At 51.6% G+C, this 141493-nt stretch overlaps 1 protein-coding gene across 1 annotated transcript; it reads left to right on the top strand.

The window, feature by feature from the left end:
• The first annotated feature begins 58168 nt into the window (after positions 1-58168).
• On the top strand, positions 58169-135214 carry SYNDIG1 (synapse differentiation inducing 1). Its single transcript, XM_068169752.1, has 4 exons — positions 58169-58307; positions 74112-74688; positions 85528-85665; positions 134334-135214. Exons 2-4 carry the CDS (start codon positions 74209-74211, stop codon positions 134490-134492), a joined length of 777 nt encoding a protein of 258 aa, XP_068025853.1. The 5' UTR covers positions 58169-58307; positions 74112-74208; the 3' UTR covers positions 134493-135214.
• Positions 135215-141493: the final 6279 nt, after the last annotated feature.

Raw genomic sequence — 141493 nt, 5'->3', positions numbered from 1 at the left:
GCTTCAGATTTGGGGCCCTCACTACCAGACAGACATTGAGGTGCTGGAGGGATTCCAGAGAAGGGCAATGAAGCTGGTGTGGAGGGTCTAGAGCACAGGTCTGGTGAGGGACAGCTGAGGGAACTGGGGTTGTCTAGTCTGGAGAAGAGGAGGCTGAGGAGAGAGCTCATTGCTCTCTACAGCTCCCTGGAAGGAGGCTGGAGTGAGGTGGGGCTTGGTCTCTTCTCTAGTGACAAGAGCAAATGGCCTTAGGTTGTACCAGGGGAGGTTTAGGTTGGATATCAGGCAAAAATTCCTCACTAAAAGGGTTCTCAAAGACTGGAACAGCTTCCCCAGGGAGGTGGTTGAGTCTCCATCCCTGGAGGTGCTTCAAAGAGGCAGAGATGCATCGCTGAGGGACGTGGTTTAGCATCAGCCTTGGCAGAGTTAGGGAATGGTTGAACTCCATGATCTTAAAGGGTCTTGCCCAGCCAAAACAAGTCTGTGATGGTGAAATGCTCCAATATTCCCAAGAGTGGATATAACTCAGTGTATCCCAGAACCAGTTTGGGCTGGTTGAATCACGAGCAGGGTTTGTCAGCTGCTTGTCCCGTCGCTGGTGGGGGCAGGTCCTAGCTCTGCACTCAGGTCTGGCCAGTTTTGGGTGAGTCTTGTACTACAGTGGTATGGATGTGAGGGACATCACAGCTGGTGTCAGTTTAATGAGCCTCTTCTGCTCCTGACAAATGCCACTGCTCGGGAGGTGCGTGCAGCGGCGCTGATGGAAGGAGTTCATCTCACCGGCTCGATGCCTGTGGAAGGCTTCATTAACATGCAAATGGAGATTGCACACAGGCTAATAAACATACATCTGCAGGACTGCACACATTTATCAGAGCCAAGGCTAGCACAACTGGGATTTAGAAAGCCAATGGATTTGGTCTGGGGAGGGCTAGACTTGGCCTGCTGCTGGAGGCGAGGAGCTTGAACTGCACTTGAGTCGTTCTGATGCCTTTGTGACGAACGATTCAGCTCTTGCTGGGCCTCCAAAAGCCATGATGCCAGCAAACTTCTGACCTTCAAATGGTGGAGGAGGGTTTGGACAAAGAAGCTGCAAAACTGTTTGCAGATGGAGAGGCAACCTGCAGCCATGAATGCAGTCAAGTGAAAAGGGGAAATGATCAGCTAGCTCGGCCATAATTATGGAAGGGATCAAGTTGTCGTCTGCCTTACACTGGGGCACGCCTCCAAGGACGTGTCTGTGGTGATGCATGCATTCAGGTTAAAGACCTAAAGGATGTTACTGCTCTGTTCTGCTACAGGAAAGCAGCAGGAGACCCAAGGATACTCCTGCCAAGTTGTGGAGTGTAGGAATAACCAGTTGGGGGTTGGTCTCTACTCCCAGGCAACCAGCACCAAAACAAGAGGACACAGTCTCAAGCTGCACCAGGGGAGGTTTAGGCTGGAGGTTAGGAAGAAGTTTTTCATAGAAAGAGAGATTTGCCATGGGAATGTGCTGCCCAGGGAGGTGGTGGAGTCACCATCACTGGAGGTGTTTAGGAAGAGCCTGCATGAGGTGCCTGGTGCCATGGTTTAGTTGATCAGATGGTGTTGGGTGATAGGTTGGACTTGGTGATCTTAAGGGTCTTCTCCAACCTGGTCTGGTCTGGTCCATTCCATTCCATTCCATTCCATTCCATTCCATTCCATTCCATTCCATTCCATTCCATCCCATCCCATCCCATCCCATTCTGTCACTTTTGGTGTCCCTTGGCATCAGACTGCCATTCCTCCAGAAAGCCCACAGAGCTCCACAGAGCTATCCCACTTTCTGAAATAGTCCTGAACTCTCAAGAGGACAGATGAAGATCCAGTGTGTCACCTGCATTGATCATGGAATCACAGAATCATGGAACGGTCCAGGCTGGAAGGGACCTCCAGAGGTCATCCCCGCAGTCAGCAGGGACATCCCCAACTAGATCAGGCTGCCCAGAGCCCTGTTGAACCTCACCTTGAATATCTCCAGGGATGGGGCCCCAACCACCTCCCTGTTCCAGTGTTCCACTACACTCACAGTAAAGAGCCTGTTCCTAGCATCCAATCTAAATCTGCTCTTCTGTAGTTTGAAGCCACTGCCCCTTGTCCTGTCACTGCAGGCCTTTGCAAACTCTCTCTCCATCCTTCTTGTTCCCTCCTTCAGGTACTGGCAGGCTGCTATTAGATCTCACTGGAGCCTTCTCTTCTCCAGGCTGCACACCCCCAGCTCCCTCAGCCTGTCCTTGTAGCAGAGGTGCTCCAATTCCCTGATCATTTTTTGTGTCCCTCCTCTGGACCCTCTCCATCAGGTCCCTGTCCTTCCTGTATTGAGGGCTCCAGACCTGTACACAGTGCTCCAGGTGAGGTCTCACCAGAGCAGAGCAGAGCGGCAGAAGCTTCTGTTGCATCTGTCTTAAACTGATGATTATAGACAAATAATTTATTGATACATTAATATTGACATAAGCACAGTCCATGTGCCAATGCCCACAGATTGTGTTTACTGAGGCAATACTGGCAAGAAGTCAAGGACAAGGAGTTTGGGTCTGATTGACTTTGCAGAGGCCCTGAAGGGAAACAAAACCCAACACCACACAGCACAATAAAAAACCAAAGAGAAGAGAGTAAGTTTTAAATCTGTAGCAGAAAGGACTCTTTTCCCATGAAGAATATCTAGCTGGAAAATGATAGACCCACAGGTGTGGAAAGCTTTCCTGGTAAGATCCTGTTCAATATCTCCATTGATGATCTGGATGAAGGGGTTGAGGCAGTCATCAGTACATTTGCAGGGGACACCAAGTTGGGAGCAGGTGTTGATCAGTTAGAGGGCAGAAGGGCTCTGCAGGGGGACCTTGCCAGGCTGGGCAGATGGGCAGAGTCCAGCAGGATGGCATTCAACAAGTCCAAGTGCCAGGGGCTGCACTTCGGCCACAACAACCCCAGGCAGAGCTACAGGCTGGGGTCAGAGTGGCTGAGAGCTGCCAAACAGAGAGGGACCTGGGGGTGCTGATTGACAGCTGGCTGAACATGAGCCAGCAGTGTGCCCAGGTGGCCAAGAAGGCCAAAGGCATCCTGGCCTGCATCAGGAACAGTGTGGCCAGCAGGAGCAGGGAGGTCATTGTGCCCTGTGCTCAGCACTGGTTAGGCCACACCTTGAGTCCTGTGTCCAGTTCTGGGCTCCTCAGTTTAAGAAGGACATTGAGGCTGGGGGGGGGGGGGTTCTGGAGCACAGCCATGTGGGGAGAGGCTGAGGGAGCTGGGGTTGCTTAGCCTGGAGAAGAGGAGGCTCAGAGGAGACCTTCTTGCTGTCTACAACTACCTGAAGGGAGGCTGTAGCCAGGTGGGGGTTGGTCTCTTCTCCCAGGCAACCAGCACCAGAACAAGAGGACACAGTCTCAAGCTGTGCCAGGGGAAGTTTAGGCTGGAGGTGAGGAGAAAGTTCTTCCCAGCCAGAGAGATTGGCCACTGGGATGTGCTGCCCAGGGAGGTGGTGGAGTCCCCATCCCCGGAGGTGGTCAAGAGGGGCTTGGATGTGGCACTTGGTGCCATGGTTTAGCAGTCATGAGGTGTTGGGTGACAGGTTGGACTTGATGATCTTTGAGGTCTTTTCCAACCTTATTGTTTCTATGATTCTAAGGTCTAAACTCAGCCTTGGTGGTTAGTTAGGGGCTGGAAACATTGAGGAGAGGAGCTGATGTGCATGTATGAGCTCAGCTGCTGCTGGAGAAAAGAAGTCTGGTGGCTTTGTGCTCTCCCAGTGACCCTTTGTGGGCAAGAAAATGTGCAGCAATTCATTCTGGGGAAGTAAAGAACTGCCAGATACCCAGGAAGAAATCATCCACTGCTGCCTCAATGCCTTTGCCCTTATCTTTACTGAAGTTATCTGCATTGATCTTCAACTCTTTCTCCAGCTAATCCAGCCTCTGCTAATCCTGTCCTCCAAGACTCTTCTCATTGTTCTCAAGGCAGGCTCAGCCACAAGCTTTATGGTTGCCTCTGCTGGGCCATATTTCCCTCTTTGCAGGAGAGAATGTCAGGCAAGACAATGTCATCCTCTCAATAAATTCACCACATGTCACGTCTGCTGCCTCCTCTTTCTCCCCTTGGCTGCTTGCTCTGACAAGGGATGAAATTAGAAGTGGTTTAGAGGAAGCTGGTTCTTGAATAATCTATGCTGGCTCTTTCTCTCAGCTTATTATTCCCTGGCTTGTTTAATGATTTTATCTTCTGTCATTCCAGGTGGTGTATGGCTCCAATTTCCCAGGTTCTTTTTTCCTCCGCGGAAAGATGAACTACTCTCCTTGCCCTCCTCAGTCCCCCAGGCACAGGGAGTTTGCACAGATAGCCCCTAATCTTCTAGGGATCTCCTCACCTGACTGCTAAGTGTTAGGAAGAAGTTGTTCCCCATGAGGGTGGTGAGAGCCTGGCACAGGCTGCCCAGGGAGGTGGTGGAAGCCTCCTGCCTGGAGGTGTTTGCAGCCAGGCTGGATGTGGCTGTGAGCAACCTGCTGTGGTGTGAGGTGTCCCTGCCCATGGCAGGGGGTTGGAACTGGCTGATCCTTGAGGTCCCTTCCAGCCCTGACAATTCTGTGATTCAATGGCATACTGGAGCAGGTTGATCCACCACTGACAAAGTGAGTGAATCATGGAATCAGTAAGGTTGGAAGAGACCTCAAAGATCATCAAGTCCAGCCTGTCATCCCAAGACCTCAGGACTGCTAAACCATGGCACCAAGTGCCACATCCAATCCCCAGGGCGCTGCAAACAGCTTCCTTATCTCCTAAGGAGTTGAACAAGAAGAGGCCCAACATCCAAGATGAGATGAAATCACATTTCCTATTTGAGCATTCCCTGGGGTCCCTTGAAGATGTGATTGAAGGAGATTGTGGTAAAGGGCAGGGAAGAGACACCAGAGCTGCTAACAGATGTAGCTAGAGAAAATTGGTTTATGCCAGCCCAGAAGCTCATCTCAGGTAATGGCCCAGGAAGTGCTTTCCTGATTGCTTACCAAACATAAGCAATGTCCTGTCCTAGTATTTTAGCACTTTGTAGTTTAGAAGTGGATGTGTTTTCCTAGCAACACACACACAGAGAGATACACACACACTCACACACATCTCTCTTCTTGGTTTCTGTTTTGTCATTCCAACCACTTGACATTAAATACAGAGGTGCACACTGCTCAGGGGGGCAATGGAATGAGCTCCCAGTATCTGAAGGGCTTGATGATCTTAAAGGTTCTTCTCTAATCAAAACAGTTCTATGATTCCATGATTCATAGTATCACAGTATCAGTCAGGGTTGGAAGGGACCACAAGGATCATCTAGTTCCAAGCCCCCTGCCATGGGCAGGGACACCCCACACTAGATCAGCCTGGCCAGAGCCTCATCCAGCCTGGGCTTAAACACCTCCAGGGCTGGGGCCCCAACCACCTCCCTGCACAACCCATTCCAGGGCTTCACCACTCTCATGGGGAAGAACTTCCTCCTCCCCTCCAGCCTGAGTCTCCCCACCTCCAGCTTCATTCCATTATTCTAGGACTCTATGACTTAAGGGCCTTTGTTTTGGAGCTGGTTAAGCTGTTCTAGGAGCTCTTTGGTTGACTTTTTCTCACCATGCTCACACTTGAACTGTTTTCTACACCTTCACACCAAAGAACTACCCTTCCCCAGGGGTCTGGGGTCTGCATGTCACAGCAGAGCAAGTGCACTTTGAGCTGCCTGAAGTCTGAGCAGAAGACAGCTGCATTCAGCTTCCTGCAGGCCCAGTGCTTCATCTGTTATTTTAAGAGAGCTTTCCCCAAAGGTATTAAATGACCACAAAGTGCTGCAGCAGCAGAGCTAAAGATTTACTCATAATGTTAAACTAACACTTTTTTTTCCCCCCCTTGCAAGGCAGCCTTGGCACAGAGCTCTGCAATGAACCATAAATACCTCTCAAGCTCTTCTAAAGGGAAAGCCAAGAACATTTCTAGTGCCAGACTTGATGTTAGCTGATGTCAAGACATGCAGCCAGTTGATGCCAATGGAGGCAATGCTTAACAGCCTGAGAATTGGCCTCATCCTACCTGATGCTTCTAAAAGCCTTTCCAGAGCTCCCCAGATGCTCTAGCTGAATCTAGCAGCTTTCAGGTTGAGGAGAAGAAACCCCCCCCCCCAGCTTTTAGCAACTCCCCCAAAGCAGATTTGATCTGTAGGACATCTCAAATGGGAAATCCAATCACAAAGCACCCAAGGCTAGGGCTTGGAAGGGGCCTCCAGAGATGATTGAGTCCCACACCCCCCCCCGTCAAAGCAGCATCACCCCTAGGTCATGGTGCAATGCACAGAGATGGGGCTGGAATGTCTCCAGAAGGAGACTCCACAACAGCTCTTAGCAGCTCTGTTGCCCTCACAGGAAAGAAGTTTTTGCTCATGTTGAGGTGGGACTTCCTGAGTCCCAGTTTGTGTCCATTGCTGCTTGTCCTGTCACAGGGCACCACTGGAAAGAGCCTGGCCCCTTCTTCTCAGTCTCAGGCTGCGCCAGGGGAGGTTTAGGCTGGAGGTTAGGAAGAAGTTCTACACAGAGAGAGTGATTGCCCATTGGGATGGGCTGCCCAGGGAGGTGGTGGAGTCACCATCCCTGGAGGTGTTCAGGAGGAGACTGGATGGGGTGCTTGGTGCCATGGGTTAGTTGATTAGGTGGGTTGGATTGGTTGATGGGTTGGACATGATGATCTTGAAGGTCTCTTCCAACCTGGTCTGGTCTAGTCTGGTCTATTCTAGTCTAGTCTGGTCTATTCTAGCCTAGTCTGGTCTGTTCTATTCTTGACACCCAGCACCCAGATGTTTGAACACATTAATGTATCTCCTGTCACTCCCCTCTTCTCCAGACTAAACAGCCCCAGGTCTTTCAGCCTTTCCTCATCAGCCACCTCCAGTCTCTTAATCACCTTTGTAGTTCTCCCTTGGACACTCTCTAGTACATCTCTGTCCTTCTTGAACTGGGGAGCCCAGAACTGGGCACAGTACTCCAGGTGTGGTCTCACCAGGGCAGAATAGAGCAGGGGGAGAGCCTCCCTTGACACACTCTGCTTAATGATGCCTTCAAGTGTCCTTTCTGGGAAGCATGAGCATTTCTGACCAGGGGACAGGACTTCTCACCCCTGATTTGTGAAGGAACATGACATTTCTTGGGTCCTTCTCACATCTTCCTCTACCAGTGGGTAGCCTGGCATCTGCCTGACTCTGGGCAGCACTGCCAGTCATTCAGGGAGAGGAATAGGACAGAGTGGGTGAGAGACTGTGACCTTGTTGCTATCTACAACTACCTGAAGGGAGGTTGTAGCCAGGTGGGGGTTGGTCTCTTCTCCCAGGCAGCCAGCACCAGAACAAGAGGACACAGTCTCAAGCTGCACCAGGGGAGGTTTAGGCTGGATGTTAGGAAGAAGTTCTTCATAGAATGAGAGATTGGCCATTGGAATGTGCTGCCCAGGGAGGTGGTGGAGTCACCATCACTGGAGGTGTTTAGGAAGAGACTGGATGGGGTGCTTGGTGCCATGGTTTAGATGATTAGATGGTGTTGGGTGAGAGGTTGGACTGGATGATCTCAAAGTATCTTCCAACCTGGTTAATTGTATTGTATTGTATTGTATACCTATTCTGTTCTGTTCTGTTCTGTTCTGTTCTGTCCTGTCCTGTCCTGTCCTGTCCTGTCCTCTCTCCAATGGAGACAGTTGAGCAAAAACCCGAAGGAGAAAACTCAAGGGGGAGAGCTCAGGTTTTTCTTTGCTGCAGGGATTGTAAGGTCTCACAAGCTAGAGAGCTCCCAATTATGTCCCATCTAAAAAAGGCTCTCAGAAGGACCTTTTGAACTACATCTGAAGCACAAGAAGCCCCAGGAATGATCACATTCCTGAGCCACAATGTGAGCAAGCACAGGGACCAGGAGCACACTGCTGACGAGGAACAGACAGACTGGGCAGAGCTCCGAAGCTGAAGAAGCAGAAACAGGAACAGCTCCCTTGGAAAATGGAGATCTCTCCCCACCCATCTCTCCTCTTCTCCAGGAGAGGGGAGGGTTCTTGATGAGCCTGTCCTGAGCTTTTCCTGCCCCTGAAAGGACAAGCCAGGATGCCATTGGCTGTCTTGGCCACCTGGGCACACTGCTGACTCTTATTTAATCGACTGTGAGCCAGAACCCCCAGGTCCCTCTCCTGCCATCTCCCTGCTCCCCCAGGAGGTGCTAGGAACTCTGACTCCTGTATCTTTGTTCATTTCTTACCCCAAGCATGCTGGCAGCCAGTGATGGCTAAGTTTTGGCCTTACCCAGACTCCCTAGTTAGAGCTGTGCATCTCAAACAGATCTCAGCCTCACTCCTCTCATCCCTGTGCTCTACACCACTACATCCAGTCAGCAGTGAATCATCAGGCCTGTCATTTCAGCTAATTTATGCCTCTTTTCAGTCCTCTGAGACGTTTCCAAATCAAGGAGGATATGACTGAGTTGGTGAGAAGACACTAAGGCTCTCTGGATGTGTCCTTTGGCTGTAGCATCCTTTGAAATCTCTTATTCTCCTACAGAAGTGAGTTAAAAACAGCACAGAAGTGACAACTGTCCATCACAGGCATGAACAAGCCCCTGTGCAGAGACTGTCTCCATATTTAGGCTGTGTGCTTTCTCCCAGTACACCACACTGGGCTGCAGATACTTCATGAGGTTCAGTCACAGCATCAGTCAGGTTGGAAGAGAGATGTCCAAGATCATCAAGCCCCACCACACAGACTCCTCCTTTGCTGCACCATTGTGAGCAGCCATTTGTGTGTCCCCTTGTGGTCCACACACCAGCACTTTGCAAGCCAGGATGTGTTCACTCTGTTCCTCCAGATGAGCATTCCTGCAGCCTCCAATGAAGAGTGGAATATTGAATCCCAGTAATTATGAAGCTGTTTAAGCAGAGGATTCATGACTCCAAAGCATGTAAAGACACTTGGTAGACCTCTCAGTAACCCATGGACCAGCAAGGGGCTGACAAAGCAATGCATCACTCTTCCTACCTGGAATGAATTGATTCTGTCACCAGCAAACTAAATGCAATCAAGCTCTTGACTCGAATCATAAATCATACTTAAGTCACAGTTAGCAGTAAAGTGAAGTGAAGTGGAGCAGATAAAAAGCCAGAAAAGGCCCTGGCAAAAGGTTGGACCAGCAAAGAGCCTCCAGGAAGGAAGGGAAATCCAAGTACTTTATTTCAGTACATGAAATGCTTCCTAGTTTTCATTTCCCCCTCAGCTTCCTGCTTCTTTGGTCTGTGCCCTCTTTATCTTCCCAGGCAATCCCCACTGCCTTTGTTTGGCTCCCAGAAAATCCCTCTTCTGGCTGGCCAGGAGGGAAAGCAAATTCAATGGCTTCCTCTCACCAAGATGGGTTTTGGAGAGGGCAAAGCCCAGGGCAGTGTTTTGCTCATGCCACCAGCCACATGAGCTCCCTCTGCTCTGCTGGCTGAGGGGTTAGAGCCTGGCCAAGCAGTACCCATAACCCTTGCTCAGATGTTTAAACCAATCATTTATGTGCCAGTTCTTCTGTTAAGCTACAGACTTGGGGGGGTGTGGATGGAAAGCTGTGACTTGGAGAGGGACCTGGGACCAGCAGTGCCCAGGTGGCCAAGAAAGCCAATGGCATCTGGCTTGGATTAGGGACAGTGTGGTCAGCAGGAGCAGGGAGGTGATCATCTCCCTGTACTGAGCATTGGTGAGGCCACACCTCGAGTGTTGTGTTCAGTTCTGGTCTCTCACTACAAGAAAGACATTGAGAAATGCTGGATCAGGTCCAGAGAAGGGCAACAAAGCTGGTGAAGGGTCTGGAGAGCAGGGCTGGTGAGGAGCAGCTGAGGGAGCTGGGGGTGTTTAGTCTGGAGGAGGTTAAGAGGAGAATTTCTTACTATCTACAAGATAGTAAAGAAGCTCAACAGGAGCCAGCAGTGAGCACTTGCAGCCCAGAGAGCAAATCCCATCCTGGGCTGCAGCAAGAGAAGCAGAGCCAGCAGGGCAAGGGAGGGGATTCTCCCCCTCTGCTCCACTCTGGTGAGACCCCAGCTGGAGTTCTGGAGCCCCTGTTACAGGAAGGATGTGGAGATGCTGGAACATGTCCAGAGCAAGGCCACGAGGATGAGCAGAGGGCTGGAGCTGCTCTGCTCTGGAGACAGACTGAGAGAGTTGGGGTTGGTCAGCCTGAAGAAGAGAAGGCTCTGAGGAGACCTTATTGTGGCCTTCCAGTGTCTGAAGGGGGCTACAAGAAGGCTGGGGAGGGACTGGTCAGGATATCAGGTAGTGATAGGACTTGGGGGAATGGAACAAGACTAGAAATGGTAGATTCAGATTGGATGTGAGGAAGAAATTCTTCCCCATAAGGGTGGTGACAGACTGGCACAGGCTGCCCAGGGAGGTGGTGGAAGCCTCCTGCCTGGAGGTGTTTGCAGCCAGGCTGGATGTGGCTGTGAGCAACCTGCTGTGGTGTGAGGTGTCCCTGCCCATGGCAGGGGGCTTGGAGCTGGCTGATCCCTGAGGTCCCTTCCAACCCTGACCATTCTGTGATGCTATGAAATTATTCTTCCACTCTTCAAGCCTTTTGCAGAACACCAAGGGTTGCTCTAGTTCCTGCAGGATGCCCTACAGCTCGGACTGTCCAGGTTGGTTTATGCTACAGATAACAGCCCTGGGGCTCTGCATTTTGATGGGCTTTAAAGGATGCAGTTCTCAGGCAGGGAATTTGCAGCTTTTCTCTGTTCTCAGCTTTTCTTTTAAATGAGGTTTCTTCAGGATTTCTCAGCTGGGTGCCTGAAAAACAATTCACAACATCTTTGAACATGCTTTCAGGGTAAAATGAGACTGTTCCATTGCTTTCTGCATTGCCATCATTTGTCTGAGCCTCTGCTCCCTGCCTGCTTGCACCACAAGCGACGCAGTGGTAGATCTCTCTGAGGTTATCCTGCTCCTGCCATGCAAGGTGCAAGTAGGAAACCACACAGGACAAAAGAAGACCCTGCTGGGAGAGAGGCTGCAACAGCACTGAAACACTGTGTGCTCTTGTTCTGGTGCTGGGTGCCTGGGAGAAGAGACCAACCCCCAGCTGGCTACAACCTCCCTTCAAGTAATTGTAGAGGGCAATGAGGTCTCCCCTGAGCCTCCTCTTCTCCAGGCTAAGCAACCCCAGCTCCCTCAGCCTCTCCTCACAGGGCTGTGCTCAAGGCCTCTCCCCAGCCTCGTTGCCCTTCTCTGGACACCTTCAAGTGTCTCAATGTCCTTAAACTGAGGAGCCCAGAACTGGACACAGGACTCCAGGTGTGGCCTAACCAGTGCAGAGCACAGGGCAGAATGACCTCCCTGCTCCTGCTGGCCACACTGTTCCTGATGCAGGCCAGGATGCCCTTGGCCTTCTTGGCCACCTGGGCACACTGCTGGCTCATGTTCAGCCTACTATCAACCACTACCCCCAGGTCCCTTTCCACTTGGCAATTTTCAGCCACTCTGACCCCAGCCTGTAGCTCTGCCTGGGGTTGTTGTGGCCAAAGTGCAGCCCCTGGCACTTGGACTTGTTGAATGCCATCCTGTTGGACTCCACACATCTACGCAGCCTGCCAAGGTCCCTCTGCAGAGCTATCCTACTTTCTAACCCAACCTTCTAACCTTCTGCTCCAGAACAGGTTATTTCCCTTTCATCTTCTCCCGAGTGTGTAAGTCATGATAAAATCACAGCCTAGGACAAGGGAAGCTCTGGGGGGGAAAATGTTGGTAAGTTTCTCTTGACAAGTTTCTCCTGATGATATCAAACTGTCCCATCCTGCTGAGGTAAATAAATTCCTCTCTCAGCTCAGCCATTTCCATTACTCTCACTTGAACTTCTAGAATCATCACAAATACTAATTTTAATATTCTATTTCCTTGATGGGTTTAATATTTGCTGCTGTAACGAGAATAAGTGAATGTGTACCTCACCCAAATGGAGCGTTGAAGGTGCTGTTGAATCAAAGTGATTTGATGTAGTCAGGACCATCCAGTTTGAGTCTTCTCATGAGGCATTTCTTGGGGAGGTGTGCCAGGTGATGCCCAGCCCAGGAGGGGGGAGGCTGAAAAGAACCTAGCCCCAAGTGGACAGAGAAACCTGACCCAGGTGGGCAGAGAGACTTGCCCCACCTCCCAGGGGAGAGGTATCACAGCATCACCAAGGTTGGAAGAGACATCAAAGATCACCAAGTCCAACCTCTCACCACAGACCCCATGACTAGAGCATGGCACCAAGTGCCACATCCAATCCCCTCTTGAACACCTCCAGGGGTGGGGACTCCACCACCTCCCTGGGCAGCACATTCCAATGGCTAACAACTCTCTCTGTGAAGAACTTTCTCCTCACCTCCAGCCTAAACTTCCCCTGGCACAGCTTGAGACTGTGTCCTCTTGTTCTGGTGCTGGCTGCCTGGGAGAAGAGACCAACCCCCTCCTGGCTACAATCTCCCTTCAGGTAGTTGTAGAGAGCAATGAGGTTTCTCTTAGGAGGAGAGACTGAAAGAATTAGGTAGTTTTAGTCTGAAAGAGAAGGCTGGGAGGGGATCTCATCAGTGCTTAGAAATACTGACAGGGTGGGTGTCAGGAGGATGGGACCAGGCTTGCTTCAGTGGTGCCTAGTGACAGGACAAGAGGTAACAGGCACAAACTTGAACAGAAGTTCCACCTAAACATGAGGAGGAACTTCTTTAAGGGTGACAGAGCACCGGAACAGGCTGCCCAGAGAAGGTGATGGAGTCTCCTTGGCTGGAGGCATTCAAACCCCATCCTCTAGGTGAACCTGCTTTGGCAGGGAATTTGGACTCAATGATCTCCAAAGGTCCCTTCCAACTCCTGCCATCCTGTGACTCTGTGATTTGATTACAGAACCACAGAATGGTAGGGGCTGGAAGGGACCTCAAATGATCATCCAGTCCAAGCTCCCTGCCAGAGCAGGATCACCTAGGGCAGATCACACAGGAAGACATCCTGGTTTGCTGCAAACTTCCTGGGTTTAAAAACAAACCTCTTTGCCAGCTCACTTAATTCTAGTTCACAGGCTCACAGGATGTTAGGGGTTGGAAGGGACCTCTGGAGATCATCAAGTCCAACCCCCCTGCCAGAGCAGGCACCACAGAGAATCTAACACAGGTCACACAGAAACACAGCCAGACAGGACTGAAGAGGCTCCAGAGAAGGAGACTCCACAACCCCTCTGGGCAGCCTGCTCCAGTGCTCTGTGACTCTCACAGTGAAGAAGTTCCTCCTGTGCTCTTAATTATGAATAGAATAGAATAGAATAGAATAGAATAGAATAGAATAGAATAGACCAGGTTGGAAGAGACCTTCGAGATCATCATGTCCAACCCATCAACAAATCCAACACCACCTAAACAACTAACCCATGGCACCAAGCACCCCATCAAGTCTCCTTCTGAACCCTTCCAATGATGGTGACTCCACCACCTCCCTGGGCAGCCCATTCCAATGGGCAATCACTCTCTCTGTGTAGAACTTCCTCCTAACCTCCAGCCTAAACCTCCCCTGGCGCAGCCTGAGACTGTGTCCTCTTGTTCTGGTGCTGTTTGCCTGGGAGAAGAGACCAACCTCTGCCTGGCTACAACCCCCCTTCAGGTAGTTGTAGAGAGCAATGAGGTCACCCCTGAGCCTCCTCTTCTCCAGGCTAAGCAGCCCCAGCTCCCTCAGCCTCTCATGAGCACGGGGGAACGTCACGACGAGTTTGGTCGTTTGAGGTTCCTTAAATTAAACACAGAGGGAAGGCTGAAAGCTCAAAGCAGCCATTTGCATTAAACCCACACCAATTTAAATCCTCAGGAAAAAAAAAAAACCCAGAAAGAAAACCCAAATCAATTTGGCTTGCTTTGCAAAAGGTCATGCCTTATAAAGCCAGGCCTGGGTAGTTCCAGGAGGAAATATATTGGTGCGTGAGTAAGAACCCGTGTGGGTTAACCTATTTATTTAGGGGAAGGCAAGAGGGAAAGGTTTCTTGATTAAAATCTCCCAATTTGCATACCCAAACAGTCCCCAGTCTAATATTCTTACCTTCAGAAAATTCAGGGCAAAAAGCATCAGAGCCAGAGCAGCATTACCAAGCGACCTGCACTCTGCATTAACCTCTGCAGAAAGTGCTTGTGTAGGACAAAGGCTGGCTTGCTCCGGAGGCAAGCCCAGCAGCACTCACCAGGAAACAGGCACTAGCTGGAAACCTTGGATGGAGCTTGCAGGACAGTTTTCATCAGAGCCTGGAGCAAACCAGCAACTGATTCACTTCCAAAGCTGCCCCCACCAGGCTGCAAGTCCCAGATGTGGGCTTTGATGGAAATGGCTTTCCCTGAGTACTGCTTTCTTTCCCCAAGGGGCCAGAAAGGAATCTGCAGCTCCTAGAAGGATGTGATTCATGGAGCTCCCTTCCTCACCCCACACCTGGCACTTGGGTGGCTAGAATAGGATTTCCAGCTGCTCCATACCCGTGTCCCTCAGCACCACATCTCTGCAGGTTTTCAGCACCTCCAGGGATGGGGATTGGACCAACTCCTTGGAGAGCCTGTTCCAGTCTGGTGCAACCTGAGGCCATTTCCTCTCCTCCTATCAGTTGTTACTAGGGAGAAGAGAGCAACACCCACCTGGCTCCAGCCTCCTTCTAGGGAGTTGTAGAGAACAAGAAGGTCTCCCTTCAGCCTCCTCTTCTCTGGATTCAACAACCCCAGGTTCCCACAGCTGCTCCTCACCAGACCTGTTCTCCAGACCCTTCATTGCCCTTCTCTGGACACACTCCAACCCCCCAATGTCTCTCTTTAGTGTGGACCCCAAAACTCAACTTGGTACTCAAGGTGTGACCTCACCAGTGCTGAGTACAGGAGAACAACCACTTCACTGCTCCTGCTGGTCACACTTTTGTTGATACAGCCAGGATGCTGCTGGCCTCCTTGGCCACCTGGGCACACACTGGCTCGTCTTTGGCTGTCTAGCAAGCAACACTTCCAGATCTTTTTCTACTAGGCAGCTTTACAGCCACTTTCCCCCAAGTCTGGAGTGTTCTTAGGGTTGTTGTGATCCAAGTAGAGGACTTGGCCTCATTGAGGCTCATCCCACTGACCTTGGCCCAACGATTCAGCCTGTCCAGGTTGAGTAGAATAGAATAGAATAGAATAGAATAGAATAGAATAGAATAGAATAGAATAGAATAGACCAGGTTGGAAGAGACCTTCAAGATCATCGCGTCCAACCTATCACCCAACACCACCTAATCAACTAACCCATGGCACCAAGCACCCTGTCAAGTCTCCTCCTGAACACCTCCAGTGACGGCGACTCCACCACCTCCCCGGGCAGCCCATTCCAATGGGCAATCACTCTCTCTGTATAGAACTTCCTCCTCACCTCCAGCCTGAACTTCCCCTGGCGCAGCCTGAGATTGTGTCCTCTTGTTCTGGTACTGGCTGCCTGGGAGAAGAGACCAACCTCTGCCTGTTTACAGCCCCCCTTCAGGTAGTTGTAGAGAGCAATAAGGTCACCCCTGAGTCTCCTCCTCTCCAGGCTAAGCAGCCCCAGCTCCCTCAGCCTCTCCTCACAGGGCTGTGTTCCAAGCCCCTCACTAATTTCGTTGCCCTTCTCTGGACTCGTTCCAGCAAGTCAACCTCCTTCCTAAACTGAGGGGCCCAGAACTGGACACAGTACTCGAGGTGTGGCCTAACCAGTGCAGTGTCCAGGGGCAGAATGACCTCCCTGCTCCTGCTGGCCACACTGTTCCTGATGCAGGCCAGGATGCCATTGGCCCTCTTGGCTGCCTGGGCACACTGCAGGCTCATGTTCATCCTACCATCAACCAGCACCCCCAGGTCCCTCTCTGCCTGGCTGCTCTCAGCCACTCTGACCCCAGCCTGTAGCACTGCATGGGGTTGTTGTGGCCGATGTGCAGAACCTGGCACTTGGATGTGTTCAATCTCCTGCCCTTGGACTCTGCCCATCTGCCCAGCCTGTCGAGGTCTCTAACTGAGCACACAGACAGCTCGAGGCTGGATTTTCAGCACGTTCCTCTGGGGAGAGCTTTGCCTTCTGAGAAGCTATTCTTCTCAAACTCAGAGCTACTTTGTGTGTGTGTGTGTGTGTGTACAGAAAGCCCAAAGATAACTTAGTTGTTTGGGCTTCAGTTAGCAGGAGTGGAGCAGGCACGGAGCAGGCGCTTGCCTGCGACAGGAGCAGCTCACTGCCGGCAGCACAAGGCACTTCTACAAGGGAGGCCAGCCTTTAGAAGTTAATTTGCTACAGTCTTTAAAAAGCAGCCAACTTATCACAGCCAGCCATGCTGCAAGCACTGGGGAGGGAAGATAAATGTCTTCTCTTCTTTTTTTTTCCCCTCCAGAGTTAAATCTTGCTCATTAAGCCAACGCCGCTGCTTGCCGGGGAGAATTTGCATCGATAGCTAACATTTCCCACGTGTGCTTCCCAGAACTGAATGTCTCAGCCTGTCTGAAACACAGCCATCAGCTTCCCCTGCTCCCCAGGAGCATCACTGTTGATAAATGGGCCTCCTATCAGTGCTGTGCCTCTGTAGACCTCCTTTCTGGAGATCTGTTTCTCCAGGGTTGTTCTTCATAGGCACACCCGGTCAGGGTTGTGTCCTTCTGTCCACCTGAGGGTGGGGATTACAGGAGGGTGCAGGGAACATGAGCAGAACATGCTGGCCTTCATTCAAGGCACATAGAATAGAATAGAATAGAATAGAATAGACCAGACCAGACCAGACCAGGTTGGAAGAGTCCTTCAAGATCATCGTGTCCAACCCATCAACCAATCCAACCCACCCAAACAACTAACCCATGGCACCAAGCACCCCAGCAAGTCTCCTCCTGAACACCTCCAGTGATGGTGACTCCACCACCTCCCTGGGCAGCCCATTCCAATGGGCAATCACTCTCTCTGTGTAGAACTTCTTCCTAACCTCCAGCCTAAACCTCCCCTGGCACAGCTTGAGACTGTGTCCTCTTGTTCTGGTAAGGTATTTATTAAATCCCCTCTCAGTCTTCTCTTCTCCAGATTAAACAGCCCCGCACCTCTCACCAGGCAGTGCTCCAGATCCTCCATCCTTGCAGCCCTCTGTTGGTGCTCTCCTGGCCTGTGAAAACTCCAAAATAAATAAGCTAAAAACCCACCAAACAAAACGAAACAAGCCCCAAAAGACTGGAAACTGACAAGGCTCCTAATGAGATGGAAAGAGCTAACAGCAGCACCAGTGCTGCTGCCGGAGGTAACGGAGCAGTGGAGGCTCAGGAGCTCAGGGCTTGCCCTAGCGCTCTCCACTGCGGTGGTTTTTCCCTGCTGCTTCATTAGGTAGAGCCCTCACCAAAAAGAAAACATAAAATAGTCAAAAGTGGTTTCCTCTCAGAAAATTCACTTGATGAAATCATCCACCCACGAGAAAATAGTGTCAAGACAAATCTCTTCACCTTGCCCAGCCGGTGCTGATAATGTCAAGGCAGTGAGTTTCAGTCTGGCTGACGATTTGTTCTGGTGACAGGAGACGCTGCTTCACGACTTGGCCTATTAAGCTCCATTTGGGCTTTAAGCAGACACATTAACATCCATTCCCTTGCCCCTTGCAGCATGGAGACTTGATGGGGTGCTTGGTGCTATGGTTTAGTTGTCTAGGTGGGTTGGATTGGTTGATGGGTTGGACGCGATGATCTTGAAGGTCTCCCCCAACCTCTCCTCTCCACCATGTTTGGGGGATGTGTTTGCCCAGTGCTGGGCTGGGAGTTGGGGAAAGAGAGGTTCTGCAGTAAAACCTCAGCTGATTTTTGTCCTGCTGTTTGTTGACCAACCCCCTCCTGGCTACAACCTCCCTTCAGTCTCAGGCTGCACCAGGGGAGGTTCAGGTTGGATGTTAGGAAGAAGTTCTACACAGAGAGAGTGATTGCGCTATGGAATGTGCTGCCCGGGGAGGTGGTGGAGTCACCATCATTGGAGGTGTTCAGAAGGAGACTTGATGGGGTGCTTGGTGCCATGGGTTAGCTGTTTGGGTGGGTTGGATTGGTTGATGGGTTGGACAGGATGATCTTGAAGGTCTCTTCCAACCTGGTTTGGTTTATTCTAATAAAGGTAAGGGGGAGGAGAGGAAGGACATTTGAGACCTGGGTGTTTGGCCTAGTCTGGGGGGAGGCTGTGGAGAGCTTTGGCTTAATGAGGTTCTGTGGTGAGCCCAGACTGGAGAATTTGGCTGAGGTTGGCTACGGATTTGTGTGTTTTGTATTGGTGTAAATCTCAGTGACTAGTACTGCCATGGGAATTACCAATTCTTTCCAGTTCTGTGTGGAGGGTTTTCTTTGACTCCTTTGGGGAGGGGTAAAGAGCTTCTGTCCACTCCCTAAAGCCCAAGGCAGGCAGTTAACAACATTGCAACAGGAGTGTTTCAGCAGAGCTTAGAACAGACCAGTCTCTGCTGGACCCATTCTCCAGAGGGAGTCTGCAGAGCATCATCTCACAAGCTGGCAGCCTGCTGGGTCGGGAAGCAGGTGGGAACCCACCTCCTAAAGCACGCCTCAGGAAACCTCCTCTCAGCTCCTCCAGAGACCTCCACTCCCCTGCTGCTTCTGCTCACCATTTACCAACAGATTTCCTCAGGCAGCCTCCCACCAGCTCAGCTCTGTTGTCAACCTGGCCCCTCAAGGGCAGCTCAGCTCTCTCTGAAAACCTGCCACAGAGGAGTGGAATGAAAGCGTGCTGGCACTCAGGGGGAAGTCCTTGATGATTCCAACAAGCTTTGGCCCATGCTGCTGCCTTTCTTCTCCTCCCTTCCCAGCAAACCTCTGCTGCTCCAGGTGAAGCAGGGTCATGCACTTCAGCACTGATGGAGAGCCAAGAAAATAAGGTGCAGCCCCCCCAAAATAATGGAAGCCACACAGTCTAGGCTCTTAGCTTGCAGTAATTGAGGATATCAAAGAGGAATAAATTTCCTTCTCAGACTCAGCAGGAAGAGCCAAGTTGGAAGGAGGTGGCTCCTTATTAATTCACATAGCTGTACATCATGGGTAATGTCTGCCAGAAAATGACAGGTCTGAACTTGGAGGGGAAGAGTAAGTTTAGTCAAAAAGAAACAGTGGCTGATCTGCCCACCCCAACCTTTTGGGGTCTGACTTTGTTTGGGGTTGGGTTTCTTTGGTGTGTTTTGGGGTTTGAGGTTTTTTTTTGGGGGGGGGTTGGGATTGGGTATTTTGGAGAGGGGTTGTGAGGGGTTTGGGGGGGATTTTCTTTGCTGTACAGCTTAGAATCTTACAGCAAATATTCTCATTTTTAACTTTAAAGCAGCTGAATCATAGAATGGGTTGGAAGGAACCTGAAAGATTATCTAGTTCCAACATCATCTCCTTTTCTTGGTTGGTTTTTATACTTCTCCTTGCAGGAGAGTCATAGAACTGTTTTGGTTGGACAAGACCTCTAAGCTCATGGAGTCCAACCATCAACCTATGACCACCATGGCCATTAAACCATGCCCCAGAGTGCCATGGCCACACATTTCTTGGGCACCTCACCTCACCACTTCCACACACTCCAGGGACTTTGGGGAGCTCACTGCTTGTTAGCACAAGCCCATGTCCTAGTGCTGATTTATTCCAGCTACCATCACACCATTAGTTTGATGAATGGATACAGCCAAAGAGCCTTAGATGTGTTTAGCTCAGAAGTGGATCCATTAGGCAGTAAAGGTCATCCAGCCCCTCCTCTTCCATATGTCACTGCATCCAGCTCTGCTCTTTAGGACACCTGCAAGTTACATTTCTTTCAGCCTTGGGTTCTGTCTTCCCTGGGACTGTAGGTAAGCTGTGCCAGAAGTTTAGACAACACAGGAATTGATATTCCCTGGGATGTAATTAGCCAAGCAGAGAATTACACAGTGGTAGGGGCTGAAAAGGACTTGCAGAGATCTAGTCCAACACCCCTGCCAAAGTAGGGCCACCTAGAGAAGGCCACACAGGAACACATCCAGGTGGTTTCAGGATATCTCCAGAGATGGAGACTCCACCACCTCTCTGGGCAGCCTGTTCCAGTGCTCTGCCACCCTTAAACTCAAGAAGTTCCTCCTCTTGTTTAGATGGAACTTATTCTGTTCAAGTTTGTGCCTGTTACCCCTTGTCCTGTCACTGGGCACCACTGAAAACAGACTGGTCCCATCCTCCTGACCTCTCAGCACTGATGAGATTCCCCTCTCAGTCTTCCCTTTTCCAGACTAAAAAGGCCAAATTCTCTCAGTCTTTCCTCATAAGAGAGCTGTTCCAGTGCCCCTCAGCATCTTCACAGTCCTTTTCTCTACCTTCTCCAGCAAGTCCCTGTCCCTCTTGAACTGGGGAGCCCAGAACTGGCCACAGTACTCCAGATGTGGCCTCACCAGGGCAGAGTAGAGGGAGAGGAGAACTTCCCTCGACCTGCTGGCCACACTCTCCTCGATGCACCCCAGCTCTGGGAGGAAAATAATCTATGTATGAATTCACTTCATCAGCAACTGTGGGGAAAAAAACCCAACACCCATTTTTAAGCTGTGGAAACATTTTTGTTTCCAAATTGAAGTTGTAATTTGGAATTGTCTGTGAATGGGGGGGGGGGGGGGAGGAAAAAAAAGAAGAGGAAGAAGGTGGGTTGAAAAGCTTCTCAGTAATCCCAAGGCTAAGTGAAACTCCCTGTCTGAGACTGAGCAAAATAAATTCCAGACAAGCTTCATTATTTTGTGTGTCTTTGGTTTCAGACACTAAGCTGAATGTCTGGTATCCATCAAGGACAACTGCTTGGTTTAATTAAGCATAAGAAGTAAGCCTGTACAGCAGTTAGGGAATTCCTGCTCGCCTTCAATCTCCTCTTCACTGCCTCTGGCTCCTCTAGGGATGTGCTGGAGCTGGGCAACAAGAGTGCAAGGTTCATGGGATTGTTTTGGCTGCAAAATACCTTTAAGATCATTGAGTCCAACCATTCTCTACCTCTACAAAGGCTGGGGTTAAACTATGGTCCTTAGCATCACATCTCTGCTCCCTTTAAACACCTCCAGGCATGGGGATTCAGCCAGCTCCCTGGGGAGCCTGTTCTGGCCTTTGAGAACCCTTTCAGTGAAGAAGTTTCTTTTAATTTCCAACCTAAACCTCCCCTGGTGCAACTTGGAGGCCATTTCCTCTCATCCTATAACTTAGAGTCATAGAATCATAGTATTGACCAGGTTGGAAAAGACCTCAGAGATCATCAAGTCCAACCTGTCACCCAACAGCATCTAATCAACTAAACCATGGCACCAAGTGCCTCATCCAGGCTCTTTTTAAACACCTCCAGGGATGGGGACTCCACCACCTCCCTGGGCAGCACATTCCCATGGCCAATTACTCTCTCTGGGAAGAACTTTCTCCTCACCTCCAGCCTAAACCTCCCCTGGCACAGCTTGAGACTGTGTCCTCTTGTTCTGGTGATGGCTGCCTGGGAGAAGAGACCAACCCCTACCTGTCCACCACCTCTCTTCAGGTAGCTGTAGAGAGCAATAAGGTCTCCCCTGAGCCCAGTGACATCAGAGATGTGGCTCAGCCTGGGGCTCAAGTAGAATCATAGGATTGTCAGAGTTGGAAGGGACCTCAAGGACCATCTAGTTCCAACCCCCTGCCATGGGCAGGGACACCTCACACTATAAGGTCACAATAAGATCTCCTTGGAGCCTTCTCCTCTCCAGGCTGAACAACCCCAGCTCTCTCAGTTTGTTTTCATAGGAGAGGTGCTCCAGCCCTCTGCTCATCCTCATGGCCCTTCTCTGAGCACATTCCAGCAAGTAGATGACTCTGGACATACTTTTTTCTGTGGTGCTGAGGCTTAGCTAGCTGCTTGGAGAAGTCACTTCTTTCCTTGGCTCTGTGGGCAGTGGAACCAGTGCAGGAACTTGCTTCTTCCAAAACAACTGAAAGAACTTCTCCCAAAAGAACCTTGGCACTGCATAGTCTGTTTTCCTTGGCTCACACAGGGAAGGCAGCAAAACTGAAGGTGAAAAGCTAACTAGAACTTGGGTGGAGCAAAAGAGGCAGGAAAAGTTCTTCTGAAGCTATTTTTACTGCTTTGGCACCCAGCTTTTCTTGGAATGCCATTGCTGTGAGCGCAGTTCTGCGCTCATCTGCCTTCGAGAAGGATGCAGCATGAGGGTGCTGGACTTTGCAAAGGGCTTGGAACAACACCTCACTCCAAAAATACCCAAGCAGGGGCCAGCTGAACAAGAGCCAGAGTGACAAATCCTTTGGCAAGTCAGCCAACAGAGAGGGAAGTGTTGCTTGGTAATGTCACTGCTTTTTAAGCGGTGCTGCCTGTTTTCCACTCCCCTGGTGGGATGGCTGTGGTGGAGGGTCCTCACATGTGTGAGAAATACTTCATCACAAATCCTGCTCAACAGTGCAGGGGGATCAGTGAACAGGGGGGTGGGTTGAGGCATGTGGACCTCAAAGGGAGTGCTGCAGGTGTTTGGTCAATGGAAACTGTTAGCCCAGAATCACAGAGTGTTAGGGGCTGAAAGGGACCTCGAGAGACCACCCAGTCCAGCCCCCCTGCTAGAGCAGGATCACCCACACCAGCTCACACACAAACACAGCCAGGCAGGTCTTGAATACCTCCAGAGAGGGAGACCCCACAACCCCCCTGGGCAGCCTGTGCCAGAGCTCTGTCACCCTCACAGGGAATTTTTTCCCCCTCATGTTTACCTCAGTGACTGGGAGCTATCTCTCAACCTCCCTCTCCTTTCCAGTCCCTTTACTATCCTCATAGCCTCTGTTGGACACTCTCTAGTGTATCCCTGTCCTTCTTGAACTGGGGAGCCCAGAACTGGATGCAATACTCCAGATGTGGTCCCCCTAGGGCAGTTTCATGCCTCGTTGGAGGTGCTGTGGGAAGGAAAGCTGCAGTGATTCGCAGTGCCTGCGTAAGGATGCAGAGCAGCCTCTCTGTCTAGGAGACCTGAAGTGCTGTCTCAACAACTTGGACTGACCAGGTTCTCTGACACAATTTTGAACATGCAGGTCTGGGGAGATGATTCCAGCTTTCCTTACTTAGCAGCAATCACAGGATGAGAGGATGTTGAGGGTTGGAAGGGACCTCTGGAGATCATCAAGTCCAACCCCGCGACGGAACAGGACCAGAGAATCCAGCACAGGTCACACAGGAACACATCCAGATGGGGCTGGAAAGGCTCCAGAGAAGGAGACTCCACAACCTCTCTTGGGGAGGCTGCTGCAAAGTTTAGGTGATCTTTAAAACAAGGCTCTCCTGTTGCTCTCCGTGGCACTGAAACCGAGGAGATTGATTGCAGATGCAGCAAGCAGCTTTGACAGATGAATGGTCCAAGTGTAAACATTTGGAAAGTCAATAAAGGTAATAAATCTGTGCAGTGTAGGGGGAAAAAAATAGCTGAATAAAAGGTTTTGGGGGTGTTTGGCCTGGGCACTGCAGAGCCTTGACAGTTCTGGAAGCAGCCATCATTATTATACATTGGATGGGATTGCTTTATTTCATCACAGGGAGCTGCAGGCAAAGCAAATGTGCTGCAGTGTGCATTTCACTAGAAGACAGAAAGGATGTCAGGGCTTTTTTTGGTGGTGGTTTGTTTTTTTCCCTCCCCTCCTTGCTGCTTGGTTTATTGAATCATAGAATCATTAAGGTTGGAAAAGACCTCTAAGATCATCAAGTCCAACCAGCAACCCAACAACCCTGTGCCCACTGAACCATGTCCTGCAGTGTCATGCCTCTAAGGTTTTTCACACCTCCAGGGGTGGTGACTCCACCACCTCCCTGGGCAGCCTGTTCCAGTGCCTGACCACTCTTGCAGGGAAGAAATGTTTCCTAATATCCAGCTGAAACCTCCCCTGGTGCAACTTTTCCTCTCCTCCTATCACTAGGGAGAAGAGAGAGATCATCACCCACATGGCTACAACCTCCTTTCAAAGAGTTGTAGAGAAGGACAGAGTTTCCCTTCAGCCTCCCTTTCTCCAGACTAAACAGCCCCAGTTCCTTCAGCTGCTCCTTACCAGCCCTGCTCTCCAGACCCTTCTCTGGACCTGCTCCAGCACCTCAATGTCTTTCTTGTAGTGATGGCCCCAAAACTGAACACAGGACTCAAGCTGTGGCCTCACCAGTGCTGAGTAGAGAGGGACAATCCCTTCCCTGCTCCTTCTGGCCACACTGTTCCTGATCCAGGCCAGGATGCTGTCAGCCTTCTTGGCCACACACTGGCTCATGTTCAGAAGACTATTCCAGAAGAGAGCAGGAATCCATCCAGCATGGAGAAAGCTGGGAGCTCTGCAGATGCTGAGCTGTGGTAAAGAAGTGGGGAACAAGAGTAGGCAACTTGTGGGGAAAAGAAATTTGTCCTGATGTTTCCCCAGTCAAACTAAGGGTTGAGACTGTGGTGAAGCACTGGGAGAAGCATTCATGGCCTTTAATCACAGTATCCACTGGCCCACAGGAGCAGCTCTGGGAAATCAAAGGTGTGCTTGCTCTTAAAGCTGCCACTGGGATGCAAATCTCTTGGGGAGACAAATAAGTGCAAAATAGAGCTAAGTCCAGCTTCTAGTAAATAAAAGTAGTGAGGCCTTGGACCATCCCATGTGGATCTCACCTCATGAAGAACCAGATCACTGGGCATGGTTTTCCTGAGGAGAGCTGGGCACCCCTGGAGCATTCATTCATCAGGATCCTGATGGCTCAGTTCATTCATTCAGCAGTGGGATGTGTGCTCCTCATGATGCTGCTGTGGCAAAAGTGGAAGTGCTCATTAACTTCCCCAGGAATCAGATGCTCCTCCTGGATAAATATGCCTGTTGCAGCCTTTCCAGCTCATTGTGTTGGACAGGGATGAGCTGGCCTGGGAAATCTGCAGCAGATGAAGTCTGAAATTAGTGTGGATGTCCCAAGAGCTCAAACCTTCACGAGTGAAAATGGTGGTGGAAGGCATGGCAACAGGGTTGAAGGGTCGTGGACCAAACCAGCAGGCAGGAGAGGGATCTGTGAGTAGGAAGAGGGAGCTGCACACCTTGGAGCCATGACAAAACATCCATCAATCAGGCAAACAAAGGAGATAGGCTGGCAGAGACACAGGAAGGCCGAGAGATGGTGGAAATGCAGAGCAGATCTCTCATCTGCAGCTGGGTTTAGCTAACCAGACAGCAGTCACCCCAGAACAAAATGCTGACATCTTCATATTCCAGCCCACATGCAGGGGAAGAGGAATTACCTGCAGCTCATAAACACAGGTGGCTTACAAAATAAAGGTCTCCAAACAGGAGGTTGTCTAAGAGAACATCAGGAGTCTGCATCTGCTCATAGCACCAGGGCAAAATGGGCCAGGGGAGCGATTGTCCCCCTGTCCTCAGCACAGGTCAGGCCACACCTTGAGCCCTGGGTGCAGTTTTGGGACCCTCACTACAAGGAAGACATTGAGGAGCAGGTCCAGAGGAGGGCACCAAAGCTGGGGAAGGGTCTGGAGAGCAGGGCTGGTGGAGAGCAGCTGAGGGAACTGGGGCTGTTTAGTCTGGAGGAGGCTGAAGAGAGACCACATTGCCCTCTGCAGCTCCTGAAAGGAGGCTGGAATGAGGTGGCTGTTGGTCCCTTCTCCCTAGGAACAAGTGGCCTCAATGTGCACCAGGGAAAGTTTAGGTTAGGGATTAGAAGAAACAATTTGCCTGAAAGGGTTCTCAAAGGCTGGCACAGGCTCCCCAGGGAGGTGGCTGAACCCCCATCCCTGCAAGGTGTTTCCAAGAGGCAGAGCTGTGGTGCTAAAGGACCTGGCTTAGTCCCAGCCTTGGTAGAGTTAGATAATGGTTGGGCTTGATGATCTTAGAGGTTTTTTCTGGCCAAAACAATTCTAGCATTGTTGGCTGAGAGGCATCTGTGCCTGGATTTTGGGTAACACAGAGGAGACTTCTGCCCTCAGAGGAGAAGGAGCTGCTGCCTTCGAGGAGCCGTGGCTGAAGACAGCCGCAGCACCGCTCCGGTGTGCCGTGGGATTTTGGCAGATGGATCACTTTATTAGGTCTGGGAGGTTGCCATGCAGAAACCCAGAGGTACCTGGAGGCAGCTGGGGGGTGGGAGGGGTACCATTGGAGGGAGAGTGGCAAACACTTCTCTGTGAGAGAACTATTCCTCCTTTTTATCAAAGAAACCATTGAACTCCGGTGGATAATTCGTCTGTTTCCTGAAATTTCTCTATGTCTGTTGTCTTCCCCGAGCTAACAAGGTCATGGCCTGAGAGGATGACTGTCAGTGGGGGATGGATATGGTTGATTTCAGAGAACAAAATCTAAAGGCAGGGTCAGGACTTGGGAGAGACTGCATCTCAAGAGCAGGATGGGGTTTGTGATGCTGTTGGATGGCTTTTGGCGTGCTCCTGACCTCCAGGTACAGACACAAATCAGAACTGCTTTCCCCACCCCTCCTTTCCATTTATCATGGGCTAAGAGGTCAGGCTTGCTTCTGCACCAAGCAGAAAGGAAAATCAGGGTAAGTGGTGAAGAATCCAAGCCCTGTAAGTATTCTTGACAGAGTCCTACCCCTGGATGGGCTGCTAAGAGGTCAGGCTTGCTTCTGCACCAAGCAAAAAGGGAATCAGGGTAAGTGGTGGAGAATCCAAGCCCTGTAAGTGGTGATAGGATAGGATAGGATAGGATAGGATAGGATAGGATAGGATAGGATAGGATAGGATAGGATAGGATAGGATAGGATAGGATAGGATAGGATAGGATAGGATAGGATAGGATGGAATGGAATGGAACAGATGAGAACAGAATAGAATTAACCAGGTTGGAAGAGATCTTTGAGATCATTGAGTCCAACCTATCATCCAACACCATCTAATCAACTAACCCATGGCACCAAGCACCCCATCCAGTCTCCTGGATGTGTTTAAAGGCCATCTGGATGTGGTGCTTGGGGGTAAGGTTTAGGGGTGAACCTTGTAGATGAGGGTTATCAGTTGGACTTGATCCCAAGGGCCTTTTCCAACCTGAGTGAATGTTTCTGTGATTTATTTGACACAGTTAATGCAATTTCTTGTAATGTGGCTAAAGCACAGAAGATCTGGGGAGGTGCTTTGGTTTCTGATGTGATGGGGTTAAAATCTGTCCCAGAAATAGCATCAGAGAGGTACTTTTTTCCCCCTCCTTGCCTGGGGGTTTGCTTTTGTTGTGTGTTCTTTATTCCCCCCTCTTCTTTGCTTGTTTTTATTTTGAACCCCTTTGTCTTTCACAGAATTATTGAGGCTGGAATAGACCTCTGAGATCATCAAGTCCAGCCTGACCTAACACCCCCACATGGACCAGGCCATGGCACTAAGAGCCACCTCCAATCTTGCCCTAAACACCTGAAGGGACAGCGACTCCACCACCTCCCTGGGTGCTCCATCCCAGTGTCCAATTCCCCTTTCCATCAGGAAGTGCTTCCTATCATCCAACCTAAACCTCCCCTGGTGCAGCTTCAAGCCATGCCCTCTCATCTTCCCACGAGTTGCCTGGCAGAAGAGCCTGACCCCCACCTGACTACACCTCCAGCCTAAACCTCCCCTGGCACAGCTTGAGACTGTGTCCTCTTGTTCTGGTGCTGCTTGCCTGGGAGAAGAGACCAACCCCCACCTGGCTACAGCCTCCCTTCAGGGAGTTGTGGAGGGCAATAAGGTCTCTCCTGAGCTCCCTCTTCTCTGGGCTGAACACCCCCCAGCTCCCTCAGCCTCTCCTCATCAGACTTCCCCTCCAGCCCCCTCCCCAGCCTCACTGCTCTCCTCTGGACCTGCTCCAGCACCTCCATTTATTTCTTGAGGCGAAGGGCCCAGAGCTGCACACAGTGCTCTGTTACAAACATTTCCTTAACTCCAGGTGAAAGTTCTTAACTCTCTGCCAGCACTGCTGCCTGCACACAATTAAATCTCCCTTGGCTAATAGACTGCAGTGCTTTTAGAGGTTAGATAGCACAAGATCTCCTGTCATCCTCTTCTGAACTGATTGCATTTCTTCTCACAGATAACAGAGATTTTCTTTTCCTCTCCTCTCTTGTTTGTTGTTTTGTTTCCCTTTGCAAAATCCCTCTCTGCTTTCATTCTTTCTGGCAGCTTTCCTGGAACTGTTAGCTGTGGTGTCTACAGCAAAGTAATTTCTTGGATAGGTTAAATCACAGCAGTTCCCTGCCCCCTCCCCCTACTCGATTACAGTCCCAGGACATTTTACTGCTAAAGGTGCTGGAGAACCTCTCCTGTGGAGACAGACTGAGAGAGTTGGGGTTGCTCAGTCTGGAGAGGAGAAGGCTCTGAGGAGACCTAATTGTGGCCTTCCAGTATCTGAAGGGGGCTACAGGAAAGCTGGGGAGGGACTTTTCAGGGTGTCAGGGAGTGATAGGACTGGGGGGAATGGGGCAAAAGTAGAAGTGGGGAGATTGAGATTGGATGTTAGGAAGAAGTTCTTCCCCATGAGGGTGGTGAGAGCCTGGCACAGGCTGCCCAGGGAGGTGGTGGAAGCCTCATCCCTGGAGGTGCTTGCAGCCAGGCTGGATGTGGCTGTGAGCAACCTGCTGCAGTGTGAGGTGTCCCTGCCCATGGCAGGGGGGTTGCAGCTGGCTGAGCCTTGAGGTCCCTTCCAACCCTGACCATTCTATGATTGTATGATAGTTTTGCTATGTTCTCACAGCCACAAAGGGTTTGTCTGAAGCTAGGCTTGGCATGGCTCCCAGGTTGCTTTCCCCATCTCCAGCAGATGAGTCCTGTACTGGTAGCCAACATCACAGAGTCACAGAATGGAAAGGGTTGGACAGGACCTTGGGAGGGCATCTAGTCCAACATCCCTGCTAGACCAGGGTCACCTAGATCTGCTTGCACAGGAATGTGTCCAGGCAGGTTTGAAAGTCTCCAGAGAAGGAGACTCCACAACCTCCCTGCACATCCTGGTCCAGGGCTCTGGCACCTTCCTTATGTTTAAGTGGAACCTCCTGTGTTCTGGTTTGTGCCTTTGCCCCTTGTCCTGTCACAGGGCAGCACTGAGAAGAGTCTGGTCCCATGCTCTTGACTTCCATCCTCCAGCTACTGATAAACATTGATAAGATCAGTCTGCTCTTCTGCAGGCTAAGCAGGCCCAGCTCTCCCAGCCTCTCCTTTGCAGGGAGATGCTCTGGTCACCTCAGCATCCTTGTGGCCTTCATTTGGACTCTCTCCAGTCGTTTCCTGTCTCTCTTGAACTGGGGAGCCCAGAACTGGACAGGTGAAGCTTCCCCAGGGCAGAAAGGAACAGGGAAAAGGACAGGGCTCAAGGTCAAACTGCAGTTTCCAGCAGTCACTGTGGATTTCACAGTCCCAGGCTTCAATAATCTGCCTTCCCCCCTCCACCCCAAAGTTTGTGGTTCTAGTTATTTGGCAAGGGAGCAGATGCTCTTTATGAAAACACAGAAGCAGCTAATCCTGGCTCCTGGAAGGAGCATTTGTCAGTGGCCTAAGCCAAGAATGTCACCCTGATTTAGGTCAAGGGAAGTTCCCCTCCCCCTCTATTCTGCCCCACTGAGAGGATATCTGGAGTGCTGTGTCCAGTTCTGGGCTGCCCAGTTCACGAGGGACAGGGATCTGCTAGAGAGTGTCCAAGGGAGGCTACAAGGGTCATTAAGGGACTGAAACCTCTGTCTGATGATGAAAGGCTGAGAGACCTGGGGCTGTTTAGCCTGGAGAAGAGGAGACTGAGAGTAGAGCTGTTTATGTATGTCTGCAGGGTGGGTGCCAAGGAGGGGCCAGGCTCTTGTCAGTGGTGGTGTGTGACAGGATGAAGGGCAATGGACACAAACTGCAACACAAGAAGTTCTACCTCAACATGAGGAAAAACTGCTTCCCTGTAAGGGTGCTGGAACTCTGGAGCAGGCTATCCAGAGAGGCTGTGGATTCTCCTCCTCTGGAGATGTCCAAGACCCATCTCCATGTGTTCCTGTGTGACCTGCCCTAGGTGGTCATGCTTTAGCTCTGGAGTTGGCCTTGATGATCCCCTGGAGGTCCCTTCCAAGCCCTGCCATTCTATGGTGTATCCCCTTCAAAAAGAGGTGCATGTGCTACCTCAATAAAACATCTTAAGCAGATATTGTGCAGCCAGCCTTAAAGGCATGGGGAAATGCCCCAAGCACAGCCTCCTGAGATGTCTGTGTCTGACAGAGAGCAGTAGCATTGAGCCCCACTCCTATCCCTAACCCCACTCTACCACAGAGCTTTTCTCCAGCTAAGCAGCAATCCAAAAGTAGCATGGGGCAGCATGGCCTGGGAGCCAGGAGAGCTGGGATCATCCCATGACAAAAGCTGGCTTGTGCAGACTGGGAGAGCTCAGCTCCCTGCACTGGTGCATGACAGTGAGAGATGGGAAGGACTGGGGGTCAGGATGCCTTGGTTCTCCGCCAGGCCCTGGCAAGGAAGCAGCCCTGAGCTGAGCAGGAAATATGTCTATGCTTGCAGACCACTTGCAGCAGATGCTAAAATCATTGTGAAAGAAATATGCCTTGAGCACTGGAGCCTGCTCCCTGCAGCGCCAGCAGCCCAGGCTGAGGAGGCAGGAAGGGCTGGGGGAGATGCTGATCACGTAAGATGGCCACAGGGCTCGAAGAGAGCTGTGGCTTTGATTCACAGAGCTGCAGCACAGGGTGGCTGTTGGGGCCCTCAAAAGCTGTAAGTCTGCTGGGACTCATCAGTCTCAAACTGGAGCTGCTGCTACTACTCTGGCTGGCCCTGCTCCAAACCAGAGCATCAAAGTCAGTGGAGAAATGTGTGCACCACACAGCCTGCCTGAAGTCCTGAGCCAAGCTCTGGGGACCAAGGAGAGAGATTCATGTGAGCTGGGGTTGCAGAGACACTCTGGGGCAAGAGGGAGGTGCAAGGAGTCTCTCCACACCACTGAAGCACAGGGAGGGGATGAAGAGCAATGCCTGCTCACACCCAGGCTGCCAGCTAATGTTTTCTGGTGCTCATCATAAATGCAGCACTGCCTGCTGGCTGCCCCCATGGAAGAAAGATTGTTTCCAAGGATCTTAGCCCCTGCTCTCCAGACCTCCATCATCTCCTGCCCTCTCTGCCTTCCCATTCTTGATTTTGCTGATCACCACCTCCATCATTTTGTTGCCTTAGTTTTATTGCATTCCCAAAGTGGCAGGGCATCTCCCTGTGAGGAGAGCTAAGGCTCAGTGTAGTCACCCTCTATCAACATGTCCAGAAAAGAAAGCTTTGTCTTCCTTGTAAAGTACTCATTGTTCTACAGCCACCTCAAAGGAGGTTGCAGTGAGCTGGGGCTGGGTTTCTTCTCACGTGCAACAAGTGGCAGGACAAGAGGAAATTAGCTCAAGTTGTTCCAGGAGAGGTTCAGGTTGGATGTCAGGAACAGTTTCTTCCCAGAAAGAGTTCTCAGGCATGGGAAGAGGCTGCCCAGGGAGGTGGTGGAGTCACCATCCCTGGAGGTGTTCAGGCAATGTGTGGTCATGGCACTCTGGAACAGGGTTTAATGGCCAGAGTGGTCTTACAGAATCACAGAATCAACCAGGTTGGAAAAGACCTCAGAGATCATCAAGTCCAACCTATTACCTATACCTACCACCTCCTGGCAACTAAACCATGGCTCCAAGTGCCTCATCCAGTCTCTTCCTAAACACCTCCAGTGATGGTGACTCCACCACCCGCCCTGAGCAGCACATCCCAATGGCCAATCTCTCTTTCTGGGAAGAACTTCTTCCTCACCTCCAGCCTAAACCTCCAAGCCTTTTCTGAACACCTCCAGGGATGGTGACTCCACCACCTTCTTGGGCAGTACATAGTATCACAGTATCAGTCAGGGTTGGAAGGGACCCCAAGGATCATCTAGTTCCAAGCCCCCTGCCATGGGCAGGGACACCCCACACTAGATCAGCCTGGCCAGAGCCTCATCCAGCCTGGGCTTAAACACCTCCAGGGACAGGGCCCCAACCACCTCCCTGGACAACCCATTCCAGGGCTTCACCACTCTCATGGGGAAGAACTTAGAATCATAGAATCAACAAGGTTGGAAAAGACCTCAGAGGTCATCAAGTCCAACCTGTCACCACAGACCTCATGACTAGACCATGGCACAAATGACTAGACCATGGCACCTCCAGCCTGAATCTCCCCACCTCCAGCTTCATTCCATTCCCCCTAGTCCTATCACTACCTGAGACCCTGAGCAGTCCCTCCCCAGCCTTCCTGTAGTCCCCTTCAGCTACTGGAAGGCCACAATGAGGTCACCTGGGAGCCTTCTCTTCTGCAGACTGAACAGCCCCAGCTCCTTCCTCTGAAGAACTTCCTCCTCACCTCCAGCCTAAACTTCAACTTCTTAGTTGCAGGCTGCACTTGATGATCTTGGAGGTCTCTTCCAACTGAAACAATTCTTTGGTTCTACAACTCCTCCAGACTCCCAGACAGCACCTTGCCAACCCAGCGCTCAGGAATGGGAACAAGAAGCATGGAAAGCATTTGGGGTGAGGATGGAGAAGCAACCCTGCTGCGTTCTGTGTCGCGTTTGAACGCCACTGAGAGCTGGAAAGCAAATTCCTTCACCTCTGCCGCAACAGGGGAAAAGTAAATGACTCTCCTGCCACAGAGCCACTCCTGGCAGCACACAGAAGCCCTGCAGAGCCATTTACTGCAGTAATGAAGAAAACAGAAGTAATACTTCCCTTCAGCTCGGAATTCCCACCTCTGCTCAGCTGGCAACAGTGGCATAATTAATTAAAGTGCTTAAATAAGTTTCTCCCTGCCTTAATCAGAGCTGTGCAAATAAATAATTTTTCAGCTCAGTAGCTGAACCAAAATAATAACAACAATGGCAGAAGTGCTTTAGGAGGTGTCTGAAATGGAAGTTCAGGCTTCCCTGAGTGCTTTCAGACATAGTTGGTGCCATTGAAGTGAGATGGCAGCTCTCCCTTTAATTGCTCTTCATTTGTTTTAAACACACAGAAACAAACTTGTCCTGGAAAGGTTGGGTTGGGGGGAGGGGGGAGGGATATCAAATATCTCTGGGTGTCCTTTGGTTTGGTTTGGTTTGGTTTTTTTGGTGGGGGTGGGGAGCTGAATCTGGTCACTAACTTCACACTTGACATCTGACTGTATTCAGTATTCAGTATTCCTAAGGTTGGAAGGGACCTCAAAGATCATCGAGTCCAACCTGTCACCACAGACCTCACCACTAGAGCCAAATCAGCTTGTCCAACGTTCCTGCCCCCCAGCTGTGGCTGGCAGATATCTCCCTGAAACACTTCTGCAAAAGCCTCCCACAGCTGGCTGCAGTCTGGAGCTGTGCAGAGCAAGGGATAGGAAGGATGGGAAAAGGAATGGATTGACTGGTGCTGGTCTCTTCTCCCAGGTGGTTAGTGATAGAACAAGAGGGAGCTGCCTCGAGCTGTGACTGGGCAGGTTTAGACTGGACATTTTCTCTGCGAGGGAGTGTTGGTCTGCTGGAGGGCAGGAAGGTTCTGTAGAGGAGCCTGGACAGGCTGAATCGATGGCTCATGGCCAGTTGTATGAGATTCAACATGGCCAAGGGCTGGGTCCTACACATGGGTCACAACAACCCCATGAATGCCCCAGGCTGGTGGATGAGCAGCTGGAAAGCTGCCCAGCAGGGAGAGACCTGGGGATGCAGGTTGGCAGCTGGCTGGATATGAGCCAGCATCTGCCCAGGTGGCCAAGAAGGCCAACAGCATCCTGGGTTGTATCCAACCAAGAGGACTCTGTGATTCCTTGCTTCTGTAACTTAATAAGGACCTTGCTCCTGCCTTGTTTCTCCCCATGCCCTGCCACGGCTGACTGGCCGGAAAGCAGAGCTGCTGCTTGCACACCCTGCTGCTGTCTCCTTGCAGGGCTAAACCCAGTCTCTCCTCCAAAATGCACCATCTCCATGTGCTCCAGGGGTCAGGGAGTTTGTATCTGCTGGCCTACAAGACTTAGGAGGTTAAAGCAGTGAAAATTGATGGCCAGATAAACCCTCGCCCTCAGGCAGCCACCTGGCCCATTTGTCCCTGAGACTTTTTCTCTCATTGAGAGCATCCCTGCAGCCAAGTCCTCTCTGGCTCCTCTTGAAGGAATAGAAAACTGTAGCACACATGGGGAACCACCCCCTGAGCACACACACACACAACAGAAGAGGACTTCTCTTTGGATCGGGAAGGCTTTCACCACCTACCTCCCACCATATGGCCTCTGGTGCGAGCCAAGAGCGGCGCTGCACCACCGGCAGCGCAGCCTGAAGGACCCTGCCACAGCAGGGAAAACAGCATCCACATCCCTTCCCCTGGCCTGTCTCCAGCTTGCTTAGAGTGACTCACTTGCTGTGAGTTACTGGCAAAAAATGGGACAAAGTCAAGGCAGAAAATATCCTCTGTGAAGCAATTATAGCAGAGGGAGGGGCGGCTTGCGGGGTTTATTTTCCTCTTCCAGGAAGAACAGGAGAGAAAGGCTGCAAATAAAGAAGTCCAATGCTGATGGCAGGTGAAACCTTATGAAACTAAGTCAGAGAAGCAGGGAATCAGAGAATCCTTTTGGTTGGATACAGCCCAGGATGCTGTTGGCCTTCTTGACCACCTGGGCACACATTCAGCCAGCTGCCAGCCTGCATCCCCAGGTCTCTCCCTGCTGGGCAGCTCTCCAGCCACTCATCCACCAGCCTGGAGCATTCGTGGGGTGGTTGTGACCCAACAGCTTTGTCCTGCCAATTCCACTGAGCTGCCCTGGGACCTCCTCTTCCAAGGAATTCTCCTGCCCCTGCATATTCCATGTCAGGCTGAAACACTCCGTGATACAACACAACAACTTTGCTCCGGTCTGCCCTCGGCAGACGCAGAGAAAATGTCCCAGCCTGAAAGCATCTTAGAACCCCAGAAACCTCAATTAACTTCCCCAGACACTGATTTGGTGTGGGGAGGTTTGGGAGGACTTCAGATGCGACAACACCCTCAAGAAAACCAAGAACTAATGAATGAAATCCTTCATTCTCCCAAGCATCCTCCGATAGCCCTGGGGACGCGCGGGGCCCTGCTCCTCGCTCACGCGAGGAGATGTTTGTGCTGCTGCAGGAAAATAATTGCTCTCCAGGCTTGCCTGCAAATCCCAATTAGGCTCCTAATGCTGCTGCTGGGGAGGGGATTACATTTATCAGGAGCAGGAGGCATGTAATATTTTGTATTCCCCCAAGCAACTCCTTCCACAGCAGAAGGAAAGGCGAGACGTCGTGTCTGTGATCTGAACAGAGCGGTTTGGCCTTGGGTTTATTTTTCCTCTTCCTGTTAGGCAAACTAGCAAGGAAAAGAAAAAAATACAGTAATAAATAAATATTGACAGATGATTTACAATTGATTTTCCTGGAGGGGGGGGAAAAAAAAAAGGAGTGCCCAAACAAACAAAAAACTGGTGAAAAATAATTACCAAGGCTTCCCGCGGACCCAGAGCCTTGCTTGTTGGTTACACTGACAAATGGCAATGCAAGGAAGTCTGCATGGAATAGTGAGGGAAAGGTCCAACACACCTTGGTCCTGTGCTCAGGCAGCAAGGGCCTCATGCTGAAGGAAAATAAGAAGGGACCTCAAAAATCAGCCAGTCCAACCCCTGCCCCCAGCCAGAGCAGGATTACCCAGACCAGATCACACAGGAACTCACCCAGATGGGTGCTTGAATGTCTCCAGAGAGGGAGGCTCCACAACCCTCCCTGGGCAGCCTGTTCCAGGGCTCTGTCACCAGGAACTCACCCAGATGGGTGCTTGAATATCTCCAGAGAGGGAGGCTCCACTACCCTCCCTGGGCAGACTGTGCCAGGGCTCTGTCACCCTCACAGGGAAAAAATTCTTCCTTCTGTTTCCATGGAACTTCTTCTGCCTCAGCTTCCACCCACTGACCCCTGCCCTGTCATTGGGCACCACCGAGCAGAGCCTGGCTCCAGCCTCTGGGCACTCAGCCTTTACATCTTTATAAATATGACTGAGGTAGGCAGATTGCAGGGAATGGAATGAAGCTGGAGGTGGGGAGATTCAGGCTGGAGGTGAGGAGGAAGTTCTTCCCCACGAGAGTGGTGAAGCCCTGGAATGGGTTGTCCAGGGAGGTGGTTGGGGCCCCATCCCTGGAGGTGTTTAAGCCCAGGCTGGATGAGGCTCTGGGCAGCCTGATGTAGTGTGGGGTGTCCCTGCCCATGGCAGGGGGGTTGGAACTAGATGATCCTTGTTGTCCCTTCCAACCCTGACTGATTCTATGGTACTAGGTCACCTCTCAGTCTCCTCCTCTCCAAGCTGAAGAGCCTCAGCTCCCTCAGCCTCTCCTTGTAAGGAATTTAGAAGGCTTTAAGAGATGCAAGACCCCAGGCCACCCACCAGCATAGCTGTCGCTGTTCAAAACAATCTGGGAGCTGTCCTCAGCACTGTTACTGGGTTCATGTTTGGAAAGAGCTGACCACCTGAGCTGGTTGCATCCCTAAGGTGAGAACAACTTAGAATCAAGCCAAATGGTGAGCTGGAACAACTCTACTCCATTTCTGAGCTCTCCCCCTCGGTTTGTCCACTTTGCTAGTGGGTGTTGAACAGCTAAAAGCCCCTGAGCAAAGCAGTGTTCTCTGCTAGGCTCTGAGCAAGAGGCTCCCTGATTCCTGCAGACAGCACTCGGCTCCAGTCTGAACTTCAGTGGTTATTAGAGTCAGATGAGTGCTAGGAACAAATTTATATCATCACTATGAGATGCACCTGGGCTTGGACAACCTCTTCATCTTCTCTTCTTCTGGCAGAAGCCAATTTAGGGATAAGGCAAAAGCGTTCAGAGCAAATCCAAAGGGCTTTCAGGGTTAAAGTTCAGGTCGCTAGAGACCTCCCTAGATCTGTGGGGTTTCAGTCACTTATCCCACACTGGTGCCTGCCTGTAACAGAGCTCTGAAAGAGCTTTCAGGAATGCCAAAGCAGGTTTCATTTTCTGCAAGAGTTTAGTATCTTTACAAATGCCTAGCAGAGAATACAGCAAGGGAAGTGACAGCTCTGCTTCAAATCACAGACAGGTGAAGTACGGCTTCCCTGATGGGTTTTAGCCAGCCACCCATCCATCCATCCATGCATGCATGCATTCATCCATCCACCCATCCATTCCTCCATCCAGCCACCCATCCATCCATCCATCCATCCATCCATCCATGCATGCATGCATTCATCCATCCACCCATCCATTCCTCCATCCAGCCACCCATCCATGCATGCATGCATTCATGCATCCAACCATCCATTCTTCCATCCAGCCACCCATCCACCCATCCACCCATCCATCCATCCATCCATCCATCCATTTCTCCCTCCATCCATCCACTCATCCACCCACCCATCCATCCATCCATTCCTCCATCCACCCATCCACCTATCCATCCATCCATTTCTCCCTCCATCCATGCATCCTCCATCCATCCACCCATCCATTCATCCATTTCTCCCTCCATCCATCCATGCATCCCCCATCCATCCATGCATCCATCCACTCATCCACCCATCTATCCATCCATTTCTCCCTCCATCCATCCACTCATCCACCCACCCATCCATTCATCCATCCATCCATCCATCCATCCATCCATCCATCCATCCATCCATCCATCCATCCATCCACCCATCCATCCACCCATCCATCCATCCATCCATCCATCCATCCACCCATCCACCCACCCATCCATTCATCCATCCATCCATCCATCCACCCATCCACCCATCCATCCACCCATCCATCCACCCATCCATCCATCCACCCATCCACCCACCCATCCATCCATCCATCCATCCATCCATCCATCCATCCATCCATCCACCCATCCATCCACCCATCCACCCATCCATCCACCCATCCACCCATCCATCCACCCATCCATCCATCCACCCATCCATCCATCCATCCATCCATCCATTCATGCATCCCCCCATCCATCCATGCATCCCCCCATCCATCCATCCAACCATTCCTCCCTCCATCTATCCATGCATCCATCCATCTATCCATCCATTCCTCCCTTCACCCACACACTCACCCCCCCCCCCCCCCCCCCCAAGGAGTTTCTGTGCTGCCAGGTGAGCCCTCAGGTGTGTCAGGAACGCCAGGTCAGAGCTGAGCCCCCCATTAATATTCTTCCTTATCACCAAGGTGTTGGAAGGGGAGGGAGGGAAGTGTTTAGCCTTTCAATATGCAGCTGCTGTGTGCTACCCTGTGCAGAACAAAGCTCAGCCCCGGGAGCTTCACGCCATGGTTAATTCATCTGCAGACAACTCTGCTTCACCTAGCTTCTAACAGCAGAGAGCAGGGGAGGGGGGAAGCTCCCATAGAGCTCAGCCTGGGTGTAATTACTAAGGGTATTGTTAAGACTTCTGTGGTGATGGCTGTCTGATGAAGACAGTCAGGGTCACTCATGCAGGTGCTAACAGCCTGCCTTACTAACACTGCCAGTTTGCAAGGATGAGAAGAAAAGGAAGAGAAGGAATGTCACACTCCCCAGGCTCCTTTCTCTCAGGTCTTGGCCAAAGCTGTTTGACACTTGGAAGCCAGGAGGCACTTGCTGGAATCAGCTTTGGAGAGGTTGTCTCACACGTGGCAATACAGGCTGCCCTCTGAGCCTCAGCATCTTTGTGGCGCTGGGAGCCCCAAGGGCTGTGTCCTCACTGTGAATAAGCAGGGGCCATGCTCACAGTGGCACCACTCAGTCCCTGCCCATAGTGGTAAAGAGGATCACTGAGTCAGGTGGAAAATAACCTTTCAGAGCACAGAGTCCAACCATTCTCTAACTCCACCAAGGCTGGGGCTAAGCTCTGTCCCCAAGCACCACATCTCTGCAGTTTGTAAACACCTCCAGGGATGGGGATTCAGCCACCTCCCTGGGCAGCCTGTTCTGGTCTTTGAGAACCCTTTCAGTCAAGAATCCTCTCCTAATCTCCCACCTAAACCTCCCCTGGTGCAACTTGAGGCCATTTGCTCTGCTCCCATCAGTTGTTCCTAGGGAGAAGAGACCAAGACACACCTGGCTCCAGCCTCCTTTCAGGGAGTTGCAGGGAATCACAGAATCACCGAGGCTGGGAGAGACCTCAAAGTCCAACCTGTCACCACAGAGCTCATGAAGGTCTGCCCTCGACCTCATTTTCTCTAGCCTATATAATCCCAGATTTCTGCTCCTCACACGACCTGTTCTCCAAGCCTCTTTTCCTCCTTCCTTTGGAATGCATCTCAGCCATGACAGGGGAACTGCTGATGCTGATGTCTAGCATTCAGTGCTTGAGCCTCTGCTCTAGCTTTGCCCAGTTAGACTTGCCAGGCTTGCCTCCTCTGCCGGAGGAGGGGTGAGCCTCAAGTGTTCATGCTCAGCCTCCTCAATTTTAAACCTATTACATGAAGCTCAACCCTGTTAGTAACACAGGCAGTGGTAGCAAGTTCTAGGCATGCCTCATACCTGATGCCTGTCTGGGGAGAAAGGAGGTGAGGAGAAAGTTCTTCACTGAGAGAGCTGTTGGCCGTTGGGATGTGCTGCCCAGGGAGGTGGTGGAGTCCCCATCCCTGGAGGGGTTCAAGAGGGGATTGGATGTGGCACTTGGTGCCATGGTCTAGTCATGAGGTCTGTGGTGCCAGGTTGGACTTGATGATCTTTGAGGTCTCTTCCAACCTTGGTGATTCTGTGACATCCTTTTAAGTTTTGAAGGCCAGGCTGGATGTGGCTCTGAGCAGCCTGATGCAGTGTGAGTTGTCCCTGCCCAGGGCAGGGGGGTTGGAACTGGATGATCCATGAGGTCCCTTCCAGCCCTGACAATTCTGTGGTTCTGTGACATGGAAATCAGGCTGGCAGCAGGCAGAGGTACTCCTCCTGCTCCTCTTTCTGCTTCTCCTCTTCCTCCTGTCTCTGATTTTTCTGTCCCAGTTCCCCCTCACCCTCCAGCCCTGTTTCACAAACACCTTCCCTCCCACTGCAAGCTCTCATACACAGATCTTCAGGAATATTTGCTGTGAAGTTCATGTCTTGGGGAAGTGCATCTCTATATTTGTCCTGTCTATATCCTCTTAGGAACACCACATGTCAGCACTGCCAGAGGCACAGCTTGCTGCTTTGTGCTGACCCTCTGCAGCTCTCACATTTCACGGAGGAGCACCTGGAAGTCGAGTTCCCTCAGTCTGCTTCTTTCCTTCCTCCATGCAAACCAACTGTCAGCCACACCAAGGTGGGAACTCCTGGAGGTGGCCATCTGGAGGTCTGGGGACATAGGGCTCAGTGCACTCTTTCAACCCCAGGGCTGCTTCCAGGTAAAAACCAAAAGAGTTAAACAACTTTGCTCCAAATTGATAGCACCAAACCCTCAGGGGGACTGGCTCAGAAAGCCTCTGCCTTTCCTTAGGGTGGGATTACAGCATCACAGAATTATTCAGGCTGGAAAAGACCTCTGAGATCATTAAGTCCTATGACCTAACACCACCACATCAGCTAAACCAGGCCACCAAGTACCACATCCAATCTCTTCTTAAAGACCTCCAGGGATGGGGACTCCACCACCTCCCTGGGCAGCACATTCCAATGGCCAAGCTCTCTTGCTGGGAAGAATTTCTTCCTCACCTCCAGCCTAAACCTCCCCTGGTGCAGCTTGGAACTGTGCACTCTTGTTCTGGTGCTGCTTGCCTGGGAGAAGAGACCAACCCCCACCTGGCTACGACCTCCCTTCAGGGAGTTGTGGAGAGCAATGAGGTCTCCCCTGAGCCTCCTCTTCTCCAGGCTAAGCAACCCCAGCTCCCTCAGCCTCTCCTCACAGGGCTGTGCTCCAATGAATGAGGTTTAGTGGTAGCAGCTTGGCAGTAGTGCTGGGATTGTGAGCTCCAGGTGAGCAGCTGGGCTTCAGGATCTCAAAGGTCCCTTCCAACCTCAGCAGTTGAATGCTTCTATCTTGCTGTGATTCTGTCAGCATCTTCCTCCTCACACCAAGAAACCTTCACCTCACCTGGGGACTGAGTGATTAGTGGCTGCCTACAGAGTGCCCAAACCTGGACCTGTTAATGAGATGGAAATGAAAATGTTGATTAGGATTTCCTGACCAGGGGGAAAAGAGAAAGAAAACAACCACCAAAAATAACCCAACCCCCAACAAACTGATTCAAAGGAACTGAACACAAAAGGGAAACAACAAAAGCTCTGCCAAAATGTGCTGCACTATTTTTAGCCTCTCTTCATCTCTCCAGGGATGATAATGCTGCATTAATGTAGTGTCTCCCATGTAGGAATCAATTAGGGCTTCCACTACCAGCCAGGAGTATTATCTCCATTCCACAGGTGGGAAAAGCAATGCCTTGGCCAGGGAGCACCTCTCCAACCAGGCACAGAGCCCAGGGTTTGGAGGGTGGTGAGAGCCTGGCACAGGTTGCCCAGGGAGGTGGTGGAAGCCTCATCCCTGGAGGTGTTTGCAGCCAGGCTGGATGCGGCTGTGAGCAACCTGCTGTAGTGTGAGGTGTCCTGCCCATGGCAGGGGGTTGGAACTGGCTGAGCCTTGAGCTCCCTTCCAGCCCTGGCAGCTCTGTGATTCTGTGATTTCCACATGCTCAGATTTCCCCAGCCTGCTGTCCTTCCCTTTCTTCCACCCTCAGACACAGAAATATTATCATGCAAGAAACCAAACTCAGAGAGCATTCCTGCAGGGACCTCCCAGGAGAGGTACTAGAGGGTAGAACACTCTGGGACTCTTCCCCAGTGTCCACTATCATCGAACCACTGAGGTTGGAAAAGACCTTTTAGATCATCAGGTTCAACCATAAACCTAACACTGCCAAGTCCACCACTCAGCCATGTCCCTAAGCATCATAGTATCAGTCAGGGGTGGAAGGGACCACAAGGATCATCTAGTTCCAACCCCCCTGTCATGGGCAGGGACACCCCACACTAGATCAGGCTGGCCAGAGCCAGCCACAGCTACACACCTTTTACAGAGCATCACCTCTACACACCCTTTAAATAGCACCAAGGATCCCTGAGGAGCCTGGAAAGTGCCTGACAACCATTTTGGTGGGCAAAATTGTTCTTTACATCCAGCTGTGTGCTGTCCATTCAGCTCTCCAACCCTCCTCTTAGTGTCCTGCTTCCCTCCCAGTCTGTCTGTAGCTCAGTGCGTTTTCTCCTCCTGCTCCTGCAATAGAATTCAGAACACAGAATTAACCAGGTTGGAAAAGACCTTCAATATCATCAAGTCCAACCTGTCACCCAACACCATCTAATCAACTAAACCATGGCACCAAGTGCCTCATCCAGGCTCTTTTTCAACACCTCCAGGGATGGGGACTCCACCACCTCCCTGGGCAGCACATTCCCGTGGCCAATCTCTCTTGCTGGGAAGAATTTCTTCCTCACCTCCAGCCTAAACCTCCCCTGGCACAGCTTGAGGCTATGTCCTCTTGTTCTGGTGCTGCTTGCCTGTGAGAAGAGACCAACCCCCACCTGGCTACAACCTCCCTTCAGGGAGTTGTGGAAAGCAATGAGGTCTCCCCTGAGCCTCCTCTTCTCCAGGCTAAGCAACCCCAGCTCCCTCAGCCTCTCCTCTCAGGGCTGCTTGTCCTGCTCTGTAGTTGAGTGATGCATTGCAGAGGGAGGATGAGACCAGGGGGTGAGGAGGCAAGGAAGTCCCAAACCCCTGCTGACAGAAGGGCCAGGAGGTCCTGGCCAGGTGTTCATCTCTTTGAGAGCCAAGGAGCTCTCTGCTGCACTTTTAAGCTTGGAAACCATGCTCTGCCCATATTTCATGGTTTACTGCTTACACTGCAGGCCCTTTGATACTACTTTCATGCCTGCCCTGAGTGCTAGCCCAATGTTATATTACCATCTAAGGATCAAAAGCATGCTCCTCCATGCCACAATGGCCTCTCCACACATCAAATGCAACTTCATGGCTTCCACTTGCTGATTTATTGCAGAGCACCAGGCAGTGGTGGCTGAGCAGGAATAAATGCATTTCCAGGATGAAGAGCTGATCTCAAGCACAACAAAACTGTTGGTCAAACCAAAAGCCACCCCAGCAGGCTTGGGGGTTTACAGCAAGAGGTGGGCAAGGGGAGAGGAGAGCACACAGCAATGAAATGAGCATTGGGTTACCCCAAAAGTTGGGAGCCCCTTCCCAGCCCATTGAGACTGTGTCCTCTTGTTCTGGTGCTGGGTGCCTGGGAGAAGAGACCAACCCCCTCCTGGCTACAGCCTCCCTTCAGGGAGTTGTAGAGAGCAATGAGGTCTCCCCTGAGCCTCCTCTTCTCCAGGCTAAGCAACCCCAGCTCCCTCAGCCTCTCCTCACAGGGCTTGTGCTCAGGGCCTCTCCCCAGCCTTGTTGCCCTTCTCTGGACACATTCAAGTCATGCTCCAGTGCAGATTAGAGGCTGAGCTGCTGGAAAGCAGCTCTGTGAAGAGGGACCTAGGAGTCCTGGTGGACAGTAAGGTATGCATGGAACAGCAATGTGCCCTTGTGGCCACGAAAGCCAATGGTCTCCTGGGGTGCTTAGAGAAGAGCATGGCCAGCAGGTCAAAGGAGGTTCTCTAGCTCTCCATCCTTCCTTTGAGAAGCTGTTAATGGTTTTCAGCCTTCTTGAGAACTAAAGAGACAGAAGAATGGAAAGAAGCCCTCCCAACTCTCCTCATGACCTTCCCTGTTTCCAGCAGACCCTCCCTCTGCAGCACATTTGTTGTCTTTCTGATGTATCCCTCCTGCAGGATTGCACTTCTCCACCAAAGCTGTGGCCTGTCAGCTCTCTGCTGCTTATCTAGTGATCATTAAATGTTCCTGTCATATCTTCCCCTTGCTAGTTTTCTTTCCTCTTCATCTTTCCCAGCAGCTCTGTAGCCTGCTCTGGCTCCAGTGCATGGCCATTAGCATACACAGCACGGCTGCTGCTGTTGTCATTCTCATTACCACCATAATGGCTGGGGCCAGAGGGGAGAGAAGCAGCTTGAGGCACTGTACAAGCACAGACAATACCTGATACAAAGGGAAAAAGCTCTAGCCTTGTCCCAGAGAAGTCTGAAACCATAAAAGAATAGAGCTGCTGAGGCTGGGAGGCACCTCTGGAAAGCACTGAATCCAGCTCTGGAGAGCACTGAATCCAGCTCTGGAGAGCACTGAATCCAGCTCTGGAAAGCACTGAATCCAGCTCTGGAGCTCACTGAATCCAGCTCTGGAGAGCACTGAATCCAACTCTGGAGAGCACTGAATCCAGCTCTGGAAAGCACTGAATCCAGCTCTGGAGAGCACTGAATCCAGCTCTGGAGAGCGCTGATTCCAGCTCTGGAGAGCGCTGAATCCAGCTCTGGAGAGCACTGAATCCAGCTCTGGAGAGCACTGATTCCAGTTCTGGAGAGCACTGAATCCAGCTCTGGAAAGCACTGAATCCAGCTCTGGAGCTCACTGAATCCAGCTCTGGAGAGCACTGAATCCAACTCTGGAGAGCACTGAATCCAGCTCTGGAGAGCACTGATTCCAGCTCTGGAGAGCACTGAATCCAGCTCTGGAGAGCACTGATTCCAGTTCTGGAGCTCACTGTATCCAGCTCTGGAGAGCACTGAATCCAGCTCTGGAGAGCACTGAATCCAGTTTTGGAGAGCACTGATTCCAGCTCTGGAGAGCACTGATTCCAGCTCTGGAGAGCACTGATTCCAGCTCTGGAGAGCACTGAATCCAGCTCTGGAGAGCACTGATTCCAGTTCTGGAGCTCACTGTATCCAGCTCTGGAGAGCACTGAATCCAGCTCTGGAGAGCACTGAATCCAGTTTTGGAGAGCACTGATTCCAGCTCTGGAGAGCACTGATTCCAGCTCTGGAGAGCACTGATTCCAGCTCTGGAGAGCACTGAATCCAGCTCTGGAGAGCACTGAATCCAGCTCTGGAGAGCACTGAATCCAGCTCTGGAGAGCACTGATTCCAGTTCTGGAGCTCACTGTATCCAGCTCTGGAGAGCACTGAATCCAGCTCTGGAGAGCACTGAATCCAGCTCTGGAGCTCACTGAATCCAGCTCCGGAGAGCACTGAATCCAGCTCCGGAGAGCACTGATTCCAGCTCTGGAGAGCGCTGAATCCAGCTCTGGAGATCACTGAATCCAGCTCTGGAGAGCACTGAATCCAACTCTGGAGAGCACTGATTCCAGTTCTGGAAAGCACTGAATCCAGCTCTGGAGCTCACTGAATCCAGCTCTGGAGAGCGCTGAATCCAGCTCTGGAGAGCACTGAATCCAGCTCTGGAGCTCACTGAATCCAGCTCTGGAGAGCGCTGAATCCAGCTCTGGAGAGCACTGAATCCAGCTCTGGAGAGCACTGAATCCAGCTCTGGAGAGCACTGAATCCAGCTCTGGAGATCGCTGAATCCAGCTCTGGAGAGCACTGAATCCAGCTCTGGAGAGCGCTGAATCCAGCTCTGGAGAGCACTGAATCCAGCTCTGGAGCTCACTGAATCCAGCTCCGGAGAGCACTGAATCCAGCTCTGGAGCTCACTGAATCCAGCTCTGGAGAGCACTGAATCCAGCTCTGGAGAGCACTGAATCCAGCTCTGGAGATCACTGAATCCAGCTGCTCACCCAGAGCTCACAACTCCACCACCACTGCCCAGCTACTACCACCAAACCACATCCCTCAGCACCACACCTTCTAAATACCTCCAGGGACGGTGATTCCACCACCCTGTGTCAAGTGCTGCTCTTGGGCCACCACAACCCCATGCAGTGTTACATCCTTGGGGTCCAGCGTGGCTGGAGAGCTGCTCAGCAGAGAAAGACCTATGGGTGCTGGCTGATGGCCAGCTAAAGATGAGCCAGCAGTGTGCTCAGGTGGCCAAGAGAGCCAGTGGCATCCTGCCCTGAATGAGGAATGGTGTGGGCATTAGGTCTAGGGATGTGATTGTTCCCTTCTGCTTGGCACCAGTGAGGCCACATCTCGAACCCTGTGCTCAGCTTTGGGCCCCTCACTACAAAAAGGACATTGAGGTGCTGAAAACATGCCTAAAGAAGAGCAGCCAAGCTGGTGAAGGGCCTTGAACACAAATCTTATGAGGAATGGCTGAGAAAACAGAGCTTGTTTGGGCTGGAGAAAAGTGGGCTGAAGGGAGACCTCCCCACCCTCCACAACGCCCTGCAAGGAGGCTGGAGCCAGGCGGGGAGCTGATCTCTTCTCCCGTGCAAGAAGTGACAGGATCAGAGGAAATTAGCTCAAGTTGTGCCAAGGGAGGTGCAGGTTGGACATTAGAAACTATTTCTTCCCAGAAAGGGCTCTCAGGCATGGGAAGAGGCTGCCCAGGGCGGGTGGTGGAGTCACCATCCCTGGAGGGATTAGCTCAAGTTGTGCCAAGGGAGGTGCAGGTTGGATATTAGAAACTATTTCTTCCTAGAAAGGGCTCTCAGGCATGGGAAGAGGCTGCCCAGGGAGGTGGTGGAGTCACCATCCCTGGTGTGGCTGTGGTGCTGAGGGATGTGGTTTAGTGGTAGTAGCTGGGCAGCAGTGGTGGATTGTGAGCTCTGGGTGAGCAGCTGGAGCTGTGCTCTCAAAGGTCTTTTCCAATCTCAATCATTCTGTGGTTCTGTGACTGTTTCAGGGGACACTCCAGGGCTTGCTTCAGTCACCAGCTTTATTCTTGTGGGCTCCTTGCTTGGCTGAAACCTTCAGTAGGTAGCTGCCACTCAAGTTACACAGCCACTCACTCCCATCAGCTTCACCTACAGCCTCTGTGCCTCACCTGCCAGCCATGCCAGGGCCTGCCAACACAGCAGGCAGCGGCTCAGCACCAGCAGTCCGTCACCTCATCCTCTCCAGCTCTGCTGGTTGCTCCTGTCAGTCAGGTGGGTTTTGTTCCAGAAATCCACTTGCTCCTGGAGGCTATTCCAGGCAGATCCTGCAGCTGAGGAGGAACTCCTCTGTCTCTGTGGAAAGCATGCAAGAAAGGAGGAGCATCTTTTGCAGATGTTTTGATTCCAGAGGCTTCCTTTTGTCTGAAGAGCTTTCCAAAGGACAGGTAATGCTGAATGCTAAAATAACTACCAGTGTCTGAGAAAAACCAACCACTGACTGTGAAGGGAGCAGCTCACAGAAAGAAGCTAAGAGGTTTCCTTCCTCCTCCTCCTACTCTGTCAGAGGCTGGGAGGAGCAGGAGTCAGAGCACAGCTGGAAGAGCCGTGCCAGGCTGGCACTGATGCTGTCCAGCCAAACTCCTCTGACTGCCTGCAAGGTAACTTGCAGCAGATTTTGGGCTGCACAGGAGCTGCTATCCCCATCCCTGCAGGGCTCAAAGAGACAGCTTGGTTTCTCCTCAGCTGACTGCTAAACAGAAAGAGACATTGCTCATCCAGATCTCTAACACAGTCCCTGGGGGAGCAGAAGGCAGTCACAAGATCTGCCAGTCAGCACATCCCAGTTGGTTTAGATGTTAACTCTTCTGCTCCTAGGGCCCCTGGCACTTTTAAGCAACACCTTTATTTCTTTGCACTGGATAATCGCCTTCCAAAGAAAGGCTGAAAGCTCTTCTGCCCCTTGACCCTCAGTCATGAGCTGGAGACCAAGGGAGAAGAAAGAAGGAGCCCCTCAGAGAGGAAATGGTACAGTAGGAAGGACATGGACCTGAGGCAGCAGGTCCAGATGAGGGCAACAAAAATGATCAGGGGGTTGGAACATCTCTGCCATGAAGACAGGCTGAGGGAGCTGGGGGTGTGCAGCCTTCCACTACCTGAAGGGGGCCAACAAGAAGGATGGAGAGAGACTGTTTGCAAAGGTCACAATTCCTGCTCGTCTTTGGCCACAGTTACCTTGTGCCCACCTTCCAGCCTGGCTTCCAGCCACACCAAGGTGGCTCCAACTGCATTCACTGCACCTTCCACATCAACATGGGAAGGGAAGGGAAGGGAAGGGAAGGGAAGGGAAGGGAAGGGAAGGGAAGGGAAGGGAAGGGAAGGGAAGGGAAGGGAAGGGAAGGGAAGGGAAGGGAAGGGAAGGGAAGGGAAGGGAAGGGAAGGGAAGGGAAGGGAAGGGAAGGGAAGGGAAGGGAAGGGAAGGGAAGGGGTTGGAAAAGACCTTTGAGATCATCGAGTCCAACCTCTCACCCAACACCATCTAATCAACTAAACCATGGCACCAAGGGCCTCAGCCAGGCTCTTCCCAAACCCCTCCAGTGATGGTGACTCCACCACCTCCCTGGGCAGCACATTCCAATGGCCAATCTCTCTTGCTGGGAAGAACTTCTTCCTCACCTCCAGCCTAAACCTCCCCTGGCACAGCCTGAGACTGTGTCCTCTTGTTCTGGTGCTGGCAGGACTGGTTTGGAAAAGCTTGGAGCTACAAAGTTTTGACTCATCTTTTGAACCTTATTTTGAGTTCAAGAAAGAGACCAAGCTTTAGAGTCTCTGTAGAAACTTGATCCCAGTCCTGTCTTTGCTGTAGCTGGGTTCTGTTCCAGTGCATTGGTCAACCACAGCTATTTGCTGGGCTGCTGTAACCTCACAACTTCATCTGCAGAAGTTGTCTGCAGGGCACAGCATTGTGTTCTCAAACATCACAGCATGAAGAGCAAGGGCCTGTGCACACCCCCTGGATGGAATAGCCCTTCTGTCTTTGAAAGCCCCAAGCTCAGCCAGTGATTTATGTCAGAGTTTGTCTCAGGAAAGCTGATTTAAAATGCCAGGGCCAGGAAAGACACAATCAACTCCTCCTGCAGGGAGGAGCTCCCAGGTTTCTTGCAGTGTGCTTTCTGGGTGCTTCCAGGTCAGCAGGGAATCACAGAATCACTTTCAGGGGCTGTGAGGGAACCTTGAATGATCACCCAGTCCAACCCCCCCTGCCAGAGCAGGATCACCCAGAGCAGATCACACAGGAACACATCCAGGTGAGTCTTGAATAGCTCCAGAGAGGGAGACTCCACAACCCCCCTGGGCAGCCTGCTCCAGGGCTCTGTCACCCTCACAGGGAAATAATTCTTCCTCCTGTCTCCATGGAACTTCCTATGCCTCAGCTTCCACCCACTGCCCCTTGTCCTGTCACTGGGACTTATCCTTCCTGTAGGGAAGATGGGACAACCCAGAGTGATGATGGTTTTGACTTTGATTTCAGCTCTCCCTTTGTAGACACAACGGCTCAGCTCCCCAGCCAGCTGTAAATCCAAGTCTCTGCAGTGGAGCTCCTCTGATTTACACCAGCTGAAAGCCTGGCCTCTGCTTCATAAGAAATAGGTTGCCAGTTTAATTACTTCATCCCAGGTATGGCATTAATAATATGGGGGGAAATTTAATGCTGCTAAGGAACAGCAGTGGGGAGGATTCTGTCACATGCATGGCAATTAATGTGTGGTGCTTGGTATTTCTGCTGCTCCTGACTTCCCTTTTAAATGCTGCTCCTTGTGATTTGAATTTCAAAGAGTGCTTCTCCAGGTCTTTCTCGTTATTGATGGTGACTGTTCACAGGAGCAGCTCACTGCTTCTCTGTTGGCTCATCACTTTTGATTCCCTGCCCAGATGCTCAGGACAGAAGCATGCAATTCGTTTGGAAGCACAGCCCTGCACTGATTGTGGCTGGGAGATGTTAGCTGAACACCCCAGGCCTGGTGAAGCCCTGGAATGGGTTGTCCAGGGAGGTGGTTGAGGCTCCATCCCTGGAGGTGTTTAAGCCCAGGCTGGCTGAGGCTCTGGCCAGGCTGATCTGGTGTGGGGTGTCCCTGCCCATGGCAGGGGGGTTGGAACTGGCTGATCCTTATGGTCCCTTCCAACCCTGACTGATACTGTGATACTATGATACTGACCTCTCCCTGACTGCCTTTAGTGTTGCCTTCACATGGGAAAGGTTTTGCTTATCCACTGTAAATCACAGGCTCACAGGCTGTTCAGGTGTTCACAAAGGATTGGATGTGGCACTTGGTGCCATGGTTTAGTAGTCAGGAGGTGTTGGGTGAGAGGTTGGACTTGATGATCTCTGAGGTCTTTTCCAACCTTATTGGTTCTATGAGTCTATGATTCTGTGTTAGGGGTTGGAAGGGACCTTCAAAGATCACTGAGTCCAACTTCCCATCCAGAGCAGGACCATAGTATCTAGCACAGGTCACACAGGTCACACAGGAACGCATCCCAAACTCTGCTTGCCCAGGGAGGTAGCTGAAGTCCCATCCTTGGAGATAGATATTCAGGCTCAGGCTCAGTGGGGCTCTGGGCAACCTGATCTAGTGGAGGATGTCCCTGCTCACTGCAGAGGGGTTGGACTAGATGACCTTTGGAGGTCCCTTCTGACCAAAACCATCCTATGGCATACAAAGAAACCAGTAGAGAACTGTGAGCTACAGGTGATGCCCTCACTGCTGGAGGGGGAAGAAAGACAGAAAGAAAGAAGAAACACAGCTGAGTTAAGGGGGCTACAGGAAAGCTGGGGAGGGACTTTTCAGGGTGTCAGGGAATGATAGGACTGGGGGGGATGGAGCAAAACTAGAAATGGGTAGATTCAGATTGGATGTGAGGAAGAAGTTGTTCCCCATGAGGGTGGTGAGAGCCTGGCACAGGTTGCTCAGGGAGGTGGTGGAAGCCTCCTGCCTGGAGGTGTTTGCAGCCAGGCTGGATGTGGCTGTGAGCAACCTGCTGTGGTGTGAGGTGTCCCTGCCCATGGCAGGGGGTTGGAAGTGGCTGAGCCTTGAGGCCCCTTCCAACCCTGACAATTCTATGATTGTATGGTTGTAGCAGGGTGCCACAAGAGCCATGCTATGAGCTACAACACTCTGAACACTGTATGTGCATGAGTCAATGCTGTAGGCTAAGGGTGAAGAAGCTTCCTGCATTGCATAGGGCAAGCAGGGAATGGCTAGGACACATCTAGGGGCTTTGGTAGGATGTGGGGTCAGTTCTCTTTACTGTGCAGCCAGTTCTCTTTAATGACTATAGCCATGATCTGGACAAGAGGATTGAGTGCACCCTCAGTAACTTTACAGATGACACTACATTGGGTGGGAGTCTTGATCAGCTGGAGGGTAGGAAGGCTCTCTGCAAAGGGCTCAGGACAGGCTGGATCATTGGGCTGAGGTGAGCTGTGTAAGGGTTAAGAGGGCCAAGTGTTGTGTCCTGCGCTTGGGTCTCAACAGCCCCATGCACACTCCAGGCTTGGGGCAGAGAGGCTGGAACATTGCCTGGCAGAAAAGGACTTGGAGGTGCTGGTTGACAGCCAGCTGAACACAAGGCACCAGTGTGCTCAGGTGGCCAAGAAGGCCACCAGGCCTGGATCAGGAGCAGTGTGGCCAGCAGGGGTAGGGAAGTGCCCAGTTAGGCATCAACATGCTCATACAAATCAAGGTCTCCAGTGGTATTGGATGCCTCCTTCCCTCCCCTGTTTTCAATGTCCTGTCTGCATAAAGCACCAGGTCCTTGGGGAAAGGGCTGTCTCTTACCATGGCCCTGCATGCTGGGAGCTTGAGCCATACTTAATAGGTCCATTTTCATGGCACTCAGCTCCACAGAAGAGCCTCACTTCACTAAGGCAGTTCTGCTGCAGTTTCACAGTGGATGAGAAAGCATTTGAGATGCTGAACAACTCAGGGGATCCCTAACTGCAGCCCAAGGGAACATTCATCAACACAGATATCTGCCTGGCTCTGTCCAAGGGCTGCAACACCTAAATAATGTCACTGCTGACTGGTCCCTTGCCTTAGAAATATCACACCACGGTGGCCTTGGCTTGTCTCCTGTCTGACAGATGGCCACATCTCAATTAGCACCAGCCTGTGCTTTCCTGGCTACCTCAGAAGGCCAGGGATGCAAGGCAGCCCAGAGCAGAACAGAACAGAATAGAACAGAATAGGACAGGAGTAGAATCAACCAGGTTGGAAGAGATCTTTGAGATTATCAAGTCCAACCTCTCACCCAACACCATCTCATCAACTAAACCATGGCACCAAGTGCCTCAGCCAGGCTCTTTTTAATCACTTCCAGGGATGGTGACTCCACCACCTCCCTGGGCAGCACAGTCCAATGGCCAGTCTCTTCCTGTGAAGAACTTCTTCCTAACACCCAGCCTAAACCTCCCCTGGCAGAGCTGGAGACTGTGTCCTCTTGTTCTGGTTGCCTGGGAGAAGAGACCAACCCCCACCTGGCTACAACCTCCCTTCAGGTAGTTGTAGACATCAACAAGGTCTCCCCAAGCTTGGAGTGAGGCCACTGTTGGCTTCTTCTTCCAAGTAACTCATGACAGGACAGGAGGCAATGGGCTCAAGCTGTGCCAGGGGAGGTTTAGGTTGGGTATGAGGAAGAATTTCTTTCCTGGAAGAGTGGTCAGGGATTGGAACAGGCTGCCCAGGGAGGTGGTGAGGTCACCATGCCTGGAGGGGTTCAAAGCATAAGTAGATGTGGCACTTTGAGTTATGGCCTAGTGGTCATGGAGGTGTTGGGTAGAAGGTTGGACTTGATGATCTCAGAGGTCTTTTCCAGCCTTAATGATTCTCTGATTCTGTGATTCCTCTTGCCTTTGGCAGGAAGAGATTACTGCTTTTGAGCTACTCCCTCACTGCTCTGTACCTTCACTCTGGATTATGAGAGGGCCAAATGTGGTCCAGCCCCTCACAGCAGCATGCCCATGGGGCCAGGGGTTTTGACTGGCAGAACCTCTACATGCAGACCTGCAAGTCAGAAGCCCTGCACATTTTGGGGCACAGGGTTCTAGAGCCCAGTGCTGCCCTCTGAACAAAGAACAGTTCTTGCAGCCTTGTAGCCCTGGAGTGGTTTGGAGTGTTTGGTTGGGTTGGGTTTGGTGTTGTTTCACTGGGTTGGGTTTGGGTTTATTTTCCCTGGCTCTTTGTCACTGTGCTTACCAGCTTTCAGCTCTTCTCTCCCCAAACCTTCTCCTTTCCATCCCCTCCATCTCTCTCTGCTAGTTCTGCACCACAGCAAGCTCCCTCCACAGCCACATCTCCAAGCTGTTAAGGCTGGGCTCAGGGACTGGGCTGTCTCACACAAACCAGCAAGCATCAGCAAGTTAACTGCAGCCTCTTCCTGTTGAGCCTGGGATGAGCCTGGGGACAGTCTACCACCTAGTTGTGTCTTTAGAGACATTAAGTGACAAGTTGCTTCCTCTGCAGTGGAGGATATTAGATCACAGATAAGTAAGGAGCCACCCACAGAGCCAGCAGGAGCCTTTAGCAGCAGCAAACAGTGAAAGGTTTAATCCAGGCTCTAAGGAATTTTCTCTTAGGTCATCTGAAAGCTATGGGCTCAATGTCATACAAGGAGCAGTACTTTGTCTGTCCTCTCTCCTTCCTTCTCTGGTGGTAGGTGGTGCTGCTGCTCTTCTTAGAGTCCAGAGATGCACTTGCAAGTCACAGTCTTTCCACTTTCCTGCTTGAGGTGTCCTGGGGGCCTGCAAGAGCATACATACATCACACTGGGCACCCTCAGACTTTGGCCATGTGGTTTCCAGATGGGGACCCTCTCCTGCTCCCACACTGTGATGCCTCCCAGGTACTTTTGTCCAGGAGGCTCTCAGAGCAGCTCTGCCTCCCAGGGCTCTTGGAGAGTGGCTGTTATTGGTGCCAAAGAGCATCCAGAGGACTTGAGGAGCAGTCAGGCAGGACTGTGTGAGTCTCCAGCCAGGTGCTGTTACTTAAGAGTGCTTCCACTGGAGGCAGTGGTCAATCTGTTGGTCAGTGCAAGTCCTTGTAACAGCCCTGATCAGAGCACCCAGCAGTGAAATGATTTGCCCACAATGGACTTATAGAACTCATAGAATCAGTAAGGCTGGGAAAGACTTCTAAGGTCACCAAGCCCAACCATCAACCCAGCAGCACCATGCCCCCTGAGCCATGTCCCAAAGTGCCATGCCTGCACCTTTTTTAACCCACCCAGTGGGGAGCCCAGGACTCCCCTGGGGAGCCTGTTGCAATGCTTGTCCAGTCTCTGGCAGGGGACTGGGCTCTGCCTGAACACCACACCAGAAGCAGAAGCTGCAGGTGAATTCATTTACCCACCTTGCACACACGAGGAAGAGAGCTTGTGCAGGACACAACTTCCAAGTGCAGGGAGACTTCTCCCCACCTCCAGCTCAGCAGCCAGGTCTGATCCCTTCCTTAACTTCTGGAAACACCTGTGCTGCAGGAAAAGCTCTTTGTGCTCCTCTGATAGCTGCTGCTGCCAGGTGGCATTTCGAGCTTACCTCCCACCTTGACGGCTCTCAAATCCCTACCTCCTCACAGGCAGCAGGAGATTACAGGATCCTTGGAGGCTCCCAGGCTAACCTAGGCTGCCCTCCCATCTCTTTTTCTGCTCTAGGTGGCCCTTACCTCCTACTTTTCTGCTTTGCAGGGATTATTCTTGTTCTTATTATCCATTATCGCTTTGAGCGCTAGCTGCTCGGGAGCTCAGGCTGCAGCTCAGCCCCGCTCAGAGGCTCTGGGGAGCAATTACTCCAATCCCTGTTTTCACAGCCAGGAGAGATCCCTGGCTGCTACAGAGTTTGTTCTAGCTGGTTGCTGACATAAACTTAGAATAGCAAGCAGCTGCAGTGAGCCTCCAGCAGTCACCAGACCCAAGGGAGGTGGACTTCCCTTCCTCCTCTGCCATGCCCCTTTCAAACATCTCTTCCCGCTGCTCCCTGGCACTTCTGTCTGCACAGCAGCTTTCCCACTAAGGTGCTGCTGCATCAGCCCTGGAGGGAGGAAAATTGCCTTTAGGAACAAGCAGAAATGGTTAGCTGCCACTGCTAGACACAGAGCATGAATCTCCCCAATGTCTTTCCACCCACAGCTCTTTCCCAAGGAGCTGGGGACTGTGTTGGCAGCGTGCATTAAGGGTGCATTAGGGATGCATTGTGCAGGCTTGCCTGCTGCTGAAGAGGATCCTCAGTGATGCTGGTTAGACCTGGAGAGAAACCCCAAACCCACAAACAAGTCTGCTGCAATCCACCTCACCACAAGCCCCCTTTTCTATTTGGCTGTGAAAACCTTGCTCCAATAGCTTGGACCTGATGACCTCTGAGGTCTTTTCCAACCTGGCTGATTCCATGTAAACCTTGCTCCAATAGCTTGGACCTGATGACCTCTGAGGTCTTTTCCAGCCTGGTTGATTCTATGAGAACCTTGCTCCAATAGCTTGGACCTGATGACCTCTGAGGTCTTTTCCAACCTGGCTGATTCTATGTAAACCTTGCTCCAATAGCTTGGATTTGATGACCTCTGAGGTCTTTTCCAACCTGGTTGATTCCACGTAAACCTTGCTCCAGTAGGTTGGGCTTGATGACCTCTGAGGTCTTTTCCAACCTGGTTGATTGCATGTAAACCTTGCTCCAATAGCTTGGGCTTGATGACCTCTGAGGTCTTTTCCAGCCTGGTTGATTCTATGTAAACCTTGCTCCAACAGGTTGGGCTTGATGACCTCTGAGGTCTTTTCCAACCTGGTTGATTCCATGTAAACCTTGCTCCAATAGCTTGGGCTTGATGACCTCTGAGGTCTTTTCCAGCCTGGTTGATTCTATGTAAACCTTGCTCCAACAGGTTGGGCTTGATGACCTCTGAGGTCTTTTCCAGCCTGGTTGATTCCATGATTCTCTGAAAGCTCAGCAGGGTACCAGGTAGGCCAATGCAAGCTGTAAATACCTAAACCAAATCAGAATGACAGAATTAGAGCATCATTTTGGTTGGGAAAGGCCTCTCAGATCGCTAAGGCCAGCCACTAACCCAGCACTGCCAGGTCACCACTAAATCCTGTCCCTCAGCACTACATCTCCATGGCTTTATGGCATGGAAACCCCTTGGAAACCACTGTCCTGGGCAGCCCATTCCAGGTCTTGACACCCCTCAAGGGGAAGAAATTGTTCCTCATGTCCAACCCAAACTGCCTCTGGCACTGCTTGAGGCTGGTTGCTCTTGTCCTATCACTTGTTCCAAGGGAAAGGAGTCTGACCCCCAGCTGGATCCAACTCTTTTCAGGGAGTTGTAGAGAGTGAGGTGGTCTCCTGTCAGCTTCCTTTCCTCCAGGCTGAACAACCCCAGTTCCCTCAGCTGCTCATCACAAGGCTTGTGCTCTAGACCCTTCAACAGCTTGGTTGGAACTTCCCTGGTCCTGCTCCAGCACCTCAGTGTCCTTCTTGGTGTGAGAGGCCCAAAACCAAACACCAGATTTGAGGTGTTGGCCTCACCAGTACCCACTCCAGGGGGACAATCCCTGCTCTGGTCCTGCTTGCCACGCTGTTACTGATCAAAGCCAGGATGCTGGTGGCCTTCTTGACCACCTGAGCTAACTCTGGCTCATCTTCAAGCTGCTATTGACTAAACTCCTAAGGTCCTTTTCCACTGGATAATTTCCAGCCACTCTGTCCCCAGTCTAGAACATTCATGGGGTTGTTGTCAGGCACAGATGCTGGCTTACCAGCAGCAGGAATAGGACAGTTTATGGCAAACTTAGAGCCAATAGGGAACAATAGAGCACTGATAAGCTCCTTCTTGGGTGGTTTTTGGCAAGAGAGCAGCCCTGAAGAAAAGGTCTTGGGGGTACTGGGGGATGAGAAGCTCAACAGGAGCCAGCAGTGAGCACTGCAGCCCAGAAAGCCAACCAGAGCCTGGGCTGCATCAAGAGAAGCAGAGCCAGCAGGTCAAGGGAGGTGATTCTCCCCCTCTGCTCCCCTCTGCTGAGACCCCAGCTGGAGCACTGTGTCCAGGTCTGGAGCCTCTATTGCAGGAAGGATCTGGAGGTGCTGGAAGGTGTCCAGAGCAGGGCCATGAGGATGAGCAGAGGGCTGGAGCTGCTCTGGAGACAGACTGAGAGAGTTGGGGCTGCTCAGCCTGGAGAAGAGAAGGCTCTGGGGAGACCTAACAGTGGCTTTCCAGTACCTGAAGGGGGTCACAGGATGTTAGGGGTTGGAAGGAACCTCCAGAGGTCATCGAGTCCAACCCCCTCTGCCAGAGCAGGACCATAGAATCCAGCACAGGTCACACAGGAACACATCCAGATGGGGCTGGAAAGTCTCCAGAGAAAGAGACTCCACATTCTCTCTGGGCAGCCTGCTCCAGGGCTCTGTGACCCTCCCAGTGGAGAAGGGGTCTACAAGCACGCTGGAGAGGGACTTTTGACGAGGGCTTGTAGTGATAGGATGAGGGGGAATGGCTTGGAGGTGGAAGAGGGGAGATTTAGGCTGGGGATTAGGAAGAAATTCTTTCCAGTGGGGGTGGTGAGACACTGGCACAGGCTGCCCAGGGTGCCCCCTCCCTGTAGGTGTTCAAGGATGGGTTGTAGAGAGCCTTGAGCAACCTGGGCTAGTAGGAAGTGTCCCTGCCCATGGCAGGGATGTTGGAACTGGACAAACTTTAAGGTCCCTTCCAACCCAACGTTCCTATGACTCTAGGAGGCCTTGTGTGTGTCTCCCTGCAGTGGCAGAGGCAAGCAGTGATCTAAACTGGGCATGCCACCTTCCAACAGCATTCTGAGCCACAGATGTTGAAGCATCTAGAAAGGAGTGGTGGCAGGGAAGCTTTTAGGCAAATGACTTGGCTAGCAGGCCTGCTGGGGATGGGAAGAGGGATGAATGAACTCTGCTCACGGTGATTAGGAGAGGCAAGGAACACTCAGCACTGCAGCAGGCAGCCTGGCCTGCTCCCCACTGACATTAAAACAAAAAATAACAAAACCCCAAGCCCCTCGGATGAAATAAAGTTCTTCAGACCTGCTGGAGCTTCCCCGTTCCCCTGGGGGGTTGGAGTGTCGCTCTCCGTGCTCGCACTTGCCCGTGCGGCTGCGGGATCAGTCCCGGGGAGCCTCTGCGGCAGGGCGAGGGCTGGGGGAAGAGCCTGGCACCCGGCTGGAGGTGGTGAGAGGACCTGGCAGCGGGGGAGCCCACCCTGGCTGGGAGGAAGGCTCAGCGGGGAGGAGAGGGGGGTGGTGGGGAGCAGCGCAGGGAGGATTTTACCCGGGGGGTGGGGAGGGAATTACACACGGGAGGCTGTGAGGCTGCTCCTGCAGCAGGAGCAAAGTTGGCTGCGCTGCCACGCAAGGCTGGTTCTCCTGCCTCCCTCCCTCCATCTCTCCCTCCTCCTCTTCCTCCTCCTCCTCCTCCTCCTCCTCCTTCCCGCGAGTTGAGCGCACAGTGCAGCCAGGCGGTGCAGGCGGCAGAGCCCCGCCGGCCCCGGTCCTACCCCCCCGCCTCCGCCGCCGCCGCCGCTCCCCGCCCCCGGGATGCTGCCTGGAACTGCTCCCGGGCGCTGAGCTGGGCAGCGCCGAAGCCCCTCCTGCAGCCCCCGGCGGGAGTATCGTGCTGCGGGTCACCTTGCAGGGAGGGAGGTGAGTGACAATTTCCCCCCTCCCACCCCATCCCATCCTATCCCACCCCATCCCACCCCATCCCATCCGGGAAGCGATGCACCAAATTCCCTCCCTCCATCCTCCGGAGCGGAGGCGGGGAGGAGGATGGAAGTGTGTGGGGGGGTTGGCACTGTTGTTCCCGCAGACGCCGCTGCAGCGAAGTCCCCAGGGGAGCCCCTCAGGTTGCTCAGGGACTCGGGGACCCCTGGCAGGCAGTGAAGTGTGGGGGGAGTCCGCCTGCAGCGGTGCTTCCCCGGCTGTGATGAGAGCCCGAATTAAGCATGCTCGGTTTTACCGCGGAGAGACTGGCGGGCGGAGGGGGGAGGGAGGCTGTCAGGGTTTTCCAGTGCCGTGGCAAGGTTTGGATGGGGAGCAGTGGAAGGGAAACTCTGCGTGGAGCCCTTCTTTCCCCTTCCCTTCCCCAGGAGGAATCCCCTCCGGTTCCAGGCAGCAGAGCATCTTTCCCTACCAGCACCCTACCGCTCTGCTGGTCCAGGGCAGCCTCCGAGCCGGGGAGGGAGAGAGCGGGGCTCTGCGCGGGTCTGCAGCCCCATAGAGGCTCCTGGGCACAGCCTGAGCCGGGGGTGCAGGTGGCAGGGAGGTTGGGCTCCTTGCAGCAGCAGCAGCAGCAGCTCCCCTCTTCCCCTCACCTGCTCAGGAGGCGCCGGATTGAATTTCTTCTTCCCATCCTTTAGTTTGCGAGCACTGCCAGCTAAGTTGGAGAGAATGGTTAAGGAGAGGAGACCAGAGTGGTCCCTGCTATTCTGTGGCCGAGAGGGGTGACCTTGGCTAAGTCCCCCATCCTTCTGGGTACCACTAGAGCATCCCACGAGGGATCAAGGAGAAAGCATCGGTGGGAAGAAACGGGCAAAGGCATTGAGAGGTTTCTGGAATGGATGCTGCAGACATGAAAGCTGCCCTAGAAGAGGACTGGTAGTGCTCACCGGTCCAGAGCGTGCTGCAGGAGGAGAGGTGCAAAGGTCTGGGGAGGTTTCGTCCTCCCATAAGAACGCGGAGCTGCCCTAGTGGCAGAAGTTGTTTTGGAGAGCAATCTGTTGAACTGGGTCTGCAAAATAACTGGAGGGGAAGCTGCAGCCTCAGTGTGTAACGAGAGAGAAAGACAACAAAAAGAACCGAACCAAGCCGCCAAAACAAGCCCCAAACCAAACCAAAACCCGCTCAGAAACTTCCCAGGGAGATTAAACATTTAAATCGCAGATAATTGGACATTAATCCCTCGTCGAGAGGGCATTAACGCCAATTAAACAATGCTTTGACATGCTTAAACCCGAGAAGATGAGTTAAGTGCTCCTTTCAGGGGGATTACTGTGTGTTATGAAATGAAGAGAGAGAGAGAGAGCGCAGGGAAGGCATTTCCCCACATCCATGCATTGAAGTGATGTGCTCTTAACTATCGTTAATGAGCTATCACCTTCGGAGGGGCTGCCTTTAGACGCTCTCCAGGTCAGTTTTAAACCACCTCACCCCCAAGGAAGAAGCCACTGCTCACTTGCTTGGCCAAGGTGACATTTCCTTGGCAGGTTGATAACTGCAGGGTCTTGCCAGGCTCAAGGCAGGATTACCACGTTGGCAGGGCATGAAATGAGGCTTCGTGCTCTGAAGTGGGCAAAGGAGCTGTCTCCCCAGCAGTGGTGGCCACACGCTCTGGAATGAATCAGAGCAGGGGGGAAGGCTCTTTGTTATATAAATGCAGATGTAATGCAGCACTGGTGGGTATGGGCACCACCACCACCACATGTTCAGCTGGGTGAAGCTTCCTCTTCTGGGGGGAGGATTGGAGCAAAGCTGCAACATAGTTGGCTAAGGGGGGGTTGGTTGGTTGGTTGTCTTCCTCTCTGCTTAAATTCCTATCTGCAGACAGCTTAGAAATGCTTCTGTCCAGGGGAGGTTTGTTTCATGCTGCCTGTGTGTGGTCATTAGCATTGCAGGTTAAACATATACAACTATCAGGACTTCCATACTTGGCTTTTTTTGCTTTGAAGACTCTGCTTTTGGCAGGTGACTGTTTGTACCCTGCCATTAGGAAAGAACAAAAAAACGCTGGGAAAGAAGTGCAAAGGTTTAAAGAGGAAGGGAACCCCCTGCATGCTGAGTGCTCTTTGCTCTGACAGATGTGGATGTGTGAGTGTGTGAGCGTGCAACTGCTCAGAGGACCAGAGTCAGGGGATCACAGGATCAGGGAATCAGAACACCATAGAATCTTGGAATCACAGAATTGTTTCTGCTCAAAAACACCTTTAAGATCCTCAGGCCCAGCTGTTAGCTAGCTTGACCGAGCCCGGGGCTAAACCATGTCCCCCAGCACCACATCTCTGCTTGTTTTCAATACCTCCAGGGATGGGGATTCAAGAAGCTCTCTCTGGGGAGCCTGTTCCAGTCTTTGAGAAGCCTTTCAGTCAAGAAGTTCCTTCTTGACATTCAATCCACATTCTCTGGCTATCAAGTCAAATGTTTCTGAAGACTTTCCCTCCAGTGAAAGTTGGAAACTACTTGGAGAGTTAAAATCACTGCAAAATGCTCCTCTTCACAGTACAGTCCAGAGAATGTGGATTGAATGTCAAGGAGGAACTTCTTGACTGAAAGGCTTCTCAAAGACTGGAACAGGCTGCCCAGAGAGAGCTTCTTGAATCCCCATCCCTGGAGGTGCTGAAAACAAGCAGAGATGTGGTGCTGGGGGACATGGTTTAACCCCAGGCTCGGTCAAGCTAGCTAACAGTTGGACCTGAGGATCTTAAAGGTGTTTTTGAGCAGAAACGATGCAAATGTTTCAGATGCAAATGTTTGTGACCCTGAGGATTCAGGTGGAGCTGATCCAATGTGCAGCACCTAAAAATCCAAACAGGTTATGCTTTGGATTTGGTGTCATGATACAGCCATAATACAGACGGGATACTAGGAGGAAATCCTTTATAGCAAGGGTGGTGAGGCACTGGAACAGGCTGCCCCAGGTTGCTCATGGATGCTTCCTCTCTGGAAGTGTTCAAGGCCAGATTGGACACAGCTTGGGAGCAACCTGCTCTGGTGGAGGTGGAGGGGGGTTGGAATGAGATAAGGGAAGGGAAGGGAAGGGAAGGGAAGGGAAGGGAAGGGAAGGGAAGGGAAGGGAAGGGAAGGGAAGGGAAGGGAAGGGAAGGGAAGGGAAGGGAAGGGAAGGGAAGGGAAGGGAAGGGAAGGGAAGGGAAGGGAAGGGAAGGGAAGGGAAGGGAAGGGAAGGGAAGGGAAGGGAAGGGAAGGGAAGGGAAGGGAAGGGAAGGGAAGGGAAGGGAACCAGACCAGGTTGGAAGAGACCTTCAAAATCATTGCATCCAGCCTATCATCCAACACTACATAAGCAACTAAACCATGGCACCAAGCACCCTATCAAGTCTCCTCCTGAACACCTCCAGAGATGGTGACTCTACCCCCTCCCTGGGCAGCCCATTCCAATGGGAAATCACTCTCTCTGTGTAGAATTTCCTCCTAACATTCAGCCTAAACCTCCCCTGGCACAGCTTGAGACTGTGTCCTCTTGTTCTGGTACGGGTTGACTGGGAGAAGAGACCAACTCCCACCTGGCTACAACCTCCCTTCAGGGAGTTGTAGAGAGCAATGAGGTCTCCCCTGAGCCTCCTCTTCTCCAGGCTAAGCAACCCCAGCTCCCTCATCCTCTCCTCATAGGGCAAGGTCCCTTCCACCCCCAACCATTCCATGATTCTGTGACTGTTATCAGGGGAGTGACAAACCAATGATTTTCCTTGCACCACCAAAGGATGCCTCTTCCAATGGGTGGTGCAGAGGTGTGAGTCCATGTGTGCCTTTAACACCCCCAGCTGGATGCACGGCAGCCCTCTAGATGTGTATTTGGTCTTTATGCATCTGCATAAATCCTGGAGGTGTAAAGTTGCTTCGTTAACCATCCATCCAAATCCATGCTGCCTCTCTGTCCTTAAGCTCTGAGCCTTTAGCTCACTGAGGCATGAGAAGAATGAAGTGGCTGTTCACATCAAACTGGCATCACTCCAGCAGAGGTTTAAACGGGGTTTATGTGCTCTGATTGAGTGCTCAGGACCCTTAAAACTCCCCAGGGAGAACGAAGATCTCTGAAATGGTGCTTGCAAATGGGTGATTTGCTTGGAAGACAGTCAGGGCATGATCAAAAAGTTCAGCTTCTTAAGGGGAGGGGAGTGTGGGGTAGGTGTCCTGCCCGTCCTGGGCCCCACAGGACATCCAGCATCGTGTCAGGTCGTGCAGGACAGCTGCGTTCAGGGCATCTCCCACAGCAGCTCTCTGCTGCAGGCAATTGCTGATCCCAGTGTGTAGTGTCCCCACACCACCTACCCATCCAGCTCCCTCCCAGCTCCTGTTCTTGTGCTTTCTGCAAGAAAAGGAGCTCTCTTCTCTCCACTCTGTGTGTCTTGCAAGATGATGGAGGCAGTGTTGAGCTGATAGGCTGCCAGCCAAACTCCCTAGGTCCTGGGAGAAATGTCTTTCCTGCAGGAGTGGTCAGGCACTGGAACAGGCTGCCCAGGGAGCTGGTGGAGTCACCATCCCCAGAGGGGTACAAGAAATGTGTGGACACAGACCTTTGGATATGGTTCAATGGCCATGGTGGTGTTAGGTTGATAGTTGGACTCGATGCTCTTGGAGGTCTTTTCCAACCAAAGCAATTATATGGGTCTGTGTTTGTCATCCCAGAGGGAAGAGCTTCTAGGATTTGTTTTCTTCAGGGTTTGTCAATGCCCTGAGTCTAATGGCCCCCATTACTCATTTCAGCTCTGCTTTCTGCAGGGAGGGATGAGTGTGGGGTTAAGAAAGGTCTGTAAAGGGCAATATTTGCCCCATGATACGACTTCTTGGTGCTTCTTGAGCACTTGGGCACCTGGAGTCCTGTGTCCAGTTCTGGGCTCCTCAATTCAAGAAAGATGTTGAGTTGCTCAGACCTGTCCAGAGAAGGGCAACAAAGCTGGGGAGGGGTCTGGAGCACAGCCCTGTGAGGAGAGGCTGAGGGAGCTGGGGTTGCTTAGCCTGGAGAAGAGGAGGCTCAGGGGAGACCTTACTGCTCTCTACAACTACCAGGTACTTCAGGTAGCTGTAGACAGCAAGAAGGTCTCCTCTGAGCCTCCTCTTCTCAAGATCCAGAGGTGTGGTGCTGAGGGACAGCAGGGTTTAGCCCCCAGCCTTGGCAGATAGACAATGGTTGGACTCGATGGTCTTGAAGGACTTTCCCAACTGCAATGAATCTGGGATTATTCTTTATGTAAGCTTCCACTCTGCAGCACATGTCTAATGGTTAAAACCCACAAGAGTAATAGCTCTGTTCCCAAACTTGGCACCCTAATGGTGACTCTGAGTCAGGTTTTCCCCAGAAGCTGGAGCAGCTCTTGAGCAGAGGCAGGGAGTGCTCTGCGCTCCATGAAGGAGAGTCATGGGACTCACTTGGGAAGGAGGGTTTTTTTCCCTCTCACTGAGGACACTCTGAACAATTAAGGATGTAATTATACACCCCAGAGATCAGCTTCATTCACTTGCTTCAAAAAAGGAAGGAAGGAAGGAAGGAAGGAAGGAAGGAAGGAAGGAAGGAAGGAAGGAAGGAAGGAAGGAAGGAAGGAAGGAAGGAAGGAAGGAAGGAAGGAAGGAAGGGAGGGAGGGAGGGAGGGAGGGAGGGGAAGGAAGGAAGGAAGGAAGGAAGGAGGGAGGGAGGGAAAGGAAGAAAGAAATAAAGGAAGAAAGGAAGAAAGAAAGAAAGAAAGAAAGAGAAAGGAAGAAACAAAGAAGGAAAGAAAGGAAGAAAGGAAGAAAGAAAGGATGAAAGAAAGGAAGAAAGAAAGAAAGAGAAAGGAAGAAAGGAAGAAAGAAAGGAAGAAAGAAAGGAAGAAAGAAAGGAAGAGAAAGGGAGAAAGGAAGAAAGGAAGGAAGAAAGAAGAAAGAAAGAAAGAAAGAAAGAGAAAGAGAGAGAAAGAAAGAAAGAAAGAAGAAAGAGAGAAAGAAGAGAGAAAGAGAGAGAGAAAGAAAGAAAGGAAGGAAGAAGAAGAAGAAAGGAAGAAAGAAAGAAAGAAAAAGAAAGAAAGGAAGGAGGAAAGAAAGAAAGAAAAAGAAAGGAAGAAAGGAGGAAAGAAGGAAAGAAGGAAGGAAAGGCAGCACAATTTTCTGCTCTTCAAGTTGGCAAGCAGGTCCTTCAGCCTGCCCAGGCTGCTGGGAGGTAGTGAGCTGTGCTGTTTAATTACCCAGCACTCTATTCAGTGAGTGAAGGTTGGGTTTATTGCACTGGACACAGCCAGAGAGTTACAGAACAGCATTTTGGGGATGGCTGAAGGGAGAAGAGATGTCAGCTTGGCCTTCTGTTGGAGAGATGCTTCTTGCCAAGCAAGACTTGTGCCTCATGGCTCAGGATCTCCAGTTCGCAATGGGAACCAGCACTCAGAGGGGACTCATGAGGCTGGATAGAGCCATAAAATCTTCAGGTTGGAAAAGGCCTTTAAGATCACCGAGCCAGCAGGTCAAAGGAGGCCTCCTCCCCATCTACACTGCCCTGGGGAGGCCATACCTGGACCATTGTGTCCAGTTCTGGGCACCTCCCTCCAAGAGAGACAGGAAACTACTGGAGAGAGACCAGTGCAGGGCCACAAAGGGATCATAGTATCTCCCTTATGAGGAGAGGCTGAGAGAGCTGGGGCTGTTTAGCCTGAAGAAGAGCAGCCTGGGAGGGGATCTTATCAATACCTATCAATAGCTGAAGGGTGGAGGACAAGTGCACAGGGCTGGGCTCTTTTCAGTGGTGCCCACTGATAGGATAGGGGGCAAGGGGCACAAACCAGAACACAGGAGGTTTAACTTGAACATAAGGAGAAACTTCTTTCCTGTGAGGGTGCCAGAGCAGGCTGCCCAGGAGGGTGGTGGAGTGACCATGCCTGGAGGTGTGCCTAAAGTGCAGAAATGAGGCTCTGAGGGGTGTGGTTCAGCATCAGACTTTAACATCATTCATTTCTCTGTGCTCTTCTCACCCATCCTCTCTCTGCCCTGAGGGAGTTCATGCAGTCAAGGGGTGAGGGATTCAGAGGTCAGGCAGGGTCCTCCCCTTGTCCAGCCTTGGTACTGAGATAATTAGCTCTGGCAGGTGGTCAGGCACTGGAGCAGGCTGCCCAGGGAGGTTGTGGAGTCTTTCTCTGGAGACTTTCAAAACCTATCTGGATGCACTCCTGGGTGACCTGCCCTGGGTGACCCTGCTTTGGCAGGGAGGGTTGGACTCGATGATCTCTGGAGGTCCCTTCCAAGCCCTCCCCTGCTGTGATTCTGTGCAAAGCCTTTGCTGATGTGCAGATGCAGAATTAGGACAGGATCCAGGTTTTTTTCTAGGTTCACCCTGAGCTCACCAGCTGCTTGGGCAAGGCTCAATCCCAGCATTAAGCACTCAGATGAAGTGAGGGAGCTCGTAGCAGCTTTCTGCCACTGAGCTTTCCCGGGCTGCCTTGGTGAAATTAATTTCTCACTTAAGGAGACACAGAGTCTGATATTTTTTTGAGTGCTTTGCTGCTCTTCAGGTCAGTTATTCATCACCTGGAACACGCAGTTTTGCCATCAACCGAAGGGAGTTGTGGATTTGGATTGAATTCAACAAAGAGTTGAGGCTGTCAGAGTTAGTCAAGAAGGAGGATTGCTAGAGAAGCCTGCATGTGTGGGGTTTTTGTTGTGCTGGAGGCAACTGGAGGCAAAGTGAACTAAAAGACAGCTTGTTCAATAGAAAATAAATAAACAGAGCCACAGAACTGCTGAGGTTGGGAAAGACCTCTGAGGTCAGCAAGTCCAACTGCTCACCTGGAGCCCACAATCACACCGTGACTGCCAAGCCACTGCCACTAAACCACATCCCTCAGCACCACAGCCACACATCTCCAGGGCTGCTGACTCCACCACCCCCCTGGGCAGCCTGTTCCAACGTCTGAGAACCCTTCCTGGGAAGAAATTGTTCCTAATATCCGACCTGACCCTCTCTTGGCACAACCTGGGGCCATTTCCTCTTGTTCTCTCACTTGTTGCACAAGAGAAGAAAGCAACTCCCCCAGCCTTGCATTCCATTTTGGCTCAGGCAAGATGCTCCCACCTGCTCAAAGGGAAATCTTTTGTTGCAGAGATCACCTTTTATGTTTTAGGTCAACACAAGGTAATTTCTCCTTTCTCCCCTCCCTGTTCTTTGGTTCAGCTCCTGAATCAAGCAAGCAATTATTCAGGCATCTCTAATATGCATATGGTAATTGTTTCCACATTTAAATATACCTCTAGACAGGCAATCAAGAGACTTGGATTTTATTTCCAGCTCTGCTACAGTGTCTGATGTGACCTTGGGCATTGCACTCTACTTCAAGGCTCTCCTTTTCAGGGCATGACAGGTCCATGCCCAGAAGGCAAGTCACATCCTGGGCTGCATCAAAAGAAGTGTGGCCAGCAGAGCCAGAGAGGTGATTCTGCCACTTTGCTCTGGTGAGACCTCACCTGGAGTACTGTGTACAGGTCTGGAGCCCTCAGTATTGGAAGGACAGGGACCTGATGGAGCAGGTCCAGGGGAGGGCCATGAAAATGATCAGGGGGTTGGTGCCTCTCTGCTACAAGGACGGGCTGAGGGAGCTGAGAGTGTGCAGCCTGGAGAAGAGAAGGCTCCAGGAAGACCTAATAGCAGCCTGCCAGTACCTGAAGGGGGCTACAAGAAGGATGGAGAGAGAGTTTGCAAAGGCCTGAAGTGACAGGACAAGGGGCAATGGCTTCAGACTAGAGAAGAACAGACTTAGATTGGATGTTAGGAACAAGTTCTTTACTATGAGGGTGGTGGAACACTGGAACAGGTTGCCCAGGGAGGTGGTTGAGGCCCCATCCCTGGAGATATTCAAGGTGAGGCTGGAGAGGGCTCTGGGCAACCTGATCTGGTTGAGGATGCTCCTGCTGACTGCAGAGGGGGTTGGACTGGATGAGCTTTGGAGGTTCCTTCCAACCCAGACCGTTCTATGACTCTGATTCTATGACACTATGATTCTATGAGTCTATGACACTATGATTCTGTGATTCTCTGACACTATGATTCTATGAGTCTATGACACTCTGATTCTATGAGTCTATGACACTATGATTCTGTGATTCTATGACACTATGATTCTATGACACTATGATTCTATGAGTCTATGACACTCTGATTCTATGAGTCTGTGATGCCATGATTCTATGATTCCATGCCTCTCAGTGGCTCTGCTGCCTATTGATGCTACTAAAATAGCATGGAGGTCTCTCTCTTTTACTTTTTTCCCCACTTCAACTGTCAGAAATGAAACATTTGGCCCTCACTGAGGCAGGCATTCCTCATGCTCCCAGTGTGGGTTACTTGCATTGCCTTCTGAAACTCCCTGTAGTTTACTTAATGGGTCAAAAGGACTTTCAGCAGCTGAAATAGCAGCATTCCCTGAAAACAAAACCTCTTTTAATGAGCCCAGCTAAATCAAAGAGGGAAAATACAACTGGGAAAGGTTGGGGGAGGTGTTGAGTGGTTTTTCTTGTGCTTCCTTTCCTTAAATATTTCACTTTGTAATCAGCTCTCCAGATCCACACATTGCCCTTGTGATTTCTCTCAAGCAAAAGGTCCAGATGTATTGTTTCAATTTCCAGCTGTTTGAAATGCCTCAGACCACGGTGAAGCATCATGCATTCAAACTCCCTTGCATCTGACAGCTTGCACCAGGCAACCTCCAAACTTCTCACAACGTGGCTTTGACCAGGCTGCAGCTCTCACCAGATGGCTTGCCTGCTCTTCACAGGATCACACAATTAACCAGGTTGGAAAAGACCTCAGAGATCATCAAGTCCAACCTATCACCCAACACCATCTGATCAAATCAACCATGGCACCAAGTGCCTCATCCAGCTCCTTTTAAAACACTTCCAGGGACACTGACTCCACCACCTCCCTGGGCAGCACATCCCAATGGCAAATCTCTCTTTCTGGGAAGAATTTCTTCCTAACATCCAGCCTAAACTTCCCCTGGTGAAGCCTGAGACTGTGTCCTCTTGTTCTGGTGCTGCTTGCCTGGGAGACCACCCCCCACCTAGCTATAACCTCCCTTCAGGGAGTTGTAGAGAGCAATAAGGTCTCCCCTGAGCTTCCTCTTCTGCAGGCTAAGCAACCCCAGCTCCCTCAGCCTATTGAGGATGTCCCTGCTGACTGCAGAGGGAGTTGGACTGGATGAGCTTTGGAAGTCCCTGCCAGCCCAGACCATTCTGTGAACCTGTGACTGTATGAATCTGTGACTCCATGAATCTGTGACTCCATGATTCTATGGTTCTATGACTCTATGATTTCATGACTCTATGATTCTATGACTCTATGACTCTGGTTTTCTGACTCTATGATTCTATGACTCTATGACCCTGATTCTATGACTCTATGACTATGATTTTGTGACTCTATAATTCTATGACTCTATGATTCTATGACTCTGTGACTCTATGCCTGGTCTGCATGAAGCAGGATCTTTCTGCTCTGCTGTGAGGCAAAGGCTGGGGAACTGAACTGCTTCTTCACACAGGACTTTTGGTACCTAGCAGGGACCTCCAGAAGGCTAAAACTCCCTAAGCCTGTGCTAGAGCTGTGCAAAGGGGAGACCCCCATGGGTGCAGGAGGACAACAGCCTCCTGCTGGGTCACAGAAGAATGAAGGAGCCTCAGGACCGCGGGCAGTAGCAGAGCTGGCTTCTGCTCCTTGTCTGCTGGAGCCCAGGGCACAGCCTTTAGCTGCATTTCTCTGTCTAACAACCTTTGCTTAATTAGTTTGTCAGCCACTGTCATCACAGCAGGAGCCTGCAGAACACCCAGCAGAGCGTAGCTGTCGTTGCAGCTACCATAGCTGGGCTCCACTGTAACCCAAGTGATAGCTTAATAAACCACAGCACTGCAGACTGAATATCTTGGCACTGATTGCAGCTTCTTGGTGAAAGTGAGGGAGTGAGAGACAAGAAAAGGGAATGAGTAGGGGAAAAAAATAATGGAGGATGTAATAACAAATGGCTTAGCTTTCAATACCAGCAACCTGGATGAAAATACATAACCCTTGAAGTCAAAATGAGATTGAAGGTTGGGCTATTATTTCTCAGGAGCTTGAACTTGATTTTCTCCTCTGATTCAGGTCTGAAAATGCAGAACTATTTCTGGTCAGCTTGAGTGGCAGTGAGTGATTTCTGGGAAGAAATTCAAGCTGTCCAAAGGCAAATGAAACCTGAAGCAAAGCAGTTAAATTAACTCTGCATCTCCAAGCAGATTGAACAGCTCTCTCCTTTAAAGGGCTCTGATGAGTTTCATTTCCCTGTCAGCCTCACTCTGGAATCTCACTGTGGTAATGAGAGTGGCTCTTTATGTTGCTTGGAGTGCTGGCTCCCTGCAGAGGTGACGTCCTGCAGGTGCCTCAGGTGGGCTGTCAGAAGCTATCTGCTCAGTGGTGCTGCCATCTGGGATCCTCTGCCCTGCAGGCTGACCTGGAAATGGAGACAATCAGAGTTTTAGGACCTGCCTGTGAGTCATAGACATGGCAGCCTGACCCAGATCAGGTCAATGAAAGTCTTTATTAAAGGATGGTGACTGAGTCCTGCTCCAAGCAGTCCTGCTCCAAGCAGGCTAAAGACTCAGCTGCCTTTGGCCCCTAAGCATCACTCAAGGCCATGTGCCACTCCATGTTGCTCCTCCATCTGAACCTGAGGTGCTGAGGACCCACTCCTGGACACAATCAAGGTCAACCTTAGAATCATAGAACTGTTTCAGCTAAGATCATGGAGTGCAATCATCAACCTCACACCATCTTGACCATTAAACCATGTCCTGAAGTGCCACAACCACAGGTTTCTTGAACACCTCCAGGGATGGTGACTCCACCACCTCCCTGAGCAAGCCTGGTCCAATGCCTGACCACTCCTGCAGGAAAGAAATCTTTCCTCATAGCCAACCTAAACTTCCCTTGGCACAATTTCAGGCCACTTCCTTCCAATCCCATGCAGTCTGTGACTCTGTGATCTGAAGGTTAGTGCTAAGAGGTCCTTGCCTGTGTTTTACAGGGGTGTCATTATTCCAAAGGGAGACTGAGCACAGTGGTCCTGTGCATGAGGCATGACTGCAATTAATTTCCCCCAGGAAACATCCTAGGGTGTCTGCTGTAGGGGAAGTGGATATTGGATTGGATATTAGGAACAGGCTCTTTACTATGAGGGTGGTGGAACACTGCAGCAGGTTGCCCAGGGGGGTGGTTTGGGCTCCATCTCTGGAGATATTCAAGGTGTGAGGCTCAACAGGGCTCTGGGCAGCCTGATCTAGTTGAGGATGTCCTTGCTTACTGCAGAAGGGGTTGGACTGGATGACCTTTGGAGGTTCCTTCCAACCCAGACCATTCTAGGATTCCATGGCTCTGAGTGAGGTCTAGCTGTGGTGGGTTGAAACTGTCCCCCAGCATAACCTCTTTCCATTCCACCACATCTGCCTCAAGATCTGTGGGAAATTTTCTAGGCACAGCCTAAAACTGCCAGACTGGGAGTCTAATTCTCCCACCAGCAGCAGGTTAAAAAGGCCTTGCAAATCTGATTTTAACTCCCTTCAGCCAGTGGGCTGGGAAGAAAAGTACCCAGGGGAGGCTGTTTTCTCTCCACCAGGACATGAAGCTTCATTTGTGCCTGTCAACACTCCTCATCCTGCTTTTATTGATGAGGAATTTCTGGGTACCACCACTTTTTTTTTCCCCCCTCACTTTCCCTAGAGAGCAACTGACCTTGTTTCAGGCTCTGCATCACAACACACCAGCAATCAAGGTGCTATTGATTTAAACCTAATGGCCAGGCACTCCAGAACTTACCCAAACCAACACCACCACCACCAAAGGAACAAAGGAAAAGAGCAAAATGAAATCAATGCCACCTTAGCATTATTTTTCTTTTCTGTGAAGGTATTATGATGGGGGGAAGAAAATAAAGCCTGAGTGTCTGGCCAGCTCCTTGCCATTACGGCAGTGCAGGGCTTGGAGGACTGAGAACATTGGGTCAGGCTCTGCTAAGGTGGGCAACCAGCTGGAGATTGCTGTGACTCCAGGGTTAAACAATTTCCCTTGATTGCAAGCTGCCATCCATGTCTCTCCCTCTCTCTCTCTCTGATGACTTTCCCTGAGGCATGCCAGTTGCACTGCTATGTGGGAATCTGGAGAGGATGTCTTGAGCAATGCATTAGCCCTATTGCTGGGGGAGGATGCTCCTTCTGTCTTGGCCTTGCCTCAGTAGGGATGTTTTTCTCTCCCCTCCCCTTACCCCCCCACTTCTGTCACTCAGAATCCTGAAGATTGTTTTACAAGCCTTGTTTAAATGCACAGCAGGTAAGCACCAGCCAGATGGATGCTTAGATCTCTGCTAGGACTGAGTAAAGCCACAGGCTCCTTCCTACCTAGTAAGTGAGGCATGCTGTCTATGGCACACTGCCCTCTGTGGCTTGGGCTTATTTTTTGCCTCTTGCTGTGGAGAAGTGTGAGAGGACTTGAAGGATGGCTTTCATTTGCCTTGGTTCTGGAGTGTCCCTCTGCAAGTCAGCCTTAAAGGGGGGGGGGAGTTAATCTTCTTTCATCATGACCACCTAAAACTGCATGAGGAGCAGGTCTCCATCTGCACCCCTGGTGTCACTGTGCCTGAAGACCCTTACCTGCACCCACTCCAAGTGAGCCTTTTGCAGGAGGGTAGTCCAAGTGTCAGAGGAACACTTGGAGTGAGACCTCTATGTCCAGAGCCAAACGTTGCCTGGATGCAGGGGGAGAGCAGAGACGATGTGAAGGGAATCTGACAGCGCAGCTCAAGGGCATGTGGTGGAGCTGCCTTAAAAATGAGAGCTTTGGAATGATATCACCACATGGAGGAGTGAGGCCTGGCCCAGGCTTTGCTGCAGTCATCGATGCAGTGGCCAACTGTTGACCTCTTAATCCACTTTTCCAGGAAGGGACCTGTTCTGTGCATCTTCTTCCAGTTCCTGCTGCGTCTGTGGCAGATTTCTGCTGAGCACTTCGCTTTGCTGGGACAAACAGCAGGGCTAAGAACGCTAATGAGATGGGTTACAGCTTTGGATGAAGCCTCCCTGGCTCAGGGGGAGCTGAGCAAAGTCTCCTGACCACTTTCTCTCCAATTCCTGAGCTCTCAGCTTCTGCTGCCGGGATGCACTGATGTTTCTGTGGGTGGGTTAGAAGGAAGAAGGGTCAAGGCTTGTGGTTAAGCTGTGGAAGGCACAGCAGAATGATCTCCTGAGCAAGAGGTCCCACACAACCCAAATGAGTTCCCCAAAGGAGATTTTGACTGAGTCCCCCCCACCAGCTTTCAGCATCTCCTAAGCAGAACAAACTGGGACAGCTTAGCAGCCCACGGGATGTCTTGCAGATTGCCAGCACTCGCTGCAGAGTGACAGATGGAAGATTGTTGTGCTGCAAACACCAGCCCAGTGTCAACATGTTGGCCTCCCACACAGCCTCTCACCTGCTGAACTTTGCTTGCTTCTTCCATGGGATGGGATGGGATGGGATAGAATAGAATGGAATGGGATAGGATAGGATGGAATAGAATAGGATAGAATAGGAATAGGAATAGGAATAGGAATAGGAATAGGAATAGGAATAGGAATAGGAATAGGAATAGGAATAGGATAAACCAGGTTGGAAAAGACCTCAGAGTTCATCAAGCCCAACCTATCACCCAACACCATCTAATCAACTAAACCATGACACCCAGTGCCTCATCCAGGCTCTTCCTAAACCCCTCCAGGGATGGGGACTCCACCACCTCCCTGGGCAGCACATTCCCATGGCCAATCACTCTTTCTATGAAGAACTTCTTCCTCACCTCCAGCCTGAACCTCCCTTGGTGCCAGGTGAATCTGGATGGGAATGGTCCTGTTGACAAGCCCCATCACAGCCCTTCAGTCTGCCATCCCTCAGAGGCATTGGAAGATGTAGAACACTGAGAGCAACGCAGGGGATTTGAGACCACATCCAGAGGAGTTTTCATTTCAGGAGGAGACTTGACAGGGTGCTTGGTGCCATGGTTTAGTTGATTAGGTGGTGTTGGATGATAGGTTGGACGTGATGATCTTGAAGGTCTCTTCCAGCCTGGTTTATTCTGTTCTATTAATTCCTCTGAGTCAGGCTTGGTCTTGCCTTCAGATGGTCACTTTTTGGTCCCTTTGGAGAGCACTGCTCTTCCTTCACCCTGGCTGTCTAAGGGTGGTAAAGCACGTGCCAAAGGGGGCAGGATGGCTGCTGGGCACACCAGCTGCCTGCCTTTTGCAGTATCTGAGAATTGAAGGCAGTTCTTTCGTCTTTGTTTCTGTTTCCCACCTCTCTTATCAGAGTGTTCAGAGGACAGGGACATTGTCCCCAGAACCACAGCATGGTAGGTGTTGGAGGGGACCTCCGAAGATCACCCAATCCAACCCCCCTGCTAAAGCAGGATCACCTAGAATACATCACACAGGAGCAGTGGTGGACTTGGGGGAGGCTAGAGGAAGCATCATAACCCTTCCCTGGTGGGGCCCACCGTTACTAAGACACCTCAGGAAGTCCTCTGTCACCCTGCACTGTCATCCACTCATCTTCACCACCACAGGGCAGTGTCTCTCCAAGCAGGTGAGGTGCTTATATGTGGGCCTGTATTTCCTCATGAGCTCATACCAAAATCAAGCTGATTTGGGTGCCTTAAGCTCTCACTCACTGCCTTTGTCCTCACCTCGATATCTCTTTCCTTCCTTCAGCAGGAAAATGGGAGCCACCGCCCCGGCGTGACCTGTCTGTCAGGTACAACAAAAACCAGAGACCACTGGGTCCCCACTGCCTCAGAGACCTCCCAGCATGGATGGCTTGGTTGAGCAGAACACTGTGCTAATGCACAATAAGATTGCTGAAGCTGGGAAAAGGAATGGTTTGATTAACACCAGGAACTTAGTGGCAGAGAGCCGGGACGGTCTGGTCTCTGTCTACCCCACCCCTCAGTACCAGAGCCACAGAGCAGGAAGCCTTTCCTCCCCAGGCTGCTTGGAGAAGAGCAGGAATGACCCTGTGCAGCAGCTCCTGGACCCCAACATGCTGCAGCAGACGGTGGAGTCTCACTACCGGCCCAACATCATCCTCTACTCCGAGAACGTGCTGCGCTCGTGGGGCGAGAGCCTGGGCTCGGAGTGCTGCGAGACCACCTTCATCGAGGAGCGCTCCCCCACCAAGGACAGCCTGGACTACCCAGACAGCAAGTTCATCGACCTCTCCGCGGATGACATCAAGATTCACACCCTCTCCTATGATGTGGAGGAAGAGGAGGACTTCCAGGAGCTAGAGGTTAGATGGCACTTCGGGATCCTCTGTCCAGGTCTGGGCTCCTCAATTCAAGAAAGATGTTGAGACGCTGGAAGGTGTCCAGAGAAGGGCAACAAAGCTGGGGAGGGGTCTGGAGCACAGCCCTGGGAGGAGAGGCTGAGGGAGCTGGGGTTGCTTAGCCTGGAGAAGAGGAGGCTCAGGGGAGACCTTCTTGCTCTCTACAACTCCCTGAAGGGAGGTTGTAGCCAGGTGGGGGTTGGTCTCTTCTCCCAGGCAGCCAGCACCAGAACAAGAGGACACAGTCTCAAGCTGTGCCAGGGAAGGTTTAGGTTGGATGTTAGAAAGAAATTCTGCCCAGCAAGAGAGATTGGGCATGGGAATGTGCTGCCCAGGGAGGTGGTGGAGTCCCCATCAATGCAAGTGTTTCAGAAGAGCCTGGATGAGGCACTTGGTGCCATGGTTGAGTTGATCAGATGGTGCTGGGTGATAGGTTAGGCTTGCTGATCTCAGAGGTCTTTTCCAATCTGGATAATTCTGTGATGCTATGAGGTGGTGGAAGCCTCATGCCTGGAGGTTTTTGCAGCCAGGCTGGATGTGGCTGTGAGCAACCTGCTGTGGTGTGAGGTGTCCCTGCCCATGGCAGGGGGGTTGGAGCTGGATGATCTCTTCCAACCCTGGCAGTTCTGTGATTCTATTCTCTGTCTGGGCTGCTCACAACCTGTGTCTATATATCAAGTAAGGCCAGGGCCAAGAGCACTTGTCCACATACATGGAGCTTGTCTTACTCTGCCAGCCAACATCATCTCTTGCTTCCTCCTGTTTTGAACTGGGCATAAAGCCCAAGAGATGCCTCCTCCCTGAAGGTGCTCAAGGCCAGGTTGGACAGGGCCTTGAGCAGCCTGGTCTGGTGGAAGTTGTCCCTGCCCATGGCAGGGGGGTTTGGAACCAGACTGTTTTGCATACTAGGTCAGAGATGGAACATTCCTACCTCTGAATGAACACAAAGTCAGATGTCTGAGGGGTTCCAAGCTGCAATGGATCCTGTGTCTGGGAAATAAAAGGTGATTTTCTGATGGAGTGAAACACCTCATTAAGTGCCAAATGCAATGTTTTCTTTCAGGTGCCCGTGCTTCATTGACTGCTCACAGTAAAAGTGAGATACATTTTGTTCTCCACATGGGGCAGACTGTGGAAATCAATTTAATTCTTTCTTAAAAGATGAATTTTTTTCCCCCCCCTCCCTCTTCAAAAAGTCATTTTGGTGTTGGCTGAAACCTGCTGCCTGGGAGTAGCAGAGGTTTGTGTTTGCCAGTGGCTGTGGAAATGGAGGGTGTGCATCATGCTGCTGAGCCCAAAGCTTTCTCCAGCACTGCTCACAAAACTCCTAACCTAGCAAGGACTATTTGACTGTCTAGAGCAAAGCCATAGCTACAGCTCCAAGCTGAGAACAAGAGACTTAGACAGAATACAGAATGAACCAGGTTGGAAAAGACCTTTGAGATCATCCAGTCCAACCTCTCACCCAACATCATCTGATCAAATCAACCATGGCTCCAAGTGCCTCATCCAGGCTCTCCTTAAACACCTCCAGGGATGGGGACTCCACCACCTCCCTGGGCAGCACATCCCAATGGCCAACCTCTCTTTATGTGAAGAACTTCTTCCTAACATCCAGCCTGAACCTCCCCTGGCACAGCTTGAGACTGTGTCCTCTCCTTCTATCACAAGACTCCAAGGTCCTCCTCTGTGAGGCTGCTTTCCAGCAGGACACCCCCTAGTTTGTGCTGGTGCCCGGTGTTACTCCTCCCCAGCTGCAGGCCTTTGCACTTGTCCTTGCTGAACTTCATGAGGTTCCCCTATGCCCAGCTCTCCAGCCCATCCAGATCTCTTTTGATCTCTTCCTTATCAGTGTATCCTCTCTCAGAGCAGGTGGTGTACCTGAGGGAAGCTCTGCACATCTCAAAAGAGGAGATTCCTTTTCACAAGGGCTTGATGAGGGCCAGTGGCTTTGAGCTGGAAGAGAGGAGATTCAGACTGGAGATAAGGAAGAAATTCCTCCCAGTGAGGGTGATGAGACACTGGCACAGGCTGCCCAGGGAGGCTGTGGATGCCCCCTCCCTGGAGGTGCTCAATGCCAGGTTGGACAAGGCCTTGAGCAGCCTGGTCCAGTGGAAGGTGTCCCTGCCCATGGCAGGGGGATTGGAACTGGATGATCTTTAAGGTCCCTTCCAGCCCAAACCATCCTAGGACTGTCTGCTCACGGTTCTCTGCTGCAGGGGTTTCTCAAGTCCTAAACCCTCTGTTTTCAGCTCTTTTAATTACCAGTGTCTCAGTGATCACCACAGGGGCAACCCAACAAGATTCTTGGCTTCTCTTCTATCCCTTTTTCTCTGTGTATTGATAAGGTAAGAAGAAAGAGGTCTTTTCCCCAGCCCGTGGCAGTAGCGTGGCACTCAGTGGTGCTGCAGGGAAACCCAAAGTTTCTCTCTAAGGCATGTGAGGCTCTGAGTTCAACTCACACCCTGCTACTGCACTTCCAAATTGCCTGTGGGAAGTCTCCTTGCCTTAATCAAACCAAAATCCCCAGCTGCTGGCTCTTTTGCCCTAGTTTCTTCTCATGCAGTAGTGATGCAGCAGAGATTGCAATTGTTTAATGGTGTTACTGACACATCTGGCCTGACATTGAGGCAGGGACAAAAAAAACCACCCCAATGAGAAGAAGAAAATATCTTCTTCTTGTCAATCCAAATCCAGCAAGGCTTTCTGTAGCCAGCTGTTGGAGAATAGGCTGGAAGAAAACAGGTCAGGGAAATAAGGAGGACCAGGAAAACAGGTGAGAAAAGATCAGGGAAATAAGGACCGGGAAAATAGGTGAGAAAAGGTCAGGGACAAGGAAGATAGGTGAGAAAAGGTCAGGGAAATAAGGAGGACAAGGAAAATAGGTGAGAAAAGGTCAGGGACAAGGAAAATAGGTGACAAAGGATCAAGGAAATAAGGAGGACAAGGAAAACAACCAGTCACTTCTCATCCCCTGTGCCCCTCTGGCTCTGCTTGTCCTACTGCAGAGCACCTACCTAGGGTGGTTGAGGACTGGGTATTTATGGCATCCTGGCTTGGATTAGAAATGCTGTGTCCAGCAGGAGCAGGGAGGGGATTGTCCCCTTGTACTCAGCCCTGGGGAGGCCACACCTTGAGTACTGTGTCCAGTTTTGGGCACCTCAATACAGGAGAGATGTGGAAGTGATGGAGCCAGGGCAGAGGAGGCCAATGAACCTCCATGGTTCTTAAACCCCTAACAGGAGGGACCTCTGAGAATCACCTAGTCCAGCCCACCTGCTCCAGCACCTCAATGTCCTTCTTGTGTTGAGGTACCCCAAACTGCACCCAATATTCCAGGTGCAGCCTCCCCAGTGCTGAGCACAGGGGCACCAGCGCTCGCCTGCTCCTGCTGGCCACACTGACCCTGATCCAGGCCAAGCTGCAGGTGGCCTTCTTGGCCACCTGAGCACACTGCCTGCTCCTGTTCAGCCAGCTGTCAGCCAGCTCTGTCTGCATGTTCTTCAGGCTGCCTACAGTTGTCTGGAGGGGAAAACATTTTGCAAGCAGCTCTCATATGCCCAGGGAGCCCTACTTTGCTCCAGCAGTTCCCAGGCATGAAAGCAGAGAGCTGCTCACTGTGTAGCAGCTTTTAAACTTCTCTCTTCAGTGCCCATGCCTGAAATCAGATGATTCCCTAAGCAGGGATCTCTGGCAGGCTTATACATATCTTATGAGTTCCTGACACCACAACTAATAGACAACTTGTCAGAGGTGGCAGCAGCGGAATATTTCAGGAGCTGCCAGCTGAAACCCCTCTCCCTTGCAGCTCCTGTGTAGAGGCAGCGCATCTTTTATCCCCACACATCATTTGTCATCTTGCACTCGGGCTAGTTTTCCTCCTAACCCCCAGACAGATGCCTCATTTAGAGAAACCCAAGCTATTGATGGCAGCAAATGGAATTATTCATGTGTGTGTGGCATAAAAGAATACATCTGAGCTCCCTCTCCAACCCTCCCCCTTTTTTTTTCATCTTTCCTCTTTTTCCCCAGCAATGCCTGAAACAGTCTCTGAACAGGAAATAAATAGAATGTTCTGAGGAGTGGAAGAAGAAAGGGAATTTTAGTGCTTTCAAGCTAAACTGTCCCCACTTCCCAGCTAAAATGTAGAGATGGAAGGTGACTCTAAGCCAGGCTCTGTTCCATCTAACCCCCCCCCTCCTCAGCATTCCCAAGCACCTCCTAGCCACAGCTCTGCTGCAATGTGAAGAAGAGGCCCTGGGGAGGCTTGTGGATGCTGAGTCCCACAGCATGAATGCTTCCTCTCAGTGCTTCCAGCTTGCACAGGCTTGGATGGTTCTGCAGAGGTCAAGAGGGATGGGTCTGGGCTCTTCTCAGTGGTGCCCACTGGCTGGACAAGGGGCAGTGGCCACAAGCTTTCACTTCTAAATAAGAATGGAATGGAGTGGAGCGGAGTGGAATGGAATGGAATGGAATGGAGTGGAATGGAATGGAATGGAATGGAATAGAATACAATAGAATAGAATAGAATAGAATAGAATAGAATAGAATAGAATAGAATAGAATAGAATAGAATAGAATAGAATAGAATAGAATAGAATAGAATAGAATAGAATAGAATAGAATAGACTGGAAGAGCCCTTCAAGATCCATCCTATCATCCAACACCACCTGATCAACTAACCCATGGCACCAAGCACCCTATCACGTCTCCTCCTGAACACCTCCAGTGATGGTGACTCCAAAAAACTTCTTGGAGGGTGCCAGAGCACTGGAAGAGGCTCCCCAGAGAGGTTGTGGAGCCTCTTTCTCTGGAACCTGGCCATGTTCCTGTGCAACCTGGCCTAGGTGCACCTGCTCTAGCAGGCAGGTTGGACTGGGTGATCTCCAGAGGTCCCTTCCAAGCCCTACCAGTCTGTGATTCTGTGGCAAGAGCTGAGCTGCTGTGTTCTCAGCTTTCCCTGGCAGTAGGTATCCAGAAAGCATTTTGGACACCGCCTTGAGGAGCTTAGCATGGTTGGGTTCCCCCTTCCAGAGGGCTGTGCAGGATGGGTGAAGGGGTGAAGGTGGACAAGGGGCATGCAAGCCAGCTGCACATGATCCTGGAGGTAAAAGATGAGGTGAATGAAGACCCAGCATCCACCAAACCTTCACTGTTAGGAGCAGGGAACACTTGAAGGAGCTTAGTGAGAGCCTGGCTTGACACAGATAACAGCAAATTGCTGTTCACACACCGGGTAGTGAACACTTGGTGAGCTGCTGCCACAGGAGGTTCTGGTGGATCAACAAGTTCCAGAGGGATTAGACATATTCATGGGTGAGGAACCTGTGAACAGGCATTAAAGGGCATTGGCAAAGCTTTTCTTTCTAATACCTCTTACACAACCATTTCGAGGGGGCACAAGGGATGGGCTGCAAATTGCCCAGGCTTCTGTCATGTCCTGCTGCGGCTGTCAGAGTCAGAGCCTGAGGCTCCATGGGCCATTGGTCTGACCCCAGAGGACACACTTTATGTCCCTGCATTCCTTCACAGGCACATGATTAACAAGAGTGATCACACTTCATTTGCATTTGATTTCTTTTTCTCCCTTAAAGGAGAAGCCACTGGAGTCTGGAGGTGCTGAGCTGTGCCAAGTGATATTAACCTTTATTAGCCAGCCCCTTGGAGAGGGGAGCAGGGCTGGGAAGTCACCTTCAGCAGACTCCAACTGCCCTCCTATGAATCTTGTTAATAGCAGCCACGGCCCTGAGAGATTTCCTCTCTCATTATCATGTCCCTGAGTTCCCAGAGTGGCACTGTGCAGTGAGGTCCCTGGGCTCCAGCCTGGAAGAGGCAGGAGCTCTGGATGAGCTGCATGCTGTCACCTGCAGAAGATGGGGATGGGGCACAGTTCTTTGAGGACTGAAGCATAAAGAGAGCTCTGTCAGCTCTGAAGCAAGAAGAGGTCAATCAAAAGGAGGAGAATCCCCAGCTTGAGGAGTGCACTGCTCCTCACCCTGCTGAAGTGGCTTAGTGATTGGGCAACCTCCCTCATCAGAGAATCACAGAACAGTTGGAAGAGACCTTAAAGGTCATTTAGTTACAACCCCCTGTGCCATGGGCAGGGACACCTTCCACTAGACCAGCTTGCTCCAGGCTCTGTCCAACCTGGCCTTGAGCACCTCCAGGGCTGGGGTACTCACAGCCTCCCTGGGCAATCTGTTCCAGTGTCTCACCACCCTCACTGTAATAAAGAACTTCTTCCTAATCTCCAGTCTAAATCTCCCTCCTTTCAGCTGAAATGTTTCTCAACAAGCAGTGCTGAGAGCATTTGCTGACCACCTGCTCCTCTACTAATGGCAGGAAGATAGAATCATGGAACGGTCTGGGTTGGAAGTAACCTCTAAAAGTCATCCACTCCAAACTTCCCCTGCAGTCAGCAGGGACATCCTCAACTAGCTCAGGTTGCCCCTGTAGAACCTCACCTCGATTATCTCCAGGGATGGAGCCTCAACCACCTCCCTGGGCAACCTGTTCCAGTGCTCCACTACCCTCATGGTAAAACACTTGGTTCTCATTTCTGTACAGTGTGGAGGTCTTCCTGAGTGGGAACTTTAGAGCAATGTGCCATGCCATGAAGAGTAACATCAGAGCAGTGCACTGCATTCACCACAGCTTTACCCAACACCCAACAGTGCAAGCTGCTGGAAGCCCCTTCCCTGTAGTGCCTGCTGGCCCTCCTGCAGAGGGGATACATGAGTGCCTGCCACCTGAGTTCAAAGAGTCTCACTCACCCAAAGGACAAGAGGAAGAGGCCTCAAGTTCCCCAGGGGAGGTTTAAGTTGGATATCAGAAGAAACTTCTTCACTGGAAGGGTTCTCAGATGCTGGAACAGGCTGCCCAGGGAGGTGGTGGTATTCCCACCCCTGGAGGTGTGTAAAAGCCACAGAGATGCAGTGCTGTGGGACATGGTTTAGGACCAGGCTTGGCAGAGTTAGGCAATAGTTGGACTTGATGATCTTAAGGGTTTTTTTTCCAAACCCAATGCTTCTCTGAAGATCAGGGATACTTACTTTATGTCTATGACTGTTGCTCTCCCAGTGTGACTTAGGACACTGGCAGCTGGCCTGGTTTAGTATGGATCTGTTCATCACTGTCTGCAGTAATCCTCTTCCAGTGGCAATGTGTTATATACAAGCTGCTGATGAGCTCTAGGCAGGCTGTGGCTGTGGGCATCTAGGAAACATCTCAAGGGAGATGAACAAAATCCAGAGGGACAGGAGAAAGAAGGGGTTTGGACAGCTGCATCCAGGGGGGTTACATTTCAGTCTTGCAAGGTTACATATGAAAAACTCTCCAAGAGAGCAGAGACCTCTGTGAGCCCATTTTGCAAGGCTGGCTGCTTGACTGACAAAGCAATTTAGGCTGGAGGCTGGGAAACAGAAGGAGCTGGACCAGGTCAGACTGAGCAGATAATGGTTCATCTCAATTCCTTTCAAGCTGAAAGGGAGCAACTGCAGCAGCTCCAAATGGTGAAAAGAAAGAAGGGAACAGGCAAACCAAAAGCAATAAATAATGCAGCACCAAGACACACACACACACACAAATCCACTGTGTCAACAGGTTTTACAGTCCTCTTAAGCAAGCATCAGCAAGATGCTGCTCAGTGCTGAGTCTGTGGGGGTCTTGCTGATGATATCAAACAGGGAGGAAGGGCTGGCACCCTGTCAAGCTGTGTTGCCATTCAGCCAGGCATAGACAGGCTGGGGAGCTGGGCAGGGAGAAACCCAAGGAAAGGCAGAGCCCTGCCTCTGAGGAAGAACAACCCCATGGATCAGTACAGGCTGGAGGCTGACCTGCTGGAGAGCAGCTCTGGTGAAAAGGACCTAGGAATGCTGGTGGACAACAAGTTTGCCATGAGCCAGCAATGTGTCCCTATGGGCATGAAGGCCAAAGGTATTCTGGCATGGAAGAGTGTGGCTGTGGGAGGTTGTCCTCCCACTCTGCTCTGCCCTGGGGAGGCCTCATCTGGAATACTGCATCCAGTTCTGGGCTGCCCGGTTCAAGGACACAAAACTACTGGAGACAGTCCAGCTGAGAGCCACAAAGATGTTGAGGGTCATTGGAAGAGGAAAATGGACTGACATGGAGAGGCTGAGAGAGCTGGGGCTGTCTAGCCTGGAGAACAGGAGAATGAGGAGCATCTCATTCATGCTGATCAGTATCTGAAGGGTGAATCTCAGGAGGATGGAGCCAGATTCTTCTCAGGGGTACACAGGGACAGGATGAGGAGCAAAGAACACAAACTAACCCAGGAGGTGCCATGTAAACATAAGGAAAAACTTCCCTTTGAGGGTGACAGAGCACTGGGGCAGGCTGCCCAGAGAGGTTGTGGAGTCTCCTTCTTTGGAGGCACTCCAAACCCATCTGGACATGTTCCTGTATGATTGACTCTGGGTGCTCCTGCTTTAGCAGGGGGGGTTGGACTAGATGCTGTTCAGAGACCCCTTCTAACCCCTACCATCCTGTGATTCTGTGAAGTATGTTGAGGCAGAGCAGTAAATAAACTACAGCCCTTGTGCATTATCCATCCAGCATGCTGCCCTTGACATCTGCTGCCTTTATCATAGTATCAGTCAGGGTTGGCAGGGACCACAAGGATCATCTAGTTCCAACCCCACTGCCATGGGCAGGGACACCCCACACTAGATCAGCCTGGCCAGAGCCTCATCCAGCCTGGGCTTAAACACCTCCAGGGATGGTGAACTCTGACTGCTTGCAGAAGAGCAGAGGGGTGCAGAGTGATGGTCAGAGGAGCATGTTTAACTGGAGAGTGATGGCCAGAGGAGCATGTGTAACTGCAGAGTGATGGCCAGAGGAGCATGTGTAACTGCAGAGTGATGGCCAGAGGAGCATGTGTAACTGCAGAGTGATGGCCAGAGGAGCATGTGTAACTGCATTACTGAAACAGGCATCGTTGTGGAGGGAAGCAGAGCGACGAATTATCTCGGAGTTGCATCATGCCTCGGTCTTGGTCAGAAACAGACCACTGGATGGACCATCTGGATCTGAAGCAGATCCCACAGGCCCACACCAGAAATTAGTTTTGTATGCAGCCTGTGTGTTGCTGAATTTGCTGGCTTTGAAGGGGAAAGAGGGAAAAAAAAAGGAGCAATACCAGAGGGGCTGTTTCCTGAATATTCATCAGAGGCTGCTGGCAGCTGTGGGTTTAGTACTGGAAGGGACTATGATGTGCCTATTAAGTTCAGCCTCCAGTACCATGAAGGCAGCCCACGGCAGGCTGTCTGCAGAGCCTCTGTTCACTCACAATGCCTTGATTGAGGTAAAGCACACAGCTCTTAGGGCTGGCTAGCCTCCATTTGAGCGAGGGCTTCGTGTAATAGACAATCCATTACATCTGCAGCCAAGTGTTCAGCGCCGTCTCCCCTGGAAAACCTGCGCCTCCCTCGGCTCTGCTCCTCCTTTGTTCTGCTTTCAGGTGCTGGGGCTCCTTCTGCTTGCCTGCCAAAAGAAAGAGCTCTCTGATCAGAGGAATTATCTCCTCATGTGGGCATTACTGGCTGTGATGATGAAATTGCTTCTTAAACGGTTCTCGCAAGTGAGGTTGGCTTCTCTGTCTTCTGCCCGCGTTGCCGTCCAGGCTGCTTCTTCCCCCCGCCCTGACTGCTTCCTTGTGCTTGCAGCAGAACTTGACCCAGCCTGTGCATGTCTGCAGTGCTGCACCTTTCCTTCCCTCACTGTGGCTCACCTTCCTTCTTCCCTGTGCTGCATGAGAGAGGAGGTTTATTTTCAGCTTGCTGGTCACAGGGTGTTAGGAGGTGGAAAGGACCTCCAGAGATCATCGAGTCCAACCCCCCCTGCCAGAGCAGGGCCAGAGACTCCAGCACAGGTCACACAGGGACACATCCAGATGGGGCTGGAAAGGCTCCAGAGAAGGAGACTCCACAACCTCTCTGGCCAGCCTGCTCCAGGGCTCTGTGACTCTCACAGTGCAGAAGTTCCTCCTCATGTTGAGCTGCAACCTCCTGTGCTGCAGTTTCCATCCTTTGCCCCTTGTCCTATCCCAGGGTGCAAGTGAGCAGAGCCTGTCCCCTCCCTCCTGACCTCCAGCCCTCAGATAAAGACTTATTAAATCCCCTCTAAGTCATCTCCTCTCCATTCTAAGCAGCCCCAGGGCTCTCAGCCTCTCCTCACAGGGCAGTGCTGCAGTCCCTTCATCATCCTGGCAGCTCCCCATTGGACTCTCTCCAGCAGATCCCTGTCCCTCTTGAACTGGGGAGCCCAAAACTGGACTCAGTATTCAGGTGAGGTCTCACCAGGGCAGAGTAGAGGGGAAGGACAACCTCTCCCTGTTGGTTGAACACTCCAATCTAGTGGTCCTTCTTGGCATCACAGTGGTGTGAAACACAGTCCAAAGCAAGGACCCCATGCTCAGCTTTGTGTACAGCGAGCTCTGCCCTGTGCTGGATGGATTCCTGCTCCTACATCATGGTCCTTTCAGAAATGGACTGTTCACATCATTCAGTATCCCATCTCAAACACTGGCTTCTCCCTGTCCTGTCTTCTGCCCTCATTTGCTTAGGAAGCATCACTGTTTAGATCTGTTTGAAGGTAGGAAGGCTCAACAGAGGGGCATGGGCAGGCTGGATCGATGGGCTGAGGCTGCTTGTATGAAGGTTCAACGGGGCCAGAACTGGACACAGAGCTCCAGGTGGATGATCACAAACTTGGTCCACAGCAGAGGAGGAAAAATGCTGTCACTAACCAGCACCTCTTCATCTCCCTTTCTTTTGCTTTCCCAGAGCGATTACTCCAGTGACACCGAAAGCGAAGACAACTTCCTGATGATGCCACCGAGAGATCACCTCGGCCTCACTGTGTTCTCCATGCTCTGCTGCTTCTGGCCACTGGGAATCGCTGCCTTTTACCTATCTCATGAGGTAATCTTTCCAACCTCTTCTGCTAACTCAGAGCTTTGCACCCACAGAGCCTTTGCATCACCCTACAGCAGCAGGGAAATTTCACCAGGGTCCAAATGTGGGCCAGACATCCTTCAGGGCAGAGGGAGATGGCTGAACCAAGGAGGTGTGCTCCCCACCTTGGTAGTTCCCTGTTGCAGTGGTGGTTGTCTTGTGAGAGAGTTTCCTGAGGGAGGAATCTACAACACATTTTAGGTTGTAGGTGACGGTGGTCAAGTTCCAGGTGAGACTGTAGCATATCCAGAGAGGGATTTTCCTGGGGGCATGACTTTTGAGTGCAAAACATCCTTCCTACCTCAAACACTCACACTTCCCCTCAAGAAAAGTGGATTTCTTGGTTCCCAAGCTGGAAAAGCAAGCCAGGCACTATGTTTCCAGGAACAGGGAAATAGCTTCAGTTCTGTGGAAGCTTATTTGCTCTCCAGGAACTATTTCCTTTCCCCCAGAACAACAAAATCTTGCTCAGTCTCTGCTTGCCCAGCTTCAACATGGAAAAACATTTTTAACCAGAGAAGTGTTTTGGTTTGTTTCCTTCCTGAGACTGGCTTGGTGCTTTCCAGCCTGGACCTAAGTACAAAATCATCTCAGGGTGCAATGTTTTGTTTTCATTTTTGACAAGTATGACTCCAGAAGTGCCTGCAGAGTAGTGGCTGAGTTTGTCAGTGTGGCAGATAATGTAGTGTGACAGAGAAGGAGTCTGGTTGTTGGCAGTTGGATTTGCACCCCCATAAAGGACATGAAGGAGAGGGAAATATACTCTGATGGATCACAGGATCACAGGATGTTAGGAGTTGGAAGGGTCCCAAAGAGATCATCAAGTCCAACCCCCCCTGCCAGAGCAGGAGCATAGAATCCAGCACAGGTCACACGGGAACACATCCAGATGGGGCTGGAAAGTCTGCAGAGAAGGAGACTCCACAACCTCCCTGGGCAGCCTGCTCCAGGGCTCTGTGACCCTCACAGTAAAGAAGTTCCCCCTTGTGTTGAGGTGGACGCTCCTGTGCTGGGGAAGTGGAGACTGGGAAAGAGGCTGTGATGACCAGCTTGGGATGCAACAGCTTGAGCAGGGCCAGCTTACTCCTCCAGGTAGGTCTTGCAGGTTGGAGATTTCCTCTGGTAAGACTGATTAAAGGTTGGATTGCACAGACACTGTAAGGGGCTTCCTCTGACTCTGTGACTTACATGAAGCAAGTTCCCAAGGCAGGTTGCTTGCAGCTGTGAGCACTAAGTAGGTTGGCATGATAACCTCCATCCTAACTAGGACAGGTCTGTGTGGAGCTGGAGTCCTCCCTTGACACAGAGTGACTCTGTGCAGGCTCAGAGGGAAAGGCAAATGTTTGGAGGGTGATGCCCCAGGCCAGCAGACCCCACAGGGTACACAGAATATGTCCATGGCCCAGGCATGGGCAAAGCTATATTGGCAAGGGCTGGTCACTGCTGGCTGCCTGTCCACACTCCTCCCCTTGCTCCCATCAGACAGATGGCAGAGTGGCCAGGCAGAGGGAAGTGGTGAATACTGAACAGCACAGACTGTGCCAGCATAAAACAACATGGCTCAGCTGTGATACAGAGAGGAGCTACCTGCTGAGACAGCCAGGAACATCCAGCACTGTGTGAATGTGCTGGGTCTTTCTGTCTTGGAAGAGCAGCTCTGAAATAAATGCCCCAGCCCCTGATTGTGGACATTTGAGTGAACACCTCTGAGCCTGGGGGAAAAAAATAACTGACTCAGGACATTCAAGGTATGCAGCTTCTTTAGGTTAGATGTTTTGAAGGATTTCTTTCCTGCAGGAGTGGGCAGGGATTGGAGCAGGCTGTCCAGGGAGGTGGTGGAGTCACCATCCCGGGAGGAGGCCAAAAACTCAAGTAGATGTGGCACTTGAGGACATGGGCTAGTGGTCATGGAGGTGTTGGGTGGAAGGCTGAACTTGAACTTAGAGGTCTTTTCCAATCTTAATGATTCCAGGATTCTATTCTGTGATTCTTCTTTCAGAGGAGATGGAAAGCCTGGTCTTGGGTGGAGTGGCACAGGATGCCTCATGGCAGAGAAGGGCCAGGAGAATGAGCAGAGGGCTCGAGCTCCTCTCCTATGAGGACAGACTGAGGGAGCTGGGGCTGTTCAGTCTGGAGAAGAGAAGGCTCTGAGGAGACCTAATTGTGGCTTTCCAGTGTCTGAAGGAGGCTACAAGAAGGCTGGGGAGGGACTGCTCAGGATCTCAGGGAGTGACAGGACTGGGGGGAATGGAACAAGACTAGAAATGGGTAGACTCAGATTGGATGTCAGGAAGAAGTCCTTCCCCATGAGGGTGGTGAGAGCCTGGCACAGGTTGCCCAGGGAGGTGGTGGAAGCCTCCTGCCTGGAGGTGTTTGCAGCCAGGCTGGATGTGGCTGTGAGCAACCTGCTGTGGTGTGAGGTGTCCCTGCCCATGGCAGGGGGGTTGGAGCTGGATGATCCTTGAGGTTTATTAACTACCAGCACCTCTCTTCTTTGGAGGTGGGAGGTGGCTCAGTTTTGAGTGTGGCTAGAGTTTGCTCATGCCAGCTTTTCCCTTTGGGGTAGAAGACTCCTGGGAAAAGAGATGTCTGTGCTCCCAGGAAAAGGCACTGCAGGGTGTGCTGGGGATCAGCAGCTCCTGATTTCAGTGCTCTGTGCTCCACATCTTGGGCCAAGCCACTTCATAAGTGTCTTGGGTAATTTCCTCTTTACTCCTTGTTGGCCTTTTGATCTTCTGGTCACATTTCCAAGTCATGAAGAGAAAAGACAAAAGGTGGTGGGGGGGGGGGGATCAGCTTAATGAATGACCTGATTGCTTTAGCCTTGAAGCTAATTTTAAACAATTGGACAGGTAGCTGGCAAATGACCTCCCCTGGAGAGCTGGATTCATGATGCAGGTGTTTAATTACAAGGAAATGGTGGGGCAGGGGAGAGACCAGCTTGACACGTTGGAGGAGAAGAGGAGGGTCTCTTTTATTAGCCATGGCAGGCTCTGACCAGGAATTGTTCTGTGCCATTGATGCCTCTCACGTTGTGCTGAGCCAGCCAGAGCCCAGAGGTGTGTCAGTACAGCCATGCTCCAAGAGTACAGGACATTATTCCCTCCTGGCATCCTCTTTTCACCCCCCTGTTACTTTTTGTTGCTCATTATCTGACAGGCTTACAGGAGGGTGAGAGTTACAGAATCATGGAGCCATAGAATTGTTTTGGATGGAAAAAAATCTTTTGAGTCCAACCATTCTCTAGCTCCACCAAGGCTGGGGCTGAACCATGTCCAACCTATCACCCAGCACCATCTGATCAACTAAACCATGGCACCAAGGGCCTCATCCAGGCTCTTCCTAAACACCTCCAGGGATGGGGACTCCACCACCTCCCTGGGCAGCACATTCCAATGGCCAAGCTCTCTCTCTATGAAGAATTTCTTCCTCACCTCCAGCCTAAACTTCCCCTGGCACAGCTTGAGACTGTGTCCTCTTGTTCTGGTGCTGCTTGCCTGGGAGAAGAGACCAACCCCTTCCTGGCCACAACCACCTTTCAGGTAGTTGGAGAGAGCAAGGAGGTCTCCCCTGAGCCTCCTCTTCTGCAGGCTAAGCAACCCCAGCTCCCTCAGCCTCTCCTCACAGGGCTGTGCTCCAGACCCCTCCCCAGCTTTGTTGCCCTTCTCTGGACACCTTCCAGCAGCTCAACATCCTTCTTAAACTGAAGGGCCCAGAACTGGGCACAGGACTCAAGGTGTGGCCTAACCAGTGCTGAGCACAGGGCAGAATGACCTCCCTGCTCCTGCTGGCCACACTGCTCCTGATGCAGGCCAGGATGTCATTGGCCTTCTTGGCCCCCTGGGCACACCGCAGGCTCATGTTCAGCCTACTGCCACCAGTACCCCCAGGTCCCTCTCTGCCTGGCTGCTCTCCAGCCACCCTGACCCCAGCCTGTAGCACTGCATGGGAATGGAACCTGGTCCCTGCTGTTCTCACCATCCCAGTGTCTGCTGCAGCTGTCAGAGGAGTCAAAAAGCTTTGCTGCTGCTTCCGAAGCCTGGTGACGTGCTGCAGCTCCTCACCCCCGGGGTGGTGAAGTGATTTCCCTTGAATTCTCCTTTAGCAAGATAGGACAGAGTTTGTGTCTAGAGCTCTTCTTTGGGTGCTGCTTATATAACCCACTCTTCTTTCATCTTGGGGCTGTGACAGCTCCCTTTTCCAAACCAGAAGCAAATGAAAGCAAGCGTGCACATCTGAGGTTTAATCTATGCAGCAGCAGCAAATGAAGGGATGCTTTCAACAGCAAAGACTTAGGGATAACCTTTTGTCAGCCTGCAGAATACTCAGGGTTTGGGATTGTTTATTTGTTTGGGGTTCCCCCCCCCCTCTTCTTCTTCTCAGAGATCAGCATCTTGTTCTAGAGACCCAGGGCTGTGCTCTTGTCTTCACTACACAGCTTGCTATCTCCCACCAGCTGGTCTGGTGTAGACTGAGTTACTGCTTTGTTCAGCTGCACAGCAAAGTGAATTGATCACTTTTGATTGCAATCTACAGATCCCTTTCAATTGAGCTGCAGCAAAACACTCAGTGAAGGTTTGAATCTAGTGGTCTCTCTCTCAACGTGAGCCAGCAGTCTGAGCTTGCAGCCTGGGCAGCCAGCTGTGTGCTGGGCTGCATCAAAAGCAGTGTCACCATCAGAACAAGAGAGGTGATCCTGGCCCTTGTGAGACCCCACCTGGAGTACTGCATCCAGTTCTGGTGCCCCCAACACAAGAAGGACATCAAACTGTTAGAGCAGGTCCAAAGGGGGGCCACGAAGGTGATCAGAGGGCTGGAGCAGCTCCCCTGTGGGGCCAGGCTGAGCAGTGGGAGAGCCTGCCTAGCTCCTTAAACCAAGACAGTCATAGTGTCATCATAGTATCACAGTATCAGTCAGGGTTGGAAGGGACCACAAGGATCATCCAGTTCCAACCCCCCTGCCATGGGCAGGGACACCCCACACGAGATCAGCCTGGCCAGAGCCTCAGCCAGCCTGGGCTTAAACACCTCCAGGGACAGGGCCCCAACCACCTCCCTGCACAACCCATTCCAGGGCTTCACCACTCTCATGGGGAAGAACTTCCTCCTCACCTCCAGCCTGAATCTCCCCACCTCCAGCTTCATTCCATTCCCCCTAGTCCTATCACTCCCTGAGACCCTGAGCAGTCCCTCCCCAGCCTTCCTGTAGCCCCCTTCAGATACTGGAAGGCCACAATGAGGTCACCTGGGAGCCTTCTCTTCTCCAGACTGAACAGCCCCAACTCCTTCAGTCTGTCCTCACAGCAGAGCAGCTCCAGCCCTCTGATCATCCTCCTGGCCCTGCTCTGGACACCTTCCAGCACCTCCACATCCCTCTTGCAATAGGGGCTCCAGAACTGGAGGCAGTACTCCAGGTGGGGTCTCCCCAGAGCTGAGCAGAGGGGGAGGATCACCTCCCTCAGTCATCTGGTGGGGGATCTCTAGAAGGAATCAGGTCCCCCCTTCTCAATGGGGACCAATACTTGTTGGAGAACTCCTGACCCACTCTCCAGAGCCCAGTAGCTGCTCCCACCGCTCGCCTTCGCTACGGCAAAGCCAGGCTGCGACAGCTGAAGGTGCTCCTTGGGCTGACAATGGCAGACAGAGTAACTTCCAAATCCTCCCAGGTGTGGCAACCCAGGAAATGGGATTTGGTATCCAGAGACACTGTGGACCTGTGAGCTCATTTAAACTGTAATTGTCCCAGCTTGGGACTTCTGGATTTCATTCAAGACATTACACTCAGCAACTGTGCTGAACGTGTCCTCGTTCCCTGACCTTGCTGCACAGATGGCAGCGTTCTGAGCAGGTTTCCACAGACTACAACTAATTAAGCAATTAATTAGGAGCTTGCACTTATACAGAAGCTATTGTAAAGCAATAACTTCAGTGACCTTATGGGACCTTATCACAGCACTGGGCCAAAGACTGCCCAAATTGCCCCTGCGGTTCGGTGCATCCACCGCAGTCTCAGGCTGAACCACAGCTGTGAGAGGTTGGCTCAGCTTAAGCTGGATTCACCCTGAGCATCACCTGGACCTTTCCTTATGTGACTTCAGAGTGTCTCACTTCTATTTGAAAGCTGTCCTTTGTTAAACAAGGTGAAGGCTGTGACCTCCAGTGGCTATTCCTGGCCTGCATCAGGAGCAATGTGGCCAGCAGGAGCAGGGAGGTCATTCTGCCCCTGGACACTGCACTGGTTAGGCCACACCTTGAGTCCTGTGTCCAGTTCTGGGCCCCTCAATTCAGGAGAGATGCTGAGATGCTCAAATGTGTCCAGAGAAGGGCAACAAAGCTGGGGAGGAGTCTGGAGCACAGCCCTGGGAGGAGAGGCTGAGGGAGCTGGGGTTGCTTAGCCTGGAGAAGAGGAGGCTCAGAGGAGACCTTCTTGCTCTCTGCAACTCCCTGAAGGGAGGTTGTAGCCAGGAGGGGGTTGGTCTCTTCTCCCAGGCACCCAGCACCAGAACAAGAGGACACAGTCTCAGGCTGCACCAGGGGAGGTTTAGGCTGGATGTTAGGAAGAAATTCTTCCCAGCAAGAGAGCTTGGCCATAGGAATGTGCTGCCCAGGGAGGTGGTGGAGTCCCCATCCCTGGAAGTGTTTCAAAGGAGCCTGGATGAGGCACTTGGTGCCATGGTTTAGTTGATCAGATGGTGTTGGGTGATAGGTTGGACTTGATGATCTCTGAGGTCTTTTCCAACCTGGTTAATTCTGTGATGCTGTGAGCCAGGAACAAAAATTGATTGTTTCCCTGGACTTTCAGCAACCCCACACTGAAGATGAGTATTTAAATTGTGTGGGCATTGGCTCTTACTGTCATCACAGAATCACAGAATGGGGTGGCTTGAAAGGGTCCTTAAAGATCATCTAGTTCCAACTCCCCTGCCATGCCCAGGGATGCCTTCCACTGGCTTGGACGAGAGCACACTGCGATGGGTTAGGAACTGGCTGGAGGGCCGAGCCCAGAGAGTGGTGGTGAATGGTGCCACAGCCAGCTGGCAACCAGTCACTAGTGGTGTGCCCCAAGGATCAGTGCTGGGCCCTGTGCTCTTTAACATCTTCATTGATGATCTGGATGAGGGCATTGAGTCCATCATCAGTAAATGTGCAGATGACACCAAGCTGGGGACAGGAATTGATCTGCTGGAGGGTGGAGAGGCTCTGCAGAGAGACCTGGACAGGCTGGACAGATGGGCAGAGGCCAAGGGCAGGAGATTGAACACATCCAAGTGCCAGGTTCTGCACATTGGCCACAACAACCCCATGCAGTGCTACAGGCTGGGGTCAGAGTGGCTGAGAGCAGCCAGGCAGAGAGGGACCTGGGGGTGCTGGTTGATGGTAGGCTTAACATGAGCCTGCAGTGTGCCCAGGCAGCCAAGAGGGCCAATGGCATCCTGGCCTGCATCAAGAACAGTGTGGCCAGCAGGAGCAGGGAGGTCATTCTGCCCCTGTACACTGCACTGGTTAGGCCACACCTCGAGTCCTGTGTCCAGTTCTGGGCCCCTCAGTTTAGGAAGGAGGTTGACTTGCTGGAACGAGTCCAGAGAAGGGCAACGAAGTTGGTGAGGGGTTTGGAACACAGCCCTGTGAGGAGAGGCTGAGGGAGCTGGGGCTGCTTAGCCTGGAGAAGAGGAGACTTAGGGGTGACCTTATCACTCTCTACAACTACCTGAAGGGAGGTTGTAGACAGGCGGATGATGGTCTCTTCTCCCAGGCACCCAGTACCAGAACAAGAGGACACAGTCTCAAGCTGCGCCAGGGGAGGTTCAGGTTGGATGTTAGGAGGAAGTTCTCCACAGAGAGAGTGATTGCCCATTGGAATGTGCTGCCCGGGGAGGTGGTGGAGTCGCCGTCATTGAAGGTGTTCAGAAGGAGACTTGATGGGGTGCTTGGTGCCATGGGTTAGCTGTTTGGGTGGGTTGGATTGGTTGATGGGTTGGACACGATGATCTTGAAGGTCTCTTCCAACCTGGTTTGGTTTGTTCTAATAAAGTTATTCACTAGCTTGGGTTGCTCAAGGCCTCACCCAACCTGGCCTTGAACACTTTCAGGGAGCAGGCACCCACAACCTCCCTGGGCAACCTGTCCCATTGTGTCAGGGAGGCTGTGGGTGCTCACTTTGCTCTGCTATCACCATAATATTCCTCCCATCAACCTTATTGCAAGCCTTCAGACATGCTGATTACAGCTGTGTCATAGAAGTGATGCCTTATGACTCCCTTCCCTTCTGTGTTGTATAATAACAGCAAAACCATAACACACATTTTATGTCCCTGCTGATTGGAAAACATCATCCTCAGAGAGGTTCCCAGCACTTTGCTGCTTGCAAAAGGAATGAGCAGCATTAGTTCCCCTTCATTTCTTTAATAAACAGCAAGGAAACTCAAAAGTGTTTCAGGGTGTTGGATTCAGTCCAGGGAGCTGGGAAGATTATTTGCCTGCTTTTGGCTCATGAACTGCCAAGTCAAGGTTTGTCTTCTCTGTACATAGAATGGTTTAGGTTGGAAGGGATCTTAAAGATCATCTAGTTCCAACCCTCCTGGCATGGCAAGGGACACCTTCCACTGGCTCAGGTTGCTCAAGACCCTGTCCAGCCTGGCCTTGAACACCTCCAGAGAGGGGGCATCCACAACCTCCCTGGGCAACCTGTTCCAGTGTCTCACCACCCTCACTGGAAAGGATTTCTTCCTAATCTCCAGTCTAATTCTACCCTCTTCAGCTGAAATTCCTTCCTCCTCATCCTATCACTACAAGCCCTTGTCAAAAATCCCTCCCCAGCTTTCTTGCAGCCCCCTTCAGGTACTGGAAGGCCACTGTGAGGTCTCCTCAGAGCCCTCTCTTCTCTAGGTTGAACAGCTCCAACTCTCACAGCCTGTCCCCATAGAGGAGGTCCTCTGATCATCTTATGGCCTCCTCTGGACTCATTCCAACAGTCTGATGTCCTTCTTGTGTTGGGGGCCCCAGGACAGGATGCAGCACTCCAGGTGGGGGTCTCACAGGAGCAGAGGGCAGAATCCCCTCCCTTGCCCTGCTGGTCACACAGCTTTTGATGCAGCCCAGCACTTGGTTGCCTTCTGGGCTGCCAGTGCACACTGCTGGCTCAAGTTGAGTTTTTTCATCAGCTGATACCCCCAAGCCCTTCTCCTCCAGACTGCTCTCCTGACATCTCTGCAAGTGACTTATCAGAAACAGTGGAAGCAGGGAAGAGTGAAGTGTTACTCAGGCAGATTCAAGGTAAAGCTCGAGGAGTAACTTTTCACTGTGGCATGGGATGAGCTCAGGGTTGTTCCTGTGCTCCCCTGTGAACATGAGACCCAACTCAGCCCTGCACACAGTGTCTAAGTGGGGCATAACAGTGTCTCCCCTTCACTGAGGGAACAGGGGTCACCAGGGCAGAAGGGCCTTCCTCTTGCCAAGGTGATAAGAGCATCCCTCCATCTCCTGGTGGTGGTTGGTCTTTGCAAATCACTCCTTGCTCTAGGACCTCTTGCCTCCAGAACTGTTGGCCACCCAGGACACCCCATGCTTGGGCAGATGACCACTTCCACCAGTCAGAAAAGAGCAGCTGAGTAAAAGCAGTGAATTTCTGCAATAGCCATGGTTCCTCCAAGTTCCTTACTTCACCAGGCACTTCTGCCAATATGCTGAGAAGGGACACTGCTCTTGCTGGCATCAGGAGCAAGCTGTGGTAGAAATCCTGCAATAACAGCACTCACCCTCTCCTGGAAGTACCTGCACTCTCCTGGATTTGTATGAGGACTCAACCTGTATCACATTTACTAATGGCATGGATTTCAGCTGGGCTTCCTTTCAATGTGAGTGCATAAAGCAGCAGTAAATACATCTGAAAGTGCCCCTTCAGATGGCAGGGAGGTGGTTTGTGGCACAGCTTGCCTCAGGAAGGGCTGAGCCTGAGTCTTGCTTTCTCTTCATTTGCAGATGGGGTTGCCCAGGGAGGTGGTGGAAGCCTCATCCCTGGAGGTGTTTGCAGCCAGGCTGGATGTGGCTGTGAGCAACCTGCTGTGGTGTGAGGTGTCCCTGCCCATGGCAGGGGGGTTGGAACTGGCTGAGCCTTGAGGTCCCTTCCAGCCCTGACAGTTCTTTTATTATGTGTTGTGGAGTCTTCTTCCCTGGAGACTTTCATAGTTTCATAGTTTCATTCAGGGTTGGAAGGGACCACAAGGATCATCCAGTCCCAACCCCCCTGCCATGGGCAGGGACACCCCACACTAGATCAGCCTGGCCACAGCCTCAGCCAGCCTGGGCTTAAACACCCCCAGGGACAGGGCCCCAACCACCTCCCTGGACAACCCATTCCAGGGCTTCACCACTCTCATGGGGAAGAACTTCCTCCTCACCTCCAGCCTGAATCTCCCCACCTCCAGCTTCATTCCATTCCCCCTAGTCCTATCACTCCCTGAGATCCTAAGAAGTCCCTCCCCAGCCTTCTTGTAGCCCCCTTCAGGTACTGGAAGGCCACAATGAGGTCACCTGGGAGCCTTCTCTTCTCCAGACTGAACAGCCCCAACTCCTTCAGTCTGTCCTCATAGGACAACACTTTCCATGTGTTCCTGTGTGATCCACACACACTTGGTGTCCTGCTCTAGCAGAGTAGTTGAGGTCCCTTCCCTACCATCCTGTGCTTCTGTGACATGAGTGCTATCTATAGAATGACCTTGGAAAGGGACCATGGCTAAGACAGTCAGGTCATTGTACAGCCTCACTTTCCCTGCTTTGCTGTCCTTGCACTAGGACTCTTAATTGGCCATTGGAATGTGCTGCCCAGGGAGGTAGTGGAGTCACCATCACTGGAGGTGCTTAAAGAGAGACTGGATGGGGTGCTTAGTGCCAGGGTTCAGTGCTGCTCTCTCTGCCCCTCAGGTCCAGCTCTCCCTGCACTGGAGATTTCCCCTTCACCCTGGCCCAGGATAAAAGGAGGATCCAATCTTCAACATCCATTGGGAATTAATTGCAAGCAGAATTGAACATGCTTTAATGAAAGCAGTAGACTTCAGGCAGCCCATCCCTGTAATGCAAGCTTAGTATCAATGTCTCTCCTGCCAGGAAAGATCTTCCCAGATAGAAGAGAACACGTAGAAGGGAGTAATCTGGCCTGCAGGAAGCACAAATGCTCTGCTGCAATTAGCTTGGAAGGAAAAGCAGAGTCCTGCTGGGTGCAGTTACATCACTCCTGATCCACAGGTTAAATTACTTTGCTCCTGTGCTGTCCTGAACGCTGCTGGGATGATGGGTGAGAGCCATCCAAATTACAGTGCTGGAAGAGCTGGCATGGGGACACTGAAGTGTGGCTGTGTCAGAGGGGAAAATTAATCTGCCTTTCCTGAGGATGTTTTTCTAAGGGGAAATGGGCAGACCAGCACTGAGGAGCTGAGCAAGACCATGAGGAGCAGGCATGGCACAGCATGCTGGTGGAAGTCTGCTGCTGGCAGTGATGAGATCAACAGGACAAGGAGCAATGGATGTAAGCTGCAGCACAGGAGGCTCCACCTCAACACAAGGGGGAACTTCTTTACTGTGAGGGTCACAGAGCCCTGGAGCAGGCTGCCCAGAGAGGTTGTGGAGTCTCCTTACCTGGAGATGCTCAAGCCCCATCTGGATGTGTTCCTCTGTGCCCTGTGCTGGATTCCATGGTCCTGCCCTGGCAGAGGGGTTGAATCGATGATCTCTTTAGGTCCCTTCCAACCCCTAACATCCTGTGACCCTGTCATTTGGTGCCAGGGACCTTTCTGCTTCTCTTCAGTGTCTAGAGATGCAGAACTGTGCTGGATTCCATGGTCCTGCTCTGCAGGGGTGGGGGGACTGGGTGATCTTTTGAGATCCCTTCCAACCCCTAAAGTTCTGTGATTCTGTGACCTGAAAATTGTAGATCTGACTTCCGACTCCAGTCGGAGCTGGGAAGCTTCTGTTTCACTTTTGGATTCAGGTGAGTGTGTGAAGATAATGATGTTGACTTCCCATTTGCCACGACATGATTTGGGGGAAATAGCTGTTGCCTCTCATTTTGGGGCTGTCAGCCAGACCTGAACAATCTCACAGTGAAATGCCACAGCGAAACCTGGAGCAGACATTCCTGTCTTCATGCATTTGCTGCTCTGTTGTAGAGCCCTGCTGTTGCACAGGCTCACAGCATGGTAAGGGTTGGAAGGGACCTTCAAAGATCATCCAGTCCAACCCTCCTGCCAGAGCAGGAGCACAGACTCCAGCACAGGACACACAGGAACACATCCAGATGGGGCTGGAAAGGCTCCAGAGCAGGAGACTCCACAACCTCTCTGGGCAGCCTGCTCCAGGGCTCTGTGACTCTGACAATAAAGAAGTTCCTCCTCATGTTGAGCTGCAACCTCCTGTGCTGCAGTTTCTATCCATTGCCCCTTGTCCTATGCCAGGGTGCAAGTGAGCAGAGCCTGTCCCTTCCCTCTTGGCCACCAGCCCCCAGATATTGATAGACATTGATCAGATCCCCTCTCAGCCTTCTCTCCATTCTAAGCAGCCTCAGGGCTCTCAGCCTCTCCTCACAGGGCAGTGCTCCAGCCCCTCAACCATCCTGGCAGCTCTCTGTTGGACTCTCTCCAGCAGATCCCTGTCCCACCTGAACTGGGGAGCCCCAAACTGCCTGCAATATTCCAGGTGTGGCCTCACCAGGGCAGAGCAGAGAAGGAGGAGAACCTTCCTCGATTACCACCACAAAAACTCCCAGCCCGCCCCTCTCTGTAAGAGCTCCCTTGTGGATTGGAGTCTCTAATGGGGGTGGCTTGGGTGGGTGGGTGTTTTTTTTGTGACCACAAAGGAAACAGCATGTTTGAAAATGATTTGATAAGGCCAAAACAATTTACCTCCTCCCAAGTGTGACATATTTTGGCAATGGCTAATTAAGCTGCGAGATCGCTGTCACAGCTCCCCGGGAAGGAAAAGCACGACCTCTGGGAAGTCTCCTTGGCAGAACTTGCCTCATCTGCTATCTCCAGTCTGACACTGAGTGGTGACAGCATGCTTGACATTAAAATCACCCTCCCAGTGTGTTCAGCTTCCCTTTCAATCTCCCAGCCTGTACCTTCCCAGCCTGGAGTCTTCGCCGTATGGGCTTGCATCTGTTGGCAGAACAAATAAAATCATTCTCCCCAGCAGCTGCTAAGGATCAAGGGTGAGGTGTAGGAATGCCACCACTTGTAAACTGGCAAATGTGTGAGCTGCTTCTCCTCTCAGGTAGTAGCTGTGGCAGTAGTGGTGTGATTGTGAGCTCTGGGTGAGTGGTTGGAGGCAATGATCTCAAAGGTCTCTCTCGCAACCCTGACAGCTCTCTGGTTCTAGGTGTCCAGCCTGGGGGCCTCCACAGCATCTATCAGGAGGATGCATGCTTGCCCTGCCCTGTCCCTTCAAGAGGGGATCTATCAGGAGGATGCATGCTTGCCCTGCCCTGTCCCTTCAAGAGGGGATCTATCAGGAGGATGCATGCTTGCCCTGCCCTGTCCCTTCAAGAGGGGATCTATCAGGAGGATGCATGCCTGCCCTGCCCTGCCCCTTCAAGAGGGGATTGGACGTGGCACTTGGTGCCATGGTCTAGTCATGGGTTCTGTGTTGATAGGCTGGACTCAATGATCCTCGAGGTCATTTCCAACCTAAGTTATACTGTGATACTGTGATACTGTGCTCCTGCAGGCAATGTGGCTGTGGAACCTGCCACGAGCACAGGCTGGGTTATGGCAGCTGGAAACCTGGCTCAGGAGTGGGGCTTGAAAGGGGGCGAGGCAAAGGCTCCAGAAGGAAAATGAAAAGAGTTCCTGCTCTGCAAAGAGACAGAGAAGCAACCAGCTTGGAAGAGGCTTCCAAGATCATCAAGTCCAACTGATCACCCAACCCTAACTAATCAACCAGACCATGGCACCAAGTGCCTCATCCAGGCTTTTCTTAAACACCTCCAGTGCTGGTGACTCCACCACCTCCCTGGGCAGCACATCCCAATGGCCAATCTCTCTTTCTATGAAGAACTTCTTCCTAACCTCCAGCCTAAACCTCCCCTGGTGCAGCTTGAGACTGTGTCCTCTTGTTCTGGTGCTGGGTGCCTGGGAGAAGAGACCAACCCCCTCCTGGCTACAACCTCCCTTCAGGTAGTTGTAGAGAGCAATGAGGTCTCCCCTGAGCCTCCTCTTCTCCAGGCTAAGCAGCCCCAGCTCCCTCAGCCTCTCCTCCCAGGGCTGTGCTCCAGACTCCTCCCCAGCTTTGTTGCCCTTCTCTGGACACATTCAAGCATCTCAACATCTTTCGTGAATTGAGGAGCCCAGAACTGGGCACAGGACTCCAGGTGTGGCCTAACCAGTGCTGAGCACAGAGAAACAATCTTCAGTGGTCCTCCCATTGTGCTTAGGAGGCTCTGGTGACAGAGGGGAGACAAGAAGCCCTGGTGAGATGTCATGTTTAAATATGACATCTTTGGGGTGGGGCTCTCCAGCCCTGGGGGTACTGAAGCCAACACTCTGCTATATATAGCAACCATTGGTATTTATTCTACACACCATGCACACAACAGAACCATGAAGTCTGTTTGGGGAGACAAGCAGAGAAGGAAAACCAAAGCAGCAAGCTTGGCATGAGCTGGGAAGCTCTTTCCCTCCTTCATCATCAGCATTTTGATCAGCAGAGAAGGAGCAAGTCAGCTAAGACAACCTGTGCTTGCACTGGAAGGCTCCATCCCCTCACACCTTGTGTTAAGCCTCGAGGGTCACTGAGCTGTCAGAAGTGGAAGGGGAGTCTTTCAAGAGGAGGTGAATTATCCTCCAGTGTCCCTGTGCTCTCACAGCAAACATTTGCAGAGGAGGCTGCAGCTTACAGCTGTTTGCCACTGTCTCTGTGTGCCTTTGCCTCACACTCTTTCTTGTAACCAAGCACTGCTTCAAGCAGCTTCAATGAGATGGAGAGTGGGAGAAGCAGAAGGTGGGCAATGCTCCTCCTTCTGCCACTCTTGGGAAGCTGTGAGCCTCCCTTTCTGCAGCAAAGACATGGAGCAGGACTGGGGTTGGGAGATTCCAGGAGGGAGAAGGCTATGCTGGCAGGAACAGCTCCTGTGCTCCAAGGTGGTGGAGAAAGGAGAAGGTGGTGCTGGAAGGGGGGTGAGCCCCTGCTTGTGTGGGGCTCATGAAGTGCCTCAGGCCCCTTCACAGGTGAACACCACTTCATGTCACTGCTAGTTTCACTGTGCCATAAAGTCTGCTGAGGAAAACACTTAAGTTAGAATCATAGAACTGTTGAGGCTGGAAGAGGCCTTTGAGGTCCCCAAGTCCAACAGCTCACATAGAGCTCACAATTGCTAAGCTACTACAACTGAACCACAACCCTCAGCACCACATCCACACATCTTTTAAATACCTCCAGGGATCAGAGGATCAGAGGATCAGAGGATGTTAGGGGTTGGAAGGGACCTCTAGAGATCTTCGAATCCAACCCCCCTGCCAGAGCAGGAGCATAGAATCCAGGACAGGTCACACAGGAACACAGCCAGAAGGAGCTTGAAAGCCTCCAGAGAGACTCCACAGCCTCCCTGGGCAGCCTGCTCCAGTGCCTGACAGCCCTTTCTGTGACAAACCGTTCCTAACATCCAACCTGACCCTCTCTTGGCACAACCTGGGGCTGTTTCCCCTGCTCCTGACACTTGTTTCATCTGAGAAAAGGCTGACTCCTACCTCTCTCCAACCTCCTCTGAGTTAGGTGTAGAGGGTGATGAGGTCTCCCCTCAGCCTCCTCTTCTGAAGGCTGCACAGCCCCAATTCCCTCAGCTCTTCCTCACAGGACTTGTGTTCAAAGCCCTTCACCAGCTTGGCTGCCCTTCCAACTTCTCACCTTCAAATTAACTAAGCTAGTGAGAGCAGTCCCCTGCAAGGCATAAACAGCCCTGCCAAGAGGATCCTACCAGGCATTTTAGCCATCCCAGCAGGACAGGATGTTCAACTAAGCAGCCAGAACAAAAAGTGCTGCTGAAGGCTGCCATTAAGTATTTTAGCTGCTGCTTGGGTGTGCACACAGCCAAGTCACTGCTGATTTGTTTGTGATGCCTCAAATCCTATTACTTGCCTGCAGACTGAGTTGTTCTGCTTTGCATAGACGAGAGAAAGAGCCTCTTGCTGTCTTTTTCCTTCCTCTCTGGTGAATTGATTGAGGAGGGAGGGGAATCATGTTTTTGAAGCAGGCAAGTTAAAGATTATTTGTTGCTGTTGCTAATGATAAGTGGCCAGGCATAATTCAGTTTAATGCTAATTCCAAAGAAGGGAAACAGAAATCTGATGTCATGTCTTCTTGGCTCCATTCAGGCGTTCCATCTCCTCCTCCTTGGTTTTTTTGCCCTTTCTGCCTGAAATGACTCATAAAATCACAGACATCAGGCATGGCAGAGGCCTTCAGATCCATCTTGCCCGTCTATCTGCCACCACCAGGTTGTTGCTTTGAGTTGGTAAACAAGCAAACCACATTAGGGACAGACACAATGTTCTCCTGAAGAATGGAGAGGATGAAGCTATTCCTCAGCCTTTTGTGTGTATTCCCCTGAGCCTGAGGGCAGCCACTGGGAAGTCAATGGGAATGAAGTCAAAGCCCTGTGGCAGCGAATTGAGGGCTGTGATGGATGATGCAGGGTCTAATTGGAGGCCAGTAGCTAATGGTGTTCCCCAGGGATCAGTGCTGGGTGTGCAGTCTTGTTCAATACCTTCATCAAGCACCTGGGTGAAGGCACAGAGTGTCCCTGCAGCCAGTTTGCTTGATGATACCACACTGGGAGGAGTGGCTGCATCCCATCAGGCTGGCCTGGGCAGGCTGGGGAGCTGGGCAGAAGGGCACCCCAGGAAGTTCAACAAGGGCACCTCAGGAAGTTCAACAAGGGCAAGTGCAGAGACCTGCACCTGAGGAGGAATACCACCAGGCACCAGTACAGGTGAGAGGTTGACCTGCTGGAAAGCAGCTCTGTGGGAGAAGGACCTGAGAGTGCTGCTGGACAAGTTCAGCGTGAGCCCACAGTGTGTCCTCATGGTCAAGATGGCCAAGGGTGTTCTGGGGTGTGTTATGATGAGTGTGGATAGCAGGTCAAGGGAGATTCTTTTGCCCCTCTGAGGAGGCCAGACCTGGAGTACTGGGCTCCCCAGTTAAAGAGAGACACAGAACTACTGGATAGAGTCCAGCAGAGAGCCACAAAGGTGATCAGGGGGCTGGAACCTCTGTCTGACAAGAGGAGGCTGAGAGAGCTGGGTCTGTTTAGCCTGGAGAAGAGAAGACTGAGAGGGAATTTGATCAGTGTTTATGAATACCCAAAGGGTGGAAGTCAAGGGAGTAGGTTGGGCTCTGTTCAGTGGTGCCCAGTGCTAGAGGCAGTGGGCACCAACTTTAACACCAGGGCTTTCACTTGAGCTTAAGGAAAACAATCCTTCACTGTGAGGGTGCCAGAGCACTGGAGCAGGCTGCACAGAGGGGTTGTGGAGTCTCCCTCTCTGCAGACTTTCCTGGGTGCATTCCTATGCAACCTGATTTAGACAAACCTGCTTTAGCACACTAGGCACCTTCAGAAGCCCCTTCCAAGCCCTGCCATTCTGTGGTCCTTTGAAAGGAGGCTGTGTTACAGTCTGAAGGGGGAACTTTAGCCTAGTCCCTGACTGCAAGGACTGACACTAAAATCAAATTACCATTGGATACAAAAGGAAAATAATGATAAGGTCTACATAATTCATTGGCTTGCTAATGGGATAGAGAGGAGAGGCACAAACAGGTCTTGCTCTCTTTTCTTCTCCTCTTGCTTCTGCTTGCAACTTACCTTTCTCCCTCTTCCATGGCCTTGCCAGGGGTATCTCTCTTTTGACTACTGTGTGGGGTAACAGGAAAGAGGGAGGGAGTAAGGCAGGAGGTGAACAAGTCCCCTGGATCCATCCAGGGGGTTCTGAGGAGTTTCTGTGTTGTTTATGAATTGTATATGTGCCATGGTTTAGTGGATTAGATGGTGTGGGGTGATGGGTTGGACACCATGATCTCAAAGGTCTCCCAATCTGGTTTAGTCCTCCCCTCCTCTCCTCTCCTCTCCTCTCCTCTCCTCTCCTCTCCTCTCCTCTCCTCTCCTCTCCTCTCCTCTCCTCTCCTCTCCTCTCCTCTCCTCTCCTCTCCTCTCCTCTCCTCTCCTCTCCTCTCCTCTCCTCTCCTCTCCTCTCCTCTCCTCTCCTCTCCTCTCCTCTCCTCTCCTCTCCTCTCCTCTCCTCTCCTCTCCTCTCCTCTCCTCTCCTCTCCTCTCCTCTCCTCTCCTCTCCTCTCCTCTCCTCTCCTCTCCTCTCCTCTCCTCTCCTCTCCTCTCCTCTCCTCTCCTCTCCTCTCCCCTCCCCTCCTCTCCTCTCCGAACCTCTCCGAACCTCTCCGAACCTCTCCTCTCCGAACCTCTCCTCTCCGAACCTCTCCTCTCCTCTCCGAACCTCTCCTCTCCGAACCTCTCCTCTCCTCACCGAACCTCTCCTCTCCCCTCCCCTCCCCTCCCCTCCCCTCCCCTCCCCTCCCCTCCCCTCCCCTCCCCTCCCCTCCCCATTGTACATCTATTGTATATTTTGCACCTATTCACTGCCTTTCACATTTCTAGCTTGTAGTTTGCTTGTTAACTACAGCTTCATTTGCTTCCACCCCAAACTGAGCTGGTCTGGCAGGGGGTAGTTTCTCCAAGTTAGCTGGGGAGGGTAATTTCATCCCACCACAGCCTGAAACAGATCTCTTCTTTCTGGGCTGCCTTTCCACAGGGGCACAGCTTGTTTTCAATTCCTACCTATAACCTCCCATCTCACAGAACCACAGAATCACCAAGGTTGGGAGAGACCTCAAAGATCATCCACTGCCTTGTCATGTGTCACTTTTAGTGGCTCCCTTTTAGATCTGCTGGATTACTTTTCCAAGCTACAGGGTTCATTGTGTGCAAGAACACTGATTGAACTCATTGGGAACAACAGTGTCCTAGAGCATCCCTCATAGGTGGCATCTGTTGAGTGGAAACACCTCAGGCTCAACAGTCAGAGTGACAGCTACTGGAAAGAAAGATGATCTACTGGCACTCCAGAGAATGAGAGGCAACCCAGTGCAGGAGAAAGGCTCTGTTCTCACACCCTTGTACAGCCCCTGGCACATCTGGCCCCTGATGTCCCTAAGACTAAGGGAAGCACTTCAAGTTGTTGCCTTTCTGTGGGGCAGGGGCCATGCTTCAAGGGTGGTCCTACCTCAGACTCACCACCTCATCCTTACAGGGTTGTGGCCATCCCAGCTGACATCTGGAGCTCCTAAGTGCAGTACAGGTGGGCAGCACGTTTATTCAGCAGGTGCATTGCAGCAGTGCCTCTCAGGAGCTGAAATCACACAGAAGTGACTCAGACTTGCTGCCTCTCCTCCTTACTCCTTCATTACTGCTGTTCTGACACCTCTGCTGTCACTACTGACTGCAAGCCCAAGTCCCCTGGGTGCTGTATTTGGGAGCATTCCTGCAGGAGATGGTAAGAGGTCTTTCCGCCAGCAAATGCCAGCACATCTGTTTGGATGGTTACCTTCCCAGCTCGCTTCTTTCATGGCCACAGGTGCTCTCTAACCTCATGAGAACCCACTGGAAATCATTCTCCTCAGGACAAGATGATGGTGATGTGCATCAGGTGTTTGCAGCCAGGCTGGATGTGGCTGTGAGCAACCTGCTGTGGTGTGAGGTGTCCCTGCCCATGGCAGGGGGTTGGAACTGGCTGAGCCTTGAGGTCCCTTCCAACCCTGATGATTCTGTGATTCTACTCTGCTCTCAGGACACTTGGTGAGTTCACTCCTCTGCTCTCAGGACACTTGGTGAGTTCACTCCTCTGCTCTCAGGACAGTTGGTGAGTTCACTCCTCAGCTCCCAGGATCACTTTTCCTGTGGCCTCAGCTGCATGTGGACATGCTACAGACAGGCTGAGCCTTCCCCTCTGCAGCAGGAGGGACTGGGACAGCCACCCTCCCACTGAGGCTCCTGTGTTGGGGTTGAAATTTCTCCCCAACATCAACTCTGCCAGCCCAGCCCAGCTGGAAGCAAATGGAAGCTGTGTTTACAAGCAAAACTACAAGCTACACTGGAGTGCAGTGAATCTGTACAAAATACACAGCAGCTACAATATTTACAGGCATTTACAACTGATAAACAGCACCTGGCCAAAACTCAGGGGAGCTAAAAGCCTCCCCTTCCCTGCCCTCCCTCCTGAGACCCCCTGGACACAAAGAGGCAGGAGAAAGAGCAGAGAATTGCTTTGTTAGACTTGGCCAAAGCAAAGCAATGCAGCCAAGGTCAGCCAAGAGCCAGCAGAAGCACAGTTAGTGTTCCCCAGAGCATGGAAACCAAAAGGAGAGAAAAAGTTAGCCTGCACAACCAGCTTATGTTTGCAGTCTGTCCAATGGGATTGTCCAGAGCTACCATTGCTTTCCTTTTTGCATCCCATAGTGGTTTATTTGCGTTCTACCACTTTCTGATCAAGATCTGGGGGAAATGTGAAAGGTACAGCCTGAAAGTACCACACACACACACACACACGCCCCAGGGATGCTCTGACTTCTCTGATTAGCTGTCTGTGGCGAGAGTTCACAGCCTCTGAGCCCCTGGGAGGAAGAAGCATTACCAAGCAGCCCACCTGCCCGTGGAGAATGCTAGCTGGATAGCCTGTCTGCATAGCCCAGCAGAGAAAGAGAACTAAATCAACACCCAGCCGGACTCCATTAGCATTCCCCAGGAGGCAAATGCCTCTTAACATGAAATTACATCTCATCTCCACGCTCAGAGCTCCCTGGCTGCTTCACAAGCCACTCTTCCCCTTTAGTGAAATGTCTTCAGGGAGTATCTTTCACAACAAGTGAGTCCACGTCCTCAGAGGAGAGTGCAAAAACAAAGTGGTGGCTGTGGGCAATTTCCTTGCAGGTGTTGCAAGAGGCACAAGCACTGGCAGCGCTGGAAGAGTGCCACCTGCAGCCTGGATTGCAAGCATTCCCATGGAGTCACAGATCCATGGAGCCACAGGGTCACAGAATGGTCTGGGCTGGCAGGGACTTCCAAAGCTCATCCACTCCAACCCCCTCTGCTGTCAGCAGGGACATCCTCAACAGGCTGAGGCAGCTGGGGTTGCTTAGCCTGGAGAAGAGGAGGCTCAGGGGAGACCTTCTTGCTCTCTACAACTCCCTGAAGGGAGATTGTAGCCAGAAGGGGGTTGGTCTCTTCTCCCAGACAGCCAGCACCAGAACAAGAGGACACAGTCTCCAGCTGTGCCAGGGGAGGTTTAGGCTGGATGTTAGAAAGAAATTCCTCACAGAAAGAGTGATTGGCCTTTGGGATGTGCTGCCTAGGGAGGTGGTGGAGTCACCATCACTGAAGGTGTTCAGGAGGAGACTTGATAGGGTGCTTGGTGCCATGGTTTAGTTGATTAGGTGGTGTTGGGTGAGAGGTTGGATGGAATGATCTTGACGGTCTCTTCCAACCTGGTTTATCCTATCCTATCCTATCCTATCCTATCCTATCCTATCCTATCCTATCCTATCCTATCCTGTCCTGTCCTGTCCTGTCCTGTCCTGTCCTGTCCTGTCCTATCCTATCCTATCCCATCCCATCCCATCCTATCCTATCCTATCCCATCCCATCCCATCCCATCCCATCCTATCCTATCCTGTCCTGTCCTGTCCTGTCCTGTCCTATCCTATCCCATCCCATCCCACCCTATCCTATCCTATCCTGTCCTGTCCTATCCTATCCCATCCCATCCCATCCCACCCTATCCTATCCTATCCTATCCTATCCTATCCTATCCTATCCTATCCTATCCTATCCTATCCTATCCTATCCTATCCTATTCTCTTGTTAAATCTCATGCTGTTTGACTCTGCCCACACCTGGGCTGAAGGGATGCAACCCAAGCAAGGGAGAAGCCCTCTCTGTTATCTCTGCTAGTGAGGACGTGCCAGCAAAAGCAGTAACAGATCTCCCTTGGCTTCAGCAGTGCTGATGACACTGATGCTGGACCACCACAAGGGAACATTGCATGGTTCATATTTGTGATTTACATAGATGGCATTGTAGAGGTTTACAGTCTAATATATTCATTTGCTGCTCTGCTGGGAGCTGTAAAGAAGAAAATCATGTCATAAAAGAACCTTCTGGTCCTGACATAAAATTCAGCAGAATGTGTGTCATTATCTCTGCCTGTGCCAGCCCTTCCCTCCTGCTGTTGCCAGGGGAGGTCTAGATTGGTTAGCATCTAGTTGAGCAAGTGTAGAAACCGCTTCAGTGAAAGGGTGGAAAGGTTCTCAAAGGCTGCAGCAGGCTGCCCAGGGAGGTGGTTGAACCACCATCCCTGGAGGGCTTTCAAAGACACAGAGGTGTGGTGCTGAGGGGCCAGACTTGGTCAAGAGAGGAGAGGAGAGGAGAGGAGAGGGAGAGGAGAGGGAGAGGAGAGGGAGAGGAGAGGGAGAGGAGAGGGAGAGGAGAGGGAGAGGAGAGGGAGAGGAGAGGGAGAGGAGAGGGAGAGGAGAGGAAGAGAAGAGGAAGAGAAGAGACCAGGTTGGAAGAGACCTTCAAGATCATTGCATCCAACCTATCATCCAACACCACCCAACCAACTAACCCATGGCACCAAGCACCCCATCAAGTCTCCTCCTGAACACCTCCAGTGCTGGTGACTCCACCACCTCCCCGGGCAGCACATTCCAAGGGGCAATCCCTCTCTCTGTGTAGAACTTCCTCCTAACTTCCAGCCTGGACTCGATGATCTTGAAGGTCTTTTGCCACTGAAATGATTCTATGACTCTAAGCTCTATACTCTGAGTAGTAGGTCAGATCCTGATGCAGGGCTGGGTCCTTCTGGATTCTTCTTCTGCATGAAGAAGGGGGAGGCCAGCAGGTGAAAGGATATTCTCCTCCTCCACACTGCTCTAGTGAGACCACATCTGGCTAGAGCGTTGTGTCCAGTTCTGGGCTCTCCTGTTCAAGAGGGAGAGGAATAGAGAGTGTCCAAGGGAGGCTGTGAGGCTGATGAAGCGCCTGGAACATCTGTCTGATGAGGAAAGGCTGAGAGACCTGGGGCTGTTTAGCCTGGAGAAGACTGAGAGGAGATCTTAGTGATGTTTATAAATACCTGAAGGGTGGGTGTCCAGAAGAAGGGACCAGGCTCTTTTCAGTGGAGCCCTGTGGTAGGACAAGGGGCAACAGATGCAAACTGGAGCACAGGAAGTTCCAGCTCAACAGGAGGAAAAGCTTCTTTGCTGTAGGAATACCAGAGCCCTGGAGCAGGCTGTCCAGAGAGGTTGTGGAGTCTCCTTCTCTGGAGGCTTTCAAGCCCCATCTGGATGTGTTCCTCTGTGACCTGCCCTGGGTGCTGCTGCTCTGGCAGGGGGGTTGGACTCAATGTTCTCCAGAGGTCCCTTCCAACTCCTAGCATTCTATGATTCAGTGATTCATGTTACCTGTGAGCTGCTCTGTGCTCTTTCAGGTACAGCATTCATCTTGGCACGGCACTCATGCAAGGCTGATAGAAAGGAGACCACTTGATGTCTCCTCTCTTCATTCACCTCTCAGTGGTGAGGGTAACCTCACCAAACTGACAAGAGAGCTTTGCCCTGTCTGCAGCTTGTCCCATGTGGCTTGGAGGTGGCATATCCTGTACTGCTTTGGTGTCTTTCTGGATGGTGAGATTCTGCAGGATTGCTGAGCTCAAGACTCTGTATTTTTGGAGCAATGTTTCCTCCTCTGGTGCTATTAACTCCTGCCATGCTGAAAGCACAAAGGCAGTTTCCTCGAGGCTCAGGGGAGACCTTATTGCTGTCTGCAACTCCCTGAAGGGAGGTTGTAGCCAGGAGGGGGTTGGTCTCTTCCCTCAAGCAACCAGCACCAGAACAAGAGGACACAGTCTCAAGCTGTGCCAGGGGAGGTTTAGGCTGGAGGTGAGGAGAAAGTTCTTCACTGAGAGAGTCATTCACCATTAGAATGTGCTGCCCAGGGAGGTGGTGGAGTCCCCATCCCTGGAGGTGTTCAAGAGGGGATTGGATGTGGCACTTGGTGCCATGGCTTAGTAATGATGAGGTCTGTGGTGCCAGGTTGGACTTGATGATCTTTGAGGTCTCTTCCAACCTTGGTGATGCTGTGAAAACTTCTTGTCCTGTGGCTTTCTTAATATTCAGTGAGCCCCACAGTAAATGACTAAGGAGCATTATCAATTCATACCAGCAGGCTGTGTTGATGTATTTACAGCCATCAAAAAGGGGCTGACAGCCAGTCTAAAAGCACAGGGTGCTTCTATTTTTTTTATATATCCTATTTTTTTTCCTTAATCTCCCTAAAAAAAAAACACCACAAAAAAAAACCACCCAAAAAAACACCAAACCAACAACAAAATAAGGTTTAGCACTTTGGTGAGAATGCAGCAGGCACAGCAAAAGAAGAGACAATCCAAGCTTGCTGCTAAAAGTCTCTGTGTTTCCACACAGAATCCCTGTGCTGCTTTAGCATAGAGTCATAGGATCAATAAGGTTGGAAAAGACCTCAGAGATTATCAAGTCCAACCTGTCACCCAACACCTCCTGACTACTGGACCAAGTGCCACATCCAATCCCCTCTTGAACACCCAACCAGGGACCTCTTCTATTCTTCTTCTTGCCTCTTGGCAGAATAGAATAGAATAGAATAGAATAGAATAGAATAGAATAGAATAGAATAGAATAGAATAGAATAGAATAGAATAGAATAGAATAGATCAGGTTGGAAGAGACCTTCAAGATCATCGAGTCCAACCTATCATCCAACACCACCTAATCAACTAACCCATGGCACCCAGCACCCTGTCAAGTCTCCTCCTGAACACCTCCAGTGACGGCGACTCCACCACCTCCCTGGGCAGCACATCCCAATGGGCAATCACTCTCTCTGTGTAGAACTTCCTCCTAACCTCCAGCCTGAACTTCCCCTGGCGCAGCCTCAGACTGTGTCCTCTTGTTCTGGTGCTGGCTGCCTGGGAGAAGAGACCAACCTCTGCCTGTCTACAACCCCCCTTCAGGGAGTTGTAGACAGCAATAAGGTCACCCCTGAGTCTCCTCCTCTCCAGGCTAAGCAGCCCCAGCTCCCTCAGCCTCTCCTCACAGGGCTGTGTTCCAAGCCCCTCACTAACTTCATTGCCCTTCTCTGGACTCGTTCCAGCAAGTCAACCTCCTTCCTAAACTGAGGAGCCCAGAACTGGACACAGGACTCGAGGTGTGGCCTAACCACTGCAGTGTCCAGGGGCAGAATGACCTCCCTGCTCCTGCTGGCCACACTGTTCTTCATGCAGGCCAGGATGCCATTGGCCCTCTTGCTGCCTGGCCACACTGCAGGCTCATGTTCAGCCTGCCATCAACCAGCACCCCCAGGTCCCTCTCTGCCTGGCTGCTCTCAGCCACTCTGACCCCAGCCTGTAGCACTGCCTGGGGTTGTTGTGGCCAGTGTGCAGAACCCAGCACTTGGATGTGTTCAATCTCATGCCGTTGGACTCTGCCCATCTGCCCAGCCTGTCCAGGTCCCTCTGCAGAGCCTCTCTACCCTCCAGCAGATCAACTCCTGTCCCCAGCTTGGTGTCATCAGCAAATTTACTGCTGATGGACTCAATGCCCTCATCCAGATCATCAATAAAGATGTTAAAGAGCACAGGGCCCAGCACTGATCCTTGGGGCACACCACTGGTGCCTGGCTGCCAGCTGGATGTGGCACCATTCACCACCACTCTCTGGTTTCGGCCATCCAGCCAGTTCCTAACCCAGCTCAGAGAGCTGCTGTCCAAGCCAGGGGCTGACAGCTTAGCCAGCAGTTTGCTATGGGGGACGGTGTCAAAGGCCTTGCTGAAGTCCAGGTAAACTACATCCACAGGACTCCTTGCAGGGACTTCCTACCCATCCATGGTTGTGGAGTCTCTTTCTCTAGAGACTTTCAGAACCCATCTGGATGTTTCTTCATGGAGTCATAGAATGGTAGAGGTTGGAAGGGACCCCCAAAGATTGTTTGAGTCTAATCCCCCTGCCAAAGCAGGGCCACCCAAGCCAGGTCACACAGCAAGGCATCCAGGTAGGTCTTGAAAGTCTCAGGAGAAGGAAACTTCATAACCTCTCTGTTCCAGGGCTCCAGTACCCTCCCAGTTAAAAAGTTTCTCCTCATGTTGAAGTGGAACTTCCTGCATGACCTGCCCTAGGGGATCCTGCTTTGGCAAGGGGACTCAGTGATCTCTGGGGGTCCCTTCCCACCCCTGCCATTCTGTGACTCTCTGATCATGACGGAGAGGCAGTCCCAGGGGAGGACACTGGTCCTCAGAGAAGGGGATGACATTTCAGCAGGCAAACCACAGCTGCTTTGGTGCAGCACTGCAGCAAAGTATCAGAGTGGAAGCCTTTGACTCTTCTCAGCACTTTTTCTTATACATCTGCTGGAAAACCTTCAGAGGAAGCAGCCATGTTCTGGCAAATTCCACTGAGAGCCAAACAAGCACAAACCACACTGCTGGCAATATGGACAGTGGAACTGAGGGCACCTTCAGCAAACTGGCTGATGGCACCAAGCTCTGTGGTCCAGCTGACACACTGGAGAGGAGGGATGCCATCCAGATGGACCTGGACAGGCTTCAGAGGTGGTCCCAACTCAACCTCATGAAGTACAACAAGGCCAAGTGCAAAGTCCTTCACCTTGATTGGGGCAATCCCAAGCACAAATATAGGCTGGGAGAGGAGTAGCTCAAGAGTGGTCTTGAGGAGAAGAACCTTGGGACTCAACATGAGCCAGCAATGTGTGCCTGCAGCCCAGAAGGCCAACTGTGTCCTGGGTTGCATCAAAAGAAGTGTGACTAGTAGGACAAGTGAGGTGATTCTCCCCCTCTGCTCCACTCTTGTGAGACCCAGCCTGGAGTGTGGCACCCAGTTCTGGGGCTCCAACACAAGAAGGACATCAGACTGTTGGAGTGGGTCCAGAGGAGGGCCACGAAGATGGTCAGAGGGCTGGAGCACCTCCTCTATGGGCAAAGGCTGTGAGAGTTGGGGCTGTTCAACCTGGAGAAGAGAAGGCTCTGGGGAGACCTTACAGCAGCCTTCCAGTGCCTGAAGGGGGCCACAGGAAAGCTGGGGAAGGACTTTTGACAAGGGCTTGTGGTGATAGGATGAGGCAGAATGGCTTAAGGGGGAAGAGGGGAGATTCAGACTGGATATTAGGAAGAAATTCTTTCCAGTGAGGGTGGTGAGAACTGGAACAGGTTGCCCAGGGAGGCTGTGGATGTCTCCTCCCTGAACATTTCAAAGGTCAAGTTGAACTGGGCCTCGAGCACCCTGGTCAAGCAGAGGCTGTCCCTTGCCATGCCAGGGGGGCTGGAGCTAGAGATGATCTTTAAGGTCCCTTCCAGCTTAAACCACTCTATACTTCTAGGACACTTTCCAGCAAGGCCCAGCTGTTTGTTTCTGTAAGCCTAAGGTTCTGCCTTGCCAAGCTGAGTGGTGAAGAGAGGGCTCTGACAAATCCCTCCTGGGGGTGGTCTGTGTTTCTGGGCTGTTGTGGGGCTATCTATCCGTGCCAGATGACAGCTATTTCCTCACTTCCAACAGGAGCACTTTTAGCCTGTGCTCCAGCAGCAGTCACAGCTATTTTCATCCCACTCTTCTGCAGATTCTGCATTCTGCACATCCCCCTTTTGACACACACGTCCTCTCCGAGCAGATCAGGCAGGCAAACAGCTGCTTCCACAGCCCCCTGCTCTGGAACAGTGCCTCAAATTACAGATATGCTTATTAATATTTGAGATCTGTCAGGGACTGTATTAGCCAGGCTAATGCCTCTGCTCAGAGCTTCACTGCAGAAAGAAACAAACAAAAAAAGGAGCAAAAGGAATGAAGGGACCTGAGGTCTCCAAAGCCCTCCTCTTCTGTGGCAATCTCCTTGAGTGCTGTGTCCAGGTCTGGGCCCCTCAGTTCTTGGCTGTGCTGTGTGACCTGAGGTTTGGCTTACCCCTCCCTCTGTGCCCTGCCCTCTAAGGATAGAATCATAGGATCATAGAATGGGCTGGGCTGGAAGGGACCTCCAAAGGTCTTCCAGTCTGACCTCCCTGCAGTCAGCAGGGACATCCCCAACTAGAGCAGGTTGCCCAGAGCCCTGTCCAGCCTCCCTTGCCCAGGGAAGGGCACCTCCCTGGGCAACCTGTTCCTAACATCCAATCTAAACCTGCTCTTCTGCAGCTTAAAGCCATTGTCCCTCATCCTGTCACTGCAGGCCTTTGTAAACAGCCTCTCCCCATCCTTCCTGAAGGCTCCCTTTGGGTACTGGAAGGTTGCTATTAGGTCTCCCTGGAGCCTTTTCTTCTCCAGGCTGCACACCCCCAGCTCCCTCAGCCTGTTCCTCATAGCAGAGCTGCTCCAACCCCCTGTCCCTCCTCTGGAACCTGCTCCATCAGGCCCACGATGTCCTTCCTGTCCTGAGGGCTCCAGAGCTGGGCACAGTACTCCAGGTGAGGTCTGAGCAGAGCAAAGTGGCAGAATCACCTCTCTGGCTCTGCTGGCCACACATCTTTTGATGCAGCCCAGGATGTGATTTGCCTCCTGGGCTGCAAGCTCACACTGCCTGCTCCTGTCCAGCTTCTCATCCATCAGCACCCCCAAGTCCTCTTCCTCAGGGCTGCTCTCTATCACCTCCTCCCCCAGTCTGTATTGATAGGGAGGATTGTTCTGGCCCAGGTGCAGAGCCCTGCACTTGCTCTTGTTGAACCTCATGAGGTGCACCTGGGCCCTGCTCTCCAGCTTGTCCAGATCCCTCTGGATGTCATCCTGTCCCTCTGGTGTATGGACACCACCACTCAGCTTGGTGTCATCTGCAAACTTGCTGATGGTGCCTCCATCCCTCTGTCTGTAGCACTGATAAAAGTATTAAGCAGCACAGGTCCCAGGACAGACCCCTGAGGGACACCACTTGTCACTGCTCTCCATCTGGACTTCCAACCATTGAGCACCTCCCTCTGGATGTGACCTTCCAGCCAATTCCTCATCACAGACAGACCTTGTCCTTGCAGTTGCCTAAGTGGAGGCAGGGGCAGGAGCTGGTGCAGGGACTGAGGCACGTCTCAGATCCGGCTGCTGCCGCCGCCGCCTGCACGGCTTCCCAGCAGAAGTGTGTTGCTAAGTTCCCCAAACAGCCCTGGGATTGTGTCATTCCCTGTGTGGGTGGGTGTAAAAAAACTGTTTCAGAAAGTTTCAAAGGAAGCCTCACAACAGTGAGCAGAGCTCCAGTTCCATGCAAATCACCCAGGCCCATTTGCAAACCACGAGTGCCACCTCCGCTCGGCACAGGGATCAGCTGACAGCGGCAGGGAGGCTGCAGTTTCTTCCCTGAAAACAGGGATGATCCTCACTCCAAACTTGGCCCAAGGGGTTTTGAACTCTTCTGAAGGTTGACATCTCATTTGCAGTGGTTTTTATCTACACCAGGTAGTTTCTCTGTGTGTATACATACACACACACACACACATATAAATGATGTGTCCGAGTCTGCGCCCAAGAGGTCCCCTTGAAATGAATTCAAGGAAGGTTGGATTGTGCTGGATGGCTCATCCTCAGGAGTCAGCCTTTTCCCTCAAGAGTCAGGGACAGGAAAGCTTGAAGGGAGTTGCCCCACATGTATAACTGGGAAATGGTTGCTGAACCTTGCATGTGGACCACGACCTGGGTACCCATGAGACCGGTGGTGACCAAACCGCTCTCTGGTAGAACAGTTGCCAAGAGTGGTGAAAGCCTGGAATGTGTTGTCCAGGGAGGTGGTCGAGGCCCTGTCCCTGGGGGTGTTTAAGAGCAGGCTGGATGAGGCTCTGGCCAGGCTGATCTAGTGTGGGGTGTCCCTGCCCATGGCAGGGGGGTTGGAACTAGATGATCCTTGTGGTCCCTTCCAACCCTGAATGAAACTATGAAACTATGAAACTCTGAGGATGGGGGGTGCCATGCATGCTCCTGAGAAGCCCAAAGGGCAAACCCACCTTGGTTTGGCACGAGAGGGAGTTTAGCAGCGTGGACACTGTTGGTGTTGGACCATTCAGCCTGGGGCTGACAGGATGTAGCCTGGCGTGCTGGGCATCCTGATCTAGTTGGGAATGCCCCTGTTGACTGTGGGGAGGTCAGACTAGGTGACCTTTGGAGGTCCCTTCCAGCCTACACCATTCTATGATTCTATGTGTGCCCAGGTGGCCAAGAATGCCAACAGCAGACTGGCCTGGATCAGGGATAGTGCAGCCAGCAGGTGTAGGAAAGACTACACCTCAAATACTGGGGTCAGTTTTGGACCATTCGAGACACTGAGGTGCTGGAGAAGGTCCAGAGGAGGAGGGCAAACTGGTGAGGCATTTGGAGAGCACAACCCCTCTGGGGAGCCTGTCCCAGTGCTCAGTGAGCCTCACAGTGAAGGTGATTGGAGCTCCTGCACTTGGCAGGAATGCAACCTGATATTCCTCAGCAGCCTTGTGGCACCTGGCAGATACAGGGAGGGGGGGGGAAGAAAAGGAAAGGAAAAAAAGGAAAGAAGAAAGTTGTTGCTGAAGTAATTGAGCATTATTTTTAATAGCAGAATCACTGGAAGATGACAGACTGTTTATCCTTACACCCTGGGGAACCCTTCCAAGAGCTTTCTTGCTTGCTCACCTGTGCTCTTGTAGCATGTGGAGAAAAGTACATGGTGTGCTCCGGGCCTTTACAAGCCAGAACAGAGCTTGTCTGGAATTAATAAGTCAATTAGAATAATGAAAAAGAGGAAGAGAACAAAAAAAAAAAAAGGAGCAGAAGTTGCAGCTTTCAATAGCTGCTGTGCCCTCAGTTCAACACAGGCAGGATGAAAGGGCTCCCAGGCACTGGGACAGGCTGCCCGGGGAGGTGGTGGAGTCACCATCCCCGGAAGGGTTTAAAATAAGACTGGGTGAGGCCACTCAGTGCCAGGGTTTAGTTGATTAGCTGGTGCTGGGTGAGAGGTTGGACTGGGTGATCTCTGAGGGCTTTTCCAACCTGGGGGATTCTGTGATTCTGTTTCTTCCACTCTTGGCAGTTCTGTGAATCAGTTGTATGCTCCTAAGGATTTCCTGTTAGAAGCAGTTGTGGTGTCCAAGTTTGGCCACTCTCCCCATCTCCCTGCAAAGACACACCTCAGGAAGGGAAGCTTTCACTGCATCTTGAAGCAGTGTGGCTATCTGAGCTTTTCAGCCTGGAGAAGAGAAGGCTCCAGTGAGGCTTTCTAGCAGCCTTCCAGTATTTGAAGGGTGCCACACAGAGGCAGAGAGGGACTTCTTACAATGGCATGTAGCAACAGGATGAGGGAACAATGGGTTCACACTGAAAGAAGCTCAATTGAGATTAGACATGGGGCAAAATTTACCATGTGAGTGGTGAGACCCTGGGACAGGTTGCCCAGAGCAGTTGTGGTGGCACCAAGCCTCTCGTATGAGCACAGACCGAAGGAGTTGGGGCTGTTCAGTCTGGTGAAGAGAAGGCTCCCAGGTGACCTCATTATGGCCTTCCAGGATCTGAAGGGGGCTACAGGAAGGCTAGGAAGGGACTGCTCAGGATGTCAGGTAGTGATAGGACTAGGAGGAATGGAATGAAGCTGGAGGTGGGGAGATTCAGGCTGGAGGGGAGGAGGAAGTTCTTCCCCATGAGAGTGGTGAAGCCCTGGAATGAGTTGTGCAGGGAGGTGGTTGGGGCCCCATCTCTGGAGGTGTTTAAGGCCAGGCTGGATGAGGCTCTGGCCAGGCTGATCTAGTGTGGGGTGTCCCTGCCCATGGCAGGGGGGTTGGGACTGGCTGATCCTTGTGGTCCCTTCCAACCCTGACTGACACTATGATAAGCAAGCTGGATGGGGCCTTGAGCAACCTGGTCTAGTGGGAGATGTCCCTGCCCATGGCAGGGGGGTGAAACTAGATGATCTTTAAGGTCCCTTCCAACCTACACCATTCTATGATCACCTTTAGAGGGATCTAAAAGGTTCATTTTTGCCATAGATCCAATTGAGTGAGCAGAAAACCTGAGACCCTTCACTGACCTTCCATCCACTCACCACAATCTGAACCAGGAGCTCTCTGCTCAAAAACCTCCCCCAGTTACAGACTCCTAGAGTCATTAAGGTAGGAAAAGACCTCTAAGACCTCATCAAATCCAACCCTCACTGATGCTTTTAAAACTGCTGTTGCTACTCAGTGATCAGTCCATGCATTCATGCTGCAGAAATGGTCTTCACTTCCAGCCAGGCACAGCCTGGTGCTGAGAGTCCCTGAACAAAGCACACAAACAAGTCCTGATTTTGCTAATACTTGGCTTAGCTGCTGGCTGGGATTAAACCACAACAGATCATTAAGATATTAGTGGATCTATTTTGGCTGTTCAGCGTGTGGATGCTTTTGTCCAAGTCCAGCCCCACCCTGCAACACGTGGGGAGTGATGGTTTGTGTGTGAGCTTTGGTATGGCAGCACTGAGAGCGCAGCTTCTTACAGGAGGAGTTCTCCCTGCCTAACTCACAGCACATTATGATCACAGAGGCTTACCCTGAGGCCCAAGGGGTAGGTGGATGTTTTACTCGAGGTCAGGAGTGCCACATCTCAGTGCACATCGTTGGAAAATTGCCCAGCTGGCATGCTGGAGGGAAAGGGACCTGGACAGACTTGAGACATGGGTCCCCACCAACCTGGTGAAATTTAACAAGGCCAAGAGCAAAGTTCTGCACCTGGGCCAAGGCAATTCCAAGCACAAGTACAGGCTGGGCAGAGAAGGGCTTGAGAGCAGTCTGGAGCAGAAGGACTTGGGGGGGTGAGTTGATGAGAAGCTCAACATGAGCTGGCAATGTGCACTGGCAGCCAGCTGTGTGCTGGGCTGTATCAAAAGCAGTGTGACCAGCAGGAGAAGGGAGGTGATGCTGTGAGAGGCAGGGAAGAAGTTCTACACAGGGAGAGAGATTGCCCAGGGGAATGGGCTGCCCAGGGAGGTGGTGGAGTCACCATCACTGGAGGGGTTCAGGAGGAGACTTGATGGGGTGCTTGGTGCTATGGGTTAGTTGGTTAGGTGGGTTGGATTGGTTGATAGGTTGGATGTGATGATCCTGAAGGTCTCTTCCAACCTGGTCTGGTCTGGTCTATCCTATCCTATCCTATCCTATCCTATCCTATCCTATCCTATCCTATCCTATCCTATCCTATCCTATCCTATCCTATCCTATCCTATCCTATCCTATCCTATCCTATCCTATCCTATCCTATCCTAACACCATGATGGATGCAATAGAGCCTTGTCCCACTGAAAGAAAACAAAGCAGCACAGCTCCATTGCTCTCCCCTCCCAGTGGCACTTCTGCCAGATCAAAACCTTTGCAGACCAAAGGCAGAGGCAGAAACAAAGCACAGAACTCTCTGAGAAGCTGTGTCTTTGCACCCCAGCATTTCAGAAAGACAGTGCTGTCCTCTGCAAGTCCTTTCACACTCCCCAAAAGCCCTGGAAACATGGAACAAGCAGCCTCAAACCGCTGCAGACATCCCTTTCATTCCCTTCCTTACTGCAGGCAAGGGCCAGAACCTTCATTCTTTTTATTTTTCCTTCTTCTTCTTCCTTTTTTGGTTTTTTTTTTTCCCCCCAACATGAAGTTAAAGAGAAAGCAGGAGAATTTTTAAAGAGCACTGAAGTGACTCAGCCTAATTGCTCCACCAGCAGCAACGGTGAGGGAAAACACGCTCGAGATTGCTGTCGTGACCTGCTGCTTCCCTCCAAGCTCCATGCTTGCAAATAGCAAACCCACTCTTTTCCTCCTAGTGAAAGCCTTATTTGAAAGGGGACTCATCCCAGCCTGGTGGCACAGCTCCTTCTGGTTGCAGTGTTGATGTTCTGCTTTCTTTGGAGCACCCTCCCAGCGCTCCTCCGTTAGCTGTTGCACGGCCTGACTCCATCTCCTCCAGATTTTCTCCCACTTGAGCTAAGAGTGATTTGTCTTCAGGTGTTCACAAGCACAGGCTGAAGGGAAAAAGCAGGCAGCAAACTCATCAAGGCTTCTTCTTAATCTACCTCTGTGACCAATATGAGAGTATGGCAAAGTTCCCTTATTCTCCTCTGTGGACGTGGCACATAGCTCTGTGTCTTGGTCAGCTCAGGGCTCACCCACTGTCCAGTCCAAAGGTGGTGATGGCCACAGAAGCATCCACCTAGATGTGCTCCCCTGCCTTGGATGTGGGCTTCAGGGTGCCCTCTTCATCACTCATTGCCCAGTGAACATCAGTGTACCTTGCTGCCTGGTTGATCCACAAAGCCAGGCCTGTGTCCTCTCATTCCCTGTGAAGATCCTGGATGGCCTCATCCTGTGTGAACCTTGACCATGCTCTGAAATTATGCCAGGGAAGGTTTGGGTTGGATATTAGGAAAACATTTCTTTCCTGCAAGAGTGGTCAGGCATTGGAACAGGCTGCCCAGGGAGGTGGTGGAGTCACCATCCCTGGAGGGGATCCAGAAACACAAGGACATGGCACTCTGGGACAGGGTTTAATGGCCATGGTGGTGTCAGGTTGATGGTTGGACTCAGTGATCTTAGAGCTCTTTTCCAACAGGATCAATTCTATGATTCTCTGAGTGCAGGATTTTATGTTTCTATGATTCTATGATATTTGTTGTTATGATTCTGTGGGTCTATGTTTCTGTCATTCCATGATCCCATGCCTGCTCCAGGCCTGAGTCTCCTCTCTGCATTCCAGCAGCCTAGGGACCACTTCCTCCAGTCCTTTGTGCTCCCCTAAGGTAAACCTCCAGGTCTGTCTTTCCCACCAGTAGATAGTGTTGCCCACCCTGGTCCTGCTCAGGAGAAGAAACAATAGAAATGTCTTTAGCAGCCTCCCAACCTAGCAGCTAGGCAGAGTTAAAAGCACCACAGAACCTGAGTGCTGTTTTGGTGGGTCTGAGTCCCCCCAGAAGCAGGACTCTGCACTTGCCCTTGTTGCATGCCAGTAGGTTTCTCCTTCTGTCCCCAGATGGCTGAGACCTTAGTTGCCTGTGTAAGCAGATCTAAGATGTGTGGCCTGTGAGCTGTCAGATCCCAAGGCACACTGGTTCCTCTCCTTTCCCATGCTGGAGTAAAGCCCATGAGCTCAGCCCCCAGTGCAGGCTGTTGTCCCTGGGCACTCATTCTGGCCAGCTGGGCACTGATGTGAGTACTGTCAGCAGCCAGGCTGCTGGACAGCAGTTTGTGCTGCAGCAGTGTAGCTTGCTGAGCCCTACCCCAGGAAGTGGCATCCTCTATTGAACAGGCATGAAGGGCTCTCAGCTGGGTTTCCCAGGAAGGAAGAGGCAAGGTTACAGCATTCCTCAGCCTGCCTGTGTGTGATGGAGTGCTCCTGGACACAGCATGTCCAAGCTGGAGGGATTTACATGTGAAAGGAATTTTCTCTGTGGAGGCTGTCATCCTGCCAGATGCCCAGGGCAGAATATTCTCCTCCCAGCACCTTAAAGGGAAGGGACTGGAGAGGAAGAAGCAAAGGACTTTCAAATCAAAGGGAGTCTGCTCTGACCCACAGGCAACAAGTGACAGGACAAGAGCAGGCTGAAGCAAGGTGGGGGCAGGTCTCTTCTCACATGAAACATGACCATCAGACAAGAGCAAACAGCCTGCAGTTGTGCCAAGGGAGGTTCAGGTTGGATCTTAGAAACTGTTTCTCCACAGAGAGGTTTCTCAGGCATTGGAGCAGGCTGCCCAGGGAGGTGGTGGAGTCCCCATCCCTGGAGGCATGTAAAAGATCCCAGCTCTTGAGCAGGGGTTGTTTAACCTGGAGAAGAGGAGGCTCAGGGGAGACCTCATTGCTCTCTACAGCTACCTGAAGGGAGGTTGTAGCCAGGAGGGAGTTGGTCTCTTCTCTCTAGCAACCAGCACCAGAACAAGAGGACACAGTCTCAAGCTGTGCCAGGGGAAGTTCAGGCTGGAGGTGAGGAGAAAGTTCTTCCCAGAGAGAGTTGTTGGCCATTGGGATGTGCTGCCCAGGGAGGTGGTGGAGTCCCCATCCCTGGAGGTGTTCAAGAGGGGATTGGATGTGGCACTTGGCACCATGGTCTAGTGATGAGGTCTGTGGTGACAGGTTGGACTTGATGAGCTTTGAGGTCTCTTCCAACCTTGGTGATTCTGTGACACTGTGAAGATATGTGGCTGTGGTGCTGAGGGATGTGGTTCAGTGGCTCAGCAGGGGTGGTGGATTGTGAGCTCCAGGTGAGTGGTTGGGCTTCATGATCTCAAAGGCCTCAACAGTTCTCTGACTCTTGAAGTTTGCATTTCACAGAGGGAGTCCTCTGCTCAACCAGGCTGTCCTGCTGAGCCTTTCATCCCTCTTCACAGAAGGAGTGTGGCACACAGGTCGCATCCCCCCATGGTGGCTGTGTCTGTGCATTCCTTGCCTCTCTGCAGTGGTCCCACTCACAGCAGGAGGTGCAGACAGAGACAGGCACAATCCTGCTGATTGGGACCTTGTGCCTGCAGCAGCTCTTCAGGCTTGACTTGTGCCAGCTGGCTGGAGAGGGGAGCCTGTGATTTTCATTCTTCATTACCTCTGGCAGACAGGGCAATGCCAGCTAAACGCTGGGGAGTGAGGTATTTGTTATATGCTTGCAGCAGAGCGAAGGAGAGGGAAAGAGAAAGAGAGGGAAACTGCATGGTCTTGTTCCTACACACCAGAACAAGCTGGTATTAAAAACAACTTGGCCAGGTTGCTGATGACTCCTCAGAGCCACTAAGAAGAATCCATATTATCAATCTCTCTTCTGCCTCTTGGAAAATGAGGACTTATGGAGGCATAGAGTCATTTAGCTTGGCAAAGACCTTTCAGATGATGAAAAACTCACCCTGAGCCAGCAATGTGCACTGGCAGCAGAGGTGGCCAACTGTGTCCTGGCCTGCATCAAAAGCAGTGTGACCAGCAGGAGGAGGAAGGTGATTCTCACTCTCTGCTCTGCTCCTGTGAGATCCCACCTGGAGTGTCCAGTTCTGGGGCCCCCAACACAAGGAGGATATGGAACTGCTGGGGCAGACCCAGAAGAGGACCACAAAGATGATCAGAGGGCTGAAGCACCTCCCCTATGGGCACAGGCTGAGAGAGTTGGGGCTGTTCAGAAGGCTCCAGGGAGACCTTGTAGCAACCTTCCAGTACCTGAGGGAGTCTACAAGAAAGCTGGGAAAGGACCTTTCACAAGGGCTTGTAGTGATCAGATGAGGGGGGAGTGGCTTTAAACTGGAAGAGGGAAGATTTTGGAGACTGGGGAGAAATTCTTTCCAGGGAGGGGGGTGAGACACTGGAACAGGTTGCCCAGGGAGGCTGTGGATGCTCTCTCCCTTGGAGGTATTTAAAGCCTAGGTTGGACAGGGTCTTGAGCAGCCTGGTGTAGTGGGAGGTGTCCTTCCCCATGGCAGGGGTGTTGGAACTGAATGATCCAGCCTAAACCTCCCCTGGCGCAGCCTGAGACTGTGTCCTCTTGTTCTGTTGGTGGGTGCCTGGGAGAAGAGACCAACCCCCAGCTGGCTACAACCTCCCTTCAGGGAGTTGCAGAGAGCAAGAAGGTCTCCCCTGAGCCTCCTCTTCTGCAGGCTAAGCAACCCCAGCTCCCTCAGCCTCTCCTCACAGGGCTGTGCTCCAGACCCCTCCCCAGCTTTGTTGCCCTTCTCTGGACACCTTCCAGCATCTCAACATCTTTCCTAAACTGAGTGGCCCAGAACTGGACACAAAGTGAGGAGAGGTGAGAGATGAGATGTGGCAGAGAGAGTGCTGAAACTGGCGAATCCTTGGAAAGACACATCCCAAGTGAGTTTGCTTCCTTCCTGAGGGCAAGGAGCAGGCACCATGAAGGCACATCAGCAGGATGCTTTTGTCACCATGAAGGTGAAACCAGCAGCTCTGAGCTGCAAGGCCTGCAGAGGTCCCTCAGCCACCCTTTTGCTTGAAGCCCTGCTGTTGTGGGGAGGTCTTGCTGGTCCTTCCGTGATGCCAGCAGACAAAGTGAGTTGGGGGAGGCTGTTGGTGGTGTTGAGGCAGAGGGCTCCCCCCTGAGCAGCAGCAGCTGCCCTGCTTTCTGTGCAGCAGAGGGGTAGCAAAGCCCTTTGAGCTGACTCAGGCTGCTGCTGGGCTCCTCACAGCTGCCCACCCCTGGGAAGGGAGTGCTGCTGCCTGGATGTCTTCCACACACCCACACTCCCTTTCTGCAGGGAGAGCTTTTCCTGCTGGAGCACTCAGCATAAGAATGCAACATGCTGCCAGCTCCCAGCCAGTCAGAAGGGTGGAGATGATGTCCAGAAAATGCAGAAGAGGAGCTGCTGCTCGGAAAGAAGGAAGAGAAGGTGAACAGATGAGCAGATGAGCACCAAGGGGAGCAGAAATGAGAGGCAGGAGATCAAAGGGGAAGAGTAAGGGTCAAGATAATGCCCTTTTGATGGAATCACAGGATAGTTTGGGGTAGAAGGGACCTTTAAAGGTCATCTATTCCAAACCCCTGTAGTGAGCAAAGATATTTTTAACCAGATCAGGTTGCTCAGAGCCCAAACCCTGGATTGTTTCCAGGGATGAAGCTTCCACCACTTCTCTGGGCAACCTCTGCCAATGCTTCACCACCCTCAGCATAAAAAAACATTCTTGTTCCAGTCTGAATGTCTTTTAGCTCCAAACCATCAGCCCTCATCCTAGCACAACAGGTCCTGACAGAAACTCTGTTCCCATCTTTAAGTACTGAAAGGCCACAAGAAGGTCTCCCCAGAGCCTTCTCTTCTCCAGGCTGAACAGCTCCAACTCTCTCATCCTGTCCTGACAACAGAGGGGTTCCAGCCCCCTGATCATTGCTATGGCCTCCTCTGGGCCTGCTCCAACAGGTCCCTTGCTTCCTTCTTGTGCCAAGGAATCCCTACACATGCAGGCCCTGCACTGCTGAAACACAGGAGCATCTGCCTGGGGGTACTGCAGCTGTAGGAGCAAGGACCATCCAAGATCTGGACAGGATGAGAGCTGGGTGAAGGCAAACTTCCTGAAGTTCAGTGAGGACAAGTGCAGGGTCCTGCATCTGGGGAGGAGTAACAGCAGGCAGCAGTACAGGTTAGAGGCTGCCCTGCTGGAGAGCAGCTCCATGGAGAAAGACCTTGGAGTCCTCATGGACAGCAAGTTCTCTATGGAACAATTTGTCCTTGTGGCCAGGAGAGCCAATGGTATCCTGGGGGGGGCATCAAGACATGTGTGTCCAGCAGGTCTAAGGAGGTTCTCCTCCCCTCTGCTCTGCCCTGGTGAGACCACAGCTGGAATACTGTGTCCAGTCCTGGGCTCCCCAGTTCAAGAGAGACAGAGACCTGCTGGAGAGAGTCCAACTGAGAGCCATGAGGATGATTAGGGGACTTGAGCATCTCCCCTATGAGGAGAGGCTGGGAGCCTTGGGGCTGTTTAGTCTGGAGAAGAGAAGACTGAGAGGGGATCTGATCAATGCCTATCAATATCTGAGGGGTGGGTGTCAGGTGGAGGGGGCCAAGCTCTTTGTGGTGGTGTGCACTAATAAGACAAGGAACAATGGAGACAAACTTGAACACAGAAGGTTTCAGCTCAACATGAGGAGAAACTTCTTTACAGTGAGGGTGCCAGAGCCCTGGAGCAGGCTGCCCAGAGAGGTTGTGGAGTCTCCTTCTCTGGAGACTTCCAAACCCCACCTGGATGCATTCCTGTGCAGACTCCTCTGGGTGATCCTGCTCTGGCAGGGGGGTTGGCATCTGCTGGCAGGACAGCACTGGTGTGTGTTCCTGCTGAAGAACATGGAATTCTTGTCTTGCAGACACTGAGTCATGGGGGAGGCAGAGCAGTCATTGCAGGGTGCTGACAGCTTAAAACAAGGTCAGACCCTTCCATTTCTGTGCCAACAGAAACAGTGGCAAATGCAAATGAATTGTTTCAGGTCAACTGATGAACTTTCCTTGCAGTGAAAAACGAGGCAAGTCTTCATATCCCAGACCATGCACCTGTGTATGGCAGCAGTGTGTAGGTCTCTGTGCTTATAAAGTAGGTCTCACCAAGCTTCACTTTCCCCAAATTCTCTTAGAATCACAGAATCAATAAGGTTGGAAAAGACCTCAAGGATCATCAGGTCCAACCTATCACCCAACACCTCCTGACTGCTAAGCCATGGCTCCAAGTGTCACATCCAGTCCCCTCTTGAACACCTCCAGGGATGGTGACTCCACCACCTCCCTGGGCAGCACATCCCAATGGGCAATTACTCCCTTCTGGGAAGAACTTTCTCCTCACCTCCAGCCTGAACCTCCCCTGGCACAGCTTGAGACTGTGTCCTCTTGTTCTGGTGCTGGGTGCCTGGGAGAAGAGACCAACCCCACCTGGCTACAACCTCCCTTCAGGTAGCTGTAGGGAGCAATGAGGTCTCCCCTGAGCCTCCTCTTCTCCAGGCTAAGCAACCCCAGCTCCCTCAGCCTCTCCTCACAGGGCTGTGCTCCAAACCCCTCCCCAGCCTTGTTGCCCTTCTCTGGACACCTTCAAGTCTCTCAATGTCCTTCTTAAACTGAGGAGCCCAGAACTGGACACAGGACTCAAGGTGTGGCCTGAGCAGTGCTGAGCACAGGGCACAAGGACTTCCCTGCTCCTGCTGGCCACACTCTTCCTGATGCAGGCCAGGATGCCCTTGGCCTTCTTGGCCACCTGGGCACAGTGCTTCTCTCATCCCAAAACAGCAACATCTGCTTAAAGGGCTGGAAGCAAAGCTGAGTTGGGGGGGGGAGGGAAATCATCTTCTTTACCATAAACACCCAAATTCCTGTATATGCCAGGAAAACACAATCGCCCTCCTATTGCAGGCTGAGGTCTCATTCTCTCAAGTGCCATCAGATGAACTGCTGTTGCTGTGGAGCTTGTCTAAAAACATCTCTGCTCACTCAGGCCTTTCACGCCCGCTGCTCTCATCAGCAGGCTCTTGTCTCTGCCGAGCGCCGGCGCTCATGGCGCGCTCTGCACTTGAATGCACAATCAGCAGCCGCAGCGGCACCGGCCCGGGGGCTGCAGCACCTCCTGGCTTCCGAGCCCTGCCCAAAACCTTGGCACCAAAGTGACCCAGCGGCCAAAACCCAGCCCTTGGGAAAGCTGAGCGTGCGGAATCACACAGTCACAGAGCTGGCAGGGCTGGAAGGGACCTCAAGGCTCAGCCAGCTCCAACCCCCTGCCGTGGGCAGGGACACCTCACACCACAGCAGGTTGCTCACAGCCACCTCCAGCCTGGCTGCAAACACCTCCCAAACAGAGAGGGACCTGGGGGTGCTGATTGACAGCCGCCTGAACAGGAGCCAGCAGTGTGCCCAGGTGGCCAAGAAGGCCAAGGGCATCCTGGCCTGCATCAGGAACAGTGTGGCCAGCAGGAGCAGGGAGGTCATTCTGCCCCTGTACACTGCACTGGTTAGGCCACACCTTGAGTCCTGTGTCCAGTTCTGGGCCCCTCAGTTTAAGAAGGACATTGAGAGACTTGAATGTGTCCAGAGAAGGGCAACAAGGCTGGGGAGAGGCCTTGAGCACAGCCCTGTGAGGAGAGGCTGAGGGAGCTGGGGTTGCTTAGCCTGGAGAAGAGGAGGCTCAGGAGAGACCTCATTGCCCTCTACAACTACCTGAAAGGTGCTTGTAGCTGGGAGGGGGTTGGTCTCTTCTCCCAGGCACCCAGCACCAGAACAAGAGGACACAGTCTCAAGCTGTGCCAGGGGAGGTGTAGACTGGAGGTGAGGAGAAAGTTCTTCACCAAGCAAATCATTCGTCATTGGAATGTGCTGCCCAGGGAGGTGGTGGAGTCCCCGTCCCTGGAGGTGTTCAAGAGGGGATTGGATGTGGCACTTGGAGCCATGGTCTGGTCCTGGGGTCTGTGTTTATAGGTTGGACTCGATGATCCTCGAGGTCCTTTCCAACCTTAGTTATACTGTGCTACTGTGATACCTCCAGGGATGAGGCTTCCACCACCTCCCTGGGCAACCTGTGCCAGGCTCTCACCACCCTCATGGGGAACAACTTCTTCCTCACATCCAATCTGAATCTACCCACTTCTAGTTTTGTTCCATTCCCCCTAGTCCTGAGGCCTGTGGTGACAGGTTGGACTCAATCATCTTTGAGGTCTCTTCCAGCCTTGGTGATACTGTGTGATACCTGACAGCCCCAAAAGTCCCTCCCCAGCTTTCTTGTAGCCTCCTTCAGATACTGGAAGGCCACAATGAGGTCTCCTCAGAGCCTTCTCTTCTCCAGACTGAACAGCCCCAACTCCCTCAGCCTGCCTCCATAGGAGAGCAGCTCCAGCCCTCTGCTGATCCTCGTGGCCTTTCTCTGGACACCTTCCAGCACCTCCAGATCCTTCCTGTAATAGCAGCAGATTTATCTGAACCCTCTCCTCCCTGTTCATGCTCTCTCTTCTCCTGCACCTTTCCTGGCAGCATCCCTTTCACATCCCTTCACTTGAAACACAGAATGCCAGGATGGAAAGGACCCCAAGTATCATCTGGTCCAACCTTTCTAGGTGACAGTGCAGTTGAAATGAGCTGGCCCAGCACCCTGGCAAGCTGAGTCTTCAAACCATTCAGTGTAGGAGAACCCACTGCTTCCCTTGGGAAATGATTCCAATGCCTGACTAATGTCCCTGTGGTGAAAACTTCTCTTCTGGAGTCCAAGCAGAATTTCCCCAGCAGTAACTTGCACCCTTTGCCCTTTGTCTTTTCCATGTGATTCACTGTAAAAAGGGAATCTCCATCCCATTGGTAGCCACCATGTACTGGAATGTGGTAATATGGTCTCCCCTTTGGTGGCAGTAGAAGTTCTGGTGACAGTAGAAACCCTGTTATTGAGGCCACTTGTCTTCACCTGCCACATTGGTGTTCAGTAGGATTTTGTCAAGGTTGGAAGTTCATTTGCTGTTCACATCTCAGGAAGGTAATGCTCAATGTCTTCTTCATCCTGGGCTGTACCAAAAGGAGTGTGACCATCAGGAGGTGACAAAGGAGGTGATTCTGCCCCTCTGCTCTCCTGAGACCCCGTTTGGAGTCCAGTTCTGGGGCCCCCAACACAAGAAGGACAGGCTGAGAGATCTGGGGTTGTTCAACCTGGAGAAGAGAAGGCTCTTTGGAGAGCCAGTACCTCCCAGTACCTGAATGGGGCCTGCAAGAAAGCAGGGGAGGGAGTTTTTGCAAGGGCTTGTAGTGATAGGATGAAGGACAGTGGCTTTGAGCTGGAAGAGGGGAGATTTAGACTGGAGATTAGGAAGAAATTCTTTCCAGTGAGGGTGATGAGACACTGGAACAGGTTGCCCAGGGGGATTGTGGATGCCACCACCCTGGGAGGTGTTCAAAGCCAGGCTGGATGTCCCTGCCAATGGTGCAGGGACCAGAACTAGGTGATCTTTAAAGTTCCTTCCAATCCAAACTGTTCTGTGATTTGTGTAGAGCTGTTCTGTGATTTGTGTAGAGCTGGATGGAGTTAAATTAAGCTCCACATGGACTTGAAGTGCAACAAGGGCCTGCCCCAGACACAGAATGGTCACCAGCCTGTCCTTTCTCACTGCCTTCACACAGGTGGCTGCTCCTACCTCCATCCTGAGCCTGTTGCTTGTCTTACTGCCTTGCTGAACAGCCATGGTAAGGAAGGGGGTGAGGCAGGTCAGAGGGGCTTCTGATGAGAAGCAGCAAGTGTCTGCTGAGATGTGGTCACCCTACACAGTGGCCACAAGCTTCTTGACTAGAATGAGGCTTCATTCTTGAATGGAATCCTTCAGGGATAAGCTTTTACACTGGGTTTTGTTTTATCACTCTGAGGTGCAGCAGAGCACTTAGGACATCTGTCAACAGCCTGGAGCACAGAGGCAGCAGCAGCTACATCTGCCAGTCTGTTCCCTCTCCATGTGTTAATGAAACTCTGGTGACATTCCTCCTGGTGACATGCTTTTGCCACTGCTACTCAAGTACTCATAGTATCTCAGCATTGCCCCAGGGGAAGCCCCATCTGGGCTATGCACTCACTGTCTCATGGCCTTTATCAGCCATGTCAGCTGGATGTCAGCCCTACCAGACAGTGAGAGAGCAGGACATGGTCAGGATCTTATACTTTATCTTCTAAATGCTCTGAGTGGGGTTTACCCCTCACTGAAAGACATTGATCCCAAGCAAGTCAAAGAAGAACAGCTAAGCTGATGAAGGGCCTTGAACACAAGTCCTGTGAGGAACACCTGAGGGAAATGGGGTTGCTTAGTCTTCAACAGAGGAGGCTGAGGGGAGACCTCATGGCTCTCTCACAACTACCTCAGAGCATGTTGAAGCGAGGTGGGGGTAAGTCTCTTAACACATGAAACAAGTGCCAACCAGACAAGAGGCAACAGCCTCAAGCTGTGCCAAGGGAGGTTCAGGTTGGATATTAGGAACAATTTCTCCACAGAGTCGTAGAGTCAGAGTCATAGAATCATAGAATCACAGTCACAGAGTCATGGAATCAGAGTCATGGAATCATAGAGTCATAGAATCACAGAGTCATAGAATCACAGAGTCATAGAATCATAGAATCACAGAGTCAGAGTCACAGAATCACAGAGTCATAGAATCATAGAATGGTTTGGGTTGGAAGGGACCTCCAAAGGTCATCCAGTCCAACCCCCTCTGCAGTAAGCAGGGACATCCTCACCTAGATCAGGTTGCCCACGTGCAGCCCTGCTCCCTCTTGGCCATTTCTTTCCATGAGGTGAAAATAAACCCATTACCTGACCAAAAGGGGCCAGGATCCCCTTCTTTCTCCTCTTCCATGGAGCCATTCCTCCTCTACAGCCTTAGGGGAATGAAGCAGGGTTAATGGTTGTGATCAATGTGTTTCTTGTTTCCACACCCAGTGCAGCAGAAGGTATTTTGTGAGTATGATGTATGAGTCACTGTGGGGTGCAACAGAATCTTTTGGCCTTGCAGCTGTGCAGGTAGCAATATTCATCTTCCCTCAGCCCATAAGATATGCAGCCCAGAGACATGATGAATACATTTTGCAGCAACTCTCAAGTGGAAACCCCAGAGAAGTTCCTTGAAAGTGTTTCTAAATAGCAAGATACTAATTTTGTTAGTTAAAGAAAGGCAGATGAACCTTCCAGATATCCTTCCCCACCTCTTCTCCACCACTCCTCACTTTCCTGGCTAACTTCCAGAGTCTCTGGAGCGAGGATTGACTGGAGGCTGGCATTTCTTCCAGCTCCTGTTTTCAGCTTTGGAGTGCCCAGCCTTCAGCACAACTGGTGCCAGTAGCTGGTGCCAGTAGCTGGCAATTTGACAGTCATGTCTGGCATCCAGAGGACACAGACCAAGGGAAAACTCCAACTCCACAGCTCCCTGACAGGAGGTTGGAGTGAGGTGGGGCTTGGTCTCTTCTCCCTAGTATCAGATGATAGGATAAGAGGAAATGGCCTGGAATTGTGCCAGGGGAGGGTTAGGTTGGATGCTAGGAAACATTTCTCTATGGAAAGAGTGGTCAGGCACTGGAACAGGCTGCCCAGGGAGGTGGTGGAGTTATCATCCCTGGAGGTGCTCAAGAAATGTGTGGATATGGCACTGTGGGGCATGGTTTGATGGCCACGGTGGCGTTGGGCTGATGGGTTGGACTCAATGATCTCTGAGGTCTTCTCCAACCCAAACAATTCCATGATTCTATAAAACCAAGAGGCAGAAGTAGTCCAGGGACCCAAACCCTTTGCAAGAAAAGCATTCCCCCCTCTGGCTGTGCAGGGAGAGAACTTGCCTAGAGTGCTTTGCAAGGAATTATCCTTCACTCATAATTCATCCCATGCCTTGCACTTATCCCTTTCTCTGTTTATCAAACCTGTTGTTCCCACTGCTGCCCAAAGACTGTATTAAATTGCTTCATCAATCATCCAGCTGCCAGCCACAGTCTTGCCAGGGAAGGGAAGAGGCAAATGAATAGAAGTACTGTAAAACTCCACAGATAATATCATTTTGATTAGGAAAAGTGCTTACTCCTGCAGCTACTTTGAAGCCCATTAGAAGAGCTGTTTGTATTCCTTACTAATTAAATTAAGGCACTTAGCTTGAGGAAGCTGTAGTGAATCACTTTGGATCTTCATTCCTGCACCAGTCCTGGCTGCATTACCTTTCAGAGTCAAGCATGATGGGGGGCCCTTAATGCAGCTAAGTGTTCAGCCCAGTTCATTTCACAGAACCATGGAATCACAAAGTGGAAGGGGGTTGGAAGGGAGCTCTGAAGATCTAGTCCAACCCTCCTGCTAGAGTAGGAGCAACTAGAGCAAATCACACAGGAGCAGGCTGCCCAGAGAGGTTGTGGAGTCTCTTTCTCTGGAGACTTTCAAACCCCACCTGGATGTGTTCCTGTGTGGGATGCCCTAAGTGATCCTGCTCTGGCAGGGGGGTTGGACCTGATGATCTCTTGAGGTCCCTTCCAACCTCCATGATTCTGTGATACTGTGACTTTCAGGTCCCACCTGGACACACTCCTATGTCACCTACTCTGGCAGGAGGAGGTTGGACTGGGAGGTCTTTTAAGATCCCTCCCAGCCCCTACCATTCTGTGTGATTGCTGCACCTACTCACTTGCCTGCAGCGTTTGACTGTGCTTTTAGGTGGCCACTCCTTCTAACTCCTTCTTTCAGCTAACAGTACCTGACCTACAGACACAAGGAAGAGGAGTGACCAGCCTGAGCACTGTCTTCCTTTAAATGTCTTGGGTTCATTTCAGGTTTAATGATTAGGTTGAATGTTTTCACCTTTTCTACCATCTCAAGAAGCAGCTGGTTTGACTGAGCTGTCTGATCTATGCCAGACAGTTCTTGTCCTCATTCCTGTTGTGGGTTGGATTTGCACACACACACACACACATCAATAAACTGGAGATTCACTCCCCAAGAGAGGAGATTTGCCTCCTGGAATAAATCACTGAAATAGCTCCAAATTTTGGAAGCAAAATGAAGTTATACAAGAGGAGGCTCAGGGGAGACCTTATTGCTGTCTACAACTACCTGAAGGGAGGTTGTAGCCAGGTGGGGGTTGGTCTCTTCTCCCAGGCAAGCAGCACCAGAACAAGAGGACACAGTCTCAAGCTGCACCAGAGAAAGTTTAAGCTCAAGGTGAGGAGAAAGTACTTCCCAGAAAGAGTAATTTGCCATTGGAATGTGCTGCCCAGGGAGGTGGTGAAGTCCCTGTCCCTGGAGGTGTTCAAGAAAGGCTTGGATGTGGTGCTTGGAACCATGGTTTAGTTGTCAGGAGGTGTTAGGGATTAGGTAATAGGTTGGACTTGATGATCCCTGAGGTCTTTTCCAACCTGCTTGATTCTATGATTCCCTTGTACCTCAGACCCATATCAAACCAAAGATTATTCCAGCAAGGCCACAGAGAGAGAGATAAGAAGCAGCAGGCAGAAGTGACAAGGAAGAAAAGAGAGGAAAAACTTCTGCCCAGGAATCTGCAGAGCCAATGAAATGAAATAAATGTATCACTAAGCAAAACAATGCTTAGCCTCTTGCAAGAAAATCATCCAGCCCTTTAACTGAATTCCTTTGAGGGCTCTTAACTCTTATTTACAACTTAAGAGCAGCTTCCAAACTGTAACAACTCCCTGCATGGGCTTTGCTAGAGCAGAGGCAGCCCTGGCGTAGAAGCCTCCAAAGGGAACCAAGTCACTTCTTCGTGTCAGGCACCAGAGGGGCTGGGCCAGAAGCTCCTGGATGGATACCAAACCCAAGGAATTTCCTCAAAGGGAACAAAGATACCAAAGATCTGTCCAAAAAAAGAAAAGCCAAGCAAAACTGCTTATCCTTAGCCAGCTGCTCACCCAGCACAATTGGGCTTGCTTGCATTTTGGGTAGCAGCTGCTGCCCAGATCTGTTTAGCTTAAACCTGCAGAAATGCTTTTACTTGCACCCAGTGACGCTGAGAAGGAAAGGGAGGGGTTTGCTAATTAGCTAATGCCAACAATGAATTTTCTTAGTGATAAGCAAATCATAGACTCTATGAACCAGAGGATTTTTTTTGGTTGGACAAGACCTTGAAGATCCTTGAGTCCAACCATTCTCTAACTCTGCCAAGGCTGGTGCTGAACAATGACCCTCAGCACCACATCTCTATGAGGACAGAGTGAGGGATTTGGGCCTGTTCAGTCTGGAGAAGAGAAGGCTCTGAGGAGACCTCATTGTGGCCTTCCAGTATCTGAAGGGGGCTACAAGAGAGCTGGGGAGGGACTTTTGAGGGTGTCAGGGACTGTGGGTAATGGAACAAAAGTAGAAATGGGTAGATTGAGATTGGATGTGAGGAAGAAGTTGTTCCCCATGAGGGTGGTGAGAGCCTGGCACAGGTTGTGCAGGGAGGTGGTGGAAGCCTCATCCCTGGAGGTTTTTTAAGGCCAGGCTGGATGTGGCTGTGAGCAACCTGCTGTAGTGTGAGGTGTTCCTGCCCAGGTTTGGAACTGGCTGATCCTTGAGGTCCCTTCCAACCCTGAGAATCTATGATTCTATGATGACATCTCCATTTGCAGGTGAAACAAATAATTCTCTTGTGTTGTGGCTGTTGTGTATCTTGCAGACAAACAAAGCAGTAGCCAAGGGAGACTTCCACCATGCAAGCTCCAGCTCCCGGCGAGCACTCTTCCTGGCTGTCCTGTCCATCACAATTGGAACTGGCATCTATGTTGGAGTGGCTGTGGCTCTTATTGCCTACCTGTCCAAGACCAATCACTTATGAGCCTCAGGAAGAGGAGGAGAACCAGCTGCCCGCTGCCCGCGCTGCAGAACTCCCCAGCAGATCAGACTGCATGAGGTTTCCAAAACAAGCTCAAGAGACAAACACTTCTGGGGGCAGGTGCAAGACAAGATGGCCTTGTGCATTAGCCTAGGGCGGGGAGCTGGCTGGGCTGGGCGTAGTTCTACCACCTGTGATGCACAAGTCTTGCTTCTCTTCGTGAACCCCCATACAAGAAAGCAAGCAAGCAAGAGACAAAGCAAGCAAGCAAGAGAGAAAGCAAGCAAGCAAGAGAGAAAGCAAGCAAGCAAGAAAGAAAGAGAGCAAGAAAGCAAGCAAGAAAGAAATAGAAAGAAAGCAAGCAAGCAAGAAAGGAAGAAAGAAAGAGAGGAAGAAAGAAAGAAAGAGAGGAAGAAAGAAAGAAAAAGAGGAAGAAAGAAAGGAAGGAAGGAAGAAAGAGAGGAAGAAGAAAGGAAGAAAGGAAAGAAAGGAAGAAAGGAAAGAAAGGAAGAAAGGGAAGAAAGGAAAGAAAGGAAGAAAGGAAGAAAGAAGAAAGAAAGAGAAAGAAAGAAAGAAAGAAAGAAAGAAAGAAAGAAAGAAAGAAAGAAAGAAAGAAAGAAAGAAAGAAAGAAAGAAAGAAAGAAAGAAAGAGAAAGAAAGAAAGAAAGAAAGAAAGAAAGAAAGAAAGAAAGAAAGAAAGAAAGAAAGAAAGAAAGAAAGAAAGAAAGAAAGAAAGAAAGAAAGAAAGAAAGAAAAGAAAGAAAGAAAGAAAGAAGAAGAAAGAAAGAAAGAAAGAAAGAAGAAAGGAAGGAAGAAAGAAGGAAGAAAGAAAGAAAGAAAGAAAGAAAGAAGAAGAAAGGAAGGAAGGAAGAAAGAAAAGGAAGGAAGGAAGGAAGGAAGGAAGGAAGGAAGGAAGGAAGGAAGGAAGGAAGGAAGGAAGGAAGGAAGGAAGGAAGGAAGGAAGGAAGGAAGGAAGGAAGGAAGGAAGGAAGGAAGGAAGGAAGGAAGGAAGGAAGGAAGGAAGGAAGGAGCAAAGCAAGAAAGAAAGCAAGCAAGCGAGAAAGCAAGCAAGCAAGCAAGAAAGAAAGAAAGCAAGCAAGAAAGCAAGAAAGAAAGAGAAAGAAAGGAAGAAAGAAAGAAGAAAATAAAGAATTAAAGAAAAAGCAATCAGAGCAAAAAGCAAAAGAAAGAGAGGGAGAGCAGAAGAGCCCCGGAAGGGAGCTGGGGGAGGTGCGCAGAGGGGCGTCCTGCCTTTGCCTTCGCAGCACAGCGTTTCCAAGCAGCTGGCAAACGGAGCTGTTCTCTTCACACCTTCCTGGTGGCCTGAACTTTGCAGCCAGCATGAGCTTGTGCTTCGTTTGCTTGTTAAGCACGGCGCTGAGGGCTGGGAAGGCCTGGGCAGGGGCTGGTTCTCTGGAAGCAATACCACAACAGGAGGAAGAAGCTTTTTTTTCCCCTTTTCTTTTCTTTTTGTTTGGGTTTTTCTGTTTGTCTGCAGGACTCGTTTGCCTGAGAGCAAAGCAGAGCCCTCAGCACAGGACTTTTTTGCGCGGTTAGGTTTCCGTGGAAAGAGAAAGGGCAATTCAATTGGGTGGGAGGTGGGGGGGGGGTTGGGGGGGTTGGGTTTTTGGGTTGGGATGGGGTGGGTTTTTTTTGGATGAAGATGTGACACACACCCCCCCAGGCCCACCCAGTGCAGGGCAGCTGAGGTCACTGCATGGCCTGGCTCTGCAAAGCGAGTCACGAGGTCGAAGCAGCATGGGATCCGCCGTGAATCGAATCCTTCCATCCGGTCACGTCGTGACAGCAGCACAGTCCTGGGGCACACTGCTCATCCAGGCTGCTCCACCTTGCTGTGGGCACCTGCCTAGGCCCTGCAGCGCACAGACCTGCAGAGGACACGGGGGTGTGAGAAACGTGGGGGAACAGATGCAAGCCGAACTGCTGCGGCGACTTTCGGTTCCGAGTCTGGGCCAAGCATGGGAATTAACCAGGGGAAGGAATGCTTGGAAGGCAGAGCAGTGGAGGAGACCACCCAGGTCCCAGATTCACAGCTCACTCATGGACCAAGGGGCAGGGCAGAGCGATGGAGAGCAAAGCATGTCCCTCAATCCCCAGCACGATGGTCCGCTGTAAGGGACTTGAGCATCGCCCTTACTTCCACTGACTGAAACAACACACTGATGTTCCTCCCTGCTCCTCCCCCACTTTTGTGTTGCTGGTTTGGTTGGGTTTTCTCCCCTGGTCTTACAGAGGTACCATTCAACCCACCAAGGGCCAATCAGCATAGAGATATATGTATCTACATAGACATATGCAGAAAGAGAGAGATACCGACCAAAACAATAAGCATTTCGTGATTCGCTGCCTGGTGGTTTACAAAACATCATTTCTTTACCCAAGAATGCCTTCAAAAGCCTTTTTTTTTCCCATTCTGACTGTATTTTGTGTCAACTTTCCTCTGGGACAGGGTTTTCTTCACATTATTTTGAAGTGGGCATTAATTTGGGTTCGACTTTTCCCTCTCCTCTCCTCTCCTCTCCTCTCCTCTCCTCTCCTCTCCTCTCCTCTCCTCTCCTCTCCTCTCCTCTCCTCTCCTCTCCTCTCCTCTCCTCTCCTCTCCTCTCCTCGAGTCTCCTCGAGTCTCCTCTCCTCGAGTCTCCTCTCCTCTCCTCGAGTCTCCTCTCCTCTCCTCTCTGAACCTCTCCTCTCCTCTCCTCTCTGAACCTCTCCTCTCTGAACCTCTCCTCTCTGAACCTCTCCTCTCCTCTCCTCGAGTCTCCTCTCCTCTCCTCTCCCTCCTCCTCTCCCTTCTCCTCTCCCTTCTCCCCTCCCTTCTCCCCTCCCTTCTCTCCTCTCCTCTCCCTCCTCCTCTCCTCTCCCTCCTCCTCTCCCTTCTCCTCTCCCTTCTCCCCTCCCTTCTCCCCTCTCCTCTCCCTTCTCTCTTTCTCTCTTCTTTCCTTTCCTCTTTTTTTCTTTTTCCCCTCATGTTTTGGGGAGGTGGATGGAGGCCAAACACATCCAAAACTATTTTTCTGCTAGTGATACAGTTTATTAAAACACATGGTTATACAGCTGCTGATGCTGCCTGTGGTGCTTTCTTTGGATGGATGTGAAACTTGCCCCAGTAGCCCGAGTTCAGCTACCTGGGGAAGGAAAACTTACTGTGGTCACCGACAGCTCTTCTTTGGCACTGATTTCTTGGGCTTCCAACTAAGCCTGGAGATCAGCAGTGTTCCCCTAACCACAGAATCATTACAGAGTCATGGAATCACAGAATGGCTTGGGTTGGAAGGGACCTCAAAGATCATCTAGTTCCAAGCCCCCTGCCATGGACAGGGACACCTCCCCCTAGTCCAGGTTGCCCAAGGCCTAATCATCTTCACAGAACCACCCACAATCACCTGGTTGGATAACACCTTAAGAATACTGAGTCCAATCATAACCTAACTTCTCCCTGTACACAGCTCTTAGGCCACATCCCTAATTTCCTCATCCAAACACCTTTTAAGCACCTGCAGGGATGCTGACTCCACCGCATCCCTGGTCCTGTTCCAGTACCCAATGACTCTTTTGGTGAAGATTTTGTTCCTAATGTCCAACCTAAACCTCCCCTGGCACAGCTTGAGGCCATTTCCTCTCATGCTATCACTTGTTACCTAGAAGAGGAGGCCATCCCCTCACCTCACTGCAACCTCCTTCCAGGGAGTTGTAGAGAGCAAGGAGAGAGGGGAGGAGTGCTGTGCCCTCCTGTGTCTGGACACAGGGAGATCCTGTTCAGTTGATCTCTGCCATCCCAGGGAAAGAGGAGAGAAGCCATCTCCCAAAGGCTACAGCAGCCTCATTGCCTCCCTCCCTTTCTGAAGTGAGACCTTCATCCCATATTGGCTGCATCAGGTGGTGTCAAAGAAGTGACAGTGAGATCCTTCCCAGATGACAGGCTGTGGTGATGGCTAAGATTTGCTACAAGGGAAAACACCCAGCTGTAAAGTCCAGAGTCAGGAGGCTCCAACTTAACCACATCATGTGGGATGTCATTATGGATGAACCTCAAAAGATGCAGGGAGAGTGTGTGGAGATGCACTGAGAGGCAAGGGTGGGGGGAAAAACAAGCTCTTTGTGAAAGTCTAGAGCTGAAGGGAATAGAGAGCTTCTCAGCAAATGATGTGCTGGGTCAGAAACTAATTGCCCATTCCATCTGCCATCTGAGGGGATTTCATACCCCCGGATTTCCCCCATTGATTCTTGGTGCCTTCGTTTGGGAGTCAGCCCAGCCCTGGAGCATTTTTAATTGCTCTGTCAGTCTGCAACAGATTTCTCCCATCTCCTGTGTGACACTCACCAGGCAGGCAGCCTGCAAGATCTCCCTGCTGAGGCAAGAAGAGGATGTTGCAAGACTGCCTGGGGAGAGCTGGAGCTGATGGGAAGCAGATACCAGCCTGCCTGCCCATGGCGGTGGAAACCACCTCCTCTGGGGCGGCTGCCACGCAGCCTTCACGGCTTGGGAAATGCCTCCCGAGGGAGCTGCAGCCCACAGCTGGCAGCTTCTCTGTTATCTGCCTTTAACCTCTTCCATAGAATCAGAGAATCAACCAGGTTGGAAAAGACCTCAGGGATCATCAAGTCCAACCTAGTACCTAATGCCTCACACCTCCTGACAACTGAACCATGGCTCCAAGTGCCACATCCAAGCCTTTTCTGAACACCTCCAGGGATGGGGACTCCACCACCTCCCTGGGCAGCACATTCCAGTGGCCAATTACTCTTCCTGGCAAGAACTTTCTCCTCACCTCCAGCCTAAACCTCCCCTGGTGCAGCTTAAGACTGTGTCCTCTTGTTCTGGTGCTGCTTGCCTGGGAGAAGAGACCAACCCCCACCTGGCTACAACCTCCCTTCAGGGAGGTGTAGAGGGCAATAAGGTCTCCTCTGAGCCTCTTCTTCTCCAGGGGAGACCTTACTGTTCTTCCAACAGCAGTGCATGCCCTGATGGCTGGCCAGAGGGTGGTTCTAACCTGAGGGACTTTTTGACTGAGCAACCATTCCCAAGAGAACCTGACAGAGAGTGTGGACTTCTTTGATACAATAAATGTCACAGCGAGGACCAGAGCAGCAGAGGAGAGGTGCTCAGTCACTGCACCCCCAGAAAAAGGGCAGAGGGATTGCTCTGGGCATGAAACCTCAGAGAAGAGACACTCTCTGGGCTGCTAAAAGCACCAAGCAGCGGTGGAGCTTCTGTCAGAGTGCACAAGAGGCCACGCTCCAGGCAGGCTGTAGGAGAATGGGTTTCAGGAGTTCTTTACATTTGCCTGCTAGCAACACCAGAGCACAGGGGGAGGCCTCATCTAGAAGACTGGGTCCAGTTCAATAAAGACAAGGAACTACTGGAGACAGTCCAGCAGAGAACCACTAAGATGTTGAGGGGACTGGAACATCTCTTACAGGAAGAGGCTGAGGGAGCTGAGGCTGTCTAGCCTGGAGGAGACTGAGAAGGGGTCTCATTAATGATGATCAATATCTAAAGGGCAAGTGTCACAAGGATGGAGCCAGACTGTTCTCACTGGTGCCTTGTGTGATGTGCTCTTGCCTTTACACAGAACCACAGAATGTTAGGGGTTAGAAGGGACCTCAAAAGATCCTGCAGTCCACCCCCCCTGCCTCAGCAGGATCACCTACACCAGGTCAGGCAGGACTGCATCCAGGCAGGTTTTGAGTACCACAGACTCACAGAATCAATAAGGTTGGAAAAGACCTCAGAGATCATCAAGTCCAACCTATCACCCAACACTTCATGACTACTAAACCATGGCACCAAGTGCCACATCCAATCCCCTCTTGAACACCTCCAGGGATGGGGACTCCACCACCTCCCTGGGCAGCACATCCCAATGACCAATTCCTCTTTCTGGGAAGAACTTTCTCCTCACCTCCAGCCTAAACCTCCTCTGGCACAGCTTGAGACTGTGTCCTCTTGTTCTGGTGCTGGTTGCTAGACAGAAGAGACCAACTCCCTCCTGGCTCCAACCTCCCTTCAGGTAGCTGTAGAGAGCAATGAGGTCTCCCCTGAGCCTCCTCTTCTCCAGGCTAAGCAACCCCAGCTCCCTCAGCCTCTCCTCACAGGGCTGTGCTCAAGGCCTCTCCCCAGCCTTGTTGCCCTTCTCTGGACACCTTCAAGTCTCTCAATGTCCTTCTTAAACTGAGGGGCCCAGAACTGGACACAGGACTCAAGGTGTGGCCCTGAGCAGTGCCACACAGGGCACAATCTGCAGAGAAGGAGACTCCACAACCCCGCTGGGCAGCCTGCTCCAGTGTTCCAGCATCCTCCCAGTGGAAAAACTCTTCCCTCCTCATTTAGGACATACTCAAGAGGAAAGACTAATCACAACAAATAAATAGATTCTCAAATGAGCCAACATGCAGACTCAATAACAGAGTTTCTTTCATCAACAGATTAATGGAACAACAGCTTGCTTTGTTATTGAAGTGCTTTGATTGTGAGCAACTTGACAGGCAGTGGTGGAATAAGGAGCTCATCAAGGATGTGAGCCACCATGGAGTCCAGAAGGAATGTAGGTACAGCTGCTACCTGAATATCTAGCAAGGAGTACCCATGGCAGAAACACTGCTGGACAGTCAGCAGGCATGCAGAGCTCAGGGAAACTCCCTCACAGGATCACAGAATTAAGCAACTTGGAAACAAACTTGGAGATCATGCAGTCCACCCAGCACCATCTGATCAGCTAAACCATGGCACCAAGGGCCTCATCCAGGCTCCTCTTAAACACCTCCAGGGGTGGTGACTCCACCACCTCCCTGGGCAGCACATCCCAATGGCCAAGCTCTCTTGCTGGGAAGAATTTCTTCCTCATATCCAGCCTAAACCTCCCTTGGTGTGGCTTGAGACTGTGCCCTCTCTTTCTGATCTCCCTCACAGATCTCTAGAACATAGAATCATAGACCCATAGAGCTGCTAAGGTTGGAGGAGACCTCTGAGATCCTCCAGTCCA

This window comes from Melanerpes formicivorus, unplaced genomic scaffold, assembly GCF_026170545.1.
Source record: "Melanerpes formicivorus ecotype bairdi unplaced genomic scaffold, bMelFor1.0.p_v2 SCAF_220, whole genome shotgun sequence".
Taxonomy (NCBI): domain Eukaryota; kingdom Metazoa; phylum Chordata; class Aves; order Piciformes; family Picidae; genus Melanerpes; species Melanerpes formicivorus.
This window is presented reverse-complemented; position numbering and strand designations above follow the sequence as displayed.

Coding starts and splice junctions, on each gene's coding strand:
- SYNDIG1 (XM_068169752.1), top strand. CDS start 74,209: ATGGATGGCTTGGTTGAGCAGAACACTGTGCTAATGCACAATAAGATT. Junction 74,689..85,527: donor AGGACTTCCAGGAGCTAGAG/GTTAGATGGCAC, acceptor TTGCTTTCCCAG/AGCGATTACTCCAGTGACAC. Junction 85,666..134,333: donor CCTTTTACCTATCTCATGAG/GTAATCTTTCCA, acceptor TGTATCTTGCAG/ACAAACAAAGCAGTAGCCAA.